The following is a 144,179-nucleotide window of genomic DNA, read 5'->3' on the forward strand; positions in this document are numbered from 1 at the left end:
CTAAGAAGTATGTACAAAAAGACATGAGACAGAAAGAAAGTTTTGAATAATGGCCCAAAAGTTATAAAATGCACTTCTGGTTTTTATATTTAGGAAAAAAAATTGCTATAAATGACAAGATGAAACTTATAATCTTAAAGCAAAGAGTGAACTATACACACCAAAAAATCACCAACTTGAACAAAACATGTGCAGTAACTCCTACGACCCTTCCTCACACCTGCAGAGAAGAGCTGGGTCAGCAGCTGAATCCTGCAGGGTGTCCCGAAGGTCATGGCCTCAGCCTCCGGCTCCCGTGCAGCACAGCAGTGAAAGCTGTGTCCTGCATACCTCCTCTTGTTCTCCCAAGGGTGACATTGTGCCTTTTTGATTTGACTTAGTTCCTCTGGCATGCTTGACAGTGTCGTGTCCTCTCATGCACTTGTGGGATTTGTTCATCTAGGATTAAAAAACTAAAATGGATTATCTGTAGCTCTTCTGCAGCTCCCCAAAGGACTAGGACATGATATCTGATGGACTCAAGGGATCAACCCGGTCTAGCAGAAAGTCATTTTATCAGGAATCTAGGAAAAGAGGTGTAGGTGTACAGTTCTGTGTTTTCTATAGTTAGATCTGACTTCTGCAATCCCATTTTCAGTGTCTGGATCTGAACATCCTCTTGTTACTTAAATTCTGAATGTTATTGTCTCTCCTGACCAGCATTGATATCCCGAGCTGAAATCTCATGTATCTGCCGAAACACCCCTGATAATTTGTTGGATTCTGAACAAATTTTAATTCTAAAAAAATATTTTTGTGTTTGTTCTCTTTTCACAACCTGTTCTCCTCCCCCACTGCTACAGAGTTCTGTTATTCTGGAGTGTGCATGGCAAAAGAACGGAACGGCAGATGGGGCTGCTCCATATTTAATGCCTTCAGGGAGAAGAACACAAGGGCATGCAGAGCACATGTGTGGTCCAACAGCAGTCTGTCAAGGCAAACACTCAGAAATGTGCCCCAAGAGTGAGAGTCACAGAGACAGAACAGCTCAAACCACACTCCTCTGGTGCAAGAAAGCTTCTGCTCTCATATGAATTTATGAAGCACTCAGTCTGATGTTTTGTAAGTCAGAGATTTTGCTCAGAAGGCTGGGGAAGTTTTGGATGAGAAAATGTGAAGAGGGGTACCATCACCTCCTGTTTCTCTGGGACATGATAGAGTGGAGGGCACTAATGGCACAAAAACTAGATCCTAGCTGGTTTGACTCTTAGAAGCTGTACCTCATGTGATCTCTGTGCTCATTTACAGAGATACTGAGAGTAGCACATTTTGTATAATTACTTGCTTTATTATGTTCATGTATTCCTTATTCCCAGGTGGTGTTGTATTGCTTAGTGATCACCACAAAATCTGTCTTTTGCCTTAAAAGCAGTGATTTCGTTGGAGGGACTGGGTAACACAGAACCCTGAGCAAGTGTACAGGTGGAAGATCTTCCCTTTTTCAATACACTCCTTTCCAACCTTTGAAGCAGTCTCACCGAACTTTCCCTGGACCTCAGTCTGCTCTGTCTGGCAAGCTTCACTGGCTGTAAGAAATGAAAGGGACTTAGCCATGAGGGGATGACATGTATTCCTCCCTTAGATGAACAACTGTAGAAAGGAAAGAAAGGCATCTGTCTGCTGCACACACTTTTTTTAACACAAGTGTTTAAAAAAGGGGTTTTTAACACTTGAAATGATTAAGTGCAAACCTGCAGAAGTGAATTGCTGCTGTGGCTTTTGCTCGAGCAAAAGTGGAAAAGCTTAGGGAAGAGCCCATGCCCTGTGGTGTGCATAGGGAAGTCAGTTTGGTTTCTGGGCAAGTCTGGACTGTCTCCAGAGTGTGCACAAACACCACAGTGGGCAGAAAGCAGGAATATGTGTCGAACAATGAATACATCCGGGGACAGCAAGGCAGAACTGAACAGCCCTCTTCTCCCAAGCGAGAGCTGCAGTCTACATGCAAACAAGGATACCACAGAGGCCCTTTATTAACTAGGGGGTACGTGCCCCTCTCTTGGTCCCTGCCGATGTGCAGTTATCCCCGCAGCCAGCTGATAAGGGGGCTGACGAGGCGGCCGCAGGCAGAGCCGCCGGGCCCGCGCCCGGCCGGGCTCTCACTCCTCGCGGGGCCCTCACTCGCAGCGCGGCTCGGGAGCAGCGGCTGCGGCTCTGCCCTCCTGCAGCGACACCTGCCGCCGGCTCCGGGCACCGCCGGGCACTGCAAACCCCCTGTGCCGCAGAGCGCCCTCATCTTCTGCCTCTAAGCGTTCTGAGGACCCAAAAGAACCTCCTCCGGACTGATAACTTCAGCTGGGTATTCCAAATAAACCTGCTTTCATGCTCGTATGCCATTACAAATGGCATACGAGCATGAAAGCAGATTTATTTGGAATATACAATTGAAGTTATTACAAAGCAGGTTTATATGGAATATCCAACTGAAGTTATTACAAAACTAATAGCCACACTACCAACTTTACTGTTCCATGCTGACTGGCAGCAGAAAGCAGATTTATAGCACATCTTACTGATAAGATGCTGGGTCAAGCAGAGAAAAGGATTCTGTGAGATCAAACTTAAGCTCTGGCTTGTTTTAGTGTTGTTCTGCTCTTCGTAGTAGCAGAATATTGGATTCAGACTCTGGTGCTTGTTTTACTAAATGTCATGTCTCAGCATTTGTGTTTTACTTGTCTCATTTCTGCTGTGGTACTCTTGTGTTCTCAGGTTGCAGTTGTTCAGCAGCATCTTCTGAAGCTAACACTGATAGAAATATAACCTGGAGACCTCGCTGGGGGAGATTTCTCTCAACAGTCTATAACTTGTTCTTATCATGCAGCCAAATGACCTCATTTTTAAAATTAAATTACATTGTAGAAGACCAACTTGCTCTTATCAGAAATCCAGAGTTTGCTAACTGTTTTCTCTTTCCATCGTTTTCAGCTGAGAGTTGTAGTTTTAAACATGTTAACTTTCTCTAGACAACTTTTCCCATTTCCAAACAATAAGTAATTTATCTTTAAAATTGAGTAGGGGATTAAAGTGACAGAAAATTTATGATTACCAGATGCACACAATGTATTAGCTAAGCTGGTACTTATTAACATAGATAGTTCCCTTATTATATGATATTATATTAATTTTACATGAAGATATGTGGAGTCTGTCATCTGGAATTAGAACTACCTTGACATACAACACCCAGAGTCACTTCTGACAAGATTAAGCCTCCAAGTTTCCCAACCCCATACTGAACAAGCTTTGGGCATGCAATAACCTCCTCCTTATGCTCCTCTTTCCATGTAAAGGTAAGCAACATTTGGGCCCCCCCTGTGAGCCGTGCTGCACCCCCAAGTAAACAGTAAAAATTGTGAAGCCATCTCACAATAAACATGACTACTTTTCCCTTAGGCAAATATAATTAGGCAAATATAAGTAGGCAATAATACTAAGGTGCCCATAACTTAATTTAGATGCCTCACATTATATTAGGCAATTGAGGAAAATCGATGATATTCATCTAACACTGATTTTTCAAGCATTAACTTGTATAAGGTTTGTTGTTGAAATTCTTCCTCTATTCAGTGAAGCAGACTGTGTTGGAATGACTCAGTGTAATGTTTTCCATCTTAATGGTTTGATAAACAGCTCTGTCTGGTTTGTGTTGTGTTTCTGTCCAGCAGAGGAAGTGACTGGGAAATGAAATGAACCTGCACAGTTTCCTGGACTGGATTCTGTTTTGTTTGCTTATTTGATCACGTATTTAGTTGTCTCACAGTGTCCCTATAAAGCAGAACAATAATGCTCACCATGCAGTTCTCTAAGATATCAGAAACAATGGAAGGGAAATTTTACTTCTTCAGATTGCCAAGAGCTCATTTTGGAAAAAAAGATATTACTAAACAAGATTATTAGAAGACTTTTACATAAAGATTATGCCACTGTTATTATACTCTCTCCCTCATAAAGCAATAATGATAACTATAATCATAATCCAGTGAATTCCAATTTTCATGAGAAAAAGTATTCTTTCTGAATTATCTGGAACACATTGTTCGCTATTTTTTCTTATATTGAGGATAATAGGTTTTTCTGACTTTTAACTCCATATTGGCTCTAGAAGATAATAATGACTTCTTTCTTCAGGAGGTTGGAGAAACCTGAACAATCTGTTAACAAATATATGCTGCTGTTGTGCCTTTGAGAGAAGTGCTGAGTGTATATCCCTATCTTTAAATAGAAACCAGTCAAAGGATAATTGCAGCATTTAAAAACACTGAGAGCATTCTAAGTAGGAAAGAACAATAGTTCTGTAGTTAAGGTATAAGAAAAAGAGAATATCTGCATTGTATTCCTGAACTGGGCAGATTTTTTTCCTTACAACCTTAGGCAAAATGCTTCACCTCTGCCTGTCTACATTTCCACATTTTGTTCTGTATAAAATGGGGATTATAACCCTTTTCTGCCTCGGAGAATACTAAAAATATATGTGCAGAGACAGACATCCTGAGATGGAAGGTGTTATCTGACATTATAAATGGAAACACAGGATATGGCTACACAGGCTCTCAGTTTAGAGCTGATCTAATCACACAGAGGAAACCCAAGAAATAGACTCAACAAACCTCATTCTCAAAGGCTCCAGTTACTACCTGATTGTATCGCTCGTGTGTATTTATTTCTGTCTCTGGGAGCCTGATTCTCCTAGAATATGATTTTAACTTCAGGAGGGAGGAAGTGTTGAGATTGGTTTCTAACCCACTAGATTTTATATTTAAGAAATCTTTGAACAGTATAACACATAAGAAGTTACCTACATAAAAACTACCCTGCCTCAGGCCAATGAAATCTCCTGCACACAGGAACCAAATGTGGTTCACCTGCTAAAGCACACACTTAAGAACTGGCAAAGCTTTGCAGCTCCAGTGCTGCTCCTTTTGTCCCTCAACTGCTGGCAGTTCAATGCTGGTAGTAATTGGCTGCACTTGGAAATTCTAGTTTCCTATAATCTGAGCATCTGGGAGCATGTAATGTAGGCTTGGGTTCACAGACATTATTTACAAGCCTAAAACCCACCAGTTCTTTAACAGCAATAGGGGCATGTATTTCTACATGCCTTTATAAAGTCAAGCCTTAAAAGTCACTTGCTCAGGCCTATTTATTGCACCTCTTAACCTAATCAAATATGGTAGTTTTTTAACCAGGCATAGAAAAATTATTTGATAGTTTCATGCAGGAAACAGAAAAATGCCATAACCACTAATGTAGATATATGGGATAATAACCATCAGGTAGAATGTGATAGGCAGGAACTAGGAATTGTTCTTATTTTCTTAAGGAGGCTATGGATTGAAGTTTGCTTGTTTTCCCTTAAAAATATATATAGTGATATACAGACTCCTCCCAATAGTGTGAATGAAGTCAGTAATCTTCAAGAACTGTAATGGAAAAAGCTCAGGCTGGTATGAAGTGGCCTTTAGGAGATGGATAATCAGCTTCATAAAGACAAAGAGTTCACTAAAGTGAGTAGCAATTTTTCTTCCAATGTTTGTAGGAAGATGAAGTTCAAGATGTATTCTGCAGGGGATATTGTTACCTTGACAGTCATTTTTGTCTGGAAGTATGGTACACATTGTTACAAAGTGACTAATTGCTGTACTGCAGGAAAGAAAATTAAAATGTTTCCTTCTATTTTTAAAACTGTTTACTCTATTTAACACAGCTAGGGACACAGCTAGTACATCATTTTCTTGACTAGCTCATTGGAAAGGAAAAAATGAGCATCAGGATAAACTCTCCAAAAACTGAGAGGACAGCAGAAAAATCAATAAACAGTCTAAAAAGCATCATAGAGTGAAATCTTCAGACTGACTCCTAAAGAGTACACTGTCAGAAAACTGCCTAAATACAGCTAACTCAGGTACAATCACAAGATGACATTTGCTTATCAGTTCATTAATATTTTTGATATTTAAAACAAAAGCACATGGTTGGTTCCTCCATTGGGTCGTCCTTTGCCAACAGGTTACTTTCTCTTCTTCCTTGTGATGTAAGGAAAAACCCAAACCTTGACCTTGAGGCTTTCAGCTCACATAGACATGAAGTGTTGCTACTGGAATGAGAAATATATGCCTGGGGAAATGAGTAAACAAAGTAAGGTTCTTAAAATAAAATAATACTGTAAAACCCCCAACTCTGACTTTATTGCTTTAAAGTTAAATAAACAGCCACCAAAAAAAAAAAAAAAAATCTGAAAATGCCAATTATTTTGTCATTCCTCCTTGCATAGCATCACAATGCTTTATAGAGCTTTATTATTGACTTATGCTGTATTTAATGAGTTATGTTTGCCTAGTGATATTATCACATTCATAGAGATAATTTCCTTATAAATACATTAGCACATCTTTTTTTACTGGTTTGCTACATTCCATTTTTTTATTCCTATTTTGATAGTTTCCCCCCCCACATCTTTTTCTATGGCTGATAAAGATAAAACATTTTGCTCTAAAATACTGAAGCCAGATATGGTCAAAACTCTTATGGAAAAGCTGATGATCTATTAAAAATGAAATATATATATTTAGAAATATTAACTCAGTTTTATTACAGGGCTTCATTCCAGGCTCCCTTCCAAAATTATTGCTCTGATTTTTAAAATTAAATAATTGCCATAAAGTTGCTTTAACTTTCAATAATATTTTGACAGTATTTTAGGGAGTTTTGACAAAATAGAAGTGTTCTTGCAAAATATTTGTATGGAATCACTTGCTGGCAGAAGATGATTTGATGTGATTTTTTACTGAAACTCCATACATGTAACATGACTGTGATATGACAGACAGTACAGGACTAAGAAAATGTCAGGTAGTTTTACTGAGCTTGTTGGAATCTTTTTGCTGGCTGCAGCTACATGGTTCTTTGGAAAGATGTATGATGGTGTCTACCCCTGTGGGATCAATAGCATTTACTATGGACTGGGCTTCAATGTGCATCTGTCTGTGCGTCTTCCTGTTGGAAAGGAATTCTGTTTGTGACTAAAGAGTACAGGAAAAAACGAAACTTCTCAGATAGCCAAGGCACCAGCAGAAGAAAGAAAACTGTCCCAAGATGCAAAACATCAATACTACTTCCATTTTATAGGAGAGGAGTATTATTAATCTACATAGTTAATGTTATTGATCTAGATCCTGCCCCTCTACTCAGCCCTAGTGAGGCTCATCTGCAGTGCTGCGTCCAGTTCTGGGCTCCTCAGAACTAGAGAGACATGGAGCTCCTGGAGCAGGCCAGCAGAGGGCTTCAGAGTGGTTACAGACTGGAGCATCTCTCTTGGGAGGAAAGGCTGAGGGAGCTGGGGCTGTTCAGCCTTGAGGAGAGACAGCTGAGAGGGGACTGTGTCAGTGTCTGTCAGTGTCTGAAGGGAGGTGTCAGAGGAGGGAGCCAGGCTCTGCTCAGTGGTGCCAAGCAATGGGACAAGAGGCAATGGGCAGAAACTGAGGCACAGGAAGTTCCACCTGAACATGAGCAAGAACTTCCTTACTGTGTGGGTGACCATGCACTGGAGCAGGTTGCCCAGAGAGGGTGTGGAGTCTCCCTCACTGGAGATATTGAAGAACTGCCTGGACACAATCCTGTGCCAAACGATCTAGGATGACCCTGCTTGAGCAGGAAGATTGGACCAGATGACCACTTCCACCCTGACCCATTCTGTGATTCTGTGATCTAAAACTGTTATTTTTTTACAAGTTTGAATAAAAATCCCAAAGAAAAAAAAATTAAAATGTCCTTTGTTTTGCTCTTATATAGCTTAAATCATAGTTTCTGGCCTCTCTTTAAGTATTGGGAAATGCAAGTTTTTGGTTTTTTTTGATAGAATAACACTGATTCAGTAGACTTTCTGTAAGTATATGAAAGTTACATTACATTCCATAATGTAGTCAGGCTCCTGAGTCAACAGGGGAACAGCTGAAGTGAAGGGTTTGAAAATGGAGAGGTGGTAGTAATACTGTGACAGTCACAACAAATAGGCTGCAATGCAGAACTAACATGAGCAGGAGGGTTAAACTGGATTAAACGCTCTCTTCATCTGAGCCCCACTTGTGCACAGGGACATGCATCTGAAACTGAGTCACAGAACATCATCCTAAAACATATGGCCTTTCAAAAATGAGATCTGTTTAATACCCTTTTAATGCTGCAGACTCAGCATAGTAGGGCTCTAGGCCATTATGAGATTGCCTGTGTGGAAAATACATGCTTAGGGGCAGAAGCCACGCGGTGCTGGAGCCAGGAGAGGCCCAGCTGCTGTACTGCCAGGGCTGCCATATGCTAACTAAGGCACACACAGTATCCATCCCTATTTCCAGCCACTCTAATTCTTAACATTGGCTACATGACACATAAAAAAGTCTGTCCAGCACATTGAAATGCTGGAGGTGTAAAAAATTATTCCCTACTGCTTTTGGTGTGCCCCATGAACAGCAAAAGGTGTCTAAGGTATTGCGCCCTGTAGGCATAACCAAAGTAGAGTACACAAAACCAGCACAATTAACCTTTAGGTTTTTTGTAAGGATAAGATTTTTTTGCTTAGTACTATTGATTAGATTTAGATGATTTAAGATTAAAAGGGACAATGATACCCTACAGACTGATCTTGTGCAGAATGGAACTGCAACTCAGTACCTCCCATGTCAGTTCATATCTCGTCACTAAGTCTAGATTAGAAGGGTGATTTAAAATGTTTCAGATATGAATAAAGTGCCATGCTTTTAAACATCTATCTCTAGTGAGTGAATATCCTTATTGAATTAAAACTGTCATTTGTTTCTAGCCTTACTTTGGCAAGCTTCAGCTTCCACCTCCTGCTGGATCTCATTGCATGTTCTTTCATTATAAAGCTATTTACTATCAGAAATATGATCTTTAAGTAGCAGATCTGAAACACAAGTCCCCTTAACCTTCTAAGGATGAGCTGATTTTCTTGTAAGACACTATCATAATTTTAAAAGCACACATCTAAGTCTGCTAACTGATGAACATTCTGTACTGTGAGAAATCTGAGCAGCAATAACGTTTTTTTAAACAACGCTGAGAGACCAAGCAGCAAGATGCACCAAGCTTATAGCTATATAGTAAGAAAATAGTTTATATTTTTTGCTTTCTCATTGGTAATGAGATTTTTTAAGCTGATTTAAGCAATCATACTTGTACCAGAGTTGGTAAAACCACAATAAGCTGCATGTGCTAGCAACCTGCTTTGTCAGAATTAGCATTTCTAAACAGGATTTTAGGATTCATTCTTTCTATTACAAAAAAAGCAAGGAGGTCTGTGAGGAGTGACACTAATGAAGCTTAGTTTCTCTCCATTTTCCATCCCTCTTGTCTCTTTCTGACTACTTTCCACATTATTTCCAGAGTTCTCTGTCCCTTCCGTTCTTAAATCATCCATCCATCAGGCTGGGCAAGCAGAGCTGGCACTGTAGGTGGCTCAGAGCTAGGATGTGTCTGCCTGCCCAGGTGTGTGCACACCAATCAGCTGCTTTGCCAAGGGCAAACACAGCAGAGAGAAGTAAGCTCTTACCTTTCTTTTCAAGGGGGGACTGACTTAGGCCTTAGTACTCCCAGCTGCTGAATGCCATTAAGTTTTACTAATATCCTTAAGAACTCTATCCCTCTGCTGAATTTGTTTAAACTTGATGATGAGATCCAGGAGCTATGAGGAGGCACTGACATACAGAATAACTGCATTAAGCCTCATTTCCTTAGGAAAAAGAGACTAGAAATGAGAGAATACATTGTCAGTAATGTAACAGAATGGTTGGCTGTCACACTACTTCAGAAGCACAACACAGCATGTGTTTGTGCTTAAGGTGAAAAGCTTAGGTTTGTGTTTGTACTTCTGCTTGCTGGAGGCCTGAGTGCACCCATTTCAATGGCACATTCTCACTGTGCTACTCTGTAATGTGTTCTGATTTCAGACCAGTGACACAATTGCCTCAGTTAAAATGAACTAGTGTGACCAGTAAGTAATATCCACTTAAAAGCAGTAACAGGATATTTGTGAGTGACTGGATTCCCTTGGAATGTTAAGGTTTTATAAAGGAATACCACTTACAGATATAATTGCCAAAATTATTTTTTTGCCTCATGTGAGAACCATATTTGCTGCTTGCTAGATTAACACCTTCCAAGGTGGAATCTAAATCTGAAGTGACTAGCAGCAGTGGTGAGTCACCAGCCCTTTGTAGCACAACTGTGTTTGCTTTGGGCAGAAAAATGGAACAGAGACTCTTCTGCTGTTCAGTACAAAAAAAATAAAGCTCACAACATCTTTGAAGTCTTTATTTCAGAACTATTGAAAATTGAGCTTACAACCCATATTTACATGGGATAAAGTTATTAGTTTATGGTCCTATTTTACTTCTCAAAAAAAAAAAAAAAGTAAAAGAATCTAAAGAATGTATCAGGAAGAACTGAAGTGTTATAGTGTGAGTGATGAGACTATGAAGGTTTCTACTAGAATATTCCAAGCAATGACTTGCCATACATCCTCAATGTGTTTCAGTTCTTGGCTTGCCACTGTGATTTGTTTCTAGCAGTAATGCTAGCAATGAGCTGATGTTTACATCTGTAATGTTCCCATAATGAAAGGCCATGTGTACGTGCCTGTAGAAAGCATACAAACAAAATTGTGGCTGTGGAGACAATGAAGTCAACTGGGGCTGCAGAAAACCATGTGCTGCACAGCAGGAATGAATTTGTCCATGGCCAGCAGTGCACCAGCCCACCTGGCTGCTGCTGCTACAGCATTTCCAATCACCCCATACAGGTTATGCAGGACTCCAGCAGCACAAGGATGATAACTATTTCCCAAGCATGTATTTTGGGCTGGACACAGCATGAATTTACTGAAGAGATGGAACTCAGACACCTGGTAACATCAGTCTGTGCTAGGGGTGACAAGCCTGAGAAGCAGCGTGGTCACCAATTGTTATGGTGTTGTGAGGGTCCCCAGGACAAGGTGAGAAATAAGAATCTGACTCCAAGTTTCCAGAAGGCTATTATATTATATTATATTATATTATATTATATTATATTATATTATATTATATTATATTATATTATATTATATTATATTATATTATATTATATTATATTATATTATTATACTAAAACTATACTCAAGAAAGAGAGACATCAGAAGGCCAGACAAGAATGAATAATAAAAACCTGTGCCAGACTCAGAGTCTGACACAGCTGGCTGTGATTGGTTATTAAGTTAAAACAATTCACATGGAACCAACCAATCAAAGATGCACATGTTGGTAACAATTTCCAGACCACATTCCAAAACAATCAGAAAATTATTTACATTTCTTTTCTGAGGCTTCTCAGGGGAAAAATCCTGGCAAAGGTGATAGTGGAACCCTGGAAAAAGTTAAAGATAGAATCTAAAATGTTAGGCTTTGTGCTTTCCCAGATCAACTGCACCTGCGTAAGCAGTATGATAAATTATATAATTGTTAGATGTGATGATTGTTTAGTAATTAAATGTAATTATTATATAACCATAAGAAGAATAGTGAGAAACTGTGTTGGAAATTCAGAGAGGGGCTAAATTTATGTACACAATAGAACAATATAAGTTTAATAATTAACATGAAAGTTATGTAACGATAGGGGATATAACATGATCATTTCGGATGTATGATACCCCGATTCCCAGAGCTCTTAATAAAAAGCACCGCATATAATCGCTCCATGATTATGTGTTTTTGAATGCTAACAAAGGGATTTTTCAGAAAATATCATGGTGACAGAGCAGGTCCCAGGCAGCAGCAAAGACCAGCTGTGACTGTGCTGTCCCTGGTCCCCACACTGCCCCACAGCCAGGGCCCAGGCCCTCTGCAGGGACTGAGGACAGCCAGCTGCCCGGCACAGCAGGACAGGCTCACATGGGTGCAGCATCCTAACACATTTTTCCAAACCCACCCTGCTTCATCATCACTTTGTGTGGAAAAGCCACAAATGAGCCTTGATCCCCAAGACAGGAAATCACAGAAGTGCAGCTACCCCAGGGCCTGCTCTTCTCTGGGGGCAGTAAGTGAACCTGACCTGCCCATGAGTAATTCACTGTGTTCAATTACTCCTATGGAGTTTGGGGGCAAAAGCCTTAGATACCTGTGAGATCTTCAAATTTAGTTAGGAACTTTCTAGTAAAAATTCCTAACAAGGTGAGAATCTGCATCTCAAACCATTTGTGTAGTTAGCCTGCTTTGAATGTAAAATATAAGGTAGTGATGTAATTGGGCAAAATTTAATGGGTAAATAACAAAAAATAATTGAGTTTCAACAATCTAATGGTTGCTCCTGCCTCAGTTTGTACATTCCCTCAGTTTGTACTTCAGAATTTTTGTTCTCCTTGGCTGTCCTCCTTTTCAGCACTTGTGAGGATGTCTGTACGTAGCATTTACAGCTAATGTGGGATTGTTGCAAACTGCGGAATATGTAAATGTTTCTGAAGAAAGTATGTCCTCTGATGTTTGATATTTGTATACTTTTAAGCCTAAACAACAAGAAAAGGAGATTTAATGTGTGAAACATAGAGCAACTAAAAAGCTGTTAGTGATGTCCAGGTGTCAGAAAGACAAATTAGTTGTTGGAAGAATTGCTTTGTTAAGGTTTAGGGCTTGATAAGTTTCAATGATCTCAGACCAGGGGGAGGTTAACAAAACTTGGGATGAAGGATTTACCACTGAGGGTGGACACAAAGAATGCAGAATTTGGATGTCACAAGGACATCTAGCAGAACTTCCAAGAAATAAATAACAAAGATAACTCAAGAGCTGTGCTGAAATCAGCTCTGACTGGGTTAAAAGGTAATTCTGGCAGGATGAGATTGTGACCCAACTCATGGCCACTGACTCAAGAGAAAGACTGAGAATGTGGACTAAGGATGAGAAGCAATGGAATCATTAATAGAAGATAGAATACTAATGAAGAAGCGAACTATGTAACTTGTAGCCAATAAACACTAATTCCTTTGCTTACTAAAATGTATAAATAGTAAAGAGTTTTGATAGTTGGGATCCCGGCTTTGTGAATCTGCCACCCAGCACCCCTTTCGGCCGTAAATAAATCAAAAATACCTCGACTCTGTGTATGTACTGGCCTCTAGCACACCGGGTGAAAGAACCTGCTTTGGCAAGAGAATTACTCGGCACCCGTGTTTGCATTGTGCAGCCCCCCGTCTGAAGCCCTCTGTCAGCACTCCATCAAGGACTTTTTCGCTCCTGCCCGCCATGGCGTGCGGAGGCCTCCACCTCCTGCACTCGGTAGAAGAGCTGTGTTGCAGTGAATGCGTGCGTTGATGGAACATGATTTGAGAGACCCTGGGGCTGGCTGGGAGCCGTTCCCGAGCACGGAGGTGCCGGTGCCGGTGCCGAGGCCGCCGGCCGCTCCCGCCCCGGGCCTGCCCGCGGGGGCGGTGCCTGCCCCGGAACCGCCGCGCGGGGCATTGTGGGTGGGTGCGCGGCCGCGGCTGCGGCTTTCGGCGGGTCCCGTGAAAATGGCGCCGTAGGCGGGAGCGGGAGGTGCCGCCGGCTCCCTGCGCTGCCGTCCGGGCGGCGCGTCCTCGGCCCCCTCCTTCCCTCCGCCGTGCTCCGGCTCTGCCGCCCGCTCCCGGCCCCCGTGCCGCCTCCTGCCTCCAGCGCGGCGATGGCGACTCCGGACCAAAAATCGCCCAACGTTCTGCTGCAGAGCCTGTGCTGCCGCATCCTGGGCAAGAGCGAAGGTAACGGCGTCCCCCCGCCATTCCCCCGCCGGCAGCGCTCGGAGCCCGCGGGGGCTGCCCCGGCAGGGCTGGAGAGGTGCCGGGCCCCTCGGCAGGGAGCGTCGGCGGCCTCCCGGCCCGGGGGCGGCAGCCCGGGCAGTGCCGAGGGGCCGGCCGGGCACGGCAGCGGCCCTGCGAGCCGGAGCCCTGCGGCGGGAGGCGGCCGGACACGGCTCCGTGCCCTCCCCCTCCGGCTCCCCCAGGGCGTTTGGCCGGCCCGTGAAGGCGCTCTCCTCTTCGGGGAGCGGGACAGCGGTGCCCGGGTGTTTGGGCGATCGGGGGCTCCGTGTGCGGGCTGAGGATCCTCCGCCTCCCGCCGGTGCCCGCTCGAGTGGAGCCATTGACGTGCGCCAGGTCCGCTACAGGTCCTTGGTGCTGCTGTGAGCCTCCAGCAGGGGAATGAATCTCTTGTCTGTTTGCGTAAGTTTCTCCCTTGCAGTCAAGGCGAAGACTGTTTTTAGTAGGTAGTCGGAGGGGTGGGAAGGAAGGCGTGCATCTGCTGAGTCTCCTTTTTAAGTGGCTCTGTTTATCAGCATGGCTCACTAGGGAAACTCATGCAGAAGCTCTTAATGCATCTTTTTTCTTGTATGAGAGACGACTTTCTCCCTTGCTTGTAATGGCTGTTAAGTCCCTTATTCTTTCCTCTCTTCATGCCCCTTTCTTCTGACAAATGCCTTTAGATATTTCCAGGATAGTAACTAAGACTTTTGAGCATTACTTGTTGTAAAAAATTATTAGAACATGGCCTACATGTGGATTATTGCTATTTTAGAAATCTAGAAAGTGTGTAACAAGGTGCGTATATATATATTGTCTGTTTCTCAGCCTTTGTTTCCATGTGTTGCAGACAGCATGTCGTGGTGTCACACCCCATCTTTGTCTCTCAGTTGGAGAGCTGTGGGTTTAATGGATGAACTGTTTGGTGAATGAGAAACTGAAACTGGCAGCATGGCCACATCCAAAGAGTTGTAGTCACTGTCTCAATGTCAAAATGAAGATCAGTAGGAAGTGGTGTCCCTCAGAGGTCTGTATTGGGATTGACAGTCATCAATATCTTTATTAATAACATAGACAGTGGGCTTGAGAGTGCCTTTGGAAGGTTTGCAGATGACACCAAGCTGAGCAGTGCGGGTGATGTGCTGAGGGAAGGGAGTGCCATGCAGAGAGACCATGACAGGCTTGATGAACACATCTGTGTGAACCTCAAGGTTCTCCCCTGGGTCAGGACAATCCCCAATATCTGTAGAGAGTGGGGGATGAGTGGATTGAGTGCAGTCCTGCAGGGAAGGATGTGGGGAGTGGATGAAAAATTGGGCATAAGGCAGTAATGTGCACCCTGTAAGGGCAGCATATTCTGAGCTCCTTGAAAAGAAGCAAGGACAGCAGGTAGAGAGCAGTGATTCTCCCCTCACTGCTCTGCTTTTGTGAGACCCCATCTGCAGTGCTGTATGCAGCTCTGGGGTCCCCAGTTCTGAAAGGATGTGGGTGTGTTAGAGCAGGTCCAGAGGAGGGCATGGAAATGGTGAGAGGAATGGAGCACCTCTCCTCCAAAGCAGGTCTGGAGTTGTTGAGCCTGGAGAAGGCTCTGCTCAGAGATCTCACTGTGGCCTTTCAGTCCTTAGAGAGGGCTTATAAGAAAGACGTGTTTTACCAAGGCTAAAGTGATAGAACAAGGGGTAATGGCTTTAAACAATTACAGAGGATGTTTAGAGTGGACACAGAGAAGGAAGTTTTTACAGTTGGAGTTGTGAAGCACTGGAACAGGTTGCCCAGAGGAGTTGGGAATCCCATCCCTGGAAGTGTTTAAGACCAGACTGAATGGGATTTTGAACAACCTGATCAAGTGAAAGATGTCCCTGCCCATGTCAGGAGAAGTGGACTAGATGGTCTTTGAAGGTCCCATCCTGCCCAAACCATTTTGTGATTCTGTGGTTCATCTGAGAACCTTGGTGAAGTTGGTAGGAAATGGGAATCTTTGTCTTCCCTGAACTGTTGAGTAGGTACTCCTTCACAGAAAACACTCCATGTAACTCTAAGATATTAAGGGTATTTTTCAACCCGAATAATTCAATGATCAAAGCTATTGATTGCTGTGTTTTGTTTTTCAAAATCTTTTCCTTCTCCATTGCATTTTTAAGTCTTCTGTAAGGCAGTATTTTTTTTTGCAGAATCTATAGTATTTCTGTGTCAGAATTCCTGTTGTAAGATTTTATCAGGATATGGCAAATTTCTCCTCTTCTCCTATCTCCACCAAATCAGCAGTAGCTTCTAGACTGTTTAATTCTTATTGTGTTCTTCTATTACCACATGTTTCTTTTAGCAAGTGTTTTAACTGTATTTTAAAGGGTATTTCACATCAGGCTACAATTCTAAGGCAGTCTTCTAGCTCTATTTTTAAAGCTCTTTCTTGCCTTTAGCATTCTTTGGAAACTTTTTTTTCTGATACAATTGGTGTATGTTCTTGTTTAAGAGTATTTCAAACATTTGCTACCAGAAATCTCAAATTATTTTATTAATTACTAGTTCTATTTCCAAAAACAAATTTTAAGAAAATGGGAAAATAAATTATATTGCTGTAGTGGATACATTTTCAAGGACATTATTTTTATAATATCTAGTCCTGTTTTCTTCATGACTCTTTTTTATATTTGGAATCTAATCTAAACTCAATCTAAGCTTGTTTCTTAGTATTATCTAGGTCTGTGATACTTTGAAAAGTTAAAAAGAGCGTGAGTATCAACTGAAGTATGAGTATTGAGGTGAGATGGCTCACTTGTAGTAACTTATTATCTAGCTGTTTTTTGAAGTCATAGCCTCGATACCTCTCTGTATCTCCTGACTGGAATAATAATTTTATTTACAAGCAGTATGTGCAAAAACATGGAAGAGATCTGGGTATTTTTATTGTTTTTAAAATGTTGAACTTGTTTATGTGTGTTGGAATCCCGATAATGTAACTATAATCCTTTCTGTGTTTGACTAATGAAAGTGGAAATCTTGGCCAAAAGCACAGTAAGTTTCTGTGTGCAACCTGTAGTCTGCTCGTCTGCACACTTGAGGATTATCTGAGGACTTCTTTGAAGTGACAGCTAAAAAAAACCTGGGTTGTCTGCCACATTTATCACCCATGTTTTTATGCATGTGACAGATGGGAAGCCTGTTCTTACTCTGCTCTTTATTCCTTTGTTAGGAGGGATGCTAGCACTGAAACCTCAGCCTTTGAGACAAGATTTCCCTTGGAGCAGTCAACTGAAGTACATGTGTTAGCTCAGCTATAGACTTCAAATGCATAAAGATTGATAAATCAAAAATTCTGTGAAAGTCTCAGTCATGAAACCTGTGTAGTGTTTTTTTCCCCAACCCCCTTGATATCTATGTCCAAGCAATACATAAAAGACAATGAGGTAATTTTGTTAGCACTAGTATCCTCTGTGTTGAGGAAGGTGCATGTATCTGAAGGCAGTAAGGAACCCACTGGACAAGCTGTTTAGCATCTTGCTGTTTTTCAGTGTAATTCCTGTTCCTTTCAGCACAGGATAAATTTGAAGTAATGTATTAGTGTGTGGTTACTGTGCAGCTTCTCTGCTCCTTGTGTATGGTCGAGTTAGGCTGCTTTGTATATGCACATTCTCTTTTTTGAAGCAAACTTTACAAGTGTTATCAGTTTAGTCTTTGGAAAGTAATTTATGATGTTCAAGTACTCCTACAGAGTTCAGCAGCAAAAACATTAGATACTTGAAAGATCTTTAAATTTAGTAGAGAAATCTCTACTAACAATTCAAGACAAGGAGCTGAAAACATCCATCTTAGACCATTTGTGTAGTTAACCTGCTGTGAATGTGGAGTACAAGGTGCTGATGAAATTGAGTGAAATTTAATTGTTAAATAATGAAGGAATTGATGTTCGATGATTTAATGGTTGTTCCTGCCTGTGCATTCCCTGAGTTTCTACTTGAGAATTTTTGTTCTCCCTTTGTTCCTTCTCAGCACTTGTGTGTTGTTATGTTTGTGAGGAAGCTGCAGCTGGAGGAGGAGATGAAGGGTTCTGTTTATATAATGTTTGTGTGGTAATTGTTCACTTAAGGCTGAGGTGGGCTTACTCTCCTTCCAAGTCTACATTGTGCAATCCCCTGCCTGAAGTCTTCCATAAACTCTCATCAAGGAATTTTTTGTTTCTGCCTGTGATGGCCTTAGAAGGCTTCCACCTTTTCTGCTAGTTAAAGATTAATGTTGAAGTGAATTTGTGGTTTGATGGACTATGACTTCAGGCTCTCAGTGGTGGAGCCATCTTCTCTTTCTTCTCCCTTTTGGGATCATCCCCTAAGTGGAGGGCTTGCTTTGTTTCCAGAACCACTCAGCTGCATAGGCCTAGTTACTGGGATTTACTTTTTTGCAAACAGCTCTGCGTCTGAGAAATTCATTACAATGTCTACTGAGTTGTGTGGAAGAACTGTTTAGGTGTCTGTCTGTTTTGGTTTTTTTTAAATTATCTACCTGAACTTTTCTTTCCCTAAAACTAGTGTTGGAAAGCTTTCTGTTGCTGTGCTCTAGCCAGACGTCACAAGGGTGTCAAGCTTTGTGTGGTGCTGTGGTTCTGGAGCTGCTGCTGACCTCTCTCTTCACATGTTCTCATAGTGTCTAAGAATTACTGCACTGGCTTTATATTACCTGCTGTGTTCTGCCAGGCTATCCACTCATTTTTATACTTACACCTGATCTTGCAGGGAGCTTGCTTACCTGTGCAGTAGTTTCTATAATTTTCTTTTCCTCCCCTGTGTTTGTATGCTCCAGCAGTTATACAGGGTCACACGCCTGTCTTTGGACAGTGGTTTTCGTCCTGACAAAGAATTTCGTGTTCTTAGCTGTCTTTCACAAACCTTCTGGTAATCTTAAAACTCTTAAGAACTCATAGTGCCTCCAATGGAAACAAATGGAATTGCTGTAAATATTCAAGCTAAATCTATTTGAGTTTGAAAGCTAAGAAGATTTTTGTGTGCCAAAGTACTGTTGGAGGTGTGCATGCTCTAGAAAGTAAAGTAGCATTTCAATCTTTGGGGAGCAGTTTGCTACCTGAAGTCCATACCGTGGCCTCAATTTCATCTCCAGAGTGTCAGGGGCAGTTTTGTTAGTGCTGTTTGATTTTGGTGTTTGAAACTTTGAATTATTGGAATACATGTTAAAATTTAATGCCTAGGGAAAAGCGTAGAGTTCGTTCAAAGTGTGATATGGAGGGAGTTTTACCTATGCCAATAACAGAGCAGGTGGGAGTTGGCAAAAGTGGCAAAGATTCCCAGTGAGGAAAAGTTCTGAAAAGATTATGACAGAGTTGTTGATAGTCCAGTGGGACAGTACTCAGATCTGTTTACTAACAAGGCAACAAGAGCCAGCCATATTAACAGAATTTAAAAATATTTGTTTCCTATGCTGTGCATCAAAATATTAACAATAATCTTAAAATACTTCAACTAAAATTTTTCATTAACAGAAGAGAAGTTTAAGATAATTGACTAAATCAGAAGACTGATGTAAAATTAATTTTTTTCATTAATACTTCATAGAGTCATAGAAAGGCTTCATTTGGAAGGTATCCTAAAGGCTATCTAGTTCCAATCCTGCTGCTATTGGATGGGTCACCTTCTACTATATGAGGTTGCTCAAAACCCATCCAACATGGCCTTGAGCACTTCCAGGACAGGACATCCACAGCTTCTCTTGCCATCTGCTGTAGTGTCTCACCATCCTCACTGTAAAGAATTTCTACCTAGCATGGTGTTTAAATGTCTCCTTTTTTATTTTACAATTGTTTCTCCTCCTTGTCCTATTACTATCTGCCTATGTAAGAATTTGCTCTCCCTCTCTTTTATAACCCCCTTTAAGTACTGGAAGGCCACAATAAGGTCTCTGCGCAGAGCTTTCCCTTCTCCAGGCTGAACAACCCCAGCTCTCTCAGCCTGGCTTCACACGAGAGGTGCTGCAGCCCTTTGAGCATCTTTGTGGCCTCCAGAGGAGCTGCTCTTAACAGGTCCAAGTCTTTTTGTGCTGGGCACCCCAGAGCTGGATGCAGCACTGCAGGTGGGGTCTCATGAGGCCACAGTAAAGGAGAGAATCACCTCCCTTGACCTCCTGGCCACCTTTCTTCTGATGCAAGCCAAGATGGCTATCAGGCCTTCTGGGCTGCAAGCACACGTTGCTGCCTCATGTCCAGCTTTTCATCCATGAGAACTCCCAAGTCCTTCTGTGCAGGGCTGCTCTCAATGCGTTCTGCCTGTCTGCAGTTGTGCCTGGGGTTGCCTCAAGCCAGTGCAGCACCTTGCATGTCATAACCAGGCTGGGCCTAGAACTGTACATTTCAAACCCAGTGTTTTCTACAGGAACAAGCAGTTTTGCTCACAATGCATGTAGATTCTCCTGAAGAACAAAATTAGTCTTCTAATTTATCATTATATGCAGTGTTAATGCAATTGCCCTTCCCCCCAGGTAATACTTCATAGTAATGTAGAACATCTGATATGAGTAAAACAGAGGAGATAGAGCAGCAGTGCTGTCTTGGCAAACATCCTATGTACTCATGGTATGTCTGAGAAGGTGAGAAGTTTTACAGCTTTTCTTCCTGGCTTAATTTTGCAACAAACACTGTTAGAGGAAAGAAATTTGTTGTTTGGGTTTTTTTTTTCTTTAATATGTGTTTTTTGGCAGCATCTGTATCTGAAGTAGTTTGCAGCAATAATTTTTCCCTGGCCGGCGCCATTCCTACAGCACTGAATGCAGTTTAGAGTGTAATTGTTTCACAATAATTTTGTATTTGTGTTCAAGGAAAATGGTTGTCTGGGATCATGGATAGCTGACTGGAGAGTTTGCTAATCTTTGAAGTCATTCAAGAAAGAAAGAAAATGGTTTAGCTAAACTTTGTTTAGCATGATCCTATAGTTTAGAAATTGTTTCTAGATGTATTTAAATAATCAAGTGTCTTCTTTTCAGGAAACAATTTCTCACAATGATTTGGAAAAACAGTTTCAATTACTACTTAGATTTTTCAGGATTTCTCCCTGCCCACTTTTGGAAACTTAATTGACCAATAACCAACCTTATTTAAAGAAATATGTAAGAGTATAAAGTGAATTTCAATTCACTTCCCTAGAATTATAGGTAATGCTAGAAGCTTCTTTATAGCAAAATCTTGCTGAATTTCAGCACGTCCTCTGAAATGCTGCTTTCTTGCAAGTAATAATTGGCTAATTATATCTTTGTCTTGGGAAGAAATTTTATCTTTAAATTTTATCTTTAGTCCAATTTCTCCTTGCTTTCTTTACAACCAGACTCTTTCTGTGCATCGCTTCTGTGTATTTTTTTTCATGTGCTACACTTGTATTTTCTTCAGCTTTAAAGTGCTGTTACCTGGCTTTTGAAGTAATTCAATTCTAATACTGCATTGTAGGAAAGTTTGAATGGCTGTGTGGAATACAGATCTTTGTAGGATTGATAGGTTGCTTTTGTTCAAAGGAGACAGTTTTTAAATTTTCATGTTTTTTCTTGTGATTCACAAGTGACAGTTCTCTGTTCAGCTGTGAGAACTGCTGCTTATCAGAGTCATTAATTTTGTGTGTATTCCTTAAGGGATCTAGTCTGAGGAGAAGTGGCTGTCTCTGCTCTGATCAGACCTCTGGAAATCAGTGATCAATGTTGTTCTACCCCTTTAGCCTTCAGACAGCTGCATCAGATATATTGAGCTTGCTGTTATGTAACAGAGTCATGCTGTAATCATTTTCTGATGAAGGATGTTCAAATAGATAGATGGCTGTATATTTAAAGTATGTCTGCTGTCATAATGATGACTCTTTGAGGAGGGAAGCAATTAGATGTGCCTGTTAGTTATAAGCTGTGTGAAATTTTATTATACTGACACATCTGCATTTAGTTATGTTTAATCATTTTAGGTACTGAAGTTATTTTATGAATTTATGAGAAAGAAATAATCTGCTGAAGAAACACCCACAGCAGGGAATTTAGTTTGTAAAAAGGAAGCTGGACTTGATATGAATAAAACATGAAAATCTGAATTAAATAAAATAAAAAACCAGTCTTGCTACAAAGCTGTTGAATTGCTGATGCAAATCAGCAATGTATAAAGAACAGATAATTTTCCATGTTTTCAGTAGTGCAACAGGTTAAAAACCAGGATTTTTTGGATGGAATTATAATCTTTCAATTAGAGATCTTTCTCAGATGCCTTGTTAGGGCAGTATGGAAAAGGCTGTACTAAGTTTCAGTGCTTTCACTAGTCTTGCTGTAGTTGGTGTTGAAATAGAAGGTTGTTACAGATGTAACAGATTTGCCTTAAAACTTCCCCATTACAGGAAAAGCTTGCCCCTTTCCTATCTGCTGCCAAGTACATAGTTGAGGAATTAATGGAACATAGGCTGTTTGGGATAACTTAGTGCCAGCTTTAATTTGCCATGCAGAATACTTCTTGAAATCTTGGGTTCTGTTATGACATGCATTAAACTTTAGAATTACACAGAAATGCTTCCTCATGCTTAACTCTTCACACCTAGTTCATTGGTAGCTGGACTATTAAATTTTTCTATTTGTATTTTCAAAACCTTATTGCAGTTGAAAGGTTGCTTAGTCTAACAGTAGAGGAGGCATTTGTCATAGACATTTGTGGCCATACAGTAATAGTGGCATTTTCTTCTCTGACAATAGAACAATACTCTTGTTCCTTCTGTAGGCCAGTATTGTCAAATACTGTTCAATGTTAATGATTTTGTCTGAGCAGACTGTTTTCCTGGTTGTGTGAGGTATTTCTTTGTGTGAATTGGTTAATGCTTGCTGTTCTAGTTATATTCCGATGGAGTTGGACCGGTGGATGACATTTGTAGTACATGACAGTATAAAATGGACATACAGGAAGAATGTGGAGCATTCAAACGCAATCTAGCACATTGTGATTTTCAAATTTCAAACCTCTTTCCATAAATTTTTGAAGATTTTAATGCATTTAATCAATATTTGACTCCTAGTATCTCCAAAGTGATTTTTTTTCTAATTGTAGATATTAGTTAATTAGTTAAGAGATGATAAATGCTTAAAATATTCTAATCTTCTAGTGGTCCTTTACCTTATTTCATTTTTCTGTTCCTTTTGTACATATTTGTCCTGACCAGCATCCTTGGCTGAACCTTTGCTGCATTACTTGGCAGTTTTCCCTGAGAGCTGATTGCTCAACTGACTATATAAAACACAGGAGGCTGTGATGCATTTGCACACATGATTGTTATCTACAGAACAGACAATATCCAGCATTGCTTAGATGGGTTTCTTTCCCAAAGTAAAAAGATTCAAGTGTGGCAAGCACGCTTGGATGTTTTTTTGTGTTATTACAGTTGTTTCTAGATAAGGATTAAAAATCTGTCTGACCTTTTATGAGGGCACTTGACATGTCTGTAGGCTTATTGTTTGATTTTCAGGTTGATAAACAGGAATATGATTATGCTGTAGAAGCATTAACACTGACCTGGCCCTATCTTGGTGTTACCAGACTCTTAGTTTTCCCAGAAAGCAAGATACTTGCACTCAAACAGTGCTGTTTAACAACAAGATTAAAACCAGAATTACTGCATTAGGAAGAAGCAGTGGAAGGAGGTCACTGATTTGTGACCTCTGTGTTAGCATACACATTATTCATGGGGATGTGATGCTGATATATCTGAGCTGGCTTTGAACCAAATGGTGAAGCCATTCAAACTGTTTTAAACAAAACCAAACCAAGATGCAAACTGGTAAAAGCACTGTTGTGGATATCTGAGTGAAGATCTACGGGTAGGTGATGAACATGAGTGTATTGCTGTGGTGTGTGAGCTGAACTGTGTGTCTGCGTGCCAGGTCCCACAGCATTTCTGTCCATGGCAGGGGCAGAGCCAGTTAAATGTGCACATGCTCTCGAGTAACTGGATAGACCTAAGTATCTCTTTCAGCTCAGAATAGGAAGGGCTTACTCACAAAGTTTGATGCAGTTATTTGTGGAGTGTGTACAGGTGAGTGTGTTTGAAATATCACATTAATGCTGTGATAAACTGCGCTATCCTGCCCTCTGGTTAGAAGTGGGCCTGAGAACTGCAGCACAACGTTATCAGATCTAAGCCGGGTATGTTTTTACTGCTTTCAGACATAGCAATGTAATCTCATGTCTCACTTTTTTTAAAATTAGTTTTAATAGAACTGTAGCATTCTACTTAACTGAGAGAATTTTCTTTTTCTTTCAGCTGATGCAGCCCAACAGTTTCAGTATGCCGTGAGAGTTATTGGAAGCAATTTTGCTCCCACTGTTGAGCGTGATGAATTTCTTGTAGCAGAGAAAATCAAGAAAGAACGTAAGTGCATCTTGTTTCTTTCTTAGAAACACAAAGTTCTTTTTGAAGTTAATCAGGTTATTTCTCTGAAAAGGGGACAGCTTTGCCTCACAGATAGTTATCTAATCTATTATTAATGCTTTCTTCCTGAAAATCTCATGATGTAAATGCCATTAATTTCCTAGTAAATATTCCTGAGTGGCTATTTGTATTCACAGCTCAGATTTTTCTGAATGCTCAACTTAAACTTTCCTTGCTGCTTTGTATCTTAGCCACTGTGAAGACAAAGAACAATTAATACTGTGCTCCATTCACCTTAACAGTACTTGGAAATTATGAATTCATAGTTCTTCTTAGAAGAGTAAAAGACTGATATTTTTGAGATGTGCACTTCAGGAATATTGCATGTTGGCACAATTAACTTCATGAGCACCTGTGTGAAACTTGCTGAATGAGCATCCTGGGATGGAATGGCTTGTGACTTACCTGACTTGCCTTCAGTTTTTCTACAAGTTTTCTGCCACCACCTTCTTAAAAACAAAATCAGACCATGACTTTGTAAGGGATGTTGCATTTCCATTGTGCTCCATGTGTTCCATGTTCCATTCCATTGTGCTCTCTGCTGCTCTGAGTCACATATTGCACTGTGTGTATCCAAAGGGAATGTGATGAATTCTTCTTGAAAAGCCAAATACTGCTTTCAGCAGATTCTGCTACGCAGTAGCATGTCCAGAAACAATTACTTGAATTGTACTAATGAAATGAAAACTTGATATTTGAGCTTTGAATATTCAGAGATTGAATTAGGATAACTGGCGTCAGTGGTTATAACTGGTTTAAGGTCCACGTGTATTGTTTGCTAATGCAGAGCTTCCGTGGCTTGCTGACAGACAAATAAGCCCTTTAGAATTCCTCTAGCTACAACTCCAAAACACTGAAATCTACAATATAGACTTTCTGCCATACTTTGGCTACTTTGTAGACAGCACAGCATGTATTCCTTGGGCCTGTTGCCAGTTTTCTGAAGAGGACTGTCTTCCTCATCCTCGTCCCAAACTTTAGCTGGATATATGTCCTTCCAACTTTACATTTATTTTGGAGGTACCATACAAGTAATGCCTTTCTTGGCAAAGTGTACTTACCAGTGACATTTGATGCTAATTAACATTTCTAACACTTAATAGCTATTTTTCTTATCACTGAAGTTTCTTCAGATGTCTTTGTCCTGGTTTTCTTTGAACATGACTCTTTCTGATGCAACATAGCTTTTTAAGAAATCTTAGTTGGAAGATGTGTCTCCTCTGAGAAGGTACTTCTGTAACTGGCATTGATTTATTATTTTTGTAATACATGAGAGTTGTGTGACCCTGGAATTCTGCCTGACTTGCAGTAAATGGCATTACTACTTTTATCCTTGATTTTATTGCCTAAAATAGAAACAATTACACTCTAGTTTTGGAGCAATTACATGTAGTTTTTATAGCATTCTTTAATGATTATCTACTTTCAATTGTGTCTTCAGTCCCTTAGGTCCCTTAATCTACTGAATGGCAGACTAGACTTTACCAGGACAAAAAATGTATAGTTTGATTGGGTTAAGAAAAGCAGGTACTTGTATTGGTCACTTGCATTGCAAGAATTCTTAGGGCTGGAATGCAGATAAGGTGAAAACAGTGTTTAAGTAAATACAATGAAACAGTCCAGCATCATGAAGCTTTCTTGGTTGCATTTTATAATTTACCTCGAGTATATGTTAAGACATGACTGTTACACTTCTTTCAAATTTTTAATCTACTTTTTCTTTTTTAATAGTTGTGCGACAAAGAAGGGAAGCAGATGCTGCTTTGTTTTCAGAACTCTACAGAAAGCTCGGTTCACAGGTAGTTTAATAAGTGTGTAAAGAGTAAAGAAACTGAAAGCACTCATAAGCATTCTTCTCATGTTGGAGTTGTTTTGGAGAGTGCTCAGGTCATGAACAGTATTTTTTTCTGGGAGGATGGTTAAATATTTGAACAGCTTGCCTTGGAAAGTTGTGGAGTCTTCATCCTTAGAGACAAATCAAAACCTGACTGGACACAGTCATGGGCAACCTGCTGTAGATGACCCAGCTTTGAACTGGGGGTTTGGACCAGGCAACTTCTAGAGATGCCTCTCAACCCTAGCTCTGTTTTTAGTATTTGATTCAAGTTATGTGAAGAGGTACTTCATATGAAGAAAGGGACTCTATAAAAATAAAGGGATCATTTTATATGTAAAATTGATGAATTTTCTCATAATTTGTTTTACAGAAATGCCTTGCAGTGTATTGATTTTACTAATCTAATATTCTCACGCATTTGAATGTTTAAGTGCTCCAGGTCTTTTAATGTTGAAGGTTAAGTGCTTGCTGACTTGGATGGCTCTAACACCAGTGTTAATCAAAGAACGCTGCATGCTAATATTCTCACTAAAGATGTTAGTGTGTGGAAAACCTTTAACATGATAATGCTAAGATTAAGATTACAACAAAGGTATTCTGTGGGGAGTATGACTAGACAGAACTTGGTTCTCTTCCTCCCCTCTTCCATACTTGACTCACCCTTTACTTTGTTAGTGTTTGGACTTGTTACTGAGTGAGTTGTCCTGGTTTCAGCATCCTGTAGGTTTGTGTATTAATTGCACTGCTTTGTACAGCAGAGCACTGATTTGCAGACAGCTCTTAATACAGACTTTGTGTAACGTGTCTGTAGCTCATGTACTGCATTGCCATTTGACAAGCAAAGTGATGCAGAGCATGATGACTAATCTTTGGAACAAAATGCCTTGCCTGTGTTATATGTTTGCTTATTCTTCTGAATCTAATGCAAGCTATCTCCTTGTATTTTACTGCCTCCTCAAACATTTAAGATTCTTCTAACCTTTTTTTTGCCTCTGCTAGCATCTTGTGTATGTGAAATAGTATAATGGCTTTTTTAAAATTCACACAACCAATTATTATTCAATCTGCTGTTAGGTTTATTACTAATGGTGTACAATAATTTCCTTTTCCTATGAGCATAAGGAAGGGCTTAAAGGGCTATATGTTTTCTGAATCAATTAGGCTCTTCTTCCAACATTTTTCTTGAAAGCAGTTGGGAGGGGGAAAAAAGTGCAGGTGAATCTGTTTTAACTTTGTTTCATCTATTACTCCAAACAGGAAAGGAGGTCAGTGCTTTTTTTTATGGCAGCCTGCCAGTTGAGCAAACCACTTATCTTGAAGCACTTGGATTTATTCTGTCCTGGCCAGTAGAAGAAGCACTTGCTGCTCCTTCTTCACCACTTGTTTATCAGTTGCTGTATTAGTTACTTGCAGCAGATGCAGTATCTCTACTTGTTGTTTGTTCTTGAGATTAAAGCAGAAGATAATAGAAGTGTGCTCTACATAATAATATAGAATGTCTCCTTTTATATAAAAATGTAGAGCTTTAGTAAATTATGTTGCTTCATAAGAGATGGAGTCTGTGTTGAATCTTGATATGACTCAAATTTGCTTTATATTCAGCATTGCTCAGTGTTGCAGATCATAGACTGATCAATATTGTGAGGGAATTTGTAGAAGTTGCTTTGACTCAGCCTAATGTCCATCATAAGGTTCTATGTCCCTGGTAAATTCAGGTGCGAGTGTTAGTGTCATAGAACTATGGAGTAGCATATCTAGGAACATGCATATTTAAAATAAATCATTTTAGTGCTTGCTTTCATTTTAAAGTACTCTATAGCTTGGACTTTAGCTGAGGTTGGGCAGCCTTCTGCTGAGATCTAAAACTGCAGACAGTCTTATTCTAAAAGTCTGTGTGTGTCTGTTTGCTAAAGACTATATTGTGTATTCCTCAAGTTTCATATTAACAATATCTGTCTTAAGTTATTAAAAATTGGTAGCTCTCTTAAATGGCATTTAAAGTAACAGAAATCAAAACCCTCACTTTCAAGGCCTCCCTGTAAAGGAGAGTGGTGGGGAGAAAGGAGAAAAGATAGTTCCTTGCTTAGAACTTCACTAAGAGTTTTCCTTTTTCACATTTAGGTTAAATTAATGGCTGCATCTGAGATGTTTTAAGTGGTGAGAGTGTGTGGGAATGCTGGTAACAGTTCAACTCTGTATAAACCTCATTCTTAGTAGCTATGAATTTTAAATTCAGCCTGCTTGCTGATCTCAGAGCAGGTGAGAATTCATGATTTGAACACAGTGGAAAAATTCATAAAATTAGCAATACAGAGGCTGCACTGCACATTCCCAATTTATTCAAAAAATGTGGCTCTGAGTTAATCATATTTATCTGGAAAGTTTATTTACATGCATGGTTGGATAATTAAGACTTTGTTCTTATCAAGAGTTGAACTTATTTATGTTTGTCTTCATTTTTCTTTGAAGGGCATTTTGAAAAACAAATGGTCAATACTCTACCTCCTGCTTAGCCTTAGTGAAGATCCACGTAAACAGTCTAACAAGGTAGGTGAGGATATTTTTGTTGCTTCTGAGAAATAGGAAATGTGTGTCACTTATTTTAGACGTCTTCAAGAATCATTATCCAGACTTGAGCAATACCTCAAGGTTGTTTTCATGATATCTGTATGTGAGGCTGAAAGGGAGAAAACACTTGTTAAGTATCTGTAATATTTGGTGTAGTTTTCTTACACTACATAAATGTAAAAATATGAGCTGTCCAACATGTGTAACTGAAGCTGTGAGTGTATTAGAAGGGTGGTTTTTATGTTTATTTTCTGCTTGGTGGTGTGATGTCTGCTCATGTGATAATGAGTTTTAAATGGAGTAGGGAAAGCAAAATGCAGTTGCAGCGCTGCTGGCACCAAAGTGCTTTTTGCAGCTCTTGGTAATGATGATTTGCAGGCAAAAAGAAGTTGTGTTGCTAAAGTACTGTTGCTCACTGTAAGGCACTTTTTTGTCATGATAATTGCATCAGCAAATTTTTCTTTGTGCAAACACGATCTTCAAATATTTCTTGTGTTGTTGATATTACACTTCTATTAACTGAAGATGTAACTTAAAGCAATTCCCACTTTTTTTTTTTTATTATTCCTCCCTTTTCAAATCCTTTTCTTTTCAGGTGTCAAGTTACCCCACGCTTTTTGCTCAAGCATTGCCACGGGATGCTCACTCAACCCCTTATTACTATGCCAGGCCTCAGACCCTTCCATTGAATTACCAGGACCGCAGTGCTCAGTCTGCCCAGAGTTCCTGCAGCATGGGGAGCAGTGGGATCAGCAGCATCAGCCTCTATGCCCTAAATGGGCCAACTCCAACTCCACAGTCACTCATTCCAGGGTAAATTTCACCTTGCAGATAGGTTTGGAGAAGGCTTGCATTTTTTCTTTCCTTCATCCTCTGTTTTTGTATGCCATTGGAAATGGAAATTCCACTTTAGGTGAAGAGAAACTAAGTTCTGAGCTGAACAGTTCAGAATATCAGGTGCTGGCATATGATCATATGAAGCCATAAATGGCTGTCCAAATGTGTCCATTTTAAATCACTATCTTCTTGTCTCCTAATTTTCTTTCCCGCCCCCAAGAGTTGTGAAACAAACATGAAATCACAAGATGAATGTTCAGAAAGGATCAAAGCTTTTTTTGAGTTGAAGACATATTTTTTAGTAGAGTGTGCTTGACAGGAATTATTAAATTCATATTATGGAATTAGTGCTGACAGAACTGAATTTTATTGTTATTAATAGGCTTTACAAATACAAGTACTGCAGGAGTGATAAGATGATGTAGTTCAGCATTCTGGAAGTGGAAGCATGGTAAAAAGCAGTATTTCATCCCTGGACTTCAGGGTAGGAGACTTGGAGCTCTTGTGGGATCTTCTTGGAAAGATTCCCTGAGAGGCTGCCCTGGAGAAAAGAGGGATTAAGGAGAGAACAGAATAGGATATTTCTGTTTGAAGGGGGCTACAATGATCATCTGGTTCACTGATGGACTAGAATGAAGGTTCGTATTCAAGGATCACCTCCTGCAAGCTTCAGAAAGAAATGGGCAAGGAGGAATTAAAAGTGGCAGAAGCCCTACATGGAGAAACAAGTTGTTTCTGACATAACTCAGATATAAACAAGTGTACAAAAGATGGAAGCAGGGCCAGGTGCAAAGGAGCATCCAGGGGCAGAGTGGCTGCAATGAAATCCTAAACTGACCTAGAGGTTCATCTGTCAAGGTGCATGAAGGGAAACAGCAGCTATTTCTGCCACTACATAAGCAGTTAAGGAAGGCTAGAGAAAACACAGGCCCCTGTTCAAGGGGCATGGACTTAGGTGGCAGATATTGAAAAAGTGGAGGTACTTGGTGCTTGCTTTGCCTTTGTGCTGGTCAAGTCAGTGCAGGACACTGAGACCCTTGGGAAAGTCCTTGTTGTTCTGAAAGCATGTCCAGACATGTGATGGACAAGAAGGGGGGGACTAGGAGCAGTCAGCACAGAATTCAGAAAGGCATGCTTGACCAATCTTACAGCTTTCTATGATGAGATGACTGATTTGGTGAACAAGGGGAAAGCATGCCTTTGGTTGCTCATGGTTGCTTATTTCAACCTTACTAAGACTTTTAATGCTGTCTACCTGTGACAGCCTTATTGACAGACTTAATAAAATATGGACTAGGTAAGGTGACAGTGAGGTGAGCTGAACCTGCTAGACTCAAAAGGATTATCATCAGTGGCACAAAGTCCACTTGGAACCCAGTCCCTAATGGTATAACCAGAAGCTGCATCCTTCATCCCACCTGATGGCACAGAGTGAGTCTTTGGCATCTTTGCAGATGATACAAAGCTGGGAGGAGTGGTTGTTAAAGGAGGTTGTTAACCTGCTTCTCAGAGGGATTCAGTGGGCTCCAGAAACAGGCTCACAGGAATCTGCTGAAGTTTAGAGTCCTGTACCTGGGAAGGAATAATTCCATGCGTCAGTACATACTGTGTGCTGACTGATTGCAAAGCAGCTTTGCAGAAAATGTCCTGGGATTCCTGGTAGGCACCAAGTTGAAGATGAGTGTGCAATGTGCGGTGAAGAAGGCTAAGAGCCTCCTTGGCTATGTTGTGAGGGACATCACCAGAAGGGTGAGGGAAATAAAACTTCTCACTGCTCAGTACTGATGAGGACATCTGAAATGCTGAGTCCAGTTATAGTACAAAGAAAAGATGTAGACAGGCTGGAAGAAGGAGTCTGGGGAAAGAAGCCCAAAACTATTTAAGGGGTTGAGGCATCTGTCATGTGAGGGAAAGCTGAGGCAGACCTGGAGTTGTTCAGCCTGGAGAAGAAAAGTCCTGATTACATCTTACCTATGTAATGGTATTACAAGGGGCATAAGAAGACTGAGCCAGACTCTTTTGGGTCAGGGAAAGAACAAGTAGTAACTGGCAAAATATGTGAGTTGTGAATCACAGATAATCAAAAAGGAAAAAAAACCCACATTTTTGCATTAAGATGGGGATGTATGTTTGAGTAGGGGCATATTGTGAAACACTGACATGGGTTGCCCAGAGAGGTTGTGTAGTCTCTGTGCTTGAAAATATTAAAAATATGACTTGAGCAGTGTACCAGCTAGCCTTCTGTAGTTGATCTGCTTTGATCAGAGGGCTTGTAGGAGGTGATCTCCAGAGGTCACTTCTAGCCTCAATCATTGTATAATACTGATACAATGTAGAAAGATATGTCAGTGAGGTTATTTCTTATATCTCCTTGCTTAAAAATATCAGCAGAACCTACCCTCTTTCTGGCATATTCTTGTTCTGACCTGCTCATACTGTTCCATTTTATTGCAATTTCACTGTGCTCTTTAGTCCTGTAGTCTGAGTTGAAGAACCCAAATTAAAGCTTTCTGTAAGTTTAATTCCTCCTGAACTTCTCTTTATACCCATTTTTCTTTTTTTCTAGAGTTATATTCTTTTGAACAGCCAAAATTCAATGCTGTACTCTGAGGCCTTACTAGTGCTAAACACAGCAGAGCTCAGTCTTCAGCCCTGAGGCCGGTTGTTCTCAGGATAGGTGGCCTCCTGGGCTGGCAGGTGTGGACAGGGGGCAGGTGTGGACCTACTGTAATCTAGGGACCTGTTGACCCACTTAGATGCTCACAAGTGTGTGGGACTGGATGGCTCACCAAGATCCTGGCCATCATTTAATCAGCCCTGGCTAACCAGAGAGGTCCTGGACAACTGGAGCTTGGCCAATGTGATGTTTTTTCACGGTTAAGACTTTCTTTGTGAAAAAAATTGACAAGTTTGAAAGGAGGTGAAATTGGAACTTGCCTGGATAGTCCTTCCTTGATAACATCTTCAGGCACTTGATAGAAACTATCTGAAAGAGTAGAGTGGCTGAAAAATGAGCTTTCTTCTCTTTCTCTATTTTCTTTTAGTTCTTTGACGTGTAACTACATCTTCAGTTAATAACAAAACTTAAATATTGAGGTTCCTCTACTATGACTATGTTTATTATGTTTATAGTACCTTCACTTTTAACCTATTTCAGTATAATTACACATTTCATCACAGTTAATCTTTGATATAAAATCATGTATGTCAAACTTACACTTCCCTTTTCTACAGTTGGGGGCTTTTTTTGAAAATGTAGGCTTACAGGAAAAAATAAATTGCTTTTGTGTTCTCTACCCTTTTTTAAGGTTCTGTTATTAAATCACCACTACCCTTCCCCAACAAAACATCTGCAAAAAACTTGGGGCATCTTTCAAATTTTACGTCACTCCACTCTATGAAATGGGTATAAAATGAAAGTTTTTAAAGGTGTTTTTCCCTTTTATCCTTGTAGACAATCCTATCAAGCTGCAGGTGTTGGAGATTGCCTCCGTCAGCAGCTGGGTTCACGTCTTGCATGGACTTTGACTGCAAGCCAGCCTTCCTTACAAAGCACTACCTCAAAAGGCTTCCCAAATGCTGTCTCTCGTGCTGTGCCGAGGTCCAGGCGAGAAGGGGACACAAGTGGTGAGCAAAGATGTATTTGTTAAAGAGAAGGTTTTTTACAGTTGTTATCTATATCCTCCATTATCTTTTATTTTGGGATCATAGCATGTTGATTTTTTGAAGGGTGTTTTTCTAGAATGGGCTTAATAGAAGGATAGAAGCAAATATGCAAGACTAGTGTATTTGACCACAGTCTCTTTGGCTGGTTGTTAATTTCTTTTTGCACTGGTTAGTTGGATTGTGTTCTGGTCCTCTTAAAATACTGAGTTCATTCCAGTGTTTGTCATCGTTAAGTGATTGTGATGTGTGAGCAATGATCATTCTTTTGATGATCAGAAGATGCTACTGTTTTTTGAGTCAGAAAGAGAGCTCAGTAAACAGAACTTGTTGAAATTCTCATCTGTTTGTGGTTCTGTGTCTTTCAGAACTTGGAAATGTGAACTGGAATATACTTTCTTCTTTAGATTAGCATATTCTTTACAGTGGTTGTATTTAGAACAAGTGACATAAAATATTGTCAATAAAATAAAAAAAAAAATTAATATAGACTCATGAAATCACAGAATGGTTTGAGTTGGACGGTACCTTAAAGATGATCTTGTTCCAGCTCTCCTGCTGTGGACAGGGACACCTTCCACTAGATCAGGTTGCTCAAGAGCCTTCCAGAGTATCTTTGAACACTTACAGGGATGGGGCATCCACACCTTCTCTGGGCAGCCTGTTCCAGTGCCTTATCAGCCCTCACAGTAAAGAATTTCTTCCTAAATTCCTAATATTGCTAATTTACATCCACGATTAAGTGTGTGTAAACCTGAAACTGATGTCTAGAGGATCTATTCTGAATTTACACAAGTGCAACTGAGGAGGAATTGTTTAAACAGGTGATCTCTGTGGCAACTCTTACTGTAAAAGTAAGTTCTGAATAAGTGAGCTGATGGCAGATGTTGTCATCCCATAGCACCATTATTCTCTGACAAAGGAAGATAAGCGATGCAGGCTTTTGTTTGTGGTGTTTTGGTTTTGGTTGTTTTTAACTTCTCTTCAAGTAAGTGTGGATATTAAGGAACTATAATATGGCCTGTCTGCCAGCCTCTGCATCTTTGCGTAGCAGTGTACAAAGCAGTGGCTTATAGATCAGAGTTGTACTGGTGTATCTGAGGGCAATATTTGACATTTAGAACCTAATTAACAAGACTGTTGTATGCAAGAAGATGTGTGTGTGTACATTATACATAAACACATATTTATACAGATATATACATTATATTTGTATAATGTAAATATGTGTTTTATGTATGTAATAGATTTAATATATACAAAAATAGAAAAAAAGAAAAAGTAGAAAAAGGAGTAGGAAAAAGCATAGGAAAGAGAAATAGAAAAACAAAATCTAGCACTGCCTCTTAATATATTATACTGATTGCTATAAAAAGCAATACTTCTTCTGTTGAGTCAGCCAGCAGCTGTGATTTTGGTTCCTGTGTGGGATGGGTATAAGGACTGACAGTTGTCTTAAATGTATTCACTTGCTGGTGTAGAAATGGAAGTAGGACTGCATTCAGAATATAAAGTCTATTGTCAAGATGATACGTTTCTATGAATATTAAATTCCTGTAATTAATTTTTTCTCCTAAAGTTGCTTGTTTTTATTTTTTTTATTTTGAAATTTTCTTACTCTTACATCCACACACAGAGTATAAAAAGGCACATTGTATGGCTGATGTTAATACTTGTCGTATTATTTATCAATGAAAGAAATGTGGACTTGAATCTTTCACCATTTCACTACAAGTTCCTAAGAAGGACAACCTACAGTCATGCACATCTTATTGTTATGTGGGGAGACTGAATTTTAAATGGTATCTTAAATTGAAGACTACTTACACTGAAATAAGAGTAGATTTTAATTTTTCTTGGATTTTTTCTGGGAAAATGGATTGTTGGGGAGGCAAACTGACAAGAGTAAGAGTACTGTCTAAACTGGGAGAAGCAAATTGTATCATCTCAGTTTCTGGATAGTTGTTGTTAAAATTGTTTAATTCTTTAAATCCTAAATAAATTTACAAAGGCATGTGGTGACAGTTTGCCCAGAAAAGGTGGGGATAGATTCAATGGCCTACACAATGCCTTTTTTGATTTTATGTTGCCTTTAAATTCATAAATATCTTGCATCTCTAACACAATCTACCCTCTGACTAGAGATAAGAACCAGAAGCAAACTTCACACTTAAATATTTTCTAGCTCCATGGCTGTTATGCAGTCTGATTTGATCAGTCTTCTCACTGAGCAGTGGCATATGTAATTGAAAGCCATTATGAAACAAGCAGTCCTTCCTTCTGGATTAACTGTTCTTTTTCTAGGTGAATGTAGAAGAGATTATTCTAGAAGTCTATTCCAACTTGAACTGTTTGTTCAAAGAAAGATAAAGTTACTGTGGTGCTTCCCTCAGAACTTGCACTGGTGCTGTATCAAGAGATAACCAGGTTTAAAAACTGGCCAGTGTGTCAGTTAAAATAGGACATGCCCTGTGCCATGCAGACTGACTGCTGTGGGAGAACCACAGGTGGCATTAGAGGCAGGTAAAGCCAATCTTGGGCTTTCCTGTCAGACTGAGAGGACCTGAAATGTTTCTTTACCAGTTACAAGCCCAGCATATTTTTTTATAGTTTGGGGTTTTTTTGGCTATGTATCTAAATAGTTCTTCAAAGTTATAATCAAAACTTATTGTCTCAAAAAATCTAAATACTTGTTTTATTTTTGGTTTTTTTCCTTTCTAGGTTCTGTTGAAATAACGGAAGCAAATCTTGTAAGAGATGTTTTATATGTCTTCCAGGGAATAGATGGCAAAAACATCAAAATGTGCAATTCTGAAAATTGCTATAAAGTGGAGGGAAAGGTACTGTATGATGACTTGTATTTCATATGTGAACAGAAAATAATATAGGGGAAAAATAGCTGTGAGAAACATGTAAAATAGTTAAAATATTATTACAAATCTATATTCCCTCTACCAGCTGTTTTGTTTTGTTTTTTGCTGGTTTTGTTTGTTTTGTTTTTGGGGTTCTTTTGTTAATACAACAGAGTAGTTTCAACATTAGTAGTTGAGAGTTGATTGGGTAGATCAGGTGCCAGGCAGAAAATGTAGCATTTCACAAGATGTGAATAGTCTCCCAACTCTTAATCCAATAGAAGGACTCGTAAGTTACGGCTTTGAGGACTTCTGTCAACATTTTTCCTCTCCAGTGTATAAGAATTAACATAAAGCAGATGCGGGCATTTTACTGCATTCTTATTAGATTAAGTTTAACAGCCTGTGATATGGAGTGGATGCTAGCCACTTGTTGTTATGGGCCTGGTTACAGTTATAAGTGATCAGATGCAGGTGACCCAGAAAAGAAAGGACTGGTGGTAGAACTGAAGAAAGGTCTCATGTGAATTTGAATGAAGACATTGAATAAGGGACAAAAGAATAGGAGAGATGCCTGAGAGACTTTGCTTTAAGGTGGTGAGGTGTTACGCCTGTGTGCAATTCACAAAAACCCCAAGAGTGTGATTGGGGCAGCTGACCCAAAAGAACAAAGAATGGTGCTAGTTGCTTTAGTATCTTCACATTCAGTATTTAGACAGTACAGTTTCAGAGCTCAGTTTCTACTAATTGGTTTTTATATTCAGATGGAAAGACAACACTTTAAATTTTTACTTATATTAAAAACTTTCTACTATGACAATATTACATAGTCCTTAAATGGTGGGGAAATTACTTCTGGGCCATTTCATGTGCCAAGATCATGGTAGATGGGTCCTAATGTTGATACCTGAGCTAATTTCCCATTTTCCTTCATGATAGTAGTAAAATGTTGTAGTTGTTCACCATAACTTTACAATGACACTTACAGCTGCTTAATGGAGGGATAAATGGAAAAACTTAAATCCTGTTAAATCTTAGTAATTAACAGATTCTTAATAAACATCCACCTGTAGATGATGCAAAGTTTGTAATTCCTTAGCACCTTCACTGAGTAAATTATATTCTATATATGGGATTATATGTAGCAAAAGAAGGGTAGCATAGTATATTTTTCTATGGGAATGTGAAGAGAACTTAGTCAGTGATTACAAAATTGGCAATGGGTTCATTGGTTTTCTGTGTAGCTTTCATATCCAATAGGCTGGTTTGAGGTCAGAAGCTGTTTTACTTGGGACTTGTAATTCAGGGACTTTAATTACTGACCACAAGCCAGCTGAATAATCTTTGCCTGAGAGCCCTGTCTTCAGTTATTTTTGTGAAATCAGTCGTCTTCCATTCTTCCTTACTTGTACTTGGTCTGAGCTACTGGACCCAGTGAAGGTGAGATTATCTGACCCACCAGAGCTGCAGCTGGAACTTCTGACAAGCAAGGAGGACCAAGCTCATACCTCCTCTGGCTGTGTTACTGCACATTAGGTAAAATAGTAGTTAGAGCATGTAGCTCTCCCTCAGATGGCAATCTCATTGTACACAGTCTGGATTGTTGGTTTTTTTTTTTCCAGAAAGAAGCACACCTTCTAAGGTGCTATTCTTGCTGAAATGTTTCCTAATCTTAGTGTTAATATTAGGTCTGGTGGTGACATTCAGCACCATATAAGCTAGCAGCTTCTGATTTGATCTAAGGCATACAAATGTAATAACACCAAGCCAATTTTGCTTGTTCCTCATTTAATTCCAGCAGATGTGTGTTGTGCTCAGTGTTTGCCAAGCACTGTACTTGCAGAATTTTAAGTAGTTCGTATGTCATCTCTTTGGTTTTAGCTGTGGGCAGGGTTTCTGTGTCTAATTATGCTTGTTTGGGCTGGAATTTACCCTACAGAAGTTGTTCAAGAAGTTAAAGCTGTACCTCTGTGGGTAAACAAGAGGGCTAGGGACTGAACTGTGGTCTTACAACCAAATGCTGCAGCCTGTTTCAAGCCCACACTGGTGTGGATAACACACTCTGACACTAATTGTTATCTTGGAGAATGCCTGTACTGTTAACTAAAAGGTTTAATGAAGGGGATTGATTTCTACTTCTTTGGCAGTTTAACTTCTTGGAACAACTCCTTGCTTTGGTTTTGACTGTTCCAGCTGACTGTCACAGTTAACATTGCCTGTAGAGGTGGGATAGGCCCAGCTGCTGTGGGTAGAAGTCAGTCTCTGTCCCGTGGTTTGTATTATCGGTCAGATTGGGGATTTTTATTCAATGACATTTTGAATATTTGATGGTAGTGTTCTTGAGTAATATGGTGAAATGTGGAAGAAGAAAATCTCAAGTGGGAAGTGTCTTATCTGTTGGTAAATTAGAGGAAGAAATGTGCTGATTCAGATGAAAGTAGTAGTGGTAGCCAGATAGGGTGTTGGGACTAAGGCAGGCTTGCAAGGTTAGTGAGATAGTAGAAGAAAACCAGAAACAGCCTAGAAGGGTTCAGAAGGACATATGATTAAATAACTTCAAAAATCTGGACTTAATCTTGGTTCCTGATGCTTAGTCAGGCATTGGGTCATTTATTTTCTATTGAAGGGTTCTTTCACATGTAGCAATTACTAATTATTTTGTCAAAGCTTTTTCATTAGTTTCAGTCATTAACACCTCTGTTTCAGCACTCGTATTTTCAGTCTTGCTGGTTGTCAGGATAAGATAAAGAGGCTGATATTGCAACATGAAAGTGCAGGTTTCTTCCTTTTTTCTGAAGACCATTTTGTTATTGCCATAATTGCCTGATATAAAAAGAGTGTATGAATACTGTTATATTAAGATTTCCATAAGAGAAGGTCTCAAAGTTGCCAGTAGTTTGTTGCTGCTGCCTTTTCAATGCACATGTGTATAAATATAATGCTTATTACATGGTTGTTTGCTTTTCTGCAGTATCTGTACTGTAGAATGTAAAATGAATTGTTTCTGAAACTGGCTTTTTTATGAGAAAGGGGGACCTTTGTGAAGAAATCAGTATTGGTGTGGCAGATTTGACTTAATTGCAAACTTGTTTCTGTTAACTTTATAGGTGAGCTTGTCAAAATCTCTCAGAGATACTACAAGCAGACTTGCAGAGCTGGGGTGGCTCCATAACAAAATAAGGAAATACACAGACCAGAGGAGTTTGGATCGTGCATTTGGACTGGTGGGACAGGTGGGTCAGCTAGATAAAAGAGTCTAACTTCAGTGTTTGTTCTTGTTTGGCTAAGAAACTACTGAGTAAATGCAGTGCTAGAATGATGCATAACCTGTGGAGCTTGAATAATTTATTGTTTGATTTACTCCTTTTGTGGATGCTGCATTTGATATGGGTCATAGTCAGAAGGGAAGGAAAAGGCATTTGCCCTTTCTGGTCTTAAGGATTTGCCCCTGTAATTTGTAGCTGGAAACATTCATAAATTCCTTTTCTTAATCTCCATTTTTTAAACAACCCCAATATTTTAAAGTTATTCATGCATGTTCATAAACAAAAACATTTCTTAAATGGGATGATGTTATCCCTGAGGTAATTAATCACCAATTCAGTTGTTAGTGACCTGTGCAGGAGACATTCTTGTCAGCTATTGTTGATGTTCATGTGTTAGTACTGCACTAGCTTACATAAAATGCAAGTAGTGCATTATCTTCTGCCCTTTCTTTTGAATACAACATCAAAAGAATATTAATTTTTGTTTTCATAGGTTTCATCATCATGATTTATAGTCTACAGTAACTTCACTGCTGCTGTAATACCCAAAACCACATTTACTGCTAAGACATTCCCGTTTCCTCTCACTTGCTCCCTCTGTAAAACTGGATATTATCCCTTCTGAGTCGACAGAAATGTTATCCTTGCCTCTAGCCATAACATCCTACCTAATCTGCCAAGAAATTGAAGTGCTTCTCCCTTCAATCTAATTTTTCTTAAGAGGTCAGTAGAGACACTGTAGTGCTTCCTACTTTTCTAATGTTTTATTCTGTTCCATTCTGTCTCTTATTCTAAGTAACCCTTCTAGTTACATATAAATAATAATTTTTCTACTGATCCAGTGCTAATTTCCATGTTTTATATGGCAGTGCTCCTGTGTATGCATTTTCTTTGAACTCTCCCCCTTATATCTGGGTGAAGTTTTATTCTTTATCTAGCAGCTTCCTGCTTGTGATTATTTTTACTGTCTCTGGCTTTAATCTTCAAGTTTACAGAAAGGGGAGAACTTTAATTCTTCAGTGAATTTAAATGTGTAGTATCTTGGCTTCTGTATGCAGGTTTCAGATCCTGTGCAGAAGGCTGTGCAGTTAAGTTACCTGAATCTGCATAGCTCTAATGCTGCTAATTTTGCTTGAGGCAAGCACTTGTGTATATTTCTAGGACATAAGTGTACAAACAAAAACTTATATTCTGCTCTTGCTGTCAGTATTTGGGCACAGAGAGTATGCCTTCATGCTCATCACGGCTTTCATAGCTGAGAATTTCAGGTGCTGTGCACTGTGCATTAAGGAATTTAGCACAACAGTGTGTATTGGTATAAAACATATTTCACTTCATGTTCTGAAAGGATGATTGTGTAAACCCCTGTTTAAACTAGGTATACAGTAAGATGTCAGTCACCTCTTCTAGTATGATTCTGGTGACTGATTTTACCACACAAAATGTCAGGCATTGACATTAGAAGTAGAGATGTAACAATATATTACACTTAATATTTTCCTACCATTGCTGATTAATATCTGAATTTTACTTTGTCCTCAGAAAATAAAAAGAACAATTGGCAGTTAGCTATCCTTTAGTTTGTACTTTGGCATTTAGCCCATTTAAATCCATTTGAGTTAATGGGCATTTTAATTCTTTTCTCTTGAGCAAGCATTCTGTTTCCTTCCTCAGTTCTCTTTTGCAGCAGTCCAAATCAGAATTCTAGGGTAATGTCCAGTTTTTCTGTAACAGTTTGGGAAGCAAAAGTCTGTGGTTTGTGATGCAGGAATTGGTACTGGGTGTAAATTTTAATTTGTAAAGCTTCTCTGAAAAATTGGTGACCAGTTAGAGTCTGAATCCTTTTGACTACTAAATCATTAAAGTCAGTGATTACTGTTCTCCTTTTTGACCAGAACAGTGTCTTTGATTGTTTCCTTAGAGGCTCTGCTCTGCCCTCTATCTTGGCAAGTGCCACTTTAATAGGTTCAAAAATTTCCTGGAGAAGCAAGTGAGAAGAAATGAAGAGTGGAGTTACACATAAGGGGATTTTTTTTTTTTGTCCTTCAGTATCCTCTGGAATAAAAAGAATGTAAAATTTCTTTGCAATTTACAATGTTGAGTTGAAGACAGGAACCTCCTTTCCTTAAAAAAGATACAATGGCAAGATTAATGACTTTTTTTTCTAGGCTTCTTAGCTGCTTAAGAGGAAAGAAGATTTATTTTGTCTTTGTGCTTCTAGAAATTTTTTCTGCCTTTTACATACTCTAGTGAATAAATACTTTAAGTTCTTGGGTTCTTTCTATGAGTTTTTCTTTTTCCAAGTTCTTTTGACTGCAATTTTTAAAGGTCTTGAAGGAAAATCCTGGGAAATTTCCCATTAAAAAAATTCATCAAAATAGATATCAAATTTATTAGCTGAGAATTGGTTGAAAGTTCTGAAGAATTTGTGTGTGTGCATGAGCATATTCTTCCAAGAAACCAAACAAATAAAAAACTTGGGGCATTTCTTGGGGGATTTTAAGGTCTTTATCAGTTGTTCCCAAATTAATGGGAACAACTAATATTTTTAGTTCTGTTTTGAAAAATGTGTTGCAGGCATTTTTTTAGTTTGTATGTTAGGTTAAGACTATTACAAAAGTAAAACAAGACCTCCCCCAAACCCTAAACTATGGAAAATATTTATCACTAAACAAGTATTATTTCAGGAATTGTTTTTAAAATTTATCTTGGTTTTTAAACAACCTAAAGTAGCTGTGCTTAGAATTGTTTTACAAAGAAGAATTTTTGCTTTAGTTCTAGCCTGAATTAACTTCTAAATTAACTTCTTAACATTTTACAGATTTCTGAAGATATACTTTGTGTTGTTCATTTCTTCCATGTCAAGTGAACAATCGTATATAACTGTGAATTGATGAAAGGTCAAAATTTTATAGTTCTAGATCTGGCAGCACTTATTTGGAGCATTTTTTGAGCATTGTGTTTTCTTGTTCATGTAATATAGTCTATACTGTAAATATAATGCTAATTGCCTAACTTTTGTGTTCTGTTGTTAGAGGCCTTCCTGAAATTTAAACTCTGTTGCTTCACTGCATACTGTATCTTACATGATTATTTTAAAAAAAATCTTCAACTGGGTCATGTTATAATTTGTACATCCTTGTGCTAATTACTGTTGCCATTACTGAAATGATATGTCTACTTGAAGAGTTACACTTTTCATAGTTTATTATGGTGATAGAGTTAAGGTTGCAAGAAACAAGGTCACTTGATAATGTGTATAAATTCCTGGAAAAGGTATAGGCAGCTCTTAGGGAAGCACTTATACTTTGGCCATTACTCTAAGAGTTGGCTTTTATGCTGAAACTTCTAGAAAGATTCCCTTCAAGAAATTTCTGACTATGTTGGAAGTGTGGTGATAGAATGAAATTAGAAAGACTTCTGATGACTTTTCCTTTTATTTTTTTCCCCCTTTTTTCCCTTTTCTTTCTCTTACAGAGTTTTTGTGCAGCCTTACATCAGGAACTTAAAGAATACTACCGACTTCTGTCTGTTTTACATTCTCAGGTAAGCTAGGTGGTACATATTCAACTTCACTATTTTGTTCTGTTATCTAATATCTCCTAAAAAGATAGTACTTACCTATTCTGTTAAAATGTAAAGGATGTACAGCAGTTTTTGTTGACAGTGAACACAATTCTCTGTACATTTCTTGCTCTTCAGTCTATGTGTCCTTGAATGTTCTTCTCTTAAGAATTCACTGGTATTTGATGTGTTACATAAGCAAAGAATGCAATGTGTATTTCTAAGTCTCTGTCCCTGTTTTGCATCCTTTTTGTCAGTGTCCTTGCATAATATCTTTATCATTCAAATCCTGAACAATGTCACACATTCTTGAGTGGAGAAAAAAACAGTCCATCTTTCCAGCAGTGCACAATATAGCAGCTAGTAATAACAAGTACCAGTTCCAGCTTCTTTCCTGTGTGGGGCAGTTTGTACATTTTTCTTGTCCCTTTGTTTTTCTGAGAGTAAAGACATCTGTTCTGCAGATATTTCAATGTTTTACTATTTTCCTGTAACATACAGACCAACTCAGTGCTGATAATCTTGCAGGTTTTCCACAAATGTTTGTAGGTATGTGCATCTAGATGCTGTCTCTAAAATAAAATAAACATTCTTCTGCTTGCCTTTTTTTGAAAGGGGCTTTCAAGAGGTTCATTACTTGTAATGGTGAAAAATTTATTCTGAGAATTGACCTAAAGCTAAATTATACTGCCTTTTAAAACTCTAACTTCAATAAAATCTTTATTGTTTGTCATAGGCTTTTGTTAATGTTTTCAAAGCATCTGTTCTTTTAACTTGCAGTTCTTGAACGTTCTTGACTTTTGGAATCCTTGTTATATATAGTGTTTGCTTGGTTTTCCTGGCTATTATCCAGTTATTCTTTTTTAATTACCTCTTGCTCTGTCCAAAATGTGTTTTCTCTCTTGGTTTGCTGGTGCTTTGATTTTATTTTTTTTCTCATTTCTAAAACTTCTTGACCATTAAAATACTCAAGTACTTTGAGATGCAGTTTGTCTACCTTTCCTGCCCCACCAAACCTTGCAACAGAAGAGATGAGTAGGGTGGGAGGGAAAGCCTGTAAGAAAAAGACAAAAGTTCTGGGGTGATTTTTTTTAAACTGCATTTGCCTTTGTGGAGGGTTGACCCTGTGCAGCAGCCAGGCACCCACCCAAGCCTCTTGCTCCCCCCTGTCTCTTGAGAACAGGGAGAAAATAGAAGGAAGACAAAAAGACAAGTCAATCAAGTTAGTGAGTGTAGAAGGGGAAGCAAAAGCTGTGCGTGCAAGCGAAGCAAAGTAGGGAATTCATTCACTTCTTCCCTTCAGCAGGCAGATGTCCAGCTGCTCCTGGCAAGCAGGGCCTCAGGGCACTTAACACTTGCTTGGGAAGACAGACCCCATCATCACAAATGTTCCCATTTCCTTCTCCTTTTCCTGAGCTGTTTTTCCTGAGAAAGGTTTTTGTCCTCCATAAGCTTAGAAATGGTTTTCCAGGATTAGTTGCTATTCCAAGGAATGAAGTGAGTCTCACTGGTGTGTAGTTTTATGGCTTCTCCTTCTTGAGCAGAGGCATGACATTTGCTTTCTCAGGGTTGTCAGAAACTGCCTCTAATTGCTGTGTTGCAAAAATAATGGAGAGTGGCCTTGCAGTGACATTGGGCAACTCCTTCCCTCAACACTCAGTGCATCCCATCAGGACCCACAGACTTAAGCATATCCCATCTGTTTGGTGTACTCTAGCCTGATCCTTCTGAGCTCAGTCTTCCTTGTTCCAGACTTCTCTCTTGTTATCTTGACATCTGCTATCCCCAGCAGCAAATCTTACTGAAATGCCAAGGCAAAAAAGGCATTAAGTACCTCAGCATTTTCCATTTTTTTGTGTCACCCCTCATGTAGCATCATTCAGACACATTTTTCCCAGTCTTACTGCTGGTCTTATTGTTACTCTTCATGCTCCTCGCCAGATTCATCTTCAGTGTTAGAGTTCATGAGTGCCTTGAGCATGTTGATTAAATGCCTTTTCATAGGGAACAGTCAGTACAGTGTCAGCAATGCTTTGCTGCAGCAGCAGACTGGAGTTTCTGGGGAATCCAGGTCCCTCAGCACCTCACTGAAAGGGTTCCCAGAGTCACGTTATGTTCAGATTTTCAGAAGCTTCTGGCAACATTTATTCCCAAAGACATGAAAGGAAGGAGATCCAGCAGTGGAGGAGAGATTCTTTTGTGACTTGAAAGGTGGAAGGGCTTGAAGGCCACGCTGCAGAATGGACAAAAACCCTTTTAGCTTCTTGAAAGCATGTAGAAAATTGACTTGTAATTGAGTGTATGTGACATTTTTTGATTCAGGAGTTCATACAGGCTGCCAGATTAGGAGTTGTTAACTGCAGTTCTAGAGAGCAGTATGGTCATAGAAAACAAGGATCTTGTCAAAGTGTTCTATACTCTGTTTATGACATTTTATTATGTCTTCAGAGCTTCTCCTGAGCATGTTTCTGCCCTTGAATGACTAATCCTGAGCATACTGTCTGCTATTCCATAAGCGTCTCTGGTCTTTTTCTTGCAGGTTGTTTTCACATTGTCAGCCCATTTAAAAATGCAGTTCCATGATGAAGATGTACCATGTCTTCCCTAAAGTCAAAGGGTGGCTCATGTATCTCTCTTGTCATTGCTGATTTCCAAAAACACCAAAGAAAAATCCTAGGCATGGACCCAGGAGAATTCGGAAACAAATGAATTTAACTGGCTCTAAGGCTGAGCTTAATGTGGATGACAGTAGCCTTAAATTTAACTAGTATGTTGCATTTGACTAAAAAAAGGTGCTAGATGGGAAAGCACATAGTGGGTTGGTTGTCATATATCAGAAGCAGCATCTTTTCTAAGAGATTGTCTCCTTATACTGCTCCAGGAGCTTGCTTCTGTAATCTTGAATTGTGTTCTTGTCCTGCTTATTCCATCTGTTCTTGTATAAGATTTGCATTTGCACGTTGGATGCAAATACTTGGCTTTTATTTTTTTTTCCATGGCGTTGGAAGATTCATGGTAGTCACATTATGATAGTTTTCTTATTGTAGCTTTTAAAGTTTGGTGTTTTTCTTTCAACATAGCAATTCCTTAATCTCACTATAAGACTAACTTAAGTTCTGATGGCTTCTGGAGGAAGGCATTGAAGGGGATTTGTCACATATTGAACTAAAATAAGCTGCATGTGCAATAATGAAAAATTTACTTCTCACAGCCTGCCTGTCCTTTAGATGTTTTTCTTTACTCTTTGTCTAGGCTGTCTTTCAGGATTTCTTCTCTCTTTCTTTGCTCTTTCTTCATGACTATTACCTTGCTGTCTTTAACTTTCTTGGTCTTTGTGGTTTGTCTGCCTCATTGTGCTTATGCTTATCTCTGTTCTTTCACCTGTGCTCAAGTCTGTTTCTCTAAAAATTGGCTCTCAAGTTTTGGCCCAGTGACTTGATGAGAGAATACATAACACTGGGTATTTCAAGTGTATTAGTAAAAATCTGACTTCAGAACAAACGATGAAACCTGAGTTCTTCCTCAGTTTTGTTCTTTGACTTGTCTTTCTGTTTCTAACTTGATCAGTTGCAACTGGAAGATGATCAGGGTGTGAATTTGGGACTTGAGAGCAGTTTAACACTTCGCCGTCTTCTGGTCTGGACATATGACCCCAAAATAAGGTTAAAGACCCTTGCAGCACTTGTTGATCACTGTCAAGGTCTGTTTAACATTAATTTAATATTTCTGGGGATTTTATATAACTGAGTAGTTGTGCATGCTAGAGGTGGGTATCAATAATATTAGTGCTTGTTTGGACTTCTTTTTTTTAGAAAATTTCAAGTAGGTAGTTCAGATTCTCCCTCTTTTAGTTTAAACAAATGATGACAAATTATAGTGTTGTGTTGATACATTCAGACTTCTTACTTTTTTAAGACTAGAATGTGCTCAAAACTTCAATTTTAAGCATGCACTTTTTATGCTATTTTCAGTTGCTTAATCATTTTTCAGAGAATGGTAAAATGAAAAAGCCCTACTAATGTGTTATGAAATGGTTGACTTTGTTTCTTCACTATTTTTGAGTATTATGCAATTTCTCTATATATGATGGCATAGAGGAGTCATTAGTGCCTTGTCTTCAGACTCATGTGAAACAGCAAAACTTTGCAAACCTGCAAATATTGTGTTTTGTTGGCAATCCACAAGAGGATGCTGGGGAGAGTCAGGTTGGAGTTTACCCGAACTTTGACCAGTAGGTGACTAAGCTGACCAGTAATTGATGCTTCTCCCTGATTGTACTTTAGATTTGAGATTGTAGCCCTTCATAAAAGAGCATCTTAGCCAAAAAAAAGCCTACCACACTTGCTTTACCTTAATTATTGGAGTTGTTAACAATTTTTTTTTAATGGGCTTTATTTTTAAGACATTCATGAAAATCTTGAGCTGCATGGCCTCTGCTGCAAGGAAGTGGTAAACTGTGGAGCATAGCAGCAAAATCAAATATTCAGTCTATTTTTTAACTTTTTCTTTTGACAGCCTCTTACTTTACAATTGCAAGAAGACAGGAGATATTCCCTAATGGGACTATGAGGGCAGCTATAACCAAGAAACATGAAAACCCTGTTTGTGTGCATGTATGCACACAGAATGTCTGAGAGTGTCAAGTACAGGAGAGAAGGAAAACATTCTAAGGCTCCTTTAATGCTTCTCTAGAATCATAGCATCAACTTCTGTGTGTGATCTGATGCCTTGAATCTTCCTCTAAGCTGCCATAAAGTAGACAGATACCTCTGCTTAATGCTTTAGTGAGATTAATAATTCATGCCCTAAAACCTAGGAATTCCCTGTTAGCAATAAAAAAAATATACTTTTGCTACCTTTTAGAGTTGCTCTTTAGCAAGCTCAATGTGACACAGGGGTAGCTAAAATCAGTGGCTGCTAAATTTAAATGGGGTGCATATGGTTTTCCTTCAAATGTTTCTGTTCCTTTCTTCTTCCAGGGAGAAAAGGTGGTGAACTAGCCTCAGCAGTTCATGCCTATACTAAAACAGGAGATCCCTACATGAGGTCTCTGGTTCAGCACATTCTTGGCCTAGTATCCCATCCTGTCCTGAACTTCCTGTATCGCTGGATTTATGATGGAGAGCTGGAGGATACATACCATGAGGTAATGTATATGCTACAGTAAATGCTTCATCTCTTTGCATTGTGGTGTGATAATCTGTGGGAAGCTTAGAGGAGAACTTGAAAAGTAGAGTGTGATGAAAATGTATAACATGAGTAAGCAATACACACAATAACCTGAAATACCACTCTCTTCTTGAATTCTTCATGAATTTGATATCTGCAGGTTGCAATGTGTTGTCTTCAACTAATCATATGCTGGGTCTGGTTAGTAGAGTCAGAATGGTGTTCTGACACTAGGTCCTCGTTTCTGAAGACAAAATAATTCCTCTGTATCTTTTCTTGCAGTAATGTATGCAGAGTTCTTTGTAACTGTTCAGAATGCAAGCCTTGTGTTTGGAAAGAAGCTCACAATATTTTTCTGACTGCATACTGTTATCTTTGATAAATAAACTCAGTCTGTCAGACTGGGTAGAAGAGGTTTATAGTTCCAGAATTGAAACTCTGCAAAGTTATTTGTTGTGACTTCTGTAACATCAAGTTCCAGTAATTGTCCTTTTTCTTCTTGGAAATATTTTGTATGCTTTTCTAAATTCTCTCACCACTTTCCTCCAATCAGTACAATCTCTTTAAAGTGATAAGGTTTTTATCTTAAATTTTTTTTTGTTACAAGAAGCCAAAGAATAATTTTTTAAAATTGATTGAGCACTTCTGAGACAAATCTGAATAATTTTATTTGAGGGGCAAATATACTGTCTGTTGTCTTGGAATGTCCTTATTTTAGTCAAAATTTGAGTGATAGTGACAGCTGATCTTTAAGCTGTAAAATTGTGTAAAATGTATATGAATCTTTTTTTAGAAGTGTAAAACACTTATTTTTTTGCCCACCTACTCCCCAGATTTGAGGTTCTGTCTTTTTAGGATTTTAGGGAGTTTGTTAGCTTTAACCTCTGCATGTGCACTGGAAGAGTGTTTTTAGTGGAACATTAAATGTGTTCTTAAGTGAAAATTATTGTTGGATGTGTTGTACTGAAAGCTGTAATTTTCATATGATAGACAGTTTTGAAGAAAGACAATTGGCCATTCTTGGGGAAAATGGCATTTGGAGACAGTGAAAAGAGTTTGTGTCCAGGAAAGAGGTATATTATTTTACAAGATGAAGACATAATCCATCCAAACTTCACTTCAACAAAACTAATAAATTACTTTTAATTTTTTTACAAATGAGGGGATTCTCTTGGGTGGACTTGAGAGACTGGAACATTTGATCACCGTATCAATTGAAAAAATTTTTTGGGTTTTTGCTTTTCTTGTATTTTCTTTTTTCCCCTCTGCATCTGTGAAAATAGCAGAAATAATAGTTGAAACTATAGGTTACAGTTTACATTAATCTTTTGCTTTAAATATTTATTTCAATCTTCAGTTTTTTGTAGCTTCAGATCCTACAGTTAAAACTGATCGGTTGTGGCATGACAAATACACTTTGAGGAAATCAATGATCCCATCTTTTATTACAATGGAGCAGTCAAAAAAGGTATGAATTTAAAATTCCATCTTCTGGTGATTTGTTTGCCCTGTGCTGTTGCTTAGATTTCTATTGCAAAAATAGAGGCCAAATTTGACAAAAAATAATCTTCTCAAGAATTTTAGAATTATTTGCTGAGGAGGGCTATAGGACTGTTTCTCCTTTCCATTCTCTAACTGTTAAACTTGGAGGAGATCTCAAGTATGGGGAAAAGAAGTTTTAAAATGTGTTTAAAACCTTTTTATATTAGCATTGCTATTCTGGATTGCTGTGGTTGGGATTGTGCAACTAAGAGCACAGAAAGATAACAAAATATCTTGTCCTGGTGGTTGTGGATGGCTTCTTTGTTTGGTATTTTTATTTTTTTTTCTTACATGCAAATAATTTTTTTAAAAAATCCTGTTTTGTTCAGGTCCTTTTAATAGGAAAATCCATAAACTTCTTGCATCAAATTTGTCATGACCAAACTCCATCTACAAAGATGATTGCTGTTGCAAAATCTGCAGAGTCTTCAAAAGATGGTACAGTATTAATATTATTCAGTATTTCCCTTTGAACTGACCTCCTGTACTCTATGTGGTTTAGACTGTAAACTGGATGGTGGGGTGGAAAGGAAATCCCATCTGCCCTAAAGTATAGATAAATTAATGTGTATTTACAAAAGATGTATGTTGATGTATGTGTATAAATTTCTTAATTTGATAGATTTGCTGGATGATTGTTAATGTACTGAATTTGTGAATGAAACAATTCAAAAAAACAGTTTACCTCCAGCTGCCTTGACTCAGGGAGGAGCATGGATATTCTTGAGTGCTGCAATAAGAATTTAGTATGTTTGACTTCTCATCAAATATATTCCATCATACAGTTCCATAATACTATGTTAATTCTATGGTTGAAAAATAAAAATACTCAGTTAGTTGTAAATAATGGAATAAGCAGTAAAAACAGAACAGAAGCCTTTCTAGCATTTCTGTAAGTGCACTATATCAATATGTCAAAAAGCATGTGGAAGGTTAGTAAAATTCTTTTTGAAAATTACTTAAAAATGGGATTGCCATTCATCCAGCTGATGAACATGGAACCAAAACTTAACTGTTAAATTCCTTCAAATAATTTTATTTTATTTAGAATAGATCCCAGTTCTAATGAATGAGAACTTCTGTACCATTTGTGGTTATTTTTTGGAGGCATATTTGTTGCAATGAAATCAACATTATTATGATGAAAGGTAGCGAATAGTAAACATCTAAACCAAGGAGACTTGGTCTAAATACTAAACAAAGAATGTGTAGGATGCTGCTACATCTCCAAGAAAGAGCAGATTGCTGCCTTCTGGTGGAAGGGGTATTTTGCTACTGTAACTTGTTTTGATAACTTGTTTAATATACCACAGATAATCTAACCGTTTAGATACAGCTCACTGAGATAAGTATTCTAATGCTAATTTAAATATTTTTCTGTCAAAAGTCATATACATATATATAGGGTTGTTAGGCTTAGATTTGTTGGGGTTTTTTCACCTCCAAATAACCTTGGATTAGTTTTAGTATTAACACTTCAAAGTGTGGACTTCTGGCATGAGTACCTCCATGAAAAATGTTGTAGTGATAAAATCCCATTCATATCTGGAAGATTGTCTTCTAATAATGTGATTCTTGTACCATGTTCAGTGCTTGCTTAGTCAAAGATAAGCCTAAAGTGCAGAAAGGCATCAGGGTTAAGTGAATAAGGGCTGTAAATGCATTTGAACAATCATCTTGCCAGCTACTCCTGGAAAAAAGGAAAAAAACATTCTTTGGCTGCACTACTTTGACCACTTTATACAGCATTTATGGCCATGCTTTTCCAATATTTCTTTAAATTTGCACTTGTTTCTCTCTCTCCTTGATTGAATGGACGATCTGCACAAATACAGGTTTCCTATTATGTGGGAGATGAGAGCTTCAAAGCACACCTACATTATTCTAAGTGCTGAGAATAACTGTTTGAGACAGAAGTGTAGTTTTAGAAATATATTACTCTATCTGCAGTGTGCTGAAGGTGTGCTGAGCCTACAGCTGGCAGCCTAATATGTCATGGTATTGCACTGCTTTAATTCTGCATGAAACTGCATTTGTGTTTAGGGCATTTTACCCATTAATGCTGAAAGATCATTCTAAGTCAGGGATGTTGGAAATGCTTCCTTTTGTGCTTGTTTGTGTCATCTAACAATATCCTGAAAGTCCCTTTAGATAATTACTTATTATTAAGATAATGGAAAGCTAGGATGCCAGCCTGAGTTCTGGATGCTTTTTCTCATTTTAAATCTGAGCATTTAATGGGTTTGGTTGTATTATTTATTTCTTTCATTTGCTTTGGAACCTTAACTATCATCTTTCCCCACTTTCCTTTTGATGCTGAAATAATTGTGGTGTGGAAAACTGTCTGAACATGTATTAAAACAAGAAGTCTGACATAACTGTGTAGAAGTTGGTCATCCTGCCTGGCAGAGAATTGTAGCATTTGGGAAAGAGGAACAGTAAAAAAGGCCAATAAAGTGACCTCAGCTCCAACATGTAGCTGTCTGTAGTTTGGTGACTTCTGGACCAGGAATGACACTGTTTTCAGTAGCAGTTCATGGACCTGCCTGTCAGTGATTTTAGTCTGACCCTTTCTTTATCCACTTCTGGCTCTTCAGTGTTCTGAGATAATTTTGCACAGTTTTCAAAATTTGTGCCTAAGCCTTGTGTTTGTTGATGTAAAGAACCTTTGTAGCAGTTTTGCATGTCAGACAGGAATGCTGTGTTTTGCCTGTGCTGGGGGCTGTGTGTGTATGCAGAGGTTGTGCGTTACAGCTGCAGATGTAAACTTGACTTTCCAGTCTGAGCTGAAGGGCTGTGGCCAGGTCACTTCCTTCAAGGCAAGAGGATCAGTACTAAGGAGAGGGGAAAGACTGCTTTTGCTGCTTGAGATAGTAAGAAATTGAGACTGGTCTGTGTATCCCAGAACTACTTCTTAGATAGACACACCCCTGTGTGAGTGGAGACAGGACCAGCATGCCTCACATGTTGGGCTGGCTATAGACAAGCCAGGGAGTTGCCTGCTGACTTTGCTTGTGCCTTGAGCCAGTGCTAGGCCCAGCCTCTGTGTCCAGGGGCTGAAGAGATCAGCTGGTGACTCTTTCTGGCTTGGCTTTTTCCTTCTCTTGTTTTGCCTGCAAGGCTTGCAGCACCTTGAGCAAAGACGCTTGCACTTACTGCAGGCTGTATTAATTCTCCCATCCCTAAGGTTGATGTGTGCTGCTTGACTGAGTAGTATTTCTCTAGTCAAAGGATTTTAAACACAGCAATGTGTTATAAAAGTGTCATTTCCTTGAACTTCTGTGTCTTATGGAGAGTTTCACTGGTTACTGAATGATAGTTTGGAAACTTCCAGGAATGTCAGTGAACTAGGCTTTTAGACTTCCCTTCCTAGAGTGAATTCTTCATTAGAGCCACTGGTTATTTCTTCTATTCATAAGCATTTTATTAATTGAGTACTTAAAGTGGGAGTATATCCTTTAATGCTGAAGGTCTGAATCTTATGATAGTTGGCAATCCAGTGTTTGGAGTATTGCTCCATGTTGCCTGAAGAGGCCACAGTTGCTAACTCATAACAGTTTTACTGGAGTCTCTTTCTTGATGAGCTTGTAGTTGTAGAAAACAGTGAAATAAGCTTCCTACTACTTTCTGCTGCTTCCTGCTTTCTGTCCCCAAACTGCCATGCATGAAAGATGGAGAGGAAATGTCAGGTTGCTGGCTGTCCCCCAGGTAACTCCAGCATATTCCCTTTTCTCTCATTCTCTTATCTATGGAAGCTCTCTTCTGTTGAGTGTTTTAACAGTCTGTTTCTTTGATTTATTTTTCCCCACACCCTTAGAGGTGCCTTCTGATTTAGATTCCACCCATCAAAGATTTTTCCTAATTCTGGGCTTTTAGAACTCAATAAATGATTTGGTTTGTCAACTGCAGTATTTCAGCAAGCTTGAAAATCCCCAACTTTTTATATACATAACATGAGCTTCTACTGGCAAGTACAATCTGGGCACAGATTAAAAGTAATATTGTTGAAGTGTAGGCTGCTTTAGACTTGCTTTTGCTTTGGCTATGGCAAATGTATAACACAGTGGATCAGAAGACATGGCAGTTTTTCTGTTTGTGTGTTTCAACTCCAAAGCTTATTTGCCTCAGTTTTTGCAAACTACTAATTTAATTTTTATTTTTATTTTTATTTTCTTTTAGCTGCTGATTTGTTCACAGATCTGGAAAATGCATTTCAAGAGAAAATTGATGCAGCTTATTTTGAAACCAGCAAATACCTGCTGGATGTTCTCAATAAGAAGTACAATTTGCTGGAACACATGCAGGCCATGAGGCGCTACTTGTTACTTGGTCAAGGAGACTTTATCAGGCATTTAATGGACTTGCTCAAGTAAGACAATAGGAAGGGTAATTATGCTCAATTTCTGATGATTCTGTGCATGATCAGCACAGAAACTTTTGCTTTTTGAAGAGGACCCTCTAAGTACCTTGTTCAATTAAATCTTTGAGTAATAACTTTAAAAATTCTATTTTGGGTTTTGTTTCTTTGACCCTGAGGATTAAAACTTATTCTTCCTTTTTGATAAGTGGTACATACAGTACCATTTGACAAAGTCTTGAAAAGTTGTACTAATACAGATATCTTTATGTTGGCCCTGTGACAGCTTCGAGGATGTTGGCACTTCTCTTGGTCCTGTCAGCAAATTTCAGCAGAAACATTCTGCTTCTGATGCTGCTGATGAGCTTGGCTGGAATTATTAGGCCTCTATGTTTTGGAGGTATTTGGTCTAAAACATAGTGTCAAAACCTTCAGTGCAATTTGAAAACTCTATTTGATTCCTCACCAGCTTCTGTTTCAAGCACTCAGGTGCACCCACAGCTACAGAATCCAATTCTTTAAGATTATTTGCAAGTTCATTTTTACATGCTGGTGCTACTGATGAAACTTAAGCATTGGCTTGCAAAGCTTTTCTTTGATCCAGAAGGCAGGCTTTGTAATAAGGCTTTCATTAACTTGTTTGTAAATCAAAATCAACAGTATATGCTTTTTAATGTGAAGCTGAGTGAGGTTGATTTGTGAAGTCAGTATTACATTTGAGACAGAAGGAGTGAGAAGTTTTCCAGTCTTCTCCTTTTTGAGGGACAGAGAGTATTACAAGAGTTGCATGTTGCAACTCTTTGGAAAGTTGAAGTTACATAGATGGGGTGAGTTTCTGTGTTCCTGCCAGCACTTCTGAGCCTGTGAGATGGCTATCAGTAAGTTTCTCAAAACTGAAGGGAAATTATTGGTTTGATGTGCTAATGATGTAATCTGCCTCATTTAACATCTGAATGCAACTCAAATTACAGACTAGCTAAACTAGCAATCCTGGTAACTTCAAATTACTGGCATTAAATGAGGACTAAGTTGCTCCTCATGCTCATATTCAGGAGTGTAGCTGCATATGAATAGACATATTCTGCTCATACTCTGTGCAAATATTTTGCTCACTGATTTTCTTCATGATTAATTCTGAAAGAGTAATAGTTTTGAATGTCTGTTAGAAAAGGGTTTTGCTGTGTACTGCAGTTACTACTAAATTGCTGCTGCAGAGTATTTCAGTAATGTACTATAACTGTTCCATAACCACAGGCCAGAGCTTGCACGTCCAGCTACAACCTTGTATCAGCATAATCTGACTGGAATCCTGGAAACGGCCGTGAGGGCCACGAATGCCCAGTTCGATAATCCCGAGATTCTCAAGCGATTGGATGTGCGACTTCTGGAGGTCTGTTGTTGTGGTGACTCTGGTCTGAAAGATGCCTTTGTTTGTGTGTATACATGCAGACATCTGTATGAAACAAAATTTTCATGTGTGAATCCATTTCCCCCTTCCTTTCCACTGAAGTTTACTTTGAGTAATATAAAGGTCATTTAATAAGTCATCTTCTTTTTGCCTTCCCTGTCTATTGTCTATTTGTATTTCAAGATGGGGGTTTACAGCCATTGATAATACAAGGTTGAGTATTTGGGGCCTAACAGAAGTTGATGCTGGTGGTGCTGATTTGAAGTTCTCCAGACAGCTCTTAATGCTGTTGCTCTTACAAGAACTGGGGCATGCTGGGGTGTGTGCCTCCTTCTTGCCTCTAGTTAAGAAAAAGGGAAGCAGTGATAGCACATTTCATGGAAGAGGCCTGTAGTAAGAAACTTGAGTTAATTTGAGAGCTTCAGTCCCTGAGTTTTGACTTCAGTGAGCTGTAGCATCGGAAATAAATCTGTTTCAGATGCCAAAGAATTTGTCCTTACTGGTATTTTCATTTACTAGGTTCAGTGGAGAAACGCTGACATTGCAAACATCAGTATTTGTGTGAGATCAGCCTCACCCTTGTATCAAATAGTTTGATCCATTTCTGCCTAATCTGCTACTTTCAACAAGAAACTCCTGTATCTCTTGTTGATGTGGATGCTTGTTTGCTCATAGGCCCTTCAGAATTAAAGAGTTAGCAAGTGATGCTCATCTTCAGGTTTAGTATGCTCTGATTACACACTGACAGTACCATATCTTTTTAATACAGGTATCTCCTGGGGACACTGGATGGGATGTCTTCAGCTTGGACTATCATGTTGATGGGCCAATAGCAACGGTAATGTCATACACTGCTGCCTCTGAATGTGTTTGGGGTGCTGAATTAAATTACTATGTTTTTTTTTTTACTTAGGTAACTTTTTTTTGTTCTGGAGTGTGAAACCAGAGATTTTTTTTTTTTTTTTTGCATCTAGGATGTACCCACTGTATCAACAGTTAAGCAAAAATCTCAGTTCTTACCAGTTAGTGTGAGTGCTGAAAAAGCTACATTTACAACAATCATTACTGAAAATCAGTAATTAATTTGTTCCAGCACAGTTTTTAGCAAGGACTTAATAAATTGAGTGCCCCTATTCTTTCATAATTACTCGTCTATAGATACTAATTTGGGAAAATTTGAAAGGAACTGAGGAATGTATTTGTGGAGAACTTACTTATGCTGTCTAAATGGAATTTGTTAGGGAGTTGCGTTGTTTATCTGAATGTATTTAGCCTCTATAAAGAACATTTCTTTTAAGCAGGACAAACTGTGAGTTTGACCAGCAGAAGGAATTTTCTTATGCGGTTTCAAAATAGGCTTAGGCTTAGTTTTTTTGTTCACCCCTTCTTACACTTCCAGCAGTGCCCTGTTCAGCCCTCAAGAAGGGATCTTTCCAAAAGCTCTGGGTTTTCCTGGAAACTTTTTTTTTAAAAATATTTATCAATAAACTGCATATATGAGATAAGATGAACTGTGAAGAAGTTCTTGGTACTTCAGGACATGTGGTATGTCTATTAATTTGTCCTGGTATTTTCTTTGTTTTGTAGGTATTTACACGTGAGTGCATGAGCCACTATCTAAGAGTATTTAATTTCCTTTGGAGAGCAAAGAGAATGGAGTATATTCTTACTGATATATGGAAAGGGCACATGTGCAATGCAAAGCTTCTGAAAACTATGCCAGGTGAGAGGTGTCCAGATGGATGACATGCTTCTAAAATAGATACAGATGACTGCATCTTATTTTAGACTGTGTGTTAAGAGGGAAAAGAGTGTCTGATGAATTATGTTCAAATTAATTTTGAATTTTGGTGCTCCTCTTGACTGGCTGTTTAATGGTAGATGATAGTAAGGATGATCAAAGTAAAATAACATAATTGTAAATAGAAGTTTCATATCTGTTGTTTTACTTAATCCTTGATTCCTGCAAAGCTGCACTTATGTAAGTATCTCTATGCTGGCCTCGTTGTGAGACTGTACCTCTTCCATCCCTTTGTATTCATCTTCCTTGATGGCTTCTTATTTGTACCCCATGTCTCCCTCTTTCTTATGCTGTCTGCATACATTAAGTCTCATGTATGCACAGTTCTGAATTTACTAGTTTTACCTTCACTTATTCCCTCTGCTTTTGTTTAGCTAAGAACAGAAGAGGCTAAGAAGAGAAAGATGTGTGAAAAGAAATAGGAAAGCTCTGAAATGTAGTGGCTCTGGTGTATGTTTCATGGACCAGGACTTTTTGATCCTATTTCTCAGCTAGAGAATACAGCCATATTTGCGAGCATCTGTACTGGCTCACTCTTGAAATTTTTTTTAATCTATCTACATGTCTTTCAGTAAAAAATAACTATTGAGAATTACCCCTTATTATGGCATAGTAATACTTACAAATTTATTTTTTTATAATTAAGAATTTCTGGTGGGTGGGAGAGGGCGCCTGGCCTCAGAAGGTCGCTGCTGCTACCATCTAAGATTAGTGGCTGTATTATGAAGTATTCAGTATGGTGAAGAGAATTTACCAAGCTGATTTGTTGGCTGTGCTTGTCCTTGCAGTCTTTAACATGCTGTCTCTTTGGATTTTTACAGAGCTTTCTGGTGTGCTGCATCAGTGTCACGTTCTGGCATCAGAAATGGTCCATTTCATTCACCAGATGCAGTATTACATTACATTTGAGGTATGCTCTACCCACACAATCAGTTACTTAGAAAATGAAGCGTTTGCAATATTCTGTATGTGTTGCATGTCTTAAATTTCAAAGAGCTTGCCATCTAGCAAATCAAAACAGCCCAATCCTGTGTCATTGCTCCAGGTGCTTGAATGTTCATGGGATGAGCTCTGGAACAAGGTCCAACAAGCACAGGACTTGGACCACATCATTGCAGCTCATGAAGTTTTTCTGGACACAATCATAGCTCGGTGCTTGCTGGATAGTGACTCCAGGGTGAGTCTTCTCCTTTGCATGTAATTGTAACTTTATGATCTTGGCATATATGTCAGGAACAACCTTCTTTAACATTGTAGGAGCAAAGGGAAAAGTAATTTTTATTCTAAGATTTAATAATGGTAGGTTCACTACCTACCGCCCAGACATAGTGACACATGTTGATAATAAAGCTTGCTGTAGTGTGGGCCAGTTCTTTTTCATCCTGAGAAGCTGTGAGATCATGGAACAACTGACTTAGGGCTTTGCAGAGCAGTCTCTCCAGCTGTGTAAAAAAGATTTTTTCTTTACTTTTTTTTCTTTGCTTCTTTTCTGGAGAAAGGTAGTAAGTTAAAACTCTTGTGCTGTACAGCTGTTTAATTACTTTGTTACCTGTTTCACAGGTACTTCTCAATCAGCTTCGAGCAGTTTTTGACCAGATCATTGAGCTCCAGAATGCCCAAGATGCCATGTACAGAGCTGCTCTGGAGGAGCTGCAGCTGAGGTTGCAATTTGAAGAGAGGAAAAAACAGCGTGAGCTTGAGGTACAAGAAGGATATTTCTAGAGTGTGAAAATGAATTGAGGCTTTTGATATATGGAGGATTTTAGATATCATGTAGAGGTACAGTAAAGATGAGAAATATAGTTGGGGCAGATGTAAAAGTCATTGGAAAAGTCATTGCTGCTGACTTCAAGCGAAATGGCTGAGTGGTGTTTTTGATTTCTGTCTTGCTCAAAATCTGAGTTGATTTCTCTAGGGGACTTTGGAGGATGAGAAAGGGCTCTTTTAGATGAAGTGAGTGGAACCCTTTAGCAAAAGATGCTGTAGCTCCATGTCTGCCTCCTTGCTGCAAGACTGACATGCAGTGTTGGTGTGAGACTTGCCTTGCTAATAAACCTCTGATTTCTTTTATGTGCTGTACGACCACCAAGGGGGGGGTCTGATAGTTTCCATTTTGGAGGCTCTGTGTTTGTCTTTCTATGGCAGTGGTTGTTTTTTATAAACCTGATGTAGCTGGGCAGAAGGTGGCCTAGTTAGCAACTTGAATCATGTGATGCTTCACCTCTAAACTTGTGTGGTTTCTCTGTAGGGCAAGTGGGGTGTAACTGCATCAGAAGAGGAAGAAGAGAACAAGAGGATGAAAGAATTTCAAGACTCAATACCTAAAATGTGCTCACAGCTGCGAATACTCACTCACTTTTACCAGGTGCCTCTTAAATTATATTTTTCTAAAATATGCTGAGCTTTGTGTAGAAATGAATTTCAAATATTGAGTTGATGTAACTTCTCTATTCATGTGTGTGCAGTTTGTGGAGCTAGGCCTTTGTTTTTTCCTTCTCTACTTAAAAGCCTGTGTTCACTGTTGCTTAATAGTAGAAGGTTTTGTGATCATTTATATTCCCCAGACAAAGGGGAAGAATCTTTTCATGTAAGTTGTCTTCCTCCAGCAGGGAAAGTAATAGCTATCTTTTGGTGTAGTCTGAGGGAGAAAAAGACAGAATTCCTTCTGCATTCCATTTGTTTCCTCACAGTCTTTGCAAGTCATTGCTATTGAAGACTGCAGAAAGTTTATTATTAAGGGCCTGACTCTAAGTTTTAAGTTCACTGGGGGAAGGGGAAGTGGATAAGATATTTGGGGTAACATGTGCAGGCTGTCTTTTGTAAGTAATTTATTCTGGCTTTGTCTTTATTTGTTATATCTGATGCTAAAGCTACATTCCCCAGAAAAATGAGTGTAGGCCTTTAAATGTAGGTTGTAAATAAATTGTGGTGTATGTGCTCTACAAGATTGCTACAATTTGGCAATGTAGGTTTTGCCTCCTTGGACTGTATTCATTCTGAGCCGTATTACGGATTTTCCAAACAGGATTTCCAGCTTTGGTCACCTTTGGAAGTAATGGAGTGCTCTAGTTATGGACATGTTCATGTTACTATTTACTGGAGATTAGGAATGAGCTCTTCAAATGAGTCTTCCCCTCCTCCCAGAATCCTTTCCTTTCCTGTGTCCTATGGGGCTCCTGCAGTGGTGTGGCTAGAGCTGAATGGGAAGATGGGATGCAGAAGTGTACCTCCCACCTGCCAAGTGCAAATCCCTCCCTCACATTGCTCCAAATGCTCAGTCTAGTTGGGTCTGCAGCACTGACTGTCCTCCTGGGCACACGTTTGCTGTTCTGGGTGCCCTGTTCTACTGTACAAGCCACATCAAATGGGTATGTTTGAAGCCAGCAGTGCCCTAATGCTGGCCTGGGTGGCATTGTGCCTATAACATGGACTCAAGGTGAGGTCTCCTGTTGGCACAGGTTGGATCCTGAATGCTGTCCTGAGGCGCACAGAGGCAGCTGCTCTGCAGCCTGGGAGCCTTCAGACAGATGGAGTGTGCCAGCAGGGCACAGGGAGTGGGGAACACACTTTAAAAGACCAAGCTGTTTGCACTGGAGACTTAAAAATGGAGCTCTGGGTTTTTGCAGAAAGAGTGAACCCACCATAACTGTTGGATATGAACACTTGTGCTTGCCTTTTCCCAGATTCTGTCTGTCTACCACCTGATATTCCTGTTTAAAACACACCAGGGGTGCTTCTGTAACTGTCTCTTGGGTTTGTCTTTTCAGGGAATTGTCCAGCAGTTCTTGGTCCTGCTGACAACCAGTTCAGACGAGAGCCTTCGGTTCCTGAGCTTCAGGCTGGACTTCAACGAGCACTACAAGGCACGGGAGCCGCGGCTGCGCGTGTCGCTGGGCACGCGGGGCAGGCGCAGCTCGCACATGTGACACCGCTGCCAGCGCCACCACGGCCACAGCGGTGACACGGCGCAGCCAGACTGTGGGATCCGTGTCTCCACTGCTGCAGGCAACACATGCTCAGCCAGTGCTGGTGTGACACTGGATAGCAGAAAGCAAAAAAAGCAGGGTTTTTTACACTGATGTTTCTAGAATTACCAGACTGTGTGGGCTGACTGAACCTCATCCAATCAACTGGTTAAACCGTCCTTTTAAACAAACGCCAATTTGATTTGAAGCTTTCTGAGCTTTTTCCACTGTAACTTATATCTGTGTCAAAAAAAAAATCACATGTTCTTTTGTTTATAGAAAGCACCATTTCCTTTTTTAATAAGAAAATAAGAAGGTTATTTTTTCTATATGTACTTGTTCTATTTGAAGAGAGCTTTTGTTAAAGCCAACAGATCAGGACCCAGACCTATTGTCCTTGTTAAGAAGCTATACAGCATTTCATTATGCTGATTTTCAGTGTTGTGATGTGTTTGACTGTGTGAGAAACTTTGTATCAGGAGACATAAAGTTATATTTAATTTTTTTTGTTGTTTTCAAAGTTAAAAACCTGGAATAAAAATTTCGTTGGGAAATTCTATGGTTACTGTACAGGAGCAAACTATAAAAGCAGAGTCAGGAGTGTATCTGTTGCACATAAGAGCTGAAAATGAAGTTAAAGCCTCAGTACTGAAGGAAAGTGTTGATCAATCTTGAGTACTTAATGTTCAAAATCAGATATGTAGAAACAAACTGACTTGGCTAATGTTGATGTCATTCTCTTCACTTTCCTATTTTTTCCATTGTAAATATTTATATATTGCTGTCCAGATGTTGGGGAGAGGGGGATTCTTTTGCAAAGTTGTCATTATATCAGGTCATTTATTATGTTCCACAAGTGCGAGCTTAGAAAAATAAAAACACAATTATCTTTCACACAAGTGTGTTGCTTTTTGTAATTGAAAGTTTATAATTTTTTTTTCACAGGTTAAGAAAGGAGAAGCTTCCAGTTAAAATTACACTGATTTATAGAACCCTTCCCATTGCAGGATTTTGGTACTAGTCTTATATTTACTGTGAGTTGTGTGCAGTTAATTAACAATTACCCTCAGATCAAACAGGTCTGGGGCCTTTTTTGCCTTTTGCCCTTACTCTGCTGGAACCCCTGGGAGTCAGAGGCACCTGCCCGGCCATGCAGATAAGGCTGCTGTGACTCATCATGGCAGTGAGCTCTGATGGGGCCATGTGCTGACTTGCTGCCCTGGACTAGCTAGTTTGCTCTCTGGACACCAGGGTTCCTGTTGTGCACGCCTCAGAATCCTTGCTTTTGTTAAAATGTGGGAGGCTTTTCACCCTGTGCCCTGCTGGTGCAGGTGCTGTCACTGGGTGTAGTGTGCAGGCAGCATTTCAGCTGTGAGCAAGGATGGCCTCTGAGAGCCAAGGGAAAGCTGGAGGATGCTGAGCTTGGCATCATAAGGTCATGGATCATTGATAGCCAGGAGTAACTCAGTTTTTGCCAGTGTGGTGGGAACGTATTGTAAAGTCTGGAAGAACAGCAAAGATTAAGTTTTGGTAAAAACACAACCAAATATTAGCTGCATGAGTGCTCTTTTGGCCATGTTTGTGTTGAAAGATTGTTGCATGATCACATCACTAGACAAGTCAGAGGCCAGAGAGGCAGCACCAATGTTGGAACTAGAGGACAAGTTCCAGAGGAAGGTTAAACTCTCTTTGCTCCCAGAATGAATCCAGCAGTACCCAGGAAACTCACAGTACTGGCCATGCTGGCAATGATCATTTTGATGTGATTTTACAGCAACCTGTTGGTCTGGGAAAGGTCTTCTCTGCTGCAGGAGTTGCTCTGACTGCCAGGCTGAGGGGACCAGTGGGGACTTGCCATTGTCCCATGCTTCTTTGTGGGTGGACGCCTGTCCCTTATCCTGTAACCTGGCAGCTGATAGGTTTATTTCAATTTACACGGGTTTTCTTGTGACAACCTCACCTCTGTCAACAGTTCCTAACAAGTGTGAGAGCAATGATCTGATATTTCATTTGTGCCCAAAGACCAATATTGAATTCTACATAAATGCACACAGTGACAGGCTCCTGCTGCTGTGACTGCACAAGTGGCTTTCCTTGTAGTGGGTGGCAGCAGCACCATTAAGGTTCATTTCTGAGGAGAGATATGAGAGATTTTCACCTCTTTATTTTTCAACACTTAAATACTGCAGTCAATGCTAAAGGATAACTCTTAGGAACTTTGCATTTACTATGCAAGGATGTTCTTTATTTTTTAATGCACACTTCTGAATGATAATTTCAGTGGTTTTTTCTTAGAGTTAGTGTCTGAAAATACAGATACAGCTGTGTGTCTGTGTCTCCAGCCATGTTTCCAGGCTGGAACAAGCCCAGCTCCTGCTCACTGTATCCTGTCCCAGGGCCATTGCCAACTGAACCTGCACGCTTGGCCCCTTCCTTTTCACAGTTGCCAAGGCCTAAAGAAATTTTGGACAAACTGCAGTAAAAGCAGAAGTGCAGAAACCAAGAATAAAACTATCACCCAGCTTTGGGTGTCATACAATATGCAACACTCTTCTGGGTGAAGGCCTATCCATATGGTGCTACCAATATCATAAATGCTTTAAAAGAGCTGGAAAATATGTTTTTTTCTTTTAAACTACTAGGGATATTGTTCTGGTAACTGAAGGGAAGTAATATCTTAACCAATGTGACCTCTGAAGAAGAAAAAGTTAAAAAACAACCCCTGAAAGTTTCATCTCCCTCTGTAAATTCTAACAGCTTGACTGTACCAGAGTACTGTATGATGTAGTTTAGTATTTTAGAAGCATCCACTAGGACATGGAGAAGCTCATGATATAATGTCTTTTCAAGTGCATTAGTTATAAGCTTAGGGTAGGAGATCAAGGATGGAGTATAATCATAGTCCAGTTTTATTTAAGTGATTCTATCCAGTCAAGGCCTTGTGTATTTTCTCCTCTTATACCACAGGCAGTGAATAAATGCCAAAGTCTCTCAGCCTTGTAAAGGAACAAGCTATTTCTTTAAAAAGCCTACATCTATGTGATATGTTTTGTTAAAATTAGTTGTGGAAGGATGTTATCTTCCTCCTGTCACATATGTAAGGTGTTCGTATTTTGGACAAGAACTTTTTCCACCTTTTAAAATAGCATTCTTATCAAGAATGGCAAATTATCTTTGGTCAATGTGGAGCTGTAACTTCCAGCATGCTACATCTAACAATGACTTTCAGTATTGAGCACACTCTTTAAGTACATATGTAACTTTTTAAACAGAGTTTGAGAGTTGCAAGATAATAAATGGTTGGTAAAAGGGAGGTATTTGGACAGAAAATTGAAGCTTTATTTTAAACTTTTAGACTTAAAGGTAGGAGTTGTCTGCGATCTTGCATGAATGTTTCCTAATGCTGACCTTAGAAACAAGCTGTGGCTGTGCACATTTGTACTCATTTCAATTTTCACCTGAATGAGCAGCCTCAGAGATGACAGAATGTGTTTCACACTCACATAAGGGTGCTCAGGGAGTTCTCCAAAGTGCCTCATTAATTTTGAAAATCATCTGTTGATTACTTGAAATCTAAAATGCCACTTTAGACACTAATAAGATTCTGCTAACTGGAGAGAGGAAAAAGTTGGGAGAGCTGCATGAGATGTGCAAATATTGGCAAGTAGAACAAGAACCTGCTGTTTCAGAATTCAGGAAATAGTTCTCTCTGGTTTCTACAAGGGCATTGTAACCATTGCCTGCTCTACCCTATTTAACAAAACAAGATTATTTACAATACCTAGGATGATAATAATAAACAATTACAGGTAAAATACTCTTTCTTAATCTGCAGTTGTTCAGCGTGAAAAATTTCTGCTGCCATTGATTTAGCATGTATCATTCTGAGAGCTTGCTGAACCACAGTTTTAAAATATAAGGAAACATTTTATTTTTATGTTGACAAGGAATACTATGACTTTAAGGTATGAACCACTCAGACTCCCTAAAGTAATAGGCTCCTTGATGTAGTACTTTAACTATTTTTGTTAGCTTGGTGCAATGCAGTCCTTAAGGTGTGAAAATCACTCATAAGGATTAACGTGGTGCTTACTCTCTTTCACCAGAAGAGCAGCAAAGGTACCTCAGTCAGTATTTATTTTATTTCTTTTTGTTCCAAAATTATCTTTTTGCTAATAAAGTCTGACAACCCAGTACTGTACATTTTTCATAACATCATTGGACTAAAACCTGAGTGCCACATGAGTGGAAATATGGGACTCAAGTGCAAGTGAAAAGCCAAAGCTGACCAGAGGGGTATGGGGTCAGAGAGAAACAGAGGTCAGGAGAGTTAAGGAAACCAAACTGGTGGATATTCATGCACAAAAGGAGAGAAGGGCAGAGAAGAGAGCAGGAGACCTGAAAGGCATCAAATGGTGGCGGAAGAGATGCTCAGGAAATTGTAGAGAAAGAAAAACATACCAAGAAAAATCTGAGGAGTGTAGGAGGTGAAATTTCTATCACTGCACAGTTAATTCACTTTAGCTCTTTGTGGAGCAAATTATATTGAGTGTTTTCCTTCAGAAGTTATCAGAACAGCAATTAAGTTAGCTAAACATTTAGGTATAGAAAATGCAATTGGAGTGATTATTACCATCAGTCTGAGTATTATAACATATGATAGGAAAAAGCTGTCACAAGGTGATTACCCCGTGTATGAATTCTTCCAGTGCTGCAGAAAATGAAAATGAGTTATTTGCATTTGAGATTTGAGTTACCTGCCTCAAGAACAAGGTAGTTAGGCACCCAGGATGCCTCTCAATTCTACAATGGGAACATTCCCAAAGCTACTCAAGGCCACTTCATCACCCTTTAAAGTTTTCCCAAAAAATTACTAAGAGGGAGATAAAGAATAGTCTTCTGCCCTGCTTTCTAAGAAGGCACTGCATTCACTCCTTAAAAGAGGGTATTTGTACTGAGTTTTACCTCTTGCTTTTGCTGAACCTGCAGAAGAGCATAAAGAAACAGAGGGAAATTACATACAGACTTGCAACAGTAACTAAATGGCAACTGGGAGCTTTCCTTTAACAATGTGTAAAAATAAGGTATAGAGCATATTATGATGGGTAGAAAAGGAAGAAACTAAAATTCTTTAGAAAACAGCAATTGAACCATCAGATGGAGAGAAGTGAAATTGCGCCATTTAGTGGTGAACAGGAGGCATAAAGAGAACACAAAATGTAGCGTGAAAATGGTACTTGATAAATGAGAAAAGCATAATTTCCACTCATTGCCACTTTATTAACAGAACTGAAGTTTAAGACAAAACCGGAATCAGATCCAGGCTTATCCCAGAGTTAGGACACATGCACAGGTTTCAGTATTCACAGGCAAAATGTTCAGGAAATCTAAAGAAATTACCTTCAAATAAAAAGATCAAAATAGATATTAATAATAGAATAGGAAATAATGACAAAAAAACGGTAACTGGATGGTAGCCAGGAAGCAAAATAAAATAACAAATGTTACTACTTCCTTGATTAAGACTGTAAAAGGGCAATACTGTAAATGACTCCGAAGAAATAGCTGTGTAGAAGTTTACAGCTGTTTGTGGCTGGAACTAGAAGGTTTCTTACTGGACAATTGTATAATTGCAGGCTTATTTTGAGTTTGACCTTTCTCCTTCATAAAAAAAAGAACTTCTCAAAATCACCTTTAAAAGGGTAGGAAGGCACCAAACAAGACCAAATTTTTTGGTTCAGTTTTGGCAAGCTGATTTGGATGCACATTACTACTTGTAGTGGGCACCTGGCCCTGCTGACGGACTTCCAAACCTCACCAGCAAAATGAAATGTATCAGGATGCAGGAGAACAGAAATCCTGCTGATCCCATACCTCGCCAGAGCCAGTGATGCTGCCAGTGCAGTGTCACATGTCACAGATGTGGTGACTCTGTGTCCCTGGTCAGACCAATCTTTTGCAGTGCCTTGCAGAGCTCCAGCTGAAGCTCTTCATAAACCTCGCACATTTCTTGGATCCCCTGACTTGTGCTCTAGTACGTGGATACAGAGTTTGCTTTTCAAACTCAGAGACTGAAATTCCTGAAGCAGCCTTTAGAGGCCAGTGGAGAATTGCAAATGGTGCGTTTTCAGCAGTGGCCTCCTAATCTGGGATACTTTGGGTTTTATATGAATTATGAATTCTCATTCAAGGTGCAGGCAGAGTAATAATGTGTGTTATAGTTTCTCAAGACAAGGTTGTGACTTGTAACAGAGGTGTGTTTTTATTTATATTGTAGCCTTTTCTATCAATAAGAATTCCACTTTCCATCTGGGTAAGCTGTGGCCTCACTAAATGAACAGCAGCATTGCCAAAAGGAACTCACTTCTTCATGTTGAGATCTCATGGAAAAGGTAACACTGTCCCACAATAAAAATACTGGTGACCTTTTCTGGAGGCTGTGATGATCCTAGCCTTTGGCATAGGGCTTTAAATCTGTAAGCAATTTGCTAGCTGGGACAAAATGTTGCACATCTCCCTCCCTGGAAAATCTTGGGTGAAATTTTAGGACAGCTTCTAGCAATAATTACACTATAATAAGGTTTTGCTTGAAATGGCTAGAAGCTGGCTGGGGCACTGGGGCAGAGTCTCTGCTGTTGTGGGGTGCCCTGTGCTGCTGCATGATCCCCACCAAATGGGTGTGCTTGAGCTGGGTGTGATGGCATCGTGCCTCCAGCACAGACTCAAGGTGAGGTCTCCACTGCTGCAGGCAACACGTTCTCAGCCAGTGATCGTGTGACACTGGATAGCAGAAAGCAAAAAAAGCAGGGTTTTTTACACTGATGTTTCTAGAATTACCAGACTGTGTGGGCTGATTGAACCTCATCCAATCAACTGGTCAAACCATCCTTTTAAATAAACACCAATTTTATTTGAGGCTTTCTGAGCTTTTTCCACTGTAACTTATATCTGTGTCAAAAAAATCACATGTTCTTTTGTTTATAGAAAGCAGCATTTCCCTTATTAAAAATACAATATGAATAACTTTTAATACATACTTGCTCTATTTTAAATCACTTTGGTTATAGCCAGGAGTTTTGGATTCAGACTAAATGTTCTTGTTAAGAAGTTATATAAAACACTTAGTTATCGTAATTTTCAATACTGTGACATATTTATATCAACCTTAGGTACTTAGATTTTTTTCTGTGTTCATTTTCAAGGTTGGTATTACAAATAGTAGTCATTTAGTAGGAAAATCTTCTGGTTACTTTACAGGAGTGAACTGTAGAAGCAGATCTGGAGTGACCTTACTGCTAATGAAATATCCTAAGAACTTAAATTAAAATCCCAATGGTGTCAAAGGAAAGTATAGTTCCTTTTCAAAAACTGATGTTAAAAAATATCTTGGGTAATCAAGATCTACTTTATTTCTCTTTCCTTATTTTCCTGCTGTATATATATATACTTAAATATTTCTATCCAGATGTTGGAGGAGGCAATGTTTCTGCAAAAGTTGTTTGCAAAAAGTTGTTTGCAAAAAAGCCATTATGTCAGATAATTGAAGTAACCATATATTATGTTTCACAAGTACAAATTTTTAAAAAACCAGTTATCTTTCAAACAATTGTTTTGCCTTTTGCAATAGGAAGACATTAATTTTTGAGCAGGTTAAGCAAGGAGAAGGCTCCAGTTCAGAGCACAGGTGGTTTGCAGATCTCTCTAGCAAGCAAACCCATTACAAGGCTTTGGTACTGGTATTGACTGAAGTTACAGTTGTGTGGAATTCATTAATTAAATTTGCTCTCAAATGAACCACGTCTGTGACTTTTTCTGCACTTTGCCCTTACTTTGCCTGACCCCCTGGGATGCAGGGGCTCGTCCCAGGCCATGCAGGCAAAGCTGCTCTGATTCATGAGGAAGATGCTTCAACCCTGCAGGTCCAGACTGAGAGGTCTGTCCCTGGCCATGCAGACACTGCTGACAGTGTAAGCAGAGCTTCCCAGAGGGTGATCCTGCCGGGTAACCTGCCCTTCCCAGCTGGGATGGACACTGACCTTTCGATTGCATTGCTGATGTACAAGGAATGGAGCTGTGGAGAAGAGGGAATGTTCAGGTAACGAGACAGTCCCAGGAGGGGGTTGGACACAGGGCATGAGAGGTGGGGATTCAGCCCATGATGTCATTTTCTGTCTGGACAATTAGACATATCACTCTCAAGAGAAAGCCTTTTAAATCAAAATCAAAAGGGGTAGATTAACTTCTTAGCAGGCTGCCAATCCTTTGAAAAAGATTTGCTGACAAGACATCACAAATTCTGTAGCTGAGGCAAAGACATTCTTTCTCCTCCTCCCTGCTCCAATATAATGTGTCCAGTATTTTTCCCCAGAATAACCTGGGTTATAGAACCTGCAACTTACACTGCTGGTCTGTTTGACTGTTCTACACAGTTTGTTCTACTGTACCAAATTACTGTCATGACCAGTAAATGACCAACTGCACTGCTGTGAGGCAGGCACTGTGGTTAAGTTTTCATTTCTGAACAGCAGCTGTGGATAACAGGTATTTGTGTTAGCTGCTTATGATTTTAGGATACAGTAGAATTACAGAAATTCCAGTATTTTTATAATTTGCTTTTGGTGCTGAGTTAGTGTAGGGTGTCTCATGATGAGACTGCTCTTCTGAAATCACTGAATCCATACCATTGCCCTAGGACTTCTCTCCTAGAAGTCATGGACAGTTGACTGCAACTATTGTTGAGATTTGTATTTTGTATGGTAATCACATCCTCTTTTAGCTTATATTCCTGAGTTTTTTCTGTGTTCTTCTGATTTTGATTCTTTTCTTTTTTAGGCAGTATCAGTATTAGTTAATATTCTTCTTCTATAAGAGAAAGAATGTTTCAGAAAAGGACAACAGCTGGATCCAATGATCTGAGAGATCTTTTCTGTCCTTTTCAATTCCATGATACTCACTGATATAAGAGGATAATGAAAGGAAAATTACAACAAAGACCTCAGTATTGTTACCAGCTAATGCCCTACTCAAAGTCCAGTAGTGAATCCTGTGACTGCAAGCACTTAATTGCTAATATCAACCATCTAATAAAGAATTATGTGGGGTGGGGAGGGGATCAGCTCTTTTCTCCATCACTGAAGTAACTATTGAAGCCAACACTGCCCCAACCAGTATGAAATCAGAGACTGCCAGAGAGACTGTAATTTGATGTTTTCATACATATCTGCAGCATTTGTGTTCCTCCTGCCTGGAGGGAATCATGCAATCTGTGTGTTAGAGGGCAAGACCCCACATTGCTGATAATCCCGTGGAGTGTTTGACATTGTTGTGTAATCTTGGGTAATCTGTCTTGACACTGACAGGAAGTTTTCTTTTTCACTTTGTTAGTGTCTCTGAATGAGTGGAAATCCTGCAACAGCAACATTTTCTTGATTTCACCAGCAACAAAGGTATCACCAAATTGTACCCCTTGCTACCAGGCAAGTAGACTTGACTTTACCTTGTCAAATACTTACTCTGCCCAGTGAAATGCAAGGAATATTTCAAGCAGAAAGAACTTGAAAACAGAAATAAGATTAGTAACATCACTATTTCAGTTGGGGTGAATTGGACTTGGAGGTGACTATATTCCACACTTATTTGAAGGGTGTCTCTGGTGACCACTCACCTTGGTTAATACAGCTGAAAACCTAAAATGAGTTGTGATATCACAGTGGGCAAGAGCAATGATGGGAAGGAGGTTCCTGTCATCATGCCAGGGCTCCAGAGTTGCTAGACTGTTGTAATGGAACTGACAACCATAAATTGACCTTTTTTCTATGTGTTTGGGTGCTACTGCTGCTTGCTTCTGTGATCTAAGTGCTTGCCTTTGTTTAGGACTAGGCAGAGCTGGTGGAAGCTCCTGGCAGCCCAGTTCTTCCCCCAGAGTCATAGGAAGTTAGACACTGCTGATGAGCAACAAAAAGGAATTCTCCCTGTTCAAAATGCCTGGAGAACCAATGGGTACATCTCTTATCTCAGGCCTGTCAGGGGAATATGAAACAGAAAGCACAGATTGCCTTAGTTTATTCTCCTCCTTTTTACACCAGACTACTGCTCTGTCAGGCATCACATGCCCATGTACATCTTACTGCCATTTTCTTGGCTGAGAAGATTAATTTGGAAATATTTTATCTGCACAAATTTACCTGACACCAGGGTGGGAGTGCTTTCAGAATGTAAATTACAATTTTCCTTTATGCAATGATGCTTTAAAACACAAATCAAAAGACCAAAAATCACTTGTGCAAAAGATGTTGCTTCGGCCAGTACCCTTTTAAACGAGTGTGTAGTATTCAGTCTGCTCAGCAAACACAAATTGCTCTGAAATCCAGCTCAGATCAGAATAAATAACACGAGTCCATACAGTTGCAGTAGATCACGAATCATGCTGCAAGACTACACTAAACTTTGCCTTCAAATGGACATTAAAAACTAACCCAAGGGCACTCCAGCATCACCTGTGGCACAAACAGTGGTGTCAGAGTGACATCTCTCCCCAGATGCTGACAAGTGAGGGAGGTGGTCTCTCTGCAGCTAAGAGCCAATGTTTTAATAGCTCTGGACTCGTAATTGATTTTAGCTGATTTTTTCAGATGTGATAGAAAAAAGACCATTGACAAATCTTGATATAAGCGTCTGGCTTGCATCTGTACATCTTGAAATAAAGAAATAGTTGGAAGTAATGGAAAATTTCTTCTTGCTTTTTATTTTAACTTTGGAAACCAAGACAGAAAAATATGTCTTGTTGGCAACTGGTCTCAGTTGTCAAGAATTGTTGCAATTCCATGCTCACTAAAACTTTCCTGCTTGTCAACAAGGATTTTAAAGGAGATGCTGTCAAATTACTTGCTAAAATTAAGGTAGTGTTTTCTCCACAGTTCTCCCCTCATCTACCAAGCAAGTTGTTTCAGCAGAGAAGGCTGCCATCCAATATGGTTTGTCTTAGTCACCTTCTTGACCTAAATTTGCTTGGACATACCTTCCATGAAGGTTCAATACACAGCTTTTCACAGGAAAATTGTGAGCTTGACTGGTGTGTAGTTTCTCAGATCTTTTTTTGGTAGATGATCATAAATTAGACTTTTCCTACTTGTCTGGTACTCTGACTTGCATGATTTTTCAAAGATGATAGAAAGCAGTTTGCATTGAGGTTAACCAACTTTTTCAGCTCTTTCAGCTGCACCTTATGAGGTCCCATAGCCTTGTATATACTGGCTTTGTATAAATGGTCTCTGACTCAGCTCTCCTCCACTTCTGGCAAGAATTCCATATCTACATTTTCTGTTTTTCTAAACCTCCTGATATGTTGCTAGTTGTTAAAATGAACATTCCCTGGCATTGAATTATTTTATAAAAATGTAGCTTTTATTTTAACCTTCATTTTTTTCTTATTATGATTATAGTTCTCTTGTTAAAGACAGAAGAACTTATGCCACTTGACACAATGCAGCTGCATTTGTGAAAAAAAAATACTTTATTTTTTCACATAGAAGTCATTAAAATAGTTCTTGTGGACAAGTGAATCCAGGCTCTGCACCAAGAGCTTGTGATACCTGGGTAAGAACTGCTAAAAAACGCAGAGGAAACAATAAATAACTGTGTGAAAGTGATAGTAAAGGAAAGTGCCTTTATTTCCTGAAGCAGTGTTTCTCGTTCAAGTCTAAACTTAATAGTGAGAACAAAGCAGAAGGCTCTGCCCTGAGTGTGTGTGAAGTTTGGATGTGTTGGGCTGATGGGGAGGGTTCGGTGCTGGTGCAGGCAGCGCTGGTGCTGCAGAGATGTGCTGCCCGCTGGAAAGGCAGGACCCGCTCCGGGGCTGACACGTCCCCCAAGGAGACCAGGAAAAAGTTTCGCAGACTTTAAGAACTCACACTGAGGCAAAATACAACCCAATAAAAGAAGGGGGACGAGGTAAAAGCACAGGCACCGATATGGCCACACTCAGCCTGCGTGGTTTGCAAAGGTGAGGGTGAGGCAAGCAGAGGACTTCAGTTCGCAGACTTTTTCCCAGGGAAAATTTCCCACGATTTCACTGGAAGTTCTGGCGATGTGAAAACGAGGAGTGGTCCCATATGAGGTTCCACAACCACCTCACGGCACCAGAGCAGAACCACACATTACATTCAGGAAGGGTATGCAGGCTCCTCGCTAAACCCACAACAAAGCTGATTTTGAAACGGTTTTAATGATAGACAATCTGCATACCAATTGACTCATTTGCGTATACAATAGCTTGGAACAATACCAGAGAAATATGTAAAAAGTCTGCAATGCTGTATGACAATAGCTTCCAAGTATGCTGACCTTCGGCAAACGAAACAAACGAAAAGTACAGTACTCTTTTGATGAGGCATTAATGACGGATTAAGAGCGGATACAGCTGCATCACACGAGCACTGTTTTCACTCCACGCCTTCTCCGGAATTACGGCAGAAGCGCTGTGTGCGGCAGGCAGCGAGCACAGCCTGGAGCTCACCCGAGGTTTACAGCGCCCAGGGTCGCAGTGTGGCGGTGTGGCCCTGTCCCCGCTGTCCCCAGCCCCGTGTGGCGGTGTGGCCCTGTCCCCGCTGTCCCCAGCCCCGTGTGGCGGTGTGGCCCGGCCGTGCTGTCCCCAGCCCCGTGTGGCGGTGTGGCCCTGTCCCCGCTGTCCCCAGCCCCGTGTGGCGGTGTGGCCCGGCCGCGCTGTCCCCAGCCCCGTGTGGCGGTGTGGCCCTGACCCCGCTGTCCCCAGCCCCGTGTGATCCAGTCCCCGCTGTCCCCAGCCCCGTGTGGCCCTGACCCCGCTGTCCCCAGCCCCGTGTGGCAGTGTGGCCCTGACCCCGCTGTCCCCAGCCCCGTGTGGCGGTGTGGCCCTGCCCCGCTGTCCCCAGCCCCGTGTGGCGGTGTGGCCCTGTCCCCAGCCCCGTGTGGCGGTGTGGCCCTGTCCCCGCTGTCCCCAGCCCGGCTGTGGCGGTGTGGCCCTGACCCCGCTGTCCCCAGCCCCGTGTGACCCAGTCCCCGCTGTCCCCAGCCCCGTGTGGCCCTGACCCCGCTGTCCCCAGCCCCGTGTGGCAGTGTGGCCCGGTCCCCGCTGTCCCCAGCCCGGCAGTGCCACCACCGCCACCGCGGCCGCTCCGGAGCAACCCCGGCCGGGGCCGCTGCAGAAGGGACTCTGAAATGCGTCCCGCAGCCGCCACCGCACTGCCGGAGGTTAAACAGACGGCAAGGATGTGAAGTCTGAGAAAAACGTTATTAAAAAGTGAACAGAAAGGACAGAGAAACTTGTACAACTGCTTAATCACCAGTGTTAAGAAAATTAATCTACAAAGACCAGAGGTTTATGTCCAAAAAGGAGACAGAAATGCGTCCTTTTTTGGCTTTATTGGAATAAAGGAAGAGGCCATGGGGCATTCCCCCGGGATCTCTCGAATTTTTGGAGGATGCAGCCTTCTTTTTATCCTACTTTCCCTTCTCTCTTTCCCCATTGGCTGAGGTACTTGAGAGGTACATACTCCCCAATACATCCAATACCAAAGATTTCCCTCTAATGTATAACCCTCCCTCTTCATTTTTAATTCTCACAGAACTTAGCGTTTTTTCTTCCTTGTTGTTTCTTTAATCTTTCAATGTCTAATTTCATTTTTCAGCAAACCTAAAGTTTATTTGTAAAAGCAAATATCTTTTTCCATTCATCAATCAGTAGAATCCTTCCCATTGTTACATTTATCTCCTGGTGCTAGTTTGAGCTACCAGCAGACCCACAGCTTGTTAGTAAAGACAAATCCGCTATTCCTCTCACTGGGGATCTGACATTGCCTGTAACAGCGGCCCCCAGAGAGCAGGGCTGGTGGAAGTTTGTAGGCTGGACCACAGCGTTTCTCTGTGCAAGACACTCTTCATGCATGCCGCTGCCCCCATTCATTTCAAGAGACTGGAGCTGCTCGGAGTGGTGCTCAAACCCTCAGTAACTCCTTACGGTTTTGCTCTTACCCGACTGTCCTCCCTGGACATCTGCCTCCAGAGCAGGGAGCCATACCATGCATTTATGGAACATAAAAGTATATACACATGTACTTCCTTTTTCAGGTCAATACATCAAATAATGTGAATAAAAATTTATTCAGTTGAATAAAACTGAAGTTGTCAACATGCCAGGAGACTTCCTGTTTTAATGAACTGACTTTGAGTGGTTCAGTTCAGACACAATCTGGATCTGCTTCCTGACTCTTCCCATGACACATACTTAGGGTAATTCCCATGGAGCAGCTTTTCCAGACAAAATGTTGCTTTCTCCTTTTTTTTCCCCTTTCTGCAGAGCCTTATGCTCTCATTGGGTCCCAAGTATACCTCTAGAATATGCCTTCCAGATGAATGATTACTTCTGCTTTTCAATTCAATTAGTATTTGGTCCTTCTGATCCCATGCCTTGATGTCATTGTTTTTCAAAGACAATTAGGGGTCCAGCTGGGAGCATTATTCTCGCTGTCATTTCCATTCCCCCAGTACCAGGTGTGGACAGTGCTTCCTCCAGCTTCAAGTGCAAACTTCAGTAGGTTTGTGTTTCTTCTACATTTGTGATGGAGCAACTGTCCTTGCCATTCCCTCCAGAGTCCTGACAAAGATCCCAGGGGTGTTATGTTTTAATTTATTTTTTATTTTCAATGCAGGTCATTTCAGTCATCTACCTTGGAGTTTATCCAGGCTGCCAGCAATGCTGGGACAAAGTGAGTGCAGCAAAGAGGCAAGAACAAGAAGATATACTTCTTAAAGGTGTATTTCTTAAAGTTAGTCTTTAGGTAGAAGAAAACTTTAGTAGCAACATCAGGAGCCATTGGAGCCGCAGCCACAACAATATGCTTTGAACAGGTCTTAAATACCAGTGCTTGAGACAGCAGTGTTTTACTAGACCTGTGTAGGAAATTATTTCCTGTGGGGTACAGACTTGCCCTGAGTGAGCAGTTTAGCCTTTCCACTGCTAATATTTAACAACCTCCTGGTGGCTTTTTTTCCTGTGGAGGTTGATAACACACATCTTATCTGTGTCATTGACTACTAATTAGTCCAAATCAAAAACCACTAGAATTTGCTGATAATGGTCAGGACAACAAAGTGTTTCATACAGACAGATACACATTGCAACCTTTCCTGTACTCAAGTAATTAACATTTTTTTAAATGTCCAGTTATTGCATTCACAGCCAATATTGAGGTAATTGTAAAATAATAGTATCATAGAATATCCTGAATTGTAAGGGACCCACAAGGAACATTGAAGTCCAGCTCCTGACCCTACAACAGAATACCTCAAAAGTCACACCATGCACCTGAGAGCACTGTCCAAACAGTTCTTGAACTCTGTCAGGCTTGGTGCTGTGATCACTTCCCCGGGGAGCCCATTCTCATGCACAACCACCTCTGGTGAAGAGCCTTTTCCTGTGTCCAGCCTAAAGCTCCCCTGACTCAGCTTCAGGCTGTTCCCTCAGGTCCTCTCACTGGTCACCAGAGCAAATAGATGAGTGCCTGCCCCTCTGCTTCCCCTTGTGAGGAAGCTGTAGACTGGGATGAGGTCTTCCCTCAGCCTCCTTTACATCAACTGCCTTGATGTTGATGAGTATAGGAGTATAAAATTTTCATGAGATGAAATTTGGGTGGTGTGTCAAGCACTTTGGAGGACAGATTCATAACTCAGAATTATTTTGGTACACTGAAGAGATGACCTGATTTTTAAAAAAAAGGGGGGGGGGGGGGAAAGAGTGCACAGTGCATATCACTGCATGTAAGAAGAAATTGATGGACAAATGTGGGGGGAGAATTTTTCTTTCCAACTGTCAGCACCATGGGCTCCCAGGATTAACAGCCTAATACGAAGCAGTGACATGATCCTCTTTCAGAAATATCTTAGAAGAAACATCAAATGTAAGACATAGAAAGACTCTGGTAAAACTTACAGTGGAATCCTATGTCTGGCTTTACACACTGGACTTCAAGAGCAAGGAAGGAAGACTGCCATGACATTGGTCTTGCAGTACCTAAGAGGACAGATGATTATCCTGGCCTGTGGAAGTTGTCAAGAAGCTTAATTTGCCATTAAAAAAATTGTAGCCTAATTGCAAAGCCAAAATTCCTAAAATAATTTAGCCAAGTTAGTTTTCTAAGACTAGTCTGGCAAAATGCAGTCTGATGGTGAAGGCAGCTGAGTTGAGCTCTGGAGTGGCGTCAGACACTTGGTGTCAAACTCCTGCTGCTGTCACTTCATTTGTACATGCTATGGATACACCTGAGCAATTTCCACCTGGAAGTCCAATCTTGATCTCACAGCAGGTCATGGGAAATGGACTAAATGCCTTTTTGAGGAACCCTCCAGCCTGACATTGATATTTCAGAAATGTCCTTTTCCAGCCCTCAGTTACTGCATTAAGTCAGATGTCTGTTCATTATCATGAGGTCTGGGCTTATCCTGAGAAGTGCCAGGGCGCTCACAATCAGCATAAGTTTATCCAGAAGCTTTGAGAGAAATGTGAAATGTAAAACAGTTCTCAGCTGATCGGGGAGCAGAGGGTGAACAAAATTTTTATTTTCATTGGATCCTGTAGATATAAATGTCTCATCTTTCTGTCCACCTCTGTTAATAGTAACAGCAATAAAGAACACTCCCAACCTACTAATCTAGAGCACCTACAAGTTTTTTTGCAGATGAGCTTTCTGGCAGTATCAGGTCTTGTTGTCATCTTATTACAGGGGTTCCATACTGTTGTTTCCTTATCACATAACTTTCATACCTTCTTGGTGTTTGTTGTAGGCAGATCTCCCAAGCACTGACTCTTTCTTCTTCACAAAGCAGCCAACTGACTCAAACTCCCTTCCCACCCAACCAACCCACTCTTTTATAGCACTCCTCTTCTCATTGGTCACAGCTGTGACCTGTTAAAGTCAGGCCTGTTCCTAATCTTTGATAATTGGCCCAGCTGCAACTCCTTTGGGGTAAGATTACGTTCTACACTATCTTTATTTTCTTATATTCTGCCCCCCCACAAGGTCTCAGTTACCTATTTTTGTTACTCTTGAGATGTGTGCTGGGTGTGAGGTTACACCAGGGTCTCCTACTTTTTCAGTTGGAGGTTTTTGTCTTCAATTTGTTTTACCTGCTTTTCATTTCTGACACTGTATTTATACAGACCCACAACTCTGCACAAGAAAAAAGGAATGCAGAATAAGAGTGGAGGAAACCCAGCTAATCTGTCTCCTTTAGCAGTTATCCTCATTCCTGTTGAGGTGGTAGAAGTGGACTAGAGCCAGGTTCCATTCCTTTTTGCATGCCACCAAAATGTGCTAAATTCACTTGTCTATCAACATTTACCTTTGCTCTTTTCTTTTTTTATTTTTCTTTTTTTTTCCCCCAGCTTTATCTCCAAGGGACCTAACTCCTATAAAGCTTTTTAGCACGCTAAGAGCACTTTGGTAAGACAGGTGTGGGGTGCTATCAGAATAACATTAGATAAGCCACCCCAAGAGGGTGTCTAGGAAAGATGATCACTAAAAACGGTACTGTTATAATTTCTGATTATGTCTCAGTCACAGGAGCAGTTTAACAATAACTTGTTGTGAAACCCATGGGCATAATAGTGGGTAGGTTAACTATAAAGATCATTCAAATTGTAACCTTCTAGGAATCCAAAAAGCAAAAGGAAAAATTGTGACCAATTTGAACTTTCTTGGTAGGGAACTTAGAAATAGCTGTATCAGTTATGAAGACTGGTCCAAAATTTCCTTGCTCTCAGTAAATAACCAGTTACCTGATGGTTTAGAAGATCATGGAACAATCTTAAAATACTGTCTTGCCTCTATGATGGTGAATAAACTACCACCACCATTTTATATGCTTCAACAGCAGGACTAAAAAATTAGGAAGAAAAGAAAAAGTAAATATCTGAAAAGAAGACCACTGTCCTGGGTTTTTCTTAACAGATACATCCATCTAGGCTATCTTTTCTGAATGAGTATCACCTCTGCTCAAAACTCAGGCTTTAAAAAGACTGGGCTGATTTTCTCCTTGTTTTGAACACCCTCTGAAGCACATAAATTGCCATACTAGCTCAGCCCCAGACTTTATTTACCACGGAGCTTTATGCTCTAAAGGAATCATGCAAATGCAGCAAGTGGTGGAGTCTCACCTGGTGCATTAAAATAGAATGGAGCATACCCAAACTGTTCCTGAGAGATTTTTGTTTATCCTGTCCTTTAAGAGCTTCAGCAAAAAAAAAAAAAAAAATGCTACAGGGCACTGTGCTGGAGTTTTCCAGCATTCTGCCATTGGGTTGGAAAGTTTTTACTCACTTAAATCTCCAAGGGTTCTCTTTTCTTGCCTGACTTGGAGGATTTTCAAACCAGCCAGGGATTTCTAAGTAATTCAAGCAGGAGGGAGGCCTGAAGGCCAGTAAATTACAGTGCTTGAATGTCCAAGCAAGAAGAGACAGTGAATTGCATAGCTGGAAGTGCATGGAAATAGAAAGGGATGAAAGCGACTGATTAGAGAAGGTGGTGAGCTGAGATTGTTGTGACTGAAACCAGAGGTTTTTTTCCCTCCACATTTTTTTTCAAGACACCCACACACATTTCAAGTCAACTGAGCAGAGGCCAAACACAGCTGTATGGATGTGGGCAGGCTCATGGGTTTTGGTGAATGTGGGCATGTTGCTGTTAGGTACAATAAGAAAAGGGAAGACGGCCAGGAAAAAGTGTCCAGTGTGACGAGAAGTAAGTGTCTGTTGAAGTTTAAACATTTTTTTCAGAGAAAGTCAAGTTAAAGATAACTTGCTCTGCCAATTACTGATTTTATTAACTTTGAGAGTATCTTTAGATATATGGAGAAAGAGACCTGCAATTTGGCAATATACACCACATACAATGTAATAGCTTGTTTTAAAACACAAATGATGCTGACTATTATAATGTGAACTGTTTTCCAGATGAAAAGAGTGAAAGGGATGTAATTGGAGAAGTATGCAACAGTGGCTAATATGCTATTATTTGCAAAGAGATATTACAACTTATAATCTTCTTTCATGGGTTTACGTTGTTAGTGTTTAATCAGGCGTGTGAGTGTATTCAGGTGTTAAACCATTCTATTAGCTAGGAAAATTGCACTATTATTTACTGAGCTGTTTGTGATATATTATTGTTGGCTTTTTACTTTCTATTTCTTGTCTTTGTGCAGTCTATGCTATTGTCCTTTCTACTTTTGTCTTGTATGGTGGCTTGTAAAGTGTTACTAGGGCAAATGAGACAGGTAATAATCATGGGCTTTGGGTTTTGCTCTTAATAAGTTATATGAGCTAATTTTATGTTCCATCTTGTGTTTTGGAAGGCATCAAGCTACAAGATGGTGCTTTTGATCTATCAGTTTTCCATAAAGTATTTAAAAATATGTAACAAAACACACAATACAGAAGTGAAAACACATGGTCCTCTCCATCCTTCTAGCAAAGAGTGAAACATAGAAGACTGGTGGTGGACTAACCCTGCATGGGTGGAAGTGCTAGCAGAGCAATCTGACTGTGGAGCTAACCTACCTCAGCTGGGGTTTTGTGGAGACAGTCTTGGACAGGCCAGTTCCAGGAGTGCTGTCAAGAAGAGGTCAGGATCACTGTACCTGTACAGACACAGACCCAGGAGCCCATAACCCTTCTGTGGGGGTATTGGGAGATAGGGCTGAAGAACCCACAAAAGCTTAGCAGCATCCACAAAGGCAACATGGATAGAGCTTATCTCCTCTGCCCTTGTTCCAGATCTTGCCTTGCACAAGGAAGGATGCAATTAAGCAAAGCCTCCTGTATTGAATTATTAGGTGTTGCCACCAACTGCTCTGAGGCCAGAAAATTTACTTCCCTTCTTGTATTACTCATTTACACTTGTAAGCTGTAGTGCTGCTGGAGGTGAAAATCCACAGGACATGGGTGACAGAAGGAGCAGCCTGTGGACACAAGAGTGTGCAACTTGTTTGCACAACATATAAAAAATGGACAGTCCCAGTGTATGACAAAGAAAAGAGAAGTGGTGTTACACCCTGTGGTTAACATGACAACATGTAATTAGAGTATTTAATGATTGCCAGTCATTTAGCTTACTTTTTTCACCATTTTAAAGATCACATGTTTAATACACAGCACTGAAGACTAAAGGGAACTTCCTTCTAAAATTATTTGGTAAGATGGTTTAAAAGTCTGATGGAAAATTTAGGGAGATCTTGATAAATTCAGTATAGGGACATTGAGACATATACACTAAAATTAATTTTCACTTGGAAAAAGGAATTCACTGAAGGATATGGAAAGACTCTTGTTTCTTTTGGTGAAGGGAGGAATTCCCCCAAAGGGGCCATATGCTTTTGAAGGGGACACCCATCTGAAGTGAGGGCTGAACCTGGAGAAATCTTGTGAAAGTGCACTGAGAGCTTTGCTGGACAGATCCTTGTGTTCACATCTCAAGACTTAGTGTAGAACACTTCTTCTGGGTTGACCTAACATCTTTGTTAAATTAAAACCTTTCAGGGGAGAACAGGATCTTGATATTTCCCCTATCAGATCAGATTCTGGATCTGGATCCTGGCCAGAATAAGTAAAATGTGTTGGATTGGCTGGATCACATGAATTCTGGGATATGGCTCAGTAGGTGAAGTCAAGATGCCCCAGTACAGAGCCTTGGGCCAAATACAGTCATGTTCTGACCACAGTGGAAAGAAATCTTCAAGACTATGAGTTTTGGCTAGCAATTTATGTCTGAAAGGGCAATATTTTGAGACAAAAGGGAAGTGTGGTAAAGTACAGTATGTTGTTATGGGAAGTGTTTTGATGGACTGAGATTAAAACAATCTCAAAAATTAACTTGTACGAATTTCAAGTTTCAATTGCTGGCAGAGCTCTGTCTTCATCTGCTTTACTAAAAATATCTACTGAAATGCAGATATTTCCAGAAGCTACCGCAGTATTCTTTATAAACTTTAGGTTTCTTTGCTAAACCTCTGTTCTGTCAAAAGTGATCCTAATTATCTGACATTTAATGTCATCCATCAGACCAATTTTTCATTCTTCACATGCTGTTTCAAGAACTCTGATCCCTAATTTAATTAATGAATCATTGTTTCCTGAGTTATTAGCTGCATCTGTTCTTCTTCACTTTTTAAACAATTGCAATATTTTTTCACTTGTCTCCTCAAAAATAAATGCTGAAAATTGGTTGAGATGTTCAAAAGAGCTGTTGCTTTCAAGCCATTCTTCCTTCCCTTCCCTTCCCTTCCCTTCCCTTCCCTTCCCTTCCCTTCCCTTCCCTTCCCTTCCCTTCCCTTCCCTTCCCTTCCCTTCCCTTCCCTTCCCTTCCCTTCCCTTCCCTTCCCTTCCCTTCCCTTCCCTTCCCTTCCCTTCCCTTCCCTTCCCTTCCCTTCCCTTCCCTTCCCTTCCCTTCCCTTCCCTTCCCTTCCCTGGGGATGAATGGGACCCTTAATGCCCTGGAAGCCTCTATGGGGTCAGCTGCAAGCTATTTTATCTGTCGTCTGTCTTCTAATGGCTTCTGTGCCCCAGTGAAATCTGGGAACATTTTGATATCGAGTGTTTTATCTCATATTACAGCTAATTAATGCATGCCTGTGAAGCACTTTGAAATGATAAAAACACGTACTTAATATTGTTCTTTTTAATGGTTTACTCATCTTAACTCAAATGAACTTTGAATTAGAGGGTTTCTCTCTTTGTATTCTAAAATCCATCTTATCAAAGATTGACAAGTTGTTTCCACTTTTCAGAACATGCCTTCTCAGTTTTGGCTTAACTCTGCTATTCACTGAATGAAACACCATGAGAACGTGAGCTCACCAAAGTCAGCAGGGACCAAGAGTCCATACAGAAAACATCACCTCAGCCATGACTGGACTCCTAAAGTGGATGCAAGGAAGATTTTAGGAAGTTGTATGAAGGACCCAGGCTTAACTTCCCACTTATGGGATCTGCTCTGGTTTCCTGTTATGCCTGATCAGCCTTGTTGTGCAGCATCAAGAGGTGAGAGCCCAGCTCAGCCCCTCAGGCTCTGGCACGAGTCAGGGGTGTGAGCTGGGATTTACTCCTGCTCTAACTCTGCCTAGAAAATAACACTACAGTGTGGCTTGGGCAAATGGTGTTTTCATCCAGAACTTCCAAACACTCTATTTCTGCTGAGGGCTTAAGGGTGCCACAGATCACCATATCTGCAAAAAATTATTTTGCAGGAGTAAGGCTGAGCTTTTGATTAAAGTAGGACAGAGACTTAAAACCAGATTAACTTTCATCCAAAAGCTGTGGCTTCCTTTCAAACTGGTTTCCTGAGCTGTGGTCTTAGGGGATATCAAAGTGCAGGTGGTGGGATGAAGGAGGACCTTGTGCCTAGGTCTTACCCCTGACATAGAACAGGACATGGTTATGCTGGCACTTAGGAGCATGTGAGCATTCATTGCTGGCTCAGGCAAGGCTGCAATGAACAGACACTTCCCAAAAACATGTTGAGAAATCATCTTAATTGTGTCCATTGTTAAAATAGGTGGTTTTACCTTAAGCAGTGATATTATTATTATTATTTGTTATGCATATTATCATACTGCCTACTTGCACTTGTATGTTATTTGAAAGTTAATTATACCTCTCATCCTCTCATCGTCTCCACTAATTTTCAATTTTAATGCATTAATGTGTTATTCTTGTATGACATGTATCCTAGATTCAGGAATAAAAATTAAATTGAAATCTTAAGGTAAAAAGAAGGTTCATCTCAGTTAATTAATATTTACCTCCAGCAGAACACTGACTAATTACACTGGTGCTGTAGTGGGGAGAGACCTGTATGAAGCTGGTTACCCATTATCTGCCCAGCCTAAGGAGCAATCCCAGCCCCTGTGAGCTGATGAGAGTCCTTGAGAGGCTCCCAGCTGCAGGGAAAGCACAGATGCTTTCTCCCTCTGTACTGTGCTGCTGAGGGACCAGAACAGAGCCGGCACCAGCAGCTGGAGGCAAACAGCCCGGGCTGGTGAACTGGCAGAATTTGTGTGGTGCCCTGCAGCACCAGGGAAGGGTGAGCACCTTTCTGCTCCTGCCTGTCCCCCTGCCTGGGCTGCAGGGTGCACTGGTGCTGGGGAGGGGGCGTGTGGCATCTCAGCTCTGGAAATCCACAGCATCACTTCTCTCGGAGGGACTGTGCCCTGGATCCCAGTGAGTGTCTACCAATCCACTTTCCTCTTGGGCTGAGGATGGCTGCATCACACTGGCTCCTTTCAACAGGTTACTGAGGAATCATAAGAAATGGCACCTGCCAGCATGTCCTGGAGTCCCCCAGGGGGGCCTGACCCCAATCACCTTAAGGTAAATGGGGTTCTCTTATCTTTGGAAGGAGTGGTGGGATAGGGAGTGCTGGTGCCACAGGCTGCATGGCAGCTCTGCTTTCTGTCTGCTGTGATCCTCCAGCATCACAGCACAGCAGCCCTGTGGTCCAGCAAAGACAGTAACCTGAGCTTGGGAAGGTGGGGCTTAATCCTCAGTGAAATATCTTCCCTGCTGACTTAATTTTGGGCAAACTTTTCCAATTTCTCCTACACCAACAGACCTTGCCTGGTCAGACGCTCGCTGGTCTTACCAAGGTCTGTGGATAAGCAGCTCAATGGCATTTCTGGGAACAGGCTGCTCCTTGTGCAGATGGTCCTGTGAGTGCTGCTGAGAAGCTGGCTGGCTTAGGAGAAGACTTGAGTCCACAGCTATGAGATTCCCATAGCCAGAACTGGAGGAAATGGCTGCACTCCTAAGCCACATTCTGTTGGCAGTGCTGGATGGAGATTCCTTACCCCATGCATGTGCCCCTACTAGAACCAGGCCATGTAAAACAAAAAAAAAAATCACCCAATTTTCCATGCAAAGGACCATTTTATATCTACCTCAAGTATGTCTTCTGTCTTGATGGCCTAACAAACTCACAGGACTGAGTAGGCATCTTTTCTCTAAATCACTTTTGGCAGACCTTTTCATTAATCATTGCTGATCTGAACAGTTTAATTCCACTTAAGTATGTAAAGCATGTGCTCAGTGACTGACTTAGTTATGGAGCCACCATTTAGTCCAGAGGTTAAATGCAAAGTTGTATTACACACAGAGTATTGCTAAAATAACCCCAGGCTTTTAGTTTTGATTTCCACTTTATTGATTTGCACTAGGTAAATTTAATTCCAAATATTAGAGATGGCTAAGATAGTCATTCAATTTTGTTATTGTAGTGAAGAAACCATTAGGAAAATGGAGTAGTAAAGGTCACAGTAATCTTTTCTGGAATAAAGAACCAATTTTATTCAGAGGTCAGATTTGTACCAAAAACTCTACGGCACTCTCACTATGTCATTATTTAAGCATTTACACGGTTTCATTGATATACAACAACTGTGAAACATGACATTGCTCAAGAGAAAATGAAAAATTGTGAAAGAGCTGCTTTCCTTCCACACATGGGCTATGAATTTCCCATGTTATGCAAGCAATTTCTTATGTTATCCTGCTTGCACTCCTGAATTTACTCGGTTTTGGCCCTTGACAACAGCAAGCTACTCTTTGATCTCAGACATACTCCTAGGCATGGTGTCAACATCAGTGTGTTAAAAGAAGGAGGCTGATGAGGACTGGGTCTCCTCCTGGCTTTACTGCAGACTCCTTGCATAACTCCAGGTAAGTCCTATGGAGGCTTTGTTCCTTCATTAGCCAATACAGGGCTAGCAAAGCACCTATGTTTCCTGAGGTTGAGGTAAATATAATCCTTTTCTAAATAGAAATATGTGTGAGCTGCAAACACAAAATAAATATCTGTAACTATACTTCTTCCTCCTTTTCACACACTGAGTTATCAGTAAGTCTATAATTTTAATTCTTATATGGCTTTATTGTCATGAAGTAATGCTTATTTGCATAATGTAAAATTACATATTTTGTAAAATTACATATTTCACTTTCTGCTTATCATCCTGTTCATTAAGGGTCCCTTTCACCCTTATATCCCACAGGACTGTTCCTGTTTGATTCATATACTGTATCTTTCCCAAAGGGAAAATGGGCATAAAAGGAAATATTCTACAAAGGTCTGATAAGCAATTTTCCCATGATTTGTATGAGTGCCAAGATCAATTGCATAAAGTGTGTAAAGAAATATGCTTCCCTAAATTTCCTCAGAAGTGGACTAAACCTATGACATAATTTATATGCTCTTTTCTTCAGTTGCTCTACTGAATAAAAATAAAAATATTTTTATTATATCAACACATTTTAATTAATAAAACATTGTATTAAATTTTCTGGTTTTGATTTTAAGCCCTTTTGTGCCATTGGTGTGCCAGTGATTTTCCAGCATTACTTTGTCTGAAATACACAGTAACATGGAAAATGGCTTCAGAATCCTGGATTAGCTGTCACTGATGGCATAAGTCTGTCAATAGCAGCCAGTAAATGCAGGAGACTGACTTTCTCCTCTTATATTTATTTATAACTGCCATTTCAGAATAGCAATAAGACACTGCAGGCCATGCATTTTGAAGGGATTATTGCACTTCTCTTATGACTAAAGTCACCTGCCCTTTAGCCTTGTGTCTTATAACACCTCCTGAGGAGTTCAGTAGCAGTCCAGAAATGACAGCATGCTGTGTCCTATAGCTTCAATGTATTTAGCTTGATCATATGGAAAAATAATGACAAAGTAAGGGAATGTGCAAGAAACACACCCCAGCTATTCCATTCTTTTCCCATTATTTTAAAACCAACTTACAAGTGAAATAATTTGCAGGTTGCCAACTGTTTATAAAAATGTACATGAAATGTGGAATTGTTTCCCGTTACAGTTAGGGTATCTTGCAGTATATATGAAATACCAACCTTTTAATACAGTTTGGATTGTTGTGTAATATAGAAATAAAGCTAAATTCTTAAAAGGGTTAAACAGTTCCATTCTGCCTTAAATTACCACTGTCATTCAATTCATTAGATGAGTTTATGGAGTTACAATATGTCTGTAATTTATAGCCTGCTTACTGACAAAGCTTAATGCTAACATATGCCTAATTTGCCAAGGTTATCTCAAGCCCCATTCATCTCCCCCACTAACAATATGCTGCTGATTCCATGCTTCATGGATGAGGTACATGCGGTTTCATATTTAGTGCTATCAATCACAAGTAATTGCCTCCAGCTCCCCGCCTCAGTGTTCAAAGTGATTTCTCTTCAGCCTCCGAGGCTTGCTGAAAAGGGAGCGTGTGTAGCCAGAGGAGGGCATCCTCCTCCAGCCTTAGCAACCTCGGGCAGCTGCAAATCGGAGAGCAGCCCGCATTTCCAAACTTTCCTCTTCTGGAGCACACGCTCCTGGCAGTCAGGAAAGTGCACTCCTGGCTGTGCGATTGTACAGCAGCAATTGTCTATGGGAAGCGAGTCTGCTTCTGGAGTGCTGCCCTTGGGATTTCCCTGTTCATGCAGCTGGACTGATCTGGGACACCTCCAGCCCAGGTCCCTGCGCCCCAGATCTCAGTTTGTCACGCAGCACTCCAGTCCTCAGCCCTGAGTTTGGTTGCACTGCCATGTGAGATGTGATAGGACCAGAGGCTGCCAGAGGAGACTACAGTACACACTTTATTTTCAGTATCTACTGAGTCTTCTCGGTGGGATTGCCATACTAACAACCAGCTGTACCTTATGTAACATAACAGCTTTAAATCCTGAGAGTCTCAGTTCCTAGGTTTATGAGTACTACCTCATAAACCTGTGCCCAGCTTTGTTTCTGGGAAAGGTCCCCTTGGTTTGTCTTGCAGAAGTATGTGCAATATCCAGGTCTGAGAGTGATTAACTCACAGTTCCTGGTTCTCTTCCTCTTTGTCTGCTTGCTGTTATTTTCTGCAACCTCACATTAAATTATAATGGCCCCTTTTATCTGCATGTACTTACCCCTCTCTCTCTTCAGTTAAGCTTTTTTGGTATGCCTGTGGTCATCCTTGTAGGTGGACACTGACTGGAAAATTCAGCTGCAGTGTCTGATCCTGAGCTGTTTATGCATAATCTTATTGGAAGCCATGGGCATTGCTCACAGTCTCATATGAGTGCTAACATTTGTATTTATAGCACGTGGATAAAAATCTCAATTTTATGAATGCAAGCAAACACACACCACACACATTGTCTGTTGAACAAGCTGCTGAGCCATACAGTTATGTAGGCTCCTGAGCCTTCAGATACATTCCAGATAGCTCTTACATCACCTTAGAAAACACATAGCATGAGTTAACAAATATGTTTTGCCTAAAAGATATCTCCCACTTCACTCTGGGATCCAACAAAAAAGAATATCAAGAGAAAAAGTTTCCTCTTGGATACTCTGCTATCAACTAGCTGTAATCTCAGATATGGGGAAGATGTTGTTTTTGATATTCTGAAACTTCCCCAGAATAATGGAGACTGTTTGGCAGACCCAGTGAAATTCTCTGTTCATGTTAATTGACTGTGATCTGCAGTACTGAAAGAAATGACTGCAGCTAAAACAATCCTGAATGAATGAACAGCTGTATAGGATTTAAAACCAGAGTGATGTTCATTAGTTTCACTGCATAGAAACACCATAAATTTCAAGTCCACTAGGGAAAAAAAAAGCATTCTGGAGGGGAAAAAAAAGTTTATTTAAAGGAATAGCTGATGCTGATTTTGGTTGTTTTGTTTTTCGGGTGGTTTTTTTAAGAATGAAAAATCATTGTCCTGTATGGAAGTGACAGCTGAAAAACAGTGTTAGCTTCTGTTAGGGATTTGGGTTTTTTTCTTTGTTCCTGTGCTGGGCCAGAACTCAGGGGCATGCCATGAAAGGATAGCAGTCATGGACTTCACATATGTTTACTTCAAAAAGAGCTAACTCCCATAGCAATCAGAAAAACTATTGCACTTGCAGAAGAAAAGCCTTACTCTGTGGCTGTGTGGTTGATTGTGGTTATGCTTGTTATGAACTAACATTTGGGGGGCATTTAAAACTGTGGTCCTTGCTTGTACTTACAAAAGATTTTATTTCTTAAGAGTCTGACAGGATAAAGTCAAAGAATCTGCTAAAAATTTGTATCCATTTTATTGCCTGGCCTCAGATAAAAGGTCAACAATTTTATTTTTATAGTACAGGTCTAAATATTTAGCTGTGCTTTTTAGTGAAATCGGGTGAGTAGCAGAAACACATGTAACACTGTTTTCCATTTAATTTATTAATATGCTTTACAATTTAAGAGGGATGCACAGCATGGATACAAAATAAATTCCATTCAGAGAATTCAGTATATTCAATACCTATTTATTACCAGATGGGTTGGATTTTTTTTTATTAGGAATATCTGAAATAAACATCAAAACAAATCAGAGAACTCAGAGAAAACATGTCTAAAATGGAAGAGTTTTAAAGTTGTTTTTCAACACAAGCATTGTGAGGTTTCAAGAAGATACACATTTATCCAAACACAACTTAAGCAGCACCAGCCAATAAATAAAGTATTCAGAAAACTTATCTTTTTGTTTTAAATATTGTTTCTTAAATCAGTGGCTGGAAGGAAATGTCTTTGTGAATCTTTGCATACATTCCAAAGGGCTCTGGGGCTAAGTGGCTGCACTTTGCATAGCGTCTGCTGACTTCCCATTCAGAGCCCCTCGGGCAGGCGGGGGGTGGAGGGGTGCTGTGCCGGGGTTTGTGGGAATAGGCTCTTTCAGTTCTGGTTTATTACATGGCTAATTAACCAAGGTCACCGAGCTCTTTTAGAAGCCTGCCAATAGAGACATCACTGGTGCTTTAACAGATCTGTTTATTATATTGCATGCCCTGATAATATGACATTGATTAAAAAATATAAGGGGCAGCATTTACCTGGAGCATTGTATAAATCTGCAAATATGGGAAACAAACAAAAAAAACCACCTGAAATAATAGGCAATACAATATTTTTACATGTTTAATCTTAAAACCATTTCTTTTCTATATAATTGCACAGTGGTTTGATGTAGAAAATATGAACAACCAGAATTGATAAACAGTTATGTTAACATGTCACAGTAATAACCTGACTTAACCTGTGACAAAGGATCTTCGGGAGATTGCCACTCTATGTACAAATCACCATGGAATGCCTGGCAGTGAACAATTGGTGAGTACAACAAGGGACTGCACCTCAGGATTATGCACCAGGCTAAAATCAACCTGTGTCCCTGAAACTAATGTGAATGCAGAATAGATCTCCTTACTGCTGGCTCTGCACAGAGCCATCTTGAAGGGTGTTGTCACCCTCATTTAAGTAGCGAAGGACTCTCTTAAAACTAGCGAGAGCACTGCTGTTCTCTGCACCAAAATGTCAGGTGAGAGTCCTCCTCAGGCTGTTCTTGGCATGCACAGTGTCCTCATTGCTGCTCCAGCCCTGCCTGTGAACACAGGTGTGTGTGACATTGTCCCTGTATGAGTGACAAGTGCAACTCTTCCCAGAGGAGCTTTGGCAACAGCTCATCAGCCCCACAACACCCAGCTTGTACCTTCCCCTGAGTGACCTCCAGCAGCTGTGCACTGCTCCTTTCTCATCTGCCAAGAGCAGCTCATGGGAGCGCTGCTGCTGCACTGCGGTACCCTGAGCATCATACACACACCCTGCTGTGTGCCAGCCTCTCCTCAGACATGGCACGAGCTGCAGCTCCCATGTCTGACACTGGCAGTGGGGGTCTCTGCAGGTTACTGATCCTGCATATGAGGTGATCCATAATGGAACATATTTGTCCATGGCTATGTGGATATGGCAATGTGTCTCAAAAGTTCCAGCTGGAGGTTACCTGCTGTGGTTTGACCCCCACAATGTTACAGACTTGAACTGGAATGATTTCAATATGATCTGCAGAAAGGTGAGGAATATGCATTCCAGTCTCGAGTGATGGTACGGGGAGCAGCCTGAACAGCCTTATATGTGAGATGCCAACCTGCACTTTACAGAATCAGTCACAAAATCACTGGGTATGTTAGCTTGGAAGGACAGTGATTCATCTGGTCCAACCTCCTTGCTTGAACCAAGTCCCTAGATGGTTCTTTAATATCTCCAGTGTTCAGTCACCTGCACAGTAAAGTTCTTCCTCAAATGCAGGTAGAGCTTCCTGCGCATCAGTTTCTTCCTGTTCTCTCTTCTCCTCCTGCCTGGCACCACAGAGAAGAGCCTGCTGTAGTGCTGCATCCCTGTAGGGTTTTGCTTTATCCAGGAGAGAGAATTCTTCCTATAGTTATCTGGACAGAAGCTTTTGCTTCTTTGAAGTATGAGCTGCCTGGAGAAGCTACAGAATGGTTACCTGTGCCTTATAATCTCATTAACACCACCATTGAAGCTGGTGCTGGTCATGGTGGACCTCATCTGCAGTAGCCACAACCAGCAACAATCATTTCTATTGTCTTTAGAAGAATCTAATGCAGAACTAGACAAGATGCAAAGAATGACCAGGCCCTTTCATAGGCTTTTACAGTTCATATGGGAAATTGCATCATTACAAATCACTTCTATATACTTGGTTTCTATTCCTTCCTGTACCATTTCCAGTCTTGCTTCTTGGACAAAAATTGTCAGGATGAAAAGAGAAAAAGCTGAGAAACAGAAAAAAATTACCCCGAAACACTCAACCCAAAGAATTACACTTTGCCAGAATGAAGTGTCAGTAGGCTCCATGAAGATCAGGCAAAGAGAAGATTTTTGCCTGTCTCCTGTACTTCATCATTCAGTAAATTTAGCAGATGAATCTGGAATTATATTTTGCTCTTTAGCTGTTTAATATCCTGTTACAGTCCTTGGAACATGGGTCAAAATACTGTTCTAGCCATGAGAACATAGCACAGGCTAGTTACCTTGATTAGAAAGATGCTCGTTTGCAGCTCTTCTGTCACACATAGATTTGCTTTCTCACTGCCAAGAAGGAAATTCAAGCACATCATTCATGTCCTGGGTGAGTGAAAGGATGGAACAACTACCTCTCACCTTTTCAAAAAGGAGAAGAGTGATGGGTTCTCCATTTTTTATGAAACAAAATGAGATGCATCTTATTTGGTCTGATTTGATTTCAAATGTAATTCTATTTTTACTCACCGTGGCCTAAGTACTTTCACACGCAGTGAGTGCAAACAGGCTGTCCTTTTGAGGTGGGGTTTGCAGGCTCACAGAGAAGGTCTCCACAGACTTGTGTCCTGACACATCCATGCAAATCATACAAGAAGATTAACCCTCTGGAGATGACTGTGGTAAAGAGTAGTTTCTAAGTATTTTAAATTGGGAGCAACTTAAGATACTGGCTTGTTCAAACCAGTATAAAATATGCTAGTCTTATCAGGATCTTTTTCTCTGTAATTTGCCTGATTGTGGAGCCTTGGATGTTCAGACTGAATTGGCACAACTTTTTACATTTCAATATGAAAGGTCAAACCAAATACTTTCTTTTCTTGCTCATAAGTACAGTTTGAAAGGGAATCTCACTGTTGCTGCCACTCCAGGTATAAGGGCAGTGGATCTGTAAACATTTAATTACCCGCTCTATAAAACCTTAACTAATGTTTTAGAGGAAAAGTCAAACACAGTGTTTCTGGAGAGGAACATGTTAAGACTTTTATTGCTTTTATTTTCTTCCAGCAGTGCCTAATATCTAAATGACATAGATTTAAACAACTTCCAAAAGCTTTTGACTTGAGTAGGCCATGCCAACCATTTTACCAACAATCTTTTTCTTCCACACCTATATTTTTTCCAGTCATGTGAAATCTGCTATGTTTGGTATTAATTTTCTGTAATTCTTTGGGTAAAAAAGGTCAACAATCTTTTTATCCTACCATCTTTTCTTCTGAACACCATCCTTTGTACCTGGCTAATAACTTGAAGTAGTATGAAAATTTAAGCAGGTAATGTCTGTTCCTTATGTTTCTCAAGAGTCCTTTTGGTTTTAGACACCCACACATGGTCTCTTTTTGTAAAAAGAGGTGTTTTTCCTTTAAGCCCCCATACAGTGTTTGCTAAATCCTCAGTGAGCTGAAGGGTTTACACCAGCAGGATGGATACACATGATCCTCTGAAAGCTGCCATTAGAGCAATTCATAAATGTGGCTAACAGGGTGGTAAAGGCACTGTGAGTTCTAAAATACCTCCACATCTTGGATCTTAAAGTTCTCCTAAAACACTCTATTACTGCAGTTTTGACTTCACTATCAGTAACAAAATTACAAACAATACGTTACCTCAACAAACTGCTGGAAGACCTGTTTGGAAAATTCTTTAAGCTTCTTAGTCTGTAATGCCTGAACCTCACTTCTTTCATCAAAAAATTCTTTGAAATTTCTCTAAGCCTTCATTGTCCATCTTACCTGCTGATCCCAAACCCCAGGAACATTATGTATGTATATATATCTCACATGTGTCTGTAGGGGGATAGAATATAAATAAATAATGGTAGTATAGAAAGTAATCTTACCCCCTAAAGAGTTGCACCTGGGTTAATTATTAAAGATTAGGAGCAGGCCTAACTTTACCAGGCCACAGCTGTAGCCAATCTGAGTGTTATAAAAGAGTGGATTGGGTGATTGAGGGGACCTGGAGTCAGTGGCTGCTGTGAGGAGAAGGAGGAGTCAGTGCTTAGAGGAGCTGCCTACAGGAAACATCAAGGTATGAAACTCTTGCACTAAGGAGACAACAATATGAAACCTTTGCAATGTAATGACAATGTGTGTCGTCGTTACAACATAGCTGAAACTTATAGCAGTGCTTGGAGAATCACTGTGTACCCAAACTGGGCTTCCTGTTGCACAGCCCCACAAAATACTTCTGCCTGCTTTAAAATGTCCTTCTGCTGCCTTGTGTAAAGTGGAGGCTAGCAGTCTTCTTATTGGATGATTAAAGCCTCACTATATTGATTTTGCTCTTCAAAACACAGAGTTCACTCCTCCCAAAATTGCTATCAGGTTAGTATAAAAATTTCTTTAAAAGGACCATTACTGTGGCCAACACCAGAGTTTATTTGACTTCTTGAAAGAGGATGAAAGTTGAGAAGAACTGCTGAAAAGAACTTTCCTGAGACCCCTTTCAACAAACCCTTGGAAAAGATGCTTGGAACTTCTCTTTTTGCAGCCAGAAGGAAGGGGAGCAGGAGGGTCTTTGTGCAGCTTGAGGAACAGAAAAAACATTTGGGCCTTTTTTTGCTCTGATGGTGAAAGACCAGTTGGTCAGTGGGTTAATATTGAGTCAGGAGGATTTGGGGCTGTTGTTTGCCTTGAATGTAGAGAAAGGGAGTTTAGGATTTGGTCGGATTAAAAACATCTCTAAAACCTTCACTTTTCACACAAACTTCACACAAAAGGAAAGTGGGGTTAGGAAAGGGGTCTGGCTCAACTTCTGGAGCAGATTTCACTTGATGATGTTGAGATGTCAGCATCAAGCATTTTGATTCCCTAATTCTTTCCATTATATGTTAATGTTTTCTCCTGTCCATAATTCTGCCAAGTTTCTGTGACTTGGGATTAAATTTTTTTGCTTACAAGTCTCTGAATACTTGTAAAGAGAGGCAAGGCTTCCCTGAGAATGATGTTAGAAAAGGTTTTTGTGGTCCTTTTCAACTTTTTAATATAAATCTTCACCATTTTTGGTTTTGGGTAGATATTCAATTTGTCATGATCTGGGAATAAGGAGGGGTTCTTTTTGCCCCATGAGACTCTGTGTGGGTCAGAGCAAGATAGGGGGAACTTCACTACTTTGTTCTGTCATGGGCCTGGTCTATCAAAAGTGGTGATTCATCTTGGGTATCTCAGATTTTGCTTCTCTGATTTGAGACGTGTGAAGTTAGTTGGGAACCAGAAAAATTTTTAACAGTGTCACTTACCTATTTAAATATTAAAAGGTACTTAAATTTATTATTTAAATATAAAAATATTTGAGGTATAAGTAAACTCTTCCAAAATATTCTTGCATCCTACTCAATATTTCCTTCTCTGCTACAATATTTAAATTCTATTTTTGATGTAGGAATTGACCTATTTAACTTTTTCCTTTAGCTATTTTTATTTTCATATGTATTTTATACTGTGAAAAAAGAACCTGTCTTCACTTGAAGTTATTCCATCTCCAATTACACATGAGTATTTATCTCTGTGTGTGCTTACTTAAAATTAAATGTCTTAATGTACTTAAAAAGATTGCTTTTTAAAGAATCTTAGCATGCCTATCTTAATACTTGAGGATAAGAACCTAAATTCTTTTTGTAATGTATTTGCCCTGAAAGTAGAACTTCTCATAAAGTGAGAGAGATGTTGTTGGGCCTGCTAGGGAATCAGCTTTCCAAATCTCAGCCTGAACTCTGACAGGAAGCAATAAAAACATAATATATTCTCTACAAGCTGGTCTGAACCAGCATATATAAACCTACTTCTGCATAAGAAAACTGATTTTAAAACTAGCATTTTGCCTTTGACTATATCATGTTATTCTTAAACACATCTCTTGACTAGCAAAAGCCATGCTTAGGCTGGGAAAAGAAAGATTGCAATTATGTAAATCTTTCAATCCTATATAAATACAGCCTATCTACAGAAGCTTGTTAAATCTCTCTCAGTTGCAGAAGTGGTTCTCATCAAGCCAGGAAACATATATATTTCCTGAAAATATAATATTATGACCAAGCTCAAACTAAAACTCACAATTCCAACTCTGACTATTGGATATGAATTCATTAAAGATGTCACAAATTATTTAGGGTAAGCATAAACAACAATATTCACGGTTAATTGTTTGACATTTTCAAATGAATCTGAAGTAGCACAAATATTTAGTGGACAGAAAAGAAGAGATTTCATTGTATAACTAGTAACTGTTAACTATTTGTTTCCATGAAATAAAAAGATGATCTGAAAATTGTTTTCATACTCTTTTGCTGATCTTGGGTAAAGGCCCTTTTATGGTTTACAAAACTTTTTAGGGAGGGGGCATTTTCATAACAAGTAAGATAGAGAACTAGTTCTGAGACTTTCATTACACTACCATGTTGAGAGGTCATCAAAAGATGTGCATGGAGTATTTGAACTGTACCATTTTGTGCATCACCTCCCTTCTGGGTACTTCACAGGTTCAATTCAGGCTCTCTCTCTGGCTGCTGACCTGACAGAAATGTTTATACTTTGGATGCTTCAGAGCTGCCATTCTTCAAAATTGCCTGTAGCTCTATTTGCTCAGTTCTGCATGGAAGGGGAAGACAGAACTAATTTTCACCCTGTTATGTGTACATTTGCTTGTTGTTTGTATTTGTTGTACTTCTATTCTGGGCTTTCATCCAATACCTTTTATTAACATTTTTTCTTGGCTGTCTTTCCCATTCCACATCCTATTTTTAATTTATTCTTATTTTTAACTGATTTCAACACTTGTATTTTTTTTATCACATTCTGCAGTCTTTTTCACTGTTTACTGGAGCTGTTTCCTTCACAACATTCCTCAGCAAAGTCTCCATGTCTCAATTACAATGTTGCATTTAAGCTCTCTGAAGAATTTTTTTTTGCATCATGATTCACTGACATAGGATCTCCCTGTCCTAAAACTCTGAAATGGAGTGTATTCAGCTTGAAAACTAGTTTATTGGCCAGGGATTTATTTTGCATTGAACAGAAATAAGGTGCTAAACTTCTTCAGTGGAGTCCTTTTCCACCTTCTGACAGAATGCCAGGAAAATGTTGCAGCTGAGCCTGGGGCACTGGTGATAGATTTTTGTATTTGTACTACTGGTCTGAAAAGTCTAGTTTGGTTTGCCTTTAGATTTAGAGAGCTGGAGAAACAGATCAGTCCAACATCTACACTTTTTACCATCTCTGGTTAACCTCCATCTTCTGTTAGGGTCTTGTTCCATTTCCTCATGGACTAGGAAGAAGCCATAGAGATTTGAAACCCTGAGAGCTAGAAGATTTTGGCAAACAGGCACAGAAAGATATGAGGTCCCTGTGTACTAGGGGCTGTCTCATCCTGACATCTGTCTAACAAACCCTTCTTCACAGAGATGGTCTTCTTGAGAGGTAGCAGCTATGGGGATTGCTGTCCTCCACAGAAACGTTGTCCTTGTGACCTGACTGGCTCAGCCACCTTTTTATGCTCTGGAGACGTTTCCAAGGATGGGGAGGTACAGGTGCTAGAAGAGATCCCCCTTCTGTCCCTGCTGTGGCTGGCAAGGGGTGTTTGACTTGCAGAAGCTGTGTCAGATGCCTGGCCAAACCCAGGTCCGCATAATTCCAGCTCTACTGAATCTTTTGATGTTGATTGACTGTTTAATTTGGGCCACCAAATCACCTTGGTGTTTGTCTCCTACCGCATGAATGGATCAACCATGTCTGCTTCAGTCTGGTGGGAGCCACTCTGTGCACTAGGTAACAAGGGGGCTCCTCATTCACTCTCTCTCTGTCTCTTCAAATAGCAAAGGTAAAAAAAAAGGACACAGGAGCAAGTCAAAGGAAGATTCTGGAGCACGTCAAATAGAATGAGTTGCACAACGTGTTCAGTAACCACAAGCAGCTAAAGCATGAGATAACTGAGCTGGTAACAAACCCCCATGGTTTCCAGTCAGTCAAATGTATGTGAGAAAGGTAAAGATACGTGTTTTTAAGAAAATTCTATAATTGTGCCATGGGAATTGTAGGGTATTGCCAGGGCAGTGGCTGAGAAAAAGGCATAATATTTGATAGTCAATGAGGAAACCAAGATGTAGCAGGACAAATCATCATCCCAGGTATGTTTCTTCACCTTTCTCTTTATTTTGATTCCATGTGTCCTACTTCTGGTAGGGGAGATGTTGAAACAGTTTGAGCCACCATGGCAACATGGTCCTGCTTAGCAGTTGTTTGTCCAGTCCAGGAGGAACATCATTGTTGCCCATCAAAAGCCTGACCAAGCTTAAGATGAAGGTATGAACCAACTCACGAAGTTTTAATCTGAGCAAGACAGAGTTGGTGGTGAAGAAGGAATCTGCAGGAGCATGTATATCCTGGGGGAAGAGAGATTTGGTGTCTTGGTGAGCATTTGCCTGTCTTTCCACAAAGTGCTGGCAGTACAGAAGTGTTTCTTACTCTATGTGAATTGTGATTGAGGTGTGGTGAGACAGGCATTGCCGTACCAATTTCTGGAGTGGAGTATTTCCTCTTGCGGGGTGTATCCTTGGGGCTGACAGGGAAACCACTAGAAGATATTCCAGCTGAGATATGCCATCCTGGGACAAGGCACTTCCCAGGGCTGTGTCTACACTAGCACAGCTCAACAGTACTGTTGTGTGGAGTGCAGCAGTTAAATGGTTTGAAATCTACCTCCTTCCTTTCTTCTTCCTCCCCAAGACAGAAGAGGTCAACAGGCACTTGAAGAGGGATTCCCCAGGTTTAATTGTTCAGCAGTTTCTAGCAAGACACTTTCAGTGGAAAACTCTTGACTCTGAGTTTCTCTTCCAAGGAAGCCCAGAATGGGTTCATTGACCTGTGGGGTACAGATAGGCTTTTACCTGAAACAGAAGTGGGTAAGTTGGTTTTGTTTTGGAATTACACACAGAGAAAGGAGAAAACCATTGAGAAACAGTGATTTGGTGAACTTTGTGCATCAATTCTGGGCTAAGCATGTTATACATGGAATGAAAATGAAATGATTGGTAACACAAGCTGCATATTAGCTCCTCACCTCCATCATCTAGGGTTTTTTGAGCACACAGTTTTTAAAGATAGGATTAATTTCCTGTAGTCCTTTGCTTATGGTACTACGACCCCTAAAAACTCAGTCTCTCAAAAATGGAACAAAAATCAACTAAATATCTATCCCCACAGGCCATTCCATTACATTGTGTTTTGGACAACGGTATTAAAAATCACTGTACAGCATAAATGCTGGCAGACAAATATGTTTTCATAGCCTGGGTGACCATGATGTCCCAATTTGAATAGAACATTCTGAAATCCACTCATATTTCATGGACTCCAAATGCCAAAGAGCATCAGAAAATCCACTCCTCCTCTTCTCCCTCATATTTTTCATCATGTCAGCTTACCCATAGAAGAATCATGCAGTGTAATTTACTCTGTGATAGATATTCTGCACAAATCTGGTAGCAGGCTCTTCTGCTGTGGATCATTACTGAATTAGACTTGCAGGCAGGAGAATCTGAATGTCAAGCAATGCCAGAATTTATGATCTATCATTTCATCTTGCTTTGCACTTTACAACCCAAGCTTGTAAGTAGGTGTATCTCCAGTGACTTCATTCATTTCTGACTTCACAAAAGATTTGTCAAAGAGAAATCCTGCTCTTTCACACTGGTGGGAGCTTACAAACTGCAGGAGAGAACAATCTCATGGTAATACCAATGATCAAGAATTGGAATCTAATGGAAAATATTCTATGCATGTGCCAAAATTAAAGTGGAAAATTTTACTTTCTACAAAGGCAGAAATCTATATGGAATACATATAGAAGTAGCCTGGTGATTTTTTATTTATTTTTGATTTTATCTGAAATTTTATTTAGATTATTCCAACTGGCTTTTGTAAAGAGTGCAGACCCTTTGAGAACTCCTGGGCTAGAGCTGAATTGGAGAGCTAAAAAGTGATTCCAGGCTGCTAGGCTGGGATGCAGACTCTACCTGCATTTTAAGTCTGTGTTGGAGCGAGATGTATGAGCCCATTGAAACATTACTTCTTCTCCAGCAAAGTGACTTCTGTGTATGGGCTAAAGAGGAGCAACACCGTGTTCTGTGAGATACCCTTTGCAGACAAGAGGTATCTAGCCAGGATGCAGACTTTGCCAAAGAAAACAACTGCAAAGATGCAAGTTGTGGCTGCATTATTCATGTCATGGTAATGAGAAAATTAAGTTGTTTTCAAACCCAGCAACCTGAAGCAACTTGAGAGGGGACTTAAGAAAGAATTATGAAGGGAGAGAACACTTTTAATTACTTAATTATTTGGGATTAGGAGATACTGCCAAATATGATGCCATCAATGTTGCTTCACATTTATGAAATATTTCAGATTTCACATATCACAATATAAAGATGTACAGGGAGGGGCTCTGACATTTTGTGCAGGAAAAGTCATGGAATGCACAAGCCAGAATACCCCCAAATTGCTTGTGTCTGTGAATTTCCTTTTGCACTGAAACTCCAACTTGCCAAGATTCCCCCAAAGCCTCACCAAGGAATGAGGGTACAGAGGTTTGGTTCTGGATTTCAGCAGCCAGAACCAAATCTCTACTGATGCCTGTTCTTGGAGAAATTTGCATTCCAAAGTGATTAAGGGATGCTTTGTCCTTCAGGTTTTTTAGGTTGTTTCATTATGAGTAGCTTGCAATATTTTTGCCAGGGTTTCTATCTCTCTCTTTCTTTCTCTCTCTCTCAAAAACAAAAAACCCAACTAAAACCAAAGCTGATCTTTTTATCTAGTACCTTAGAAGAGTGATTGGTGAGATCAGAAGCTTTAATGGCACTGTTTATTTTAGTTCAAATTATCTCTAGCAACATCTTCCTGGAGCTATAACAATGGAAGGGTATTTTATAGCTTTGAGCATAATAGTGTCATATGAAAAAAAAAACCAAAACCTTATTATCTCAAACTCTTTATCAGACTTAAAGAGCACACTAGAGAGACATTTTTTATATATATTTAACTCAATACTTAATAAGAAGAGAAATAGACCAAAGAACTATCTTTACCTAAATTACTGAGCCTCCTGGACTTCTTACCTCTTTGTGTTTGAATGCATGCAGACAGTTTGAAAACAAGCCACCACTCCTGACAAGAGTAATTATTTTAATCTTTGTCCTGGAAACATACTGCATTTAGTCTTTGGTTGTGGAGGAGCCAATTGGGAAACATTGTCGGCTCAAGTTTTCTTTTCAAGAAAAACTCCCCATGTCCCGTACCCTGGTCCTTGGCAGGAGCCCATTGGACACCTGTGCTCCCAAACCTGGCCTGCCAGAAGTGCCCACTACAGATGTCAGAGCTCCTTTGTTGACTTCCTATTAGGCGCCACTTAATGGATGTGAGCCGAACACAGCTTTGCCTAAGCACTTATCAATAGACAGCAAACATTCTTCTTTCCATGGGCAAAGGGTCAGACTGTTTTGCCTGGCTATAAAGCTGTGCCAGATAATTGCTGGTGATTAGCAATTTTAATTACCAGGTGCTAGGGGTCGTTTCTTGTGGAGCTTTTTTTGCTGTTGTTGTAATTGGGCAGGCTGTCAATAGGTATGGCTCATTGTACACATGGTGTGTATTTGCAGATACATCGAGCATCCTTTTAAAGCAGGTAAAATAAAGTCAGTAGCATAACTTGCTTCTGTTTGCATCTGATCAGCTGCATAGCGCTCCAACAGTTTTTGTGATAAAACTTGTCTGATACAGGAATCTTTAATACAAATTGCTAAAGCAGCCTTTAATCCTCTTGTAAACACTTGTATGTACTATTGTTACTGAAGAGAGGCAATGATTTTAAAGTCTTTTCCTGCTACATTGGTCAAGTTGGAACTAAGCTTGTCAAACATGTTCTACCTCATTGGTTTTGCATGCAGACTTTTAGGGGGTTTTCATCGAATCACAAAACCAATGGCACAATGAGCAGCAAACTAATCTTTTCCCATATTCGGCAACAAAATAGGTTCAAAATAGAAGTGACACAAAAGACTCTTCTCTGATCTTCCTCAGAGCAGAGACAAAGTAAGCAACTACAATACTTCAGTATCTGTTTTTACTAAAATTTCCGTGTATTTCCTTTTACCTACATTATTCTACATCACGAGCCTTGCAGACGCACTGAAGGTCTCTGAAAGATGAATGTACTGTTTACTAATCTGTTAGAAGAATAGGCTTGTTCTTCGAGGCAATAAAAAGGATGAATACCTCTGCAGTACAGAGTTCTAGCTCTGTTTTAATTTGTTCTGCAGTATTATCTTGTCATCTCCCAGCTCCCATCATGGCTTTGTTTTTTCCAGCAATAGCTAGGCTGCTTGAAGGAGAAGTTTATGAGAAAGTGTGAAACTGTAGTGCCAGGCCTCTTTTGAGTCAAAAATTTAAGGTGTCCTAATGCTTGAGATTGCTATATTGGTGCTTATGAAGTTCTTCATTATGGCAGATTGTGCAGATACAGATTATCCCTACTGGTTCACATTCTGCCACTAGTTAATCAGAGGTTTGATATAATTGAAACCTGCACTGAAAAAAAAAAAGTAGTTAAATAGTGCAAGTAGAAAGATGCCCCTGGCGAGGAGGATGCTCTTTCCAGGGTGCTCTCATCCCATGTTTCCATTGCACAGCTACACCCTGTGAAAAACACAGAGTTTCTCCTTTCTGCTAACTCCAAAATTTCTGGACAAGCTGCAAAATCCTAGTCCTAACAGTACTACAAAGAGAGCTGCAAACAATTAAGATTCTTAAGAAGTGGGGCAGCCTGGAGCAGAATTTGATTTCCTGAAATAAGACTTTGAGCAATGGGACATGCAAGGCCCTGGTAGCAGATGCATCCATCAGGGGCAAAAAATGTTGGCAGTAGGACTAACACATAGTCATGATGGGTCAGTTTTCACAAACAACCTTTGTTTCCAAGCCTGAAATCTGATCTTTATTATAATAACAAATTTCTTAACTCAGGTATGATGGCATTAGTTATACTTCCCTCTGTATCATCAGCTGGAAATAGACCATTTTTCTTCCTACATTGTGTTCTTGTTTGCTTAAAATCACAGGCTGAAGAGAAAGGCTCTTGATACTGAAAACCACTGATGCCAGTTTATTTTGGTTTCAACATGGACTTATATTCCATCTTTTTCAGGTCTCCTGATAATGGCAGCTCAAAAAGATGCAGAAATCAATGAAAGACTGTCTGCTCCTGTTGCCACAAGAAGCTCACAAAACAGGTGTTTTCCTACCTCTGTGTATTGGTTGACTCTGGCTGGATGCCAGACACTCATTAAAGTTCCTCTATCCCTTCCCTCTACAACTGTATGGGGGAGAGAAAATACAATGAAGGAAAAGGGCCAGGAGGGATCACTCACCAAATGCTGACACGGGCAAAACAGACTCAGACTGGGGAAAAGTACTGAATTTGCTACTAACAAAATCACAGCAGGATAAAGAGAAGCAATTTAAATCTTAAAAACATCTTTCCTCACCCTTCCCTCCTTCCAGCTCTACTCCTCCCCCACAGAAGGGTAGGCAGACAGGGAAGAGAAGGTTACAGTCAGTCCATCACGAGTTGTTCCTGATGTTGCTCAGGGAGAGGAGTCATTCCACTGCTCCAGCATGAGGTCCCTCCCGTGGGAGACAGCTCTCCATGAGCTTCCCCAACATGAATCCATCCCACAGGCAATGGTTCTTCACAAACTGATGCAGTGTGGGTCACCCTTCCACGGGGTGCAGTCCTTGAGGCACAGCCTGCTCCAGCGTGGGTCCCCCACAGTGTCACCAATCCTACAAGGAAATCTGCTCCAGCATGGGCTTCTCCTATGGATCTGCAGGTCCCTGCCAGGAGCCTGCTTCAGCCTGGGCATCCCATGGGCTCACAGCCTCCTCCCAGGCACCCAGCTCTGGCATGGGGCTTCTCCATGGGCTGCAGGTGGGTCTCTGGGGTTCCAGGGGCTGCAGGGACAGAGCTATCTTGCCATGGGCTGCACCACAGGCTGCAGGGGATCTCAGCTCCAGCCCCTAGAGCACCTCCTGCCCTTCCTTCTGTGCCTTGGTGTCTGCAGGGATGTTCTTCTCATGTATTCTCACTCTGCTCTTCTCTGAGCACAATTGCAAGTGCCCAATTACTTTTTTATTTTTCTTCTTCTCAAATATGTTACCACAGAGGTGTTACCACCATCTCTGATGGGCTCAGCCTTGACCAGCAGCACATCCTTCACAGAGCTGGCTGGCATTGGCTCTGCTGGACATGAAGGAGGCTTCTGGCAGCTTCTCTCAGCAGCCAACCTGTAATGAAAACCTGGCCATGCAAACCCAAAACTCCAGTATGCCCCAGCCAGCAAAGAGAAATACTTACCTAAACTCATTCATCCCAAACACCTTATGTGATGATCATAGTCTGTCTCCAAAGCCTCGGGTTTTGGCCTCAAGCGAATACAAATGCTAGTAGATGGTATCCTTACCAGTTATAAAGCAATTGATAAGAATCTGCATGTAAGTGCAACAGTAGGTTTGCCTTCTCTCACTGTTTGTGTGGCAACATGGAGCTGCAAAGGCCTGAGATGAGAATTCAGCTGCATTCACATTGCAATTCCTGAAGACAGTGGATTATGGATAGAGTTTTTCCCTTAACTTTGAATTGCCTTGCTTTTGTGGATGGAAGTTAGGCCCACACAACAGTATTTGAACATAGACTGGTGGTACTTTGTTGATATTAGTTACCTACTGTGACACACAGCACATGGCAGTTGCAGTTTTGTGCGCTGTAAAATGCAGGTATTGTACACCTGAATTATAATCTTGCTGTGATAATATGCCTCTATTGATTCAACAAAACAAGTTGTCTATTTTGTCTTCACTCAGATATCTCTGTGAAGGAAAGTCTGACAATCAGAATGGTAAATATTTTGGACTTCACAACCTGTGGCATGACAAAAAGGATAAAAGCACAATAATTTTGAAATGAGACCTTGCAGACAATGGCACTCCATTTGAACCAGTGAGATGAACTTTCTGTAAGATATGTTTATTATGCTGCCATGTTAAAATGTAACGAACAATTTTTAAAAGTATAAAGTGAAAAATTACCTATTAAGTATAAAACAGTATGTTTTATACTGTTAAAAGATACTGTTTGAAGTATAAATATGAAGGTACAGAAATGTAAAATGAAGCTGAATTTTGAACTTTTACAAAATGGATGGTGTCTTAATGAACAACAATGCTTCACTTTTTATGAGGTTTTTGTATTTATTACTTAGATAATGTGCAAGTTTTGAAGACAGAATTGTAGTCATAGAACACTAAATTTAGTGTCTTCTATGCAAATAAAGTTTAAAAAAAGTAGCTTTCTTAAAAATTATTTCAGTCTCATTTTACACTGACTTAATTTTAAAATTTTATTTCTGTACCTTCACAGTAAATGTGTTGCAATCCTGATGGAGCTATACCCAATAGCATGCCTGGGGAAATGATAACCTATGGCAGGACATAGGAGGTATTTTATTTTTATTTTTCATCCTCAGTGCATCTCTCTCACCACCTCAAACAGAAAGGTAGTTCCAGTGCAACATGAATGCTACTTATTTCCACTATTTTATAATCTCCCCCATATGGGAGTTATTTATTGCAGTGTTCATGAAATAAAGTTGGGGAAATGACCATGTAGCAGAAGCTTAGGTGCTTGGACAGGGGGCTGTACTGCAATTCCTGGCCTGAAGGAAGCTCTCAGCAGGATGGCAGGACTGTACTGCTGTGAATGATTAATGTGCTCTGGGTCCTGCAAGTGTGCTGAAGGAAAAAATGCTGTCACTCATCATGCCAAAGGAACATAAAAGCATTCAAACACAGCAATGTAGTCAGGTGTTCAGGAGAGGACCATGTTGTGGTGAGTCCAGTTGAATAAATTGGGTTCGAGGAAAGGGAGATGTCCTCTCTCTCTTTCCTTATGGTGAAGGAAATGATATTTCATGGCTGATGAGCATACCAGACACTGAAGTCAAATCATTTGAGAATGATGCCTGGGTCCACAGCAATGGAAAACCGACAGAAATTTGTTCATATATTAACAGGGCTTTCAGGGATTGGAGGAGGAAGGACAGTGTGTGGCATGCAAGGATAAAAGTAATGTGATGAAAGAGGTTAATGTGGTAGATGTCAGTGAGGAAGAATAAAGGAAGCAAATCTAAAATGAAATAACTAGAAGATGCAGTGATCAATGTCCTACAAACGATGCCTACTTTTCAAGGTTTTTTTTCCTGAAATAAAGAGCACAGATTTTTATATACAAAAGTAATATATCAGTAACTTTTTAGAAACTTTTGCTATTTGTGAGCCACAGTAACTACAAGACAGATAAGTGGTCTGTAAAAGTTGCTTTAAGATGTATACACCTTTTATATTGAAGAGAGAGTTTCAATTGTTTGTTGCCCTCCTTATTGCCCTGGTCTTTACATTTTTGAAGATTGTTGATCAGTTCCTTCAGTCTTCCTTTTCTGGCCATTCTGTTTCCTCCAACTGCTCTTTTGGTATGTCCTGATTAGGGCTCATGCTTCATATCAACTTGAGTGCAAATCAGTCCCTCAGTGGACTCAGTGCTTTAGCTGAGGCTTTATCAGCCCCAAGTGAAGCAGAAGGATTGCTCTGTGTGTCTTACTGATGATCCTCCTGTTTACACATTCCAGCACGTTGGGATTTTTTTTTGCTGCCACATGATGTCATTGGCTGACATTCAGCTTGTGACAACTCCAGATCCTGCAAAGCTCTTAAACAGTCAATCATTTCCCAGTCTGTATTTAAGCAGCTGAAATACAGAAATTAATGTGGAACTTTTCATCTGTTTTTTTCAGGCAGTTCTTGAAGTTTATTCAGAGTCTGATCCCTGACCTCCAAATCACTTCCATCTCCTACTAGGTTAGAGTCAGATGTAAATATACAATCTCTATTCCACCATCCAAATTAATGAAAATATTGAATAGAGCCAGACAGAGAACAGACTCCTGGGAAATCCTTCTCTAGACATCCTTTTATTTTGATGGTTGACACTGATAACTAATTTCCTGGCACAGCTTTCTGGCCAGTTTTGCCTCCACCCTACGGCTGCTATTTTGCCCCTGTCCTGCAACTGGGGCTTGTTCCAGTGAGCACCTGGTATTTAGTCAAAAATGCTTTTTTCCCCTCTGTCATACTTGCATGCTGGTTACCCCAGGAAAGAGTAGCAAGCAGTGTCTGAGGAGCTGCTCTGGGCTCTCAGACAGCCATTAGTACACTCGGGGTGCCTGTGGGCAATTTGTCTTTTGATTTTGCTGCCACTTTTTTTCAGCATTCCAAAGAAATGTCCTCAGTGTTTAGGCAGTTTTTTTTCATATACTGCTGTCCTCCTCAAAGGAAGGAAAGAATTTGTCTGTCTGAGAGTGAGCTAGTGATCAACACAAGGATTTTTTTCTCTTCTTAGTCCTTGACTTTTTTTCCTTTATATCAATATTCCATTAATGGCTTTACTATCCAAAAAAAGGATGTAAAGAAGGGCTATGTGAACCCAGATAAACAGATTTTGGTTTTGAAGCCTCAAATACATGTTTTTAACACTGATTGCTCAGGTAAAAAAATAATTCTGTGGAAAATTAGAAGAAAGCTTTTTGCTTGGAAAAATAATAAGCCATATGTAATACTAGAATTTTTTGCTCTTTGGCTCTTTTTAAAACAAACTTGTCAATAATTTCTCCAGATATTTTAAAGTTCTGAATTGAGTCCTTAATGAAATTAATGTACCCCATAACTAAGGACAGCACTTCTCAGAGAAGACTGATAAAAAAAATCATCAAAGGTGTGGACATGGTTCCGGAGCAATGGGCATTACCAAAGGTCAGAATGTTGCTGTAAACATTCAGAGCAAGTGGAAACAAAACCTTTTAGATATTCAAAGATATACTCCCCCAAAGGTTGGATGAAGGCATTTAATTCCTCGTCTTTCACAAGAGGAGAAGACATGAGGTGAAGAGAGATGTTCTGAGATATAGTTCAGGAGTCATTCAAATTTGTAGAGCAATGTGTATGAACACAGCCTGCTCCATGTCCCACCATCAGAAAATAAGTGTTTGTGAAATGACTTTTTATTTAGAAGCACCTCAGATCTTGCAATTACATCATTTTAAGTGTCAAAAGCCTGGATGGATAAGTGTGAAGAACATTTTAAAAAAGGAATCTTTCAAATACTGAAGTTTAAATCCCATATTGAATGAATAATCCACTCTAGAAATGTGGAAAATATTTAGTGAACAGCTGGAGAGACTGCAGTCAATTCGTCGCTCTTTTAACATGGGATAGAGGTCAGCAAATGCTAACTATGTTTAAGTGGGGATATGAAAATGAGTATAATCAAGAATTTTTAAAAATATAAACCATCTGATTAAAGGAAGAGAATTAGAGGATAATTTTCCAATATCAGAAGCTAAGCTAAGGGATAATTAGGAGAGCAAAAATATGAATTTTGAACTGCAGAGAACATTTCAGCTATCAGCAGAACACACAATGAGGCTAACACAAGCCTTAGCTCCACTTTTTGCAGAGTGGGGTCTGACTTATCCATTTTCACCCCAGGCAGTACAGTCCTTCTCTGCAGCCAGGGAAGAGGCTGCTGTATTCCCACTGCTGGAGAAGCGACTTGCTGCAAACATCCTACTGCATGTTGCTGCAAAAAGGAACAGCACTGGGACTTAAAGGCTTGAACCTTCGGCTGGGCTGTGAGCACCAGTAAGATACACGTGCCTGGCTGAAACTGATTCCTCTCTGACATTTTTACTGTATTTTATTATGGGCTTTCCTGTTCTGTCTCCACAGTAATTTGGCCCTAAGTGAGTAACAGAGAGGTTTGCACAAAATAGTAGAGTTGTGATCATCACCAACAAAAATAATAAAAGCACTTCTATCATCTTTAATTTCCAATCAATGAACAAATGAGGTTATTGGCTGAATAAGGGGTAGAGGATTGTCAGGCTTTTTAATTCAACCATTCTTCTGGTCTGACTCAGCTGTCAGAGCTGACTTGAAGGAAATGGCTGAGACAACACACAATCTGAGTTGTTAGAGGGCAAGGAAATCTATAGAATGAAAGCAATGATTATGACTTCCTAGGAACATTGATATGCTAAATCTGTGAGTAAGAAAGATATCTTGGATAAAACTTTTAAATAAATTCAAGAGTTTTGTAGAGAAATTAGCTTTTCAGGCCCACAAGAAAAGCTTGCATTTTAAATGTTGGCTGCTTGGATACACCTCACTTAAAGGAATTGTCTTCTGTGATTTTTTGGTTGCTAAGGATGCTATTGCAAACAGACAGAATTTCAATTGGAGCCTAGAGCAGGCAGCTAGCATGCTATTTCTAGGGGAGTGTGGAGTAGGCTGTTCTTGGTTATTTATTATTACTTTCATAGCAAGGTATGAGTTCCTGGAACTGGTAAAGTAATCTGTCTTGGATTAATTGTCTTCCATTTCAGGTGAGGGGATTTGGGATAGCACCACACAAGTTGATTTATTTACCAGATTTATCTAAAAAATTAAAACAGAGAGAATTTCCCAAGCTGAAGGTTTTTAGGTTTAATGCTCAGAAGCTTAAGAAGGCATATTCAGACATAGCAGATTACTACTGACAGTGAAATGGGGGCAGCATGAAGCGCAGCAACAGTGTGCCCAGCAGGATGAAGGCAGCAATCATCTGGCGCTGCTGAGGCAACATCCCAAATCCTCTGTTCAGTTTTGGGCCCTCACTCTCAGAAGGACATTGAGGTGGTGGAATTGAGATGTCCAGAGGAGAGTAATGGAGATGGTGGAGGGTCTGGAGAACAAATTCTGCAAGGAGCAGCTGAGGGAGTTTGGGTTGCTTAGCTTTCTCCAGCCTAGAACCCTTTGTTTGGGTTCTAGCCTGAAGAAAATGAGGCTCAGGGAAGGTCTTATTGCTCTTTACAACTACCTGGAAGGAAGCAGTAGTGAGCTGGGTGCTAGTCCCTTGTCTCAAGAAACAAGCAATAGGACAAAAGGAAATAGCCCCATGTTGCTCCAGTGGAGGAATATACTGGATATTAGGAAAATCATTTTCACTGAAAGGTTGATCAAGCACTGAAACAGGCTGCCAAAGTGTACTGGTTTTGCATGGCCTGTGGTTTGGTAGGGGGGTGTCCACAGAGGTGGCTCCTATGAGAAGCTGCTGGAAGCTTCCATCATGTTCAGCAGAGCCAATCTCTGATGACTCTGAAGATGGACATGCTGCTGGCCAAAACTGGGCCGATGAGAGAGGTTGGTAATGCCTCTGGTCAAAGGAGAGGAGGAAGTGAGGAGGACATGTGAGGGAAAACAACATGGTGGCACCAAGGTCAGTGGAGAAGGAGAGGAGGAGCTGCTCCAGCTGCTGGAGCCAAGATTCCTCTGCAGGACGTGGCGAGACCATGGTGAAGCAGCTGTGCCCCTGCAGCCTGTGGGGATCCATGGGGGATGCAGAGATCCACCCACAGCCTGTGGGGGATCCATGGGGGATGCAGAGATCCACCCACAGCCTGTGGGGGATCCATGGGGGATGCAGAGATCCACCTGCAGGCCATGGGGGAGGTGCCCATGTAGGTGCAGGTGGATACCTGCAGGAGGCTGTGACCCAGTGGGAGTCCTGGTGGAGAGAGGGGACCTTTGCTTCCAGGCTGGAGCAGCCTGTCCTTGAAGGAGTGCCCCCCATGGAAGAGACACGCACGCCACAGCAGTTTTTTGGGACTGTGTGCCCGTGGGGGGAGCTCACACTGCAGCAGGTGTGGTTTGGCTGCGGCTCGAGAGAGGGGACCCAGGCTGGGGCAGTTCACGGAGAGCTGCCTCCTGTGGGAGGGACCCCACGGTGTCACAGGGGAAGGACTCCCCTCTCCCAGAGCTGCAGAAGAAAATCTCAGTGATGAACTCACCAAAGCCCCCATGCCCTGTCTCCCTGTGCTGTCAGTGGGAAGGAGGGAGGGGCTGGGAGGAAATATTATTTAAAGGGCTTATTTTACTTCTCATTAGCCTCCTCTGATTCTGTTAGTAATAAATTCACTTTGCAACTTTGAGTCTCTTTTGCCCTTGGAGTGTTTTCTCCCAGTCCTCATCTCAACTCATGAATCCTTTGTTGTATTTTTCTCTCCTTGACAGGTGTGGCAGGGCAGGGTGAGTGAGCAGCTCTCTGGGTGCCTGGCACTGGGACAGTATCAAACCACAGCAGTGGGGAAGTGGTGGAGTTACCATCACTGGAGTTACCATCACGCTGAGAAGATGTGTAAATGTGGCACTTGGGGACATGGTTCAATTGTGGACTTGGCAGTTCTTGGTTAGCAGTTGGACTTGACCTTAGATGTCTTTCCTAACATAAATAATTCTATGATTCTGAGGTCACAGGTGGGAGAAAAATCCCAGTAAACACATTGGAATCGGTTACATTAAGTGGTATGATGTCATAGTTATACAGGCATCAAAACCCAGTCAGTTTTAAGCTAAATGCAGTATAAGCCTAACCTTAGTGGGGATTTGCAGTTCAGGAATAATCTCAATCCTGTTTTCCAGAAGATGTGAGAACAGATGTTGCCTAAGCTGCTGTTGTTCACAGAGACATAAAGATGTTTGTGAGCTCCAGGCTCCCATGGAGTCTTTGAAATTTTTCCTCAACATCACTGTCATTAAAGAAGAGCAGGCTTGTTCTGTCAGCAGCTGTTAAAAAGTCCCATTAAAGCAGTTCCCAGTACCTGCTCTGCTTCTGTTGCCCTAATATCCTAAAGTCAGGCAGTACATTTAGGTTTATACTTAAAAAAGTACTCTCCTTGCCTATGGTTTGGCAACGGGTCTTAAAAGATATCTTTAAATAAAGCTATTTAGGAGACTATATCCAAACAGATGGTTACTCACACAGTGGCATTTCTCTCCATTTCCAAAGGCCTCTCTGGATGGAAGGAGGAGGGAAAGAGGGCACCTGGCCAGCTGTCAGAAGCTGTGAGCTCCTGGCTGCTCATGTGTCTTTTTGCACTGCTTTGCCTCCCACCTGCCCCCAGATTATGCTCTGGGAGTGACTGACAGCAAGGCTCACATAGGCTATCATTGCTTTTAAATGTGAGATTCACTGTGAATTTTAAAAGTCAGCCTGTGGTCGGACCCTGTGTATTTTTCTGCTCCTACCTCTTTTTCCCCATCCTCTTCTGGATGTTGAAAGTCATTCTTAAAGGAAGTTTGTTTCAGGTAACAGCCCAATCAGTGACTAACCACTGTGACTCCAGAGACATGGCATTACTTTTATTTTTTAAAAAAATCCAGGTAAGCTTTTATTTTCCTATATGGCAACAGATAACCCTTGTTATTAATTTGCAATGTATGTAATTTAGCCTAAGTGGGGGGAAGGGAAATCAGAAGGAGAGGATGCATCCTGTTAGAAAATGGAAAATACTGTATTTATCATCTTAAAAAGAACAAAAAGATCTGCAAGTTATGTGGGTTTCTGTGACAGTAATTATCCTTCTATTCAAGAATGAGTAATTACATTATTCTGCATGCTATCTTCCCCCCTCCCCAGTTATGTGGCATGTGCAGGCAGGTGCACACACACATGCAATGTGATTGTACCCTGAAGAATAAAACCAGGGTGCACTAGAAAAGGTAGTTCCATTTTTATTTTTTTTTTAATAATGGTGATTATGCTAGTTCTTTGTTTATGCTAAACACCACTGGGTGTTTAGCATAGGAAGAGCAAGGCAAGCTGAATTTCTTTATTTCTTTTAAGGAAGCTGGGTACTGCTCTGCCTTGGCATTAGCCCTTGCAAAGGGTTCACTCCCTTCTGCCTGCAGTGAGAATATATTAAATATTGATTAAGCTAGAAGACAGTTTGTGGAATCTGTGTTGAAAGAGAGAGCTTTTGGGGCTCATTGCAGGATGAATATCTGCTACAAATATTATTTCTCTGTTTGTTCTAATTAAAATGTGAAAAGGTAACATTTGAATGCATACTTATATCCCAAGTATTTTTCTGCGAATTGTTTTTTCAAATTATTCTTACTGACTTACTGATTGACAGAATCATTTAGGTTGGAGGAGATGTTCAAGATTCTCAAGGCCAAGTGTTAACCCAGGACTGCCAAGTCCACGATTAAACCGTGTCCCCAAGTGCCACATTTACAGCACAGGTGTCTTTTCAGCACCTCCAGTGATGGGGACTCCACCCCTTCCCTGAGCAGCCTCTTCCAGTGATTGACAACCCTTTCCATGAGGATATTTTTCCTAATATCCAACCTAAACCCTGGCACAACTTGGGGCCCTTTCTTCTTGTCCTATTGCTTGTTTCTTGGGAGAGGAGAGCAACAGCCAGCTCATTACTGCTTCCTTTCAGGTACTTGTAGAGAGGATGAGGCTCCCCCTGAACCTCCTTTTCTCCAGGCTGAACAGCCCCAGCTCCCTGAGGCACTCCTCAGAGCATTTGTGCTCCAGACCCTCCTCCATCCCCAGTGCCCTTCTCTGGACACGCTGCAGCACCTCAGTGTCTTTGAGGTGCTGCTGACTTACAGATCAGCAGAGAACATGGGCAGATTCTTGGGAATACGGAAAATGGAAAAGGAAAAAGGGAAAGAAGAGAGGAGAGGAGAGGAGAGGAGAGGAGAGGAGAGGAGAGGAGAGGAGAGGAGAGGAGAGGAGAGGAGAGGAGAGGAGAGGAGAGGAGAGGAGAGGAGAGGAGAGGAGAGGAGAGGAGAGGAGAGGAGAGGAGAGGAGAGGAGAGGAGAAATGAAATCTAACGCAGTGATCTAATACAGTGATCAGTGAATGCAAGGCTTAAAAGAACCTGAGGACTGGTCACAGAAAAAACACAAAGCAGGTACAGCTTTATGGAGGAGACACAGTCACAAACAAGACACTCAAGCCATCAAAAGACATTTCTGCATTTCTGCGTGCTTACATTTCTGAAGTACCATCTCCAGAAGAAAACAAGGTTTTCCTTTTAGTGAGTACACAGCACACCAAGGCTGAACAGTTTGTAAATGTGAACATTGGAGAGAAGAGCAATTACAGCAATCAAGGTTCTGACACATCAATTAAAGTAGTTGGGTTAGACTAAAAGAATTCTGTAAAACACCCATGTGCCCAACTTTGTGGACAAAATTCCTATGGTTGGGGGGAATGTGTGGCTTTGTGCTCACACAATCAAGGACAGCGAGGGTGGGAGCACACCTGGGTCAGTGTGAGTTCTGTTGCTGGCTTTGTGAGTGCAGGTTCAACTGCACACACAGCCCCAGGAAGCGCCTGCTCCCGGGGAGACTGGAGACAGGAGCTTCACTGCTATGTAGGTTTTAACAGTTTTGTTAAGAAAATCTAGTGAGGGTTTTTGGACAGAAAAATTGCAGGATTTAGCTAGAATGTGAGGAATCTTTGGGTCCCTAGTTAATTATGATTTGCTTTGTTATAGTAACAGAAATAGTTAGAGAAAAGAAGACTGTTCTTGTAATAATAAGCGTAGGCACTCTTACTAATTTTTTTTTTGTATTCTTCCTTCTCGAAAGAACCTGCTGTAAAGAACCCCAGTTCTCACAGCCACTCCTCATAAGACTTGTTCTCTAGAACCTTCCCCATCTCTTCATCTTCCCCATTCTTCTATGAACATGCTCCAGCACCTGAATGTGACATTTACCTTTAACTTGTCTTGCTTTTTTGACATGCTGGCTGTGTAAAGCATCTGAATCTTTGCCAGACTTGGTAGCTACTCACAGATTGGAGCTCCCCAAGGAACTTTTGCCTGCTTTTACAGAGCTATCCTTGCTTTATGCAATGCTGTGTTTCTGAGCAGCCTCTCATTAAATCAGTAATACACATTTCTCTATCCTACTTGTGATGCACCCATAGCAACAGTCATAAAACACTCATGGCTCTTGGTAGAGCCATGGATGCAACCTCAGGTCTTCCCAAGGCAGAATCATCTACACACTCCAATTGCTTAGGGAGTCTCATCCAACTTGTTCTTAAGCAAGCAACCTGAAGTTAGAGGTCCCATTTTCCCTCTGACCTTCTGTCCAACTGCTTCTCCATTTCTCCTGTCATTTGTCATTCCTAACCTGAAGTTTTCCTGCTGCTCTTTAATCTGTGCTTTCCCGCTCTCACAGAACACATATCAATAAAGAAGTGCGGACAAGACATATCAATAAAAAATGAGTACTTACAATAGTCCTCTACATATTTGAAAACTGTTGCTGTATCTTCTCTAGGACAAATCTGACTTCATTTGGAAGTGTGTTTAGACCTCAAACACCCCCATTTCAGGGCAATGTGCAAATAGCTCACTTTTGCCTGTAGCCAAGGACCCAGAACATGACAGTGCTCTAGGCAAGTCTTCACCAGTCCACCTAACCTACTCACCCACTCTGAACCTAAGTTTTTCCTGGCAAAGGCAGCATTCTTTAAATAATGCCCTACATTTCTAAAATTCTATCTCAGAGAAAAGTGAAGCCTAAGACAGGGTTTCTGCATATAGACTGAGAGATTTCCCCTCTCTAGATAATCAAATCTGTCTATCTATCTATCACCTGGAAAAGTTTTTATCCAATGCTCGGGCCTCCTCCTTCCTAAAGCAGTCAGGCCACATCCATGTGTGGCAGGCCACCGGGTCTCATGTGATGCCCCTTTAGACCTAATTACTATTTTTCATGTGTTCCTTCAGTTCCAGACTTCAAAAGGGATGGGAGGGCTGTGCCACAGTCCCCTGGAGCAGTGGTTTTCCAGCACAAACCCCAGGCTGTGGCAGTGTGTGGTGTGAGGGTTGCAGGGGTGGGTGAAGGAGCTGGGGCTGTGGCTGGGAGCCAGGCAGGCTGCAGCAGTGTCACCCAGCCTGTCTGCTGTCACCACTCTTGTCCCCTCACGCTGTACCTGGATGCTGTTTCATACCAAAAAATAGAGTTTAGGAGCATGATAACACAAGTACAGGACCAAGGATTTGTCTGGGGAGTGAGGTCAGCCGACAGCATGGGTGTGCATTGTGTTAGGAGAAGGAGGTTCTGTTCATAACATTTTTAGATACATACTTGAAAAAAATGACTGCAGGAACAATCATGAGTCATGGTCACAGTAAAAAAACCTATCTTAATTTTTATGTATCTGTCTCAACAGCTTAAAGCCCACTTCAGAGCACTTCAGAGAAGAACTCATCACAGCCTCCTTTACTGTTTTTTGTGGGACATCTGACATTTAACCATCTGACATTTAACTATGTCAGAGAAAACTATGGCATAAGGAATTGAGATGATCAATCAAATTTCTTGGACAAATGTTTGTTAATGCTCTGCATTTAAGCTCCAACTGTATTTAAACCCCATCCCTGCATTTAATTCTAACCCAGATTTATTCAAACATTTATTTGACCTATAAATAATTTTGTTATGGCAGGTTTCTTCCCAAGCAGTTATTTGAATTATTAGAGAATTAATCTTCCCTCATAGTTAGCAGAAGAATAACGTTGAGGTATTTTCCTTTTTTATAGTATTTGCTCTCCTGCCCAGCTATTGCATATAGTATCCTGGTAGAATAGGTTGCTTATTCCTAGCCTTGAACTTATTTACCAAGAAAACATTAGTTTTAACAAGAAATTTTCAAGTGTCTTGTAACAAGTCATTCTTTCACCTTGGTGACTATTTCCTTTGATCATATTTATTCTGTGCTGAGAAAAAGCAAAGTGAAACAAAGTGTGGAAAAAAATCTCAAACCACTCTGAAACAAAAGCCAGATTTCAAGTGTATATGCATGAACTTTGATAAAGTTCTTGAAATAAAAAAAATGCAGGCTTTGTGCAGGTGGTCCCACTACAAACAACAGTACCAAAACATGTATACTCAGACATTGTAAAAGGAAATAATATTTTCTGTGTTTTCCCACCATGAAATGACATGTTTCACTACACTGAAAAAGAGCAGTTGAGTGTCAGTGGTCTGGGTCAGTGTTCACGAACAGCCTAAATGATAGCATAGCAACTGCATTCAATACATTTGCAGATAAGCAAAAACTTGAGAGGGGATGCTGGCATGCTGGTCCAGGAATAGAATTCAATGTTCCTGGCAAATAGGAGACAAACTGGAAAGGCTGGGAGTATAAATAGCAATACAGCACATGTCGTGTCCAGTTCTCCTCTTCTGCTCTGCATTGGGAGGCCTTGTATGAAATGCTGTGTCCAGTTTGGGTGCCACACTTTAGGAGGAGTAATTGGAGGGGGAGCAGTGAAAATGATCAGAGCTCCAGAAAACAGCATCCCAATGCTGCTTGCACTAGCTGAGTGAACACTGAGGTGTGACATTGGGTGGGTTTTTCAGTACACGAAAAGCTGCAGCAGAGATGGACTGAACTGTTCTTGTCTAAGCTGAAAGGGAGAGAAACCACAGACCTATACTGCAACAAATACAAGTTCAGGTCAGACAAAGAAAACAACTGCCAGCTCTGGAAGCAGAAATATTGGAATAACACTGGGACACTTCATTATTACTGGAGGTATTAAAAACATGTTTGGTTGACATCTGTTAAAAAGGAAATGGGATGTTTGAGCTTCTTTGGGTATAGAGAACAGGGGTATAACCAGGATTTCAGCAGTCCTGTGGTTTTACAACTGTATAAATAGTCCATCAAGATAAGGGAATCAACACCAGAGTAGAAGGTAGATCCAATCACTTTGTCATCTACCTGCAAAGAAAAGGCTGCTTCTTTTCTTCCTCCTGCCCCCCAAAAGGCACTGGTGACTGGAGAATTTGAAAGATCTCCCAGAATGTGCAAATGCAGAATTTGCTTTCCTGCTGCTTTCAGAGACAATATGTGATGGTGCAAATATATTTCTGAGTTTCCATGTAAAACCATACGGGATAAAAATAAAATTACATTATATCTGGATCCATGAAAGCCGTGGGTGGGTAGGAGGGCTGCTGCCAAAGCTGTGATTTTAAGCTTCATGAATTGGGGAGAAATTGCAGCTCCTCAGTGAGATTGATTCCATGACTGCTCAGCTTGATAAGCTCAGCAGAAGATCGTCAGGAAAAAAAAATCCTAAAACCTGTGGGGATTTTTTGTTTGAATAAAAGCCCCTGTTATGGAACTGTAGTACTGCTTGTTAGTAGCTTTTGCTGTTTGACAAAAATGCTACCCATCAGCTGATAGCATTAGTGATTATTTATTATTTCAGCCTCTAGTTAACAAATATAATGATAAATTTCTGCTGAAAATACCATTGTACTTGGCAATGGATACTTTTTAAAACTTGTTTTATATCTTCTACTGAGACACATAAATAGAATTCAGCAATAGAAAGGTTTTTCTGCACAGTTGGGGTAGAAAAAAGGGTTGTGTACATTTACTTTCTAGTTTGAGAATTAAGGACACAGAGGAGCTTTTGGCATTTACATCTTGGCTTTAAAGGGAACTGGGAAATCTACACCAGGCTTTGTTGTGTTCTTCCTGTAGATCTCCATTCCCTTTGCCATCTCTCCTCCCTCTTTTTAAACAGGCTTTGAAAGTCCTTATGGACCTGATAGAGCATTGCTCTAGGAGTTTCCTCATAACCAAATCCTGTCACATGAGGATACTGCTAAGAGAAGAAAAAGCACTAACAAGTTCTAGCAATGCCAAATTACATTCAGTTCTTGTATTTTCACTTGGCATGGTAACACTTCCAAAGAGCAATTGTTTCACAATCAGAACTTCTGCAGCCTGTTCATTTCCTTTCTCTTACTTAGCTGTTCAGAGACCATCAGACACCAGGCAAGCCAATAAATGTCCATCTGAGCAATTATGTAGCTTAAACATCAAGTGAGACAAACTATTTTTTTCTTGCAAGTACAATTTAAAGGGACAAACCTGATAGTATCACTAGAAATAATTCACTTGCATAGCAATTATTTTCTCTTTAGTGATCTTCAGGTATTGATTAAATTAAAGGTCCTGACTTTTAAGAAGATCCTTTCCTAAAATAGTCCCTCTGACATGGCAGACATGGAACACAATTCTCTTATACAAAACTCAGTACTTGCACCATGATTTATATGACATTTTCAGCAAAGTACTCAAGAACATGCTAGCTTTTCCTAGGCTACTTGGACTTAAATTTACACTGAAGGTTATATTTATAAATAAGGAGCTTGTGCCTGCAAAATTGGAAATAGAAGAAAGTCTCTTTTTAGACTTGTCACTGGAAGAAACACTGCTGTGCATAGGGATTTCAGTGGCTCTTCCATGAAGGACGACTGGCAACATAATTTAAAATGCTTTTAATAAAGAGATTGAGAGATTTTCAGCCCTTCCCTCTCACAAGCATTTAAAGACAAGAAATTCCTTTACACAGCATAGCAGATGTGCAAAAATATGATTGATGCTTAATATCCATGCTGATAGCAATGTTGCCCAAAGGGAAGACCTGAGCAAGAGGGATTTCTGAACTGAGCACTCTGAGGGAGGAGGAAACCTGATTTGCTAATTGGTTTTGGTGGGATACTTGTTAAAGAGGTCAAAACCAGCTGGGTCTGGTTAATATGTCCTGCAGTGAATTACAGAAATCTCCAGGCTCCATCCTTTGTTTCACGGTCTGTGTGCAATGTGGAAGTAAATAATTGACATTAATTTTATGTTATTTGGAGTCTCAAATTAATTGTTGTGCTTAACAGGACAATGACTTTAAATCAATTTCATCCCATTAAACTCCAGGTGTTCAGCAAAGGGGGCCATGCTGCAGAGTCACCAGGACTAAAACTTGTATCTGCTGTCCTCAGATATCCACAGAATAAATGTCTGTGTGCATTTGTCTCCATGACTGCCTTTATATTAATTGGAAGAGAGTTTGACCATATTTTTGGCATCTGCTTTAAGATGGCATGAATCACACCTTCAAAGTGCTTCTTTCTCTTTTCTGATCACACAAGCAACCAGTTGTGGCCAGCTTAGGGACAGACATTTAACTATCAAATCCATTAGGTTAGGACAGATGAATCCCAAACAAAAGTGCAAATATACACAGTGTGCCTGGACACACATCCCTTGTGCTGTGGTACCCTGCTGATGCCAAATGGCATCTGTCTGGGCAGTGCCATGGGGCACTGCTGGGTGCATCTCTGCCTTTCACCAGGAAAATGGTCAAGAGGAAGAGAGGGGCTGGCTGCTGCCAAGCTTTCATCCCAGTATGGTATGGCAAAGTGGCTGCAGAAGCCACCAAGACGAAGAACTGACATACTCCGGGGTCCCAGAAATAGCCCATGTGCCTGCTATGAAACAGATGTAGTTCAATTCACAAGACACTCCTTGGGCACTAAGTTAGGACCTCTCAGCTGGTGGCTTCACTCCCTCCTTACATGACACTTGTCATAGAAAAAAGAAGTCAAAGGCACCAAGGCTGAAAATAACAGCATCAGCTTTCTTCTGTTTTAATTTTCAGATATAGGAAATTATTGCTCAGCAAGGGAGGCAGTGTTAAACCTAAACCTCAGTCTAAAGGCCCAGGTGTCTGCTCTGGCTGCAGAGCTATTGCTGTTCCAACACCACAGTCTGGCACCACACGAGGCATTGCTCCAGCTGAGGATGACTGGTGGGAGCAGCAGCAGTGAGGCAGGTCACCCTCCCTCATTGTTCTTTGACTTTGCTTTCAGGTAATTTCAGAGAGAGGTTAATAAAGACTGTTTTTCTTTGAGCAAGGCTTGCTTTCTGTGATCATTTTCTGATAATATCATTTGTTTTCAGCTTGGCAGTAGGTTTGTGGAATGAGATCCACCTGGACCTCCCTGACTTTGTGTTTTACCTGGCAGCAAACATCTCAGTTCTTTCTCTTGTCACTTGATCTGGGATAAAAGAAACCTATGCCTTTCTTAAGGAGGGAAAAAAAATTAAAAATCCCAGAGGGAAAGAATGATTATAGGAAACATGGGATGTTCACTGTAGTGGGTGGCCATTTTCTGCCAAAGCCCTGAACTCAAACTCTGTTTATCAAATAAATGAAACATTTCAGCATGTGCAGCATGGCTGATTCTGCAGCAAGCAGCAGAAACAACCCCATGTGCCAGGCAAAGGGTGAGATAGCATTACACTTCTTCAAGCTCTAAAAAGAAACCTTTGTGCCAGCTTTGGTGCAATATTTGGTTTGCTTGTAAAAAATTCAGCCTTCTATAATTTATAGCAGGTGTAATGAAATATGTGTAATTTGACGGAAAGTCCTTGATAAGATACCAGCAGTGGCAGCATGGGGTTATTTCCTAACTGGCATTTATGAGAGCCAACATGATTAAATCAGGGCTCATTTTAAGTTGACTTGTAATTGCCTGCACAGGAAAGGTAAAAAGTGAGTTCCTCTGTAACTATGAGATTTTGTTCTCCACATCCAGATGGAATATAATATTGCTGCTGTGGCTTGTAGGCTTGTGGGGTTTAAATAGTGCCTGCAATCTGGTGCCATGCTGATTTACTAATCCTTGATCTTAGTTGAACATGATCACAGTCCCTGCTTCTGTTTATAAGGGATAGGCTTACTGTTAATTGACAGGCTTTGGCGTCCTACCAAAAGAGCTGCTATGGAGAGAAGGAACTAAAACTGAGCAGAGGATGTGTCGGACAAGCCAGTTTGGTGGGGGAGAAATCTATTCAGTAGATCTTTATGCCAAAAATTATTTTCTATTTTATTGTGTCATTAAAACTACAGTAGGCGATTTGCATTTTAAGATGAAACTAATAAAAACAGAATAATCTGAAATGTGTTTGCAGGGTGATTAAGTAAATAAGACGTGGTTGGAATCTTCCCAGCTATTCTGCTTTCTGTTTATTTAATTATTGTGTGAAGTTCCATGTTTGTGTCTGCTCACAAAACTTGTGTGCAATGGTAGATGCTAAGCATACCCAATCTCATATTTGTAATATTCCCCACAGATTTCAAAGAGATTGTATCCCCGGGCTGGGGACTGCATGACATTTTATCCAGAATTTTTGAAATTTGATGGGAAGGTGTTAGCAAGCTGTAATTTCTTTTCCAGTAATTCCCCAGAAGTTTCATACTGTTTTCTTTTTGTTCAGAACTTTTTTGTCTCAAGTTTTGATCCCTTTCTCTAGCTTTCTAAACCTGGCAAAACCTGAGAGAAAAATAATTTTGTGGGGAAAGCTGAAATTCTTTAAGGTCCATCCTCTAGACTTCTGCACTGCTGGCCTTGCAGGCTTCAGGTATGCTAAATTGAAGGACAATATTTAGATGTCAATGGTACTCTAGGAGTATACACCTTCCACCAAATAGTTTTATACCCTGCAGCCTTTTATAGCCTGTATTGGCTATAAAATTGCCAATGTAGATGTGTTTATTTGTGGAAAATTTTGAACCTATCTTGTGTTCTGTATCTGTCACTCATGCTAACTTTGAGCCCACTTACCTACAGGCTAATGTAAGTGCTTTGAAATCCCTGGAATACAGTTTTTACCCTGGGTGCTAAACTTTGGGGGATTTCCTGCCTAGTTTCCATAACTGATTTAACCAATGGAAAAGGGCAGTGTAACTCTGGAAACTGAACAAATTATTATGTGCTGAGCCAGGGCTACACTGTGGAGCTGGGCAGTGCAGTGGCACATCTGAAGGTCTCACAACAAACCTAAGCCAGTGAGTTGAAGTCAACTCTGAGCCTTCCCAGCTCTCAGTTGTTTGGGATACTCAGATGGTGCATTTTCCATGCTGGTGTAGAGAATGTGTCTTCAAAGTGGCCAAATAATTGTTGCCTGACTGTGTTCTCACATAGGGTACTTGGAGGGGAGGGTTGTGATGTTAACAGTCACCTTACATGCGTGTACACCCACCCATGAAGTCTGTCCATATCAGGCAAATATGTCTATATCAACATGAGGCTTTTGTTCTCCAGATACATCAGTTCAGTAGAAAAACAAACCTTCCTGCAAGCCATTCCATGGCCTCTGGGATGGTCCTAGGCCTCCAAAGCCACATCAGAGCTATTGCCATATATCTGCAGGTCTGTGTAAACCTTTGTCTTAGAGGCAAGATCATAGTTCATGAAAAAAGAGTTCATGCTCACTCTCATCTATATTCCTGAGCTGTGTCAAATTCTTCCAAACTCTGAGATCAGAAACTCTCTATCTCAGGCGTAGTTAGCAGTGCCAAAGCAATCTTTCCCTCATCATCTGACCAGTTGGGGGATATGACCTGTGAGGTCACAGTGTGCAACCTTTGTATTGGCCTGGCTGGTTTTAGCAAAATCTCTTTCTCATCCCTGCCAACCATATCATTATGGAAAGAATGGCTGTCTTCATCTACCTCCTGTGAAGGGTTTTTATAAACCTGCTCTCATGCCTGGGGCCTTGGTCCTTTATGGAACCTGAACTGGGCATCAATGAGATTTAGAGAAATCCTTCTTCAGCCTACCTGTGGTGGTGTCTGTGACTTTGTCTCAATAATTCTGCAGCATATCCTCTTCTCTGGCCCCCCAGCTGGCTGGATTATTCTGAGATATGGCCCAGCTCTTTCCAGTCTGTGGTCCTTGGTTTTGTCCATGCAGACAAGAGAACTAGAGTGAGGAACTGAGCTAAAGGGGATGCTGTAAGCCAGATCCTCCCCTGTCCTGGATTTGGGCACAGCTGGGTGCACAGCTAAATGTGGGAGTTGGGAGACATTCCTGAGTTCAACAGGAGAAAAATGAGCTGGAGTATTGTCTTACTCTCTAATTATTCTTAAGCAGGTTAAATCCAGCAAAGGCATTGCCAGTCTTGACAGATCAATTCACACTTTATGACTTCATAAACTCATATTGAGGCATCACTGGAACTTCAAGGCAAAAAACCATAATATTTTTGTATCAGACAATTGTCAGTGAATCATTGAGTGTCCTGATTTGGAAGAGATCTACAAGGATCCTTGAGTCCAACTTCTGGCCCTGCACAGGATAACCCCAAGGACCACACCACATGCCTGAGAGCATTGTCCAAACATCTCTTGATGCTCAAGCAGACTTGGTGGTTTTCATTGCTGCCTCCTTTGCCTCCTGTGGCTGCAACAATTCAAATATTGAAAGACTTTTGGCTTCTAACCAGAGAGGTATGGAGGCACGTGCTGCATGGAAACACCAAATGGGCTGTTTCTGGAGCTGTAAGAGAAGTTGAAGCTTCTCACCTTGTTTAAGGCTACTGAACTGTCTTTTTTAACTCTGAACTGGTACTAATAGTTGATCATTTTTTAACAATCTAAAAATAATCTTGTTGTGATCACACAGAAGATATCTTGTGAATTAATAGAGGTATGATGTTAAGTTAAATAATATTTAAAAATTTATATGTATATTCTCATTCAAAATTCAAAAGGTTTTCATTCTTGGTTTAATTTATTTCCTGCTGTGATGATTTAAAACTTTTTAAGTCAAGGCAACTTTAATTCTGAAGAGAAATTCACACAGGCAAGCTGAATAGGATTTACCTAAAACACATGAAAAATTTAATTTGAATTAACTTTAAGAAATTCTCTTACCTTAAATGGGAGGAAAACATATTTGTAAGTTGAAAAAATGGTTTGTCACGAGAGGAACATAAAAAGGGGAGGTGGAAAACAAGGTCTATTCTCAAAAAAGTTATTTTTTACAAACATCTATAAAATTTATGAGAGTTTTTGATAAAACGAATTGCCTGGAAAATTCAACTATTCCCTAAAGCATCACTGTGTTCAATTTGGAGACACTACTCAGCCATTACAGTGTGAAACATCTTTGTTTCAATTGAAAATCTCGGAGCAGTCTTCTCCAGAAAGTTGTTTCTCATCTTTCATTAGTAAAACTTGACTGTGAGGGGCACCTGCAAACAGCTGAAAACTGCTTTATTACAAATATTTTATTAAAAGTACTTTTTTAATAAATAGCTTTCTGTATTGGCAGAGATTTTGTTAGAAATGTCAGAAAATGTTAGCTACAATAAAGTGGTTCACTAATAATTCAAAGCTGGAGAAAGTTATCAGAAGGATGCTAAAAAAAAATCTCAGGGTAGAAATGAGGGCATGTATGTTTAAAGACAGTCCTAGGGGGAAAAAAGTATTGTGGTGAGAATGTAATGTATTTATAGAGCTCAAAAGGGTGTGCTCTGTGAAGGTATTGATAGGCAGTCTGTCCTTTTTTCAAGTCTTATCTTCAGGGTAGCAGAGCTCAAATGTGCCAAACACTTCTCATGTTCAACTCTGATTGCATCTGTGCAATTTTCTCTGAGATTTATGTCTGGTGCCAATGAAAGCAGTGGGCATTGTCTCACTATATTTAACATATTTGTTAGATTAACTGATTGCTTAAATGTTTTTATTCTTATCACCTCTGCAGTGCCAAAACTTCACTGATCAACAAAAGGATGCTGGCTGGACAGATAGCAGAGTGACTGCTGTTCCAGGCAAGAAATGCAGGCTCAGAGGTGTGACTGCTGCGGCCAGGGGAGAGCAGAGCTCATGTGCCTGCTGAAGTTGTATTCCTGGTTTTGTATTGGGATTTTCGTGAGTGTTCTTGGGAATGCACCCTGTCACACACGTGCTTGGCTTCTTCATTTAGGAGAGACTGTAGAATAGACAAAGGCATCTGGAGCAGGCAAGTCAGAAGATGCAGTAATAGGGCAAAAATATTCACACTGTGACTTTTACTGGTGCCCTTTCAGTTGTAATAATCTTGCAGAATATTTAATACCCCAGCACATGCTCTACTACCCCAGCACACATCTGAGTTAACTGAATGTAGCCACTGATCATGGATACAGGAAATCAATTGTTGTTGCTGTCTTTGTGTCACAATTTTTAATTCCAGAGGTAAGTAGCTGGTTTGCTTGAATTTGGGCTTCTTTAGCTTTCTGATGTGTCTTGTGGGGCCTGGAATTCTCAAGGCACACATCTGGGTGCAAAGAAACCATGCCTGCCCTTCACTGGTGTTCCTCTCTCTGTTGCAAGTGGCTGCTCCAGAACATTGTGCTGCTGGTCTTCCAGAAGAGGTGAGTAATTTACTCCAGGACTATGCTTGGTCATAAAAACCTTCCAGCATTGCATAGCATGATTATATACATGGCATCAGTAGCCTCTGTGTGGGTAATTGAAGTGACCTTTATTGGTGTATTTGCTGTATTGCACTTGCCAGTGTACTCTGTGACTGGATGAAGTACTATGTTTAATCTTTAATTTCTGTTCTGAGAAGTGGGCTGTAAATGGTGGATATGGGAGAAAGAAACCAGCAATGTACCTTCTGATGCACTTTAGTTCATCTAGTTTCAATTTATCAAGTGCCCTTTATCCCTACCATTTATCACTGGTTCATTTCTTGTAACTGCTGTGGCAGAGAGGGGCTTGGGAGATGATTTAAAAGAGAAATAAATAAAAACCTTACAAATCAGCTCACTTGGAGACTGCATAGAGGAAAAAGCAGTTACTGTGGTAGGAGATCAAACCAAGGCTGACATTCCAGCCAGCAAGGGGACAAAATCACTGGGCTGAGAGGGGCAAGAGAAACAAAGGAAGACATAAGGTTAATTAGGAAGGATAAAATAAAAGCTGAGCTTGAGAGAGTGAAAGAGAGGAAACTGTAAAACAGGTCATGGAACAGAACACCAGATAAAGGAAAGGACATTTGCCATTTTAGCTGCAAAACTACAGCATGAGCCAACTGTTCTACCTTCTGGTTTAGCCATTTGAGAAAAAATTTTTGCCTGGGTTGTTCCAGAGTTTGCACTACCCTTTTCATGTTCAGGGTGACCAGGACCATTTTCTCTAGATTTTTACATGTGCCTTCTATTCATGTGAGCCAAAGGAGTTCATGCAGACTCAGCAGTATCAATATCACAGTGGCACAGAAGTAGAAGTTGTCTGTGCCAACATCAGGCCTTGTGTGGCTGACCCTGAGCTTCATGGCTGCATCCTTCAGTGCCCCAGCAGTGCTTCTCTCAAAACACATGAGCAGGGTGGAGTATGAGTACTAAAAAGCCATGGTAATTTCAAATTTGCTTCTCATTCAAGTTGAATGTCATTGTTTAGATTGTGTGGTTCTCCTTTATGCTCCTGCACAAGATGTACATTCTCAGCCAGAACACACCTGATAAGCTTTGAAACCATATATATTTCACAATGCTCACAAAATCCACACAAAATAGACATCTTATAATGCCCAAATATGCACATTTAAAAGTTGGTGGAGGAATTGTCCAGAATATAGAATATCACGACAAGGTTTTGTACAGAGCAATTTTTTTAATTAGGCTTTTGGTTTTTTGTTGTTGTTGTTTTTGTTTTAAGTCTTTGAAAATAGGATTTGATGCTGATCTGCTGAAAGGTCTTATCCAGCAGTACTGCTGGCACTAAGTCACAGGGTAAACACAGCCTGGCAGTGCAAGTCACAATGGACCACAGCTTGAAAATTACTGGCCTAGCAGCCCAGGAGTGGGAGCTCTCAGAGCCCTGCCTTTGAATCTCTTTTCTATTTCCTTTCTGAATTTCATCATGAACAGTACAAAAACCATCATTTCTGCCTCTTGCTTTTGCCTGTGTAAAGGGAAAAGTGCAAGCACAGAAATGCATTGCCTTTTTCCCCCCCATAAAGTCTTCATTCAGATGCTCATCAACCTAATTTTTCCTTCCTTCTCTCTGCTCTTTGCTCGTGGGCTTTCAGTTCTCCTTTGCCATATCCCCCTGCTTCTGTTAGCATTGCTCCTTTGTGCCTCATGTTGTTTCTCCTCTCAGCATGGCCTGCTGATGTGCTGTCGTGCTGAGCAGAGGGGCTGGAGCAGGGAACAGTCCTGCCAGCACTGGAGGAGAATGCTGTGCCTCCATTCAGTGCCACATTTATGTTCGCTGATTATCAAGAGGTGCTGGATCCAGCTGAGCCACTTCAGCTTGGTGTGAGAGCATATCAACAGAGTAAGGAGGGAGCCCCAGGCCCTGGCACACACTGATCCATGAGAGCATCCCACAGCAGACTTGGGCTTTCTTGCCCTCTGGCCAGCAGGGACTCAATCCCTCTGGTGTGTGTCTGGTGAGACTCTTTTGTACCAATGTGTTTGTACTGCATTGCCTGTCCACCTGGCAGCACACAAGAGACAGGGCCAAGGATTTGATCTCCTGCATAAGTTCCTTGGATGCTCTCCAAAACACATGTGCTTAGACTCTTGGCTGAGAGCATCAGCCTGTCCTGCTGAAGGCTGCAGCATTTCAGCGTGCTTTGGGGCACAGTGTCCTGTGGGACACTGCTGGGTCTCAGCTGGGGAACACGGGCTGGCTGAGCTGCTGTAACCTTGCTTGCATTTGGCTGTGGCTCTCCAGCCTCGGGGGAGAGGGTGGCTTGCACTGCCTGTTTCCATCAGCAGGTTGTGGCACTTTGGGGCCATTTGCCATGGGGTTGGCTTCACTGTGCCACCACAGTCACCTGCAGGGGTGACAGTTCCGTGTTGGGCTTTCAGTCACCCCTGTCATTTGTACCCCATTTGTATGACACTTTAGCATCTTGATTGCTCCATGGGGTTTGTGCAACATTTATATTCCCTCCCAAAATTCAAAAGCATGTGGTTTTTTGGCCTGAGATAGAATTTTCATTTGAATTTTCTGGGATGATGCTAATATTTTCCCATAAAAGAAGTAATTTGTTGTAACTTACTGCTTAGGTTGATTGATCCTTGAATGTTTACTGCCAGGCAGATGTACATAGTTTGTTCTACAGTTGATGATGTCCCAAACCTTGTCTCAAATTTTCTGCAGACTACTTGAACACTTCAAATTCCATGCTTGTCAGAATAACTAGATTATAATCTATTAAATACTTTCCTATTGCATAGTATGTTTTGCACTTCCACAGATAGCCTCTAACCTTTATGACAGGCCTGTCCTTAGCCTCTGCATCCTTTCCACTGTGATTATTTTTGTTGTGATTGGTTCAAAGTCTTTTCACAAAGTCCATCTTTTGAGATGTGGGCATCTTTGACAGTAACTTCAAAGAAACAGCAGAAAAGTTAGATTACTGAAAGGACATTTTTTCTTTGAAGAAAAGAAAAAATAGTCAATGGAAATTTTAAGCCTCCAAGCGTTCCAAAGGATTAGGAGAACTATGACAGAAATCTAAAAAATAGTATGAAGGAAAAATTGCAGAGTCTCTTTTCTTGCATGACAGCTTCCTATTTCATCACAGAATCTGTTATGTTGTCTTTCAAAGTCCTGTCTTAGTTTCCACTCCAAATCTAATCCAGTAGACTTTTCTGGGCTAGGTGTACAGATTAAGAACCATTGGTAATACAAGGGTTTGTCTCTTATTCTCACCTCAAATAATTATGCTGTTTGTTTTAATGCATTCCTTTTGTGACTGGTGAGGTGCCATTTTTATTTGCTGGTGATTCTGCAAAACATTTTGTTGGCAACAGAGAGGTCCCAGTGTATGCCCAGGTACTCCCCTGCCTCCCAGCCACCCTGGGGGCAGCAGGAGGTCAGATCCATGCTGCAAGGGCTGAAGGGTCAGGTGTGCCCAGCCCTGCCAAACACTGAGCAGGGCAGGAGCTGTTAGAGAGGAGAAGAGTAAATGGACTTGGCTGGCAGTAAAGCTGAAATGCCTCTGAATCAACTGGGCTCTCAAAGGGGCCAGCTGAGGGATTTCAGTACCTGAGCTGTGATGGGAGTGGATGAGTGTGCACTTCTTCCAGGCACAATAATACACTTTCCTTCTGGGGATAACTGTCAGTGCCTAGAGAGAGCAAGGAAAAGCTCTTCTTTGCTCTTGATGATCCTGCTCAGCATGGGATTTCCAGGTCAGAGGTTCTCTGCAACCTCCCTTGTGCTCCCAGGAGAAGCCATTTACCCTTCCCATGGCTCCTGTTTTACCAGAAGTAATTTTTTAAAAAAACTCCATAACAAAACACAAATGCTTGTCCATTTATGTTCCTGTATTTGGTTTTCTGTATGAATTTATGATCATCTTGATCTGTGCACATGTCTTCTTGGGAATGTAGGCATTAGCTTGGGGGCTTGCTACCCTTGACCTGGAAGATCCCAAGTGTGCAGGTATGCTTTGAATTCTTTCCCCCAAATCAGCTTCATTTTTGCACTCTCTGAGTGCACTGGTGGCTGTTCTTCATGTGCCAAAGCCCTGCACATAACAACATTGAGCCAAAACCAAGTACTGAGGACCATTTTAATCTGGGCTTCAGGTACATCCACTTTTATGGATTGTAATCACTTTGTAAGTTCTTATCTCCATAACTTTATTCATAGTTACCTTGGCATATGGTTTGCTACAGGTTTTGGGCTGCAAAAAAACTCTGCTGAAGGCTCTTCCATCAGATTCATCATTACCACATAATTTTTTGTGCACTTTAATAATTTTTCAGCTGTAATATTTTCTTTATGATGATATGGTATTCTGATATTGCATTTCTGTGGAGCATACCTTTATACATGACCTGGTTGAGCCTTTCTCCCTTTCAGTATTGCTGAATTTTTTTTCTATTTGTTTGTCTCAGCTTTTACTTTTTTTCCCCTAGCACTACAAGTAGAAAATGGTGTCTATCTTATCTTCAGCTTGCACTAATTTTTTTCTTCACATGCTGTGACTCTCTTTCTGCTAGAGCACTGATTTGTCATGGTAAATTATACACAGCTCAGTGTCATGTGGATTTCTGTGCTTTAAGTTGCATCCTTCACTATTTTCCTTAGTCTAGCACCTTCCATCAAACACATTTCTTTCTTTTGCAGCTCAAAAAAAAAAAAAAAAAAAGAAAAGGAAAAAAAGAGGAGAAGAGTAAATAACCTTCTGCTATTCCCTGAGGTGCTTTGTTGCAAACCCTACAGAAGTTTTTGCAAACTACTATTTATGCAGAGTAGGATATGCTGAGGGATACCACAAATCAGTTCTCAAAGAGAAGTGGGGATTTGAGGAGCACTGTTACAGTCTCTTTTTGACTCTTCACCCTGGCCATATTTCTCAGTTGCCCTCTGAGTGTTTTGTGGCATGATTGCTGTTATTTGGTATGATTTATTTTGTCTCTGGCAGGTGAGCTGTGGGCTGCTGGGGTGGCCTGATGCCAGTAAAAGCTGGTGTGGTGGGACAGAGCTGCTCACAGGGCTGCTCTCTGCTTCCTTAGGAGAGCTCTGCCTGTACCACGCTGCGTAAAGGAGCCCTCGTTGTGCTGGGCAAATGGAGAAAGGATCTTCTCATTGCCATTGAGATGAAATTGCTTGAAGGAAAATTTGCTGTTGGAGAGGAATGGATGAGGCAGGAAATTATCTTGCCCTGGTTTTCCCATTAGAGTGTGGAAAATGCCCTTCCTTGGCAGGTGGGTGAACCCTTTGGCAGGCCAAGGGAGGAGCCAAGCCTACGTTTGCAGGTGCAGGTACCTGGCAAGGGAGGCTCACAGGGAGCTTTGCTGTGGCCCCTGTGGTGCCAGAGTGGCTCTGGGTATGATCCCAGAAGCTGTTGTAGATAGCACTTCTTAAACCCTTGCTGCTCCTGGTCCTTTCCTGCCCTAACCTCAGACTAGGGGAGGCAGAGGGCATGGGGAAGAGGAGGCTGTGTCCATCTCAAAAGAGATGAAGCTCCACCCCCAGGACAGCTGAGCTGCTGAAGAGAGAAATGACATTCCTGCTGAGGTACACCAGCCCTTCACACCTCCCTCCACCTGTCCCCTGACTGCAAAATAGCCACCTCAAAGGACTATTTTATACATGGAATAATTGAACAGGTGAGCTGAGGAAAATAATTTTTGTGGACTTCCTAGTTCCAAATTATAAGTGCTGCCTTGTAACCAAGGAATTCTTACAGTGGTAGGGTGAGGAGCAGATAAATGCCAAGTAAATGGTGTGTACATGTCTCTAGCACAGTGGGACAAAACAAGAAGTAGGAACTGTGTTATAAAAGCTGTAGCACCATGACAAAAAGTCTCCAGATTTGCTTTAAAGTGAGGGCATTAGCTCTGGTCCTAACTCTCAGAAGGGGGTGCTATTACCTCATCTGATTTCTTTGTATTTTATAAGTATATCTATATGGTTTGCATGCATATGTATGTATGTATATGTTACACCACTGTAGTTTTAAAAGCAAGCTAAAACCCATATTTCACTTTGCCCACTGCTTTAGCGAATGGTTTTTATGACAAATGATGATAAAGTTGCTGCTTTTTTTGTTTTAATTACTCACAAGTGCAGTAGGCAAAAAAAGTTTCAGCAATATGGGGTTCTTTTGAAAAGTATGGGAAACCCTGAAAATTAAAAGCGAGAAATGGCAGAAAAAAAGTAGTGCCTTTATTTTATATTGCACAGTGCACAGAACAATTTACTGTCTTGTGCAAGAAGTGAGAGCAACATATTCATATTCAGTATGTATGAAAAACACTGGGTTGAAATCATTGTATTTTACTATGCAAAAATATGATGCTTTAGATTATGAAATCAGATAATTTTAAAAGTCTGGATATTGCTGCAGTATTTCCACTAATTATTATCTCTTGACATTCATAGTTTGGACATTAAATAATCTTGTTAATTTCTTATCTTGTATGGACATTTATTTATTTATTTATTTGAGCCTCTAAATTAAAAAATAATAGTAGCATAAATCTGTCTTGGACACACTGCTGATGAATGTGACTGACTTTCTTCTCTTCATGTCTGCCTGCCCCTACTAACTCTTAGAGGCACATCACACTTCTTCCCTACCATGGCCTTGCTTTGGAAAATGCTATCTGGGTCTGTAGCCTCTCTCTTTGGGCAAGAAAGAGCTCAGTTGCTCAATATCTCAGTTAGACTGGGCCCAGTAAGCAGGGAAAGCTGCACAAGCAAAGGATCCTGCTGAATCTGCAAGCTGTCCCCAGCACTGCTGGCATGCTCCCTGCTGTTCCTGACCCTCCATGAGGGAAGCAGGCACAGCCACAGCTGGGTTTTGGTGTCCAGCTGCACCTTTGGAGAGCAGCTGTGCCCTCAAGCTGCTGGTTTGCAGGGCTTTGAAGTCTTACCTGACCAGGTCATCACCCTGACATGAAGCCCAAAATACAGCCTGAACATTAACTGATAATAATTAAATGCCACAACCTGTGACTCTGCAATTAGCAGCAGGATTTCTGTATTAGCAGCAGGATTTCTGTTTATTTGGGATTGTGGCCATAGTCATGTTCTGGGTTTAATGGGTGAACACAGGTCCTCCTAATCATTCTACAGCATGGGGCATCACTTCCCACAGATGCCTGCAATCCAGACTTCCTGCAAAACCCAACCATTGGCTTCAGTGGGTACTTAGAAAAGAAGAATTTTCAGGATGGTTCCTATTTTGCATAGGGATCTCCTTTGGCAGATATTTGGCTAGTGTCTCTGAAGTATCGTAAAAACAAAATTCTCATTCTCAAACAAAAATCCAAAAATCTGAGGATTGCACTTTCTAGGTTTCTTCTGCCCTATCATCTGCATGGTGGTAATGTCATGGAAATTATTACATTGAAAGAGGCGTAAACATAGAGTTAAAATGACATTAAGACAATAACCTTGCCTATTATTCCTCACTTATCCAGAGATCACAGCTGGAATTTGGATGCAGAAGAAATTTAATGTGGAGCTTCAGAAGAACAATAGCAGCTTCTTGTAAGTATTTCCCAAATCTTAGTTTTGTAGGTCTATGAATTGTTTATCCTCAACCAGGAATAAGATCCCAGTCATAAATATCTACTTTAGGGTGAGATGCCTCTGGATTTGCACATTTCCTTTCAATATGATAAGATGAACTCTAATTCTAGACAGATTAAATTTTGATGTTAAAACAGAAGAATTCTACTGCACCAAGACTTTTGTGAGGAGAGTCTGGGAAGTTTCAAGCTTAAAAAGTGTCTTAGTCTGGTCCCAAAGAGCTGGCTAGTGTGACATTGAGCACTCCATACCTTCATGCCTGCGATTCTGGCCATTTCTAAAAATGCACAGGATGAACATGAAATAACCTTCTTCAAGAACAAAGTGTCTAGAGAGTGTCAAAGGTGGATTTCACTTCACAACTTCCTTGAATTTCTCCCTGTGAAAGAAGTGGAGTTTAAAGGAGCTGAGTAAGAGAAGGCTGTTGTGCATTCAGAATGGTTGCAGGGAGACTGACAAGGAAGGAAGAGTAACTGTTCAGTTTGAGAGACTTTATTTTGTGTATATATATATATATATATATATATATATATATATATATATTGAAATATCATGACCATATCTTTCAGGGTCTAACTTAAAAGATAATCCTGTGGTGCCTGTAACAATCTCATCTGGAATTGTCCAGTATTAAGATTTATATATTTAGTTCTATAACTAAATACTACATATTACAATGATTTGCACTTTGTATTTGTTAGCAACTTCTAAATATAGAATTTTGAATCCTTGGGTATAGTTTTAGAAATTTGCTGGTTTGTTGTCTGAAAGAACCACTCCATCTTGCATAGCAGTAGGCAGTCATCCATAGGAGTTTTAGGGCTGTATGTGCTGGACATTGCAAGCTTCTCTAGGCACTGCTGGCTGGGTAGTCATCATCCTTGGAGCACAGCATGCATGCTCCTCTGCCTTGTGCTTTGTGCTGTGATGTGAGATCTCACTTTCTGTTCTCATGTCTGAGACCTAAACACTTGCTCCTGAGCCCAGGGCCTGGCTGAAGATAAGCCCTGCTCTTACCCTGCACAGACACAGGGATGAAGGGCCCCCAGGGATGCTGGGCCAGGCCATGCCTCTCAGAGAGCAGACCTCTGGAGTGTTTCTTGCTGGGGAGCATGCAGTTTATACTTGTGTGGCCCAAAAAACATGAGGTCCAGTCATCCATGTGTGTATGAATGGCAACCTTCTCCTGTTTGGTTATCAAGGTACTAGCAAGCAGGCTAAGATGAGACTTCCTGCTGATGAGATATAGTCAATTAATAAAGAGGGTATGATAAAATCAATGTGAGGCAGAATGTGCAGTCTGCCTTTCAGTAATGCCAGCACAGTACACAATAGTTGCTCAACTTGCACACCTCACCACTGACAGCATTGAAGGATACAGGAAGAAAACCCTTCTGGAGGCTCAGACTGCTTAGGTGGGTGTCAGGAAAAGTACATGAGTCCGTGTTGGAAAGGACTGATACAAACCTCCTCATGTGTGCAGCATAACAATGCCTTCTTATTGCTTTTATCACTTCTTGTAGCTATGCTATAAGAATTCCTGGGTGTAATCACCTTGGTGTTCTGCTGTGGGCCACAAAACTCAGTGCACAAACCCAGCACAGCATCTGTTTTCAGCTGCACCACTACTTGTACCTCTCTTCTTGGCTCTGGCTGAAGCTCACGTTGTAGTGTGCATGTATCAGATATCAGAGGGAAAATCAGGCCCTCCATGTCTGACACTTCTTTGCAGCAGGGCTGAGCTCTCCAGTACCCTCTGATAAGATTGTGCTATAGAACAGCCCATGAAACGCAGTGTAAAGTGATTTCAGATACCTTCCAGCATTTTGCCAGCACATAAATAGTTAGCTGCCATTGGAAATCTTAAGCTACAGACAATGGGAGATGGTAACCTCTTGTGCACAGGATTTAAAACTATAGGATCATTGACCTTGAATTGTGCATGTAGCCTGGGAAATCTAGAGTTAAGCAGCTTGCAAAGCCATAAAAGCCAGCCACCAGTCTGAAGGATAGAAGCCTTCTTCTAGTTTTCCTGCTGATATTCAGTGTTGTTTCAATCAAAGTACAGGTAGTACTTGAAGAATGACAGATCTTGTGATCTTTATATACCAGTAAAATGAGATTATGCTTCATGACCCTGCTGCATTTGACTTTTACATTAGAGAATATGATTCAGGAATTCATTTGAAAATCCACAAAAATATAAATTAAAATATTTTTATTGCAATTGCTCATTTCTCATTAATTGCACATCATAACTGACTCACAGGAAAGTGAGAATCATAATGAAGAAAATCAGAAATAAAAAGGGACTCATGATCTTAATGTGTATCAGTACTGAAAAAATTACAAAAAATATAATGAAAAGCATAGAAAACTATATTTTTCTTACTAGCTTTATTCTTATAATATCACATTTTAAAAATACAATTTTAGAAAAAAAATGAACTATAGCTTTTTGCAGTGATAGGCGACAGGTCAGAAAAGCGTTTCAGAATAATTTTACACCTTTTAACCTTAAAAAATACTTTGCTGACAATTGAGAAAGGGCCTTAAAAGAAGCGCTGATAGGCATTCTCACAGCAGGGTTGCCATGTCCCATCACATAGCAGAGGGTTTCTGCATAATGTATCCTGTAATAAGAAGTGTACTGCAAATCACCGGGCTTGAGTAGCAGTTTTAAGAAAGTAATCCTTGGCATGAACTGCTATTAGTGATGACACTGAAAGTTTGTTACGTAAAACTCTTCAGAAGACACAAAGAAGGTAAACTGTTTAAAATTTTGATCTGAGCCTTGAAAGAACTACTTTATCATAGAAATTTATCTGCATTTTAATATATATTTAGTGTGCTCAGATTTGGGGTTTTTTTTCATTTTTTGCTTATGCTTGGACAGACTTGTTAAATGGAAACTAGAGTTTTGTTAAATGAATGTCACTTTTCTCTCATTCCATGCCACAAATGGTAATTGTTCCAAAAGCGTCTTAATAATTGCTGGTGTTAATTATGAATGTTAATACAGTCAATGATCACTCAGAGCCCCCATGTTGCAAACCCTTTATAAATGAAGTAAAAACTAAAAAAAAAAAATTAAAAAAAATTTAAGAATTGCAGTGTGACAAAGACTAAATCAGTCCATCAAAGCACAGCAAGCTATATTCATGTTTTAATGGCTAGACTAATCAAAATGGGATAGGAATCTACAAGAAACCTTCTTGTTGAAATTAATTTTGTATTTGTCTGGAAATGTAAATAAAAGAAAACGTGAAGGGGCCATTTCCAGGCAAGTTCTTTTCAGTGTTAATGATGCAAATCAGTGAAGTTTCTCAGTCCCCGGGGAATCTTTTTGTCTTTCTCATTTCCATAAGAATGATTTTTAGGTGATTAAAATAAAAATCTAAGGAAAAAAATAATTCTTTATACTTTTCTCACAATACGGTTTAGTTGATATCTGAAAAAAAAACCAACTAGCTGGAATTGACTTTAGAACTATAATAAGCCTTCCTGGGAGAGTATTGGTCACAAAATGTTTTTGTATTTCTAATGGAGACATTTTTTGTTGTCTTTAGAAGTATTTGATAGAAGTTGCAGTCATTTGAAAGCTTGATGTTTCAATGTAACTCCAGAATTTTCTCAGCAGCTAGTAAGGGGTAATGAAACGTTTCATTGTGTTGTTTTCTAAGTGAACAGTATTAGAAACAGGCAGAGACATAATAATTAAAATTTTGGCTTTCTATATTTTTGGCAAATATTTTTTTCAAGGCTAGATTCTTCATGAAGATCAAGAAATGGATTGACAGTGAAATGCTGGAGATGCGTTGATCATTTTAATCTTCTTTTAATCCCATCCTTCCTCCAGAAAGGAATACCTGAGTGACTCAATAAAAACCTGCTATTAAACCATGGCTTTACTAGAAGGCAAAATACACCCCACAGTGGCTGGGACTGGCTTCACTTTCCCTATTTTTCCATAAAAAATAAGAAATAGCAAAAATGGAGATTTCCATAGCCCATGTTGGCCCCATGTCCAGCACAGATAACACCTCTCTCCCTCCCATGGCAGTGTGTAGGGGAAGGAATAAATAATGTCCAGCTGTCCTGACCCACTGTGCACAGAGAGAGAGTGGCAATGTGCCAGGCTCTGCTGGCACGCACAGGACACGTGTGAGCACCTCCTTGTGCAGCGGGGGCAGTGACAGCCTGCAGGGAGCGCGGGCAGCACCGGCCCTGCTGATGGCTCCCAGCGGGCAGCACAGCACCCCTCACGCTGGCAGGAGAGGGCAGGCGGCAGGAATAACCCTGCAGGGAGCTCAGAGCAGCAGCTGCTGCTGGGCTGCACCTCCGGGAGCAGAGGAGATGGCGCCAGAGAAATAATATGTGCTTATTTCCAGGCAGTGCTCAGCCAAAGGGTGTGTCCCCAAAGATCATGAGCTGCCCAGGCCCAAGCAAAGAAGCAAGGCAGTGTCTTTGGTGTGCACAGTCAGGGTCTCCAGTGAGAGAAGAGCAGGGATGCAGGAAGCTGCTTTGGCACAGGCAGGGATCTCCACTGTGGATTCCAGGCTGCACAAGGAGCCACAACAAGGAACCAAATCTCTGTGCTATGCACCAATGCACCCTTGTGGAACAGGGAGCTGCAGCCCTCCAGGAAATTCACATAGAAATGGAGTTGGAGATTACTGCTTGGGATTGGATTGCTTCCCACTGGGTTTCCTTTTCAGCTGCTAATGAGCCACCAAGGAGAATCAAGTTGTTCCCAGGACTGCTTGGGCCTTGGGTTTGGGTTGTGGCGGAATGAACAGAACTCTTGGGCTGCATATGGGATCAGATGGTACAGGGGACAACTGTTCAGGGAAAATATACTGGTGTCTGATGCCTCCATTTCCTTGTGATTGCCCTTTGAGCCGATTTCCTTCTTAATTGCCCTTCATAGCTCCTGGCTGAAGAGTTCTTCTCCTGCTCCAGGCTTCCCCAGCCCTGCTCCGAAGGGGGATACTTATGCAATGTTCCTGGCTGTGGCGAAGTCAAAGGATGTTCAAGCTCCGTTATTCAACAGACAGTAGTCAAGAGCCACAAAAGCTGAAATGGGGTCTAAAATCTCAAAATGAACAAAACCAGAACTAATTTTTTATAATGCTTTTTAAACAACAGCACTTGGAAGTACATTTCGACATTGACTTATTGTTTGCTATCTGGTTGTAATATTAGAAATGTGGCTGTTTTTAAGCTATTCTCCGGACCCTAAGGATGTATATTTTCTTGTTTCCTTAGCTTGGAGAGAATACAAAAGCCCAGACTTTAAGAAGAAGTACACTATATTTCATGAAATCATGATTTATGACAAGACCACCTCTCCATAAGTTTAATGCTGTTTTTACTCCTTCTGTTCGGGTGAGGCAAGGAACAAATTAAAGGACAGCTCTTTGAAGTCTTTAAGGGAAGAAACTCTTTTCCATCTGCCCCTCCTCCTCACAGTGGGGTCCTGAGCCTTATACCTTGCCCCTGCATCCCCACAGACCCCTGAACAGCCCACACCACATCATAAGCAGCAAGGTGAGAGGGAGGGTCAGAGTGAAGTGCTGCTCCTCAAGGCAGCTTCCCCTGGCTACCCTGGAGTCAGCCCTGCCTGCGCACTATCTCGTGCTCACCTCCAAGCCTAAAACAATTCTTACAAAAATAAACACACACAATTTTAAGTGTAGGACATGGCCAGTGCTTTATAAAATCCTTTACAGACACCTACTGTCCAGTGAGTTTTCCTGAGATTTGAGGCTCTGGTCCCACCCCTTTGTGGAAAGATGTTTTCCTCTGTTCCCAGAGTGTGCTTGCTGCCTGGCTAGGAGCTTGCTTGCTGGAGCATTGCCACAGAACATCCAGTCATTTGCTTTCAGTGGCATGCTAAGGAGAAGGAACATGACCCTGTAGCCTAAGGACTGAGTGCAGATACTTGGGATTTTCTTGTGTTTCAAAGAAAGATCTGAGAGCTAAAATCAGAGCTGCTCCTTGTTCCCAGCTTTCCTTCTGAGCACATGATGGTATAAATAGATTGGGTGACCCTTCAGTGAGGTATGAGTTTGATTTCTCTTAGACAGAGAAAAGATTGCACCTAAATCTGCAATTTCCTAAGGAAATAGAAGAGCATTGTGGATACTGGACAGACCCTCGTGCTACATATTACAGGGATCCTGGTCTGGCACATCAGATCTGGCACTTGCTCAGCTTGCCAAGACCTTTGCTGGTTGCAATCTAAACTCTTCTTCCCCGGGCTTGGAGAGTGTTACCTGGAAGGGGATGTAACTGGTAGCCTGAGAGGGTCCCATTTGGTCCTGGCTGTGCCTGTTGCCAGGCGACACTTTGCAATGTGCATCCTGCAGCCAGTTAGGTACAACTCCAATGTGTTCTGCTCTTTGTCCTCAAAATGTGGCGTTATGGATTGCAGCCTTGTAGCTGCCAGGCTGGGATGAGCCTGCTCTGGGAAATAGGACCAGCAGACCTGCAGAAAGTGTAACTGGATGCTACACAGCTGACATGAGCTGATGTGGAAATGCTGTCAGCTCATCTAGTCAGAAACCTGTTTGAGACTGTGCCATGTGCACACTCCACTGGCTGCTCCCAGCCGTGCCCGCTGCAGCTCGGGGCTGGAGACAGGACTGCTGCTGCTGGAGCCTCAGAGCTGCTCCTGGAGCCTCAGAGCTGCTCCTGGGGCCTCAGAGCTGTTCCTGGAACCTCAGAGCTGTTGCTGGAACCTCAGAGCTGCTCCTGGAGCCTCAGAGCTGCTCCTGGAGCCTCAGAGCTGTTCCTGGAACCTCAGAGCTGCTCCTGGGGCCTCAGAGCTGCTCTTGGGGCCTCAGAGCTGTTCCTGGAACCTCAGAGCTGCTTCTGGGGCCTCAGAGCTGCTCCTGGAGCCTCAGAGCTGCTCCTTTCCCTTGGCAAGGACTTCCTGCACAGCCCTGTGCTCTGGGCTGGGGCTGAACACAGGGATGTAAAGCTGGGGTGAGCTTCCCAGTCAGAGGCAGGTTGTGTGAGTACACATTGCTCAAGAGATGAAGAGGCTCAAGGTGTCTGCCCTGTCCCTTCTCTGGGCCTTCCATTCATTTATTTGTGCTAGTTTTACAGAAAATATCCCTGCATCTGTAACTTTTTTGGTTTTGTCTACTGAGCCATAGAAAGGCAAAATGGGGTCCTATAAGAAAAGAGATCTGGCTGTAACACATACTTTTCTTCCCTTACCCTCTTCTCCAAGACTGGATCAAGAATTTCCTTGTGAATCTCAGGAGAATCTGCAAAGCAAGTTAAAGGAGGGGTTGTTTTCCAGACCACTCACCTTGGAACAGAAAAACAAGTGGTCTGGCATCTTTTGGAGCAAAATGGAAGAATCCTGCAAACACTAATGTTTCCCTGGGGCTGCACAGCCTCCCAGCAGGAATTACAATTATGAATTTAGATGTCTTAAAATGCCTTTATGCTGTTTCAGGGGCCTAAATCCCACCTGACTCCATTGGGGTATGATTAGGACCCACTTGAGAGAACTTCAAGAGATAGTGAATTCTTACCAGAATTTATAATATCACAAGAATGAAATTGAAATTGCTCACCCAATGAAATGGTTTTTAGTGATTCTCTTATGGTCTTGGGAAGATCCTCTGTAAGTTTTCTGGAACCTTCCTTTCTGGATGAGTCCTGCACATGTTATATCCCGCAGAGAAGTGATATGAGATGGGATAGCTCTGGTGCAGGTGCAGAAGAGAGCTTTAAAAGTGTTAGAAAAGTACATTTGGAAGTGTGAACTTTCTTCACTAGGAGGGTAGATCAGTCAGGATAACAAATCCTGTTACAATTCATTAATTAGTGCATTTTAATTTGGAAGGACTATGAAAGGTCTAGCTACTTATTGTAGAAGACAGACTGAAGCCAACACTAAATTTACATTTCAGTAAGGACAAAATACGTCCCAGAGGATATGAACAGGAAGACCAATCTGTTTCACATTTGCAGAAAAGTGTAGCTCTGTTGCTGTCCCACTGCTCTCGGGTATTCCCCAAAAGAGGAATTCTCAACAGGAAGCTCCTGTTATTTGTGTTGGTGTCCAGTATTGCCCTACCACAGTTTTTCACGGAGGAGGCTGGAAATGCATCATACTTTTGCAAAGGTTCTTATGAGCAGTTTTAACATAATTCCCAAGGCAAAATGTAACCATTTATGGTAGGGATGGTTTTGTTCTAGGAATTCAGGCTTAAAAACTCCAAAGAAATTTGGAGTTTTAAGCCTGCATCACCGACACATTTCACTTTGTGGTTTTTTGTCATGGAGAGCGGCATCTCAAACCGCACAGCCCAACTCGCAGGAAATTCACCCACCTCCCAGCCTTAAAATCCACGCTTGCCTTAGGTCCACGGCTCATGGAAAAGTTGTCCTGGGAAAGATGCGTCCCTCCCCTCCTCCTCCTGCAGCCTGCAGCAGGACCATTGTCTGCCGGCGGCAAGGCATAAAGGAGTTAACGAAGGAGCCGGCGAGGAGCTGTGCCCGGGTGATGTCAGAATATTTGCAGGCAAAGAATGTGCTGGGGGGCGCTGGCCGGGCCGGCCGGGGCTGGCGGCCCCCGGCCCCACCCCGACATTCTTCTTGTCCGGTTCCCACAGGCGGAGAGTGGCACGGGGGGTCAGAGTGGACGAGCACAAAGAGGGACCCCCTGCTGCCGGGGCCATCGTGCTGGGCTGTCACTGCTACTAATTCATGACTTCACCTTTAATCTCACTGATCCATTATAGGTTAAAAAGAGACCCATTTTACAGCTGACAAGATTGAAGGGAGCGCAACCCAGGAACTGGGGGGGGGGGGGGGGGGGGTGGGCATGGGGTCGGAAAAAAAAAAAGGGGGAGAGAGAAATAACCCCCGGTAAAGTTTATACAATTGGGACCATCTGCTAAAAATAGATTTTGTGGAGTTTGTTTGTCCTTTCCATTCGCTGTGACAATATCTATTTTAAGAGGAAAGCTGGTAACTGCAGCTAAATCAGAATTTTAGCACACAGGGTCAGAGCAAAAAGGAATGGGGACGACAGGGAAGACCCGGGGAAAAAATATTAAGATTTTAGGGCCAGGGCTGCACAGAGGAAAGGATGGGAAGCATTCAGATAGCTTAGTGCTGCTTTACAGCATGCTTGGTGAGGTCATCATGAGGAATGGCTAAAAAATTTATGAAATGTCAAAGGTAAGCTAATCAAATCAATATTGATTCAGCAGAGTAGTAACTATATGTGTGTGGCACTTGCAGCATGTTTATAATGACACAAATTATGAATTTTCATAAACAATTAGACCTACTGTGCTGTGAGCTGTAGATGAAGTCTCCAGAAGCAATTCCCCTACTTTCGTTAGTAGAATAATCACGTTCAATTTGTCCTTTCATGAAGGTTTTTATGCTGTTACTACAAGCAACTCAAGCACATATTACCAGTGAACTTCAAGAAAGTAAGCAAGTTGGAAATAAAAAGGTGGAGTCTGTGAAAAAGAAAAAACAACCCAGTGGAGGAATGGTAATTTGCCACATACCTGTGAAAAGAATTAATTTTTTAGCAAAGAATTCAACATTCTTGCATTTCCTGGTTTTGTTCTGTGTCAGTGAGGATGCTGTAGGCAGCTTTGTGTAATGCACTTCAGGGGGTTAGGGCATTGCTCCTTTTTGCTTCCTCTAACTGATGCTCTCTGACAAAACCTTCTAATTCCCAAAGCATTTTTACCAAGTCCACCAAACTAGTCAATCACTCCTACTGTCCTGATTGTATCAGAGAGCATTGAAGCTCAAGAAGGAAATTGTTTGCTGGAGTCTCCCTGTCTTTTGCCCTTGAACTGCCGGAGCTGCACCTCCAGGATTTTGCAGTGTAAGTATGTAGTTTTATACTGCCAGAAGTGCAGAGCTTTTGCATCTGCCACAACACCCCATTCCTTCCTTTTTCCACTCCCAGAAGAGGAACTCTGGGAGTTACTGGCATCATGGTTGCCCCACTGCCATGAGGTGAGGGTGGAGAGTGGAGAAGTTTATCATGAGGATGCAAAATAAGTTTGCAAGGATTTTTGGCTTTCTGATATTCAAGTCTGTGAAGGAGATCAGCTGCTGGTGTCTGTTGTGGGAAGTTATAAGAGAGAATGGGGACCTTTAGCATGAGCCACTGTCAGATGAAATCAGTGATGAAAGTCCCATTGAAAAGAGCCTCTGGATCAACCCAAAACCTGTTTTCCTGAGAGTGACATTGCCTGCAAATGGAGGCAGATTGAGGTCCGTAACTGGCCAGTGCTTTGGACGCATTCTGCTTACTTTAGTCACACAAAATGACGTATTGATGTAAGTTTCCAGGATCCAAACAGGCAGCCCTTTCATAGGCAAAAGCCCTAATGAAGTCACTGGCACACAGCCTCACTGGCCTGTGGCCTGCAGGCTATTTCCCTAGTCAATACACTGGACCTAATCTTATACCCCTTGAGCATCAAACTCCGTGTGTATTTTCTGCGTTTGTTCTCTTTCCGCAGAAGTGCAAGATTTGTGTGCTGCAGAGTGTGGTGTCAGTGAGCAGCTGCTTCTCCTTCAGCATGAGTTGTTCAGCACACAGACTTCATTGGCTACTGGCTGGACAAAACCACACTGCAAAGCTGAGGCAAGGAACAGGGGGGCTGCCAAACACAAACCTCCTGGTTCAGTTTGGAAACAAAACAAAACAAAATTATCAAA

General features: G+C 40.7%; 1 protein-coding gene across 1 annotated transcript; it reads left to right on the forward strand.

Moving 5' to 3' along the window:
• The first annotated feature begins 13,585 nt into the window (after nucleotides 1-13,585).
• On the forward strand, nucleotides 13,586-62,007 carry TUBGCP3 (tubulin gamma complex component 3). Its single transcript, XM_059466725.1, has 22 exons — nucleotides 13,586-13,810; nucleotides 24,112-24,219; nucleotides 26,011-26,078; nucleotides 28,586-28,663; nucleotides 29,280-29,497; nucleotides 32,976-33,148; nucleotides 35,906-36,024; nucleotides 39,144-39,269; nucleotides 42,780-42,848; nucleotides 46,434-46,566; nucleotides 47,846-48,012; nucleotides 49,393-49,503; nucleotides 49,907-50,015; nucleotides 53,757-53,946; nucleotides 55,189-55,324; nucleotides 56,112-56,180; nucleotides 56,930-57,065; nucleotides 57,965-58,053; nucleotides 58,189-58,320; nucleotides 58,704-58,844; nucleotides 59,392-59,508; nucleotides 60,911-62,007. Exons 1-22 carry the CDS (start codon nucleotides 13,735-13,737, stop codon nucleotides 61,067-61,069), a joined length of 2,724 nt encoding a protein of 907 aa, XP_059322708.1. The 5' UTR covers nucleotides 13,586-13,734; the 3' UTR covers nucleotides 61,070-62,007.
• The last annotated feature ends 82,172 nt before the right edge of the window (nucleotides 62,008-144,179 follow it).

Source organism: Ammospiza nelsoni, chromosome 2, assembly GCF_027579445.1.
Source record: "Ammospiza nelsoni isolate bAmmNel1 chromosome 2, bAmmNel1.pri, whole genome shotgun sequence".
In the NCBI taxonomy this organism is placed as follows: Eukaryota; Metazoa; Chordata; class Aves; order Passeriformes; family Passerellidae; genus Ammospiza; species Ammospiza nelsoni.

Coding starts and splice junctions, on each gene's coding strand:
- TUBGCP3 (XM_059466725.1), top strand. CDS start 13,735: ATGGCGACTCCGGACCAAAAATCGCCCAACGTTCTGCTGCAGAGCCTG. Junction 28,664..29,279: donor CACGTAAACAGTCTAACAAG/GTAGGTGAGGAT, acceptor TTTTCTTTTCAG/GTGTCAAGTTACCCCACGCT. Junction 53,947..55,188: donor CATTTAATGGACTTGCTCAA/GTAAGACAATAG, acceptor CCATAACCACAG/GCCAGAGCTTGCACGTCCAG.